A 134,174-nucleotide genomic window follows, 5' to 3' on the forward strand; every position below is an offset into this window, starting at 1 on the left:
GCCAGCCTTTGGACAATCTTCCAGTCCAGCGGCTCATGTGTGCGATTGCCCTGCGCATCCTGAAATACAGGGAAGCATGAGCTTGCAGTTCTCTCCAGGTTTCCGAGTATAAACTATGTCCCTCTGCCCCACCTGGAGCATACGGAGGTGGATGAGGCGGCCCCGGAGCCAATGGTTCTACCTTTAGTTTCACTTTCTCTAAGCTGTCGATGATGTGTTCCATATGTCTTCCGACATTTCCCCCTCGCTAGAATTTCCTTCGGTCTCTGATTTTTGAAAACGTTCCTCCCTAACCTGATTTAGTGCCTCATTTCCCTTTTGGAGCTCCGCACCACACCTTTCCTCATCCCCTATGCAATTTTTCACTAATTTCCACACTGGCAGCACTCCTTTTGGTAAAACCCCCTGCTCCTCGGCAAACCTCAAATCTTTCCCTAATTTCTCCCAACTGGGCATTATAAGATGTCCTGTCACCAGAAACCACGGAGCAACCTGGTCCACTGCTCTTAAAAAGTTCTCTACTGTTTCTTTCTTTAGCCTGATTCCTTTCGCTTTTAACAAATCCTTAAGGGCTTGGCAAACTGTCTGATGTTGAGTTCCCCATTGTGCTTGGTGCGACTTGTCCCAAAACTTGGAACTTTATAGTCTCAATTCGAGAGCTTTTCTCATCCCACTTACCTGGGAACTTACCGGCTAGCCGCCCTGACCGCAATGAGTTCTGAATGAGGAGGAGGGTCCCCAACGGGCCACCACATGTCGCTTCTGTTTCTGACCTGCAGAAAAGAGCGATGACACAGCGTTATTCTCAAAGCAGTTTATTCAGGAACCTTACAGCATGCAAGCAGGAATTTTTCTTTTTCCTTCTTTCCTCCTCAGCCCCTGACCACACTCCCTTATATCCTCCCTCAACTCTGCCTTGTCAGTCCAGTCTGCGTAATCTCAATTCATAAGTCCACGTCACATGGCCTGATCTTGCATCATGGTGTGCCTGCGCAGCTCTCACAATGGACTTGGCTAGTTTTGGGTGTGTGAGGAAGTCAGGTGCTAGTCATGAGACTTAGCTGCAGTCCCGGGCGCCATCTTGGGACTGCTGCCACACCTGCTCCCCACAATGAGGAGTAATTCTCAGTATTAAAATATAAATGTTGTGGGGGCAAGTGTAGTGATGTGCCATTTCCAGCACTCCTGCTCTTCTAGAGGATTAGAATTCAAATCCTAGCAACCTTGTAAGGGAGCTCACAATTGTCTGAAGCCCCAACTCCAGGGTATCTGAGGTTTCTGGCCTCCTAACACTTATATGCATATCCAGTCTATACCCACATTGATACAACAATAAAATAAAAGTGTTATGGAATATTTTAGAGATACATTTTGCGTCCCTGTAATTATTGTCAATAATTAGAGTGATAATTTAGTGACACACAAAACCCCTGTTCTGACACTAATAAAAATGAACTGCATCTGTTGCCTATCTGTGGTATCCCATTTCCCTAGCTGCGCTCCTTTTTTTTTTTCTCACAGGATTGGATACACCTAGCCCTGCATAGAGGTTGCATACCACAGTGGGCAGTTTACCTGGGTACCTCAACACTGTCAGAGGAGAAGAGATAGAGAATGTAGGATGGATTTGTGAGGGGAAGCAAAAGTCTGGATGTAAAATGAATAAATAAATGGGAAAAAGAATGTATTTCAGAAGTTGTGTATGCACACAATAGGATATGTAATTTTATATACATATTTCATATATTGGACATGAATACATACATATCTGTAACAGTAATGATAAAAGGAGGCTATTGAACACAGTAAGTGTGGATTCAACTTGGGGCACAAAAGGGCAGTACAGTAAAATACAGCAAAAATTTAAAGCAAAAGGGTACTTAGCCAGAGATAGCCTACAGAGGAGAAAAATCATGCTTGCAAAAGGCATCGGTTATTTAACAGAAATCTGAGTGTTAGGTATAGGATACCTCCTTCAAACTGTCTTAGGTTTATATTTCTGTAACAAAACACTGTCTGTCATTTGTCAATAGAGAGAAGGCTCAGTGGTTAAGAACACAATCCGATCTTACAAAGGATCTGGGTTCAATTTCCAACACAAAATCACAGCACACAACTACCTGTAACTTTATTAGAAAGGAATTTGCACCCTCACACCAATGCAGATAAAATTAAAGTAAAAAAAAAAGAATTGCATCCTCCATAAACATCTTGCTTTTGCTGTTTAATTTTCTTGCCATTAATGTAATCCATGAACTCACTCTAAACTGAAAGACTGAGGTTGCTAAATGTCCTCAATAATGTCACCTCTGTGTCCTAAGATACGAACACTTAGACAAAAAGATATAGAACCATTATGCTTTAAAAATCCACATATAAAATAATATAAAATAAATGCCAACAGCAATAATGTTATTTCAAGCAAATTTCCTGTATGTATCCTGACTATACTGGAGCTTCCTATGTGGACCAGAATGGTCTCAGACTATTTGGGGAAACAAAGTTGTATGCTAGCATGCATAGATTTTAAAAAACAATCAATTGTTTTGTTTTAATTTAAATTTACAGATGATTGTGAGTCACCATGAAGATTCTGGGAATCAAACCTGGGTCCTCTGAAGGAGCAGTCAGTACTCTTAGTATTGATCCAGCTTTCTAGAGCCCTTGCATTCTTAGAATGGTCCAAGCATTGTCATGTAGCCAAGATTGAATAAAGGAAAACTTGTCTTCACCTATGTACTGGTGTAAGCAACATGACAAGTTACTTGTATACTGAGAATTAAAATAGATGTTGTGGGGCTAGAGTGATGGTGTAGCTGTTAATAGGACTGGTTTCTCTTCCAGAGGAATTGAGTTCGCATCCCAGCACTTTTGTAAGTTAGCTCACAACTGTCTGTGACTCAGTCTCCAGGGAACATGAGGCCTGTGACCTCAAGGAATGCTTATATTCCTATATCCACATCCACACCCACTTATACATAATAATAACAATAATAATATATGATATGAAATATTTAGAGATTCCTTGTAATTGGTGTCAGTAATTAGAGTGATAATTTTGAGGACACATAGAAACACCTCTTCTTGGCAAAATGAAAATGGTTTGCATCTGTTGTCAGCGTGGGATCCCATTCCCCTAACTGTGCTGACTTGTCTGGCCTCAGGGGAAAGAGGATCCACCCTGTTCTGGTGAGACTTGATGTTCCAGGGTGAGGGGATATGCAAGGGATCCCCTGCCTGGTCAGAGGAAAGGGGGAAAGGAGATAGTGGAGGAATTGTGTGATTGGGAAATGGGACCTGGAAGCCATGAGATGGTCATATGGAGTGTTCACTCCAGCCTGATGAGATGGACCAGCGTGAGGTTGTCTATGAGAGCCAGTGCTGAGAGGAGGGTGATAACTGTGAAGAGGAAGGTGTCTGTGTGTCTGTACTGAAAAAGACCAACCAAGGTGAAGTCTGTTCCACAGCTGTGGTTTCATCTCCATGGCTTAAAGAAAACCATCCAAGCAGGTAGAATAGAATGGGCATAGCCAGGAGAGGACTATACTTGAGGACACATTTCTGGGCTAGCTGTAGGGCACTCTCTTCTATCCTTGTTTTAGACTTTCATCTATTGAAAGACAGTTCTTTTACTTATTTATTTTAATTTGGCAAAATGGGTAAGAGCTACACATTCTAATGTAAGACTTTTCTGTTTCATAGGGTGCATGGAGAATGCATGCATAAAACCATGGGATCCCCTTCTCTATCCCTTTCAGTTCTCCTGGCTATATCCCCTGTTTGATGTCTGCAAACTCTTCAGTATCAAGGTCGTCACAAATACAAATCCCTGAGCTCTTTCTAAAGTGATCATGTCACAATCACCTTTATTTTAACCACAGGAAGTTCTTGAGAAAGGCTTACTTAAATGTTTTGACACAAGCATGTATAGTTCAAGTTAGTTTGGGGACACCATGTAGCCAAGCATGTAATCACAATTTTGTTAACCATGTACAATTAATCATCAAGACACCCAGCATCTGAAAAAACAGTTCAACTAAGGACATGAAAATAGGAATTGTCTCACAGGGAAAGTTAAAAAAAATCAAGTCAACAGTAGAATTAAATGTACACGTACTGTGCAAATATTTATTGTATTTTAGAAATGCATTTGAAACTTGAGCATATTAGAAGACAGTGGAATATAATTATACAATAACTTTCATTTTAAAAAGAGGTCAAAGCAAGGAAGATGTGTTTCCACACCCCAAGAAAGAACCCTGTGGCTCTGCCAGGACCTGCTCCTTCATGGGAAGAATTTGCTAGACTACCACACCTGTGCTCCCATGCAGGAACATCTCATTCCTAAAACTGTGAGATGGTTACACTCTGCACAGTCTGAGTAACTTGGCTGCACACATTTTAAAATGCACATGTTTTTAAAGCAATATCTAGAACTGATTCTAGCCTGGAATGAACAAATCAGAACATGAGCCAACAGGAAAAAGATACAATGTGATGAAGAAGGTGATGCCAGTTAGACGTACCTGAACCAGCAGGGTGGGATGAGTTCTGTCTTCTCACCAATTCTCACTCGGTTCTGCTTCACTTCAATCTTGAGTGGCTTCAGGGTTCCTTGTCAGCGGAAGGAATGAACTGGGAACCAAACTTCTATTCCCCACCCACCTGAGCCTTCCTTGCACATGGCAGAAAAAAGATGGGTACTTTCCCCCAAATGTCTAGGGATATGGGGTTTGTGTCATATCCTAGGATAGCCCATTCAATAGTGACTGTGGTCTACACAGTCTCTTTGCTATAGATAAGTCTTCTTTGTAGAAACTTTACAGGGAAACAGACCTGCAAACCCTAACTGCCGGACAGGTCAGCCCCACTGAGAGACAGTTACTAGGTAGTTCAGCTACACCTTCCTGGCTGACCTTTTAAATGAAATTATGATATTTGTGATCATTTTGTAACAAACACTTAAAAAGGAAAGTGATGTGCTCTTACTAATGAATCCACTCGAGCCAGGTCATCTGATGTAGAAAGGCTACACTCCTATGGCCACGAATCTAATCCCTATTTTAGGAACTATGCCTAATCTATGAATTTGAAAGTTGTTGCTTTTGCCTTATATAAACAGATCTTCAGTCAGCATTATAAACTTGAGTGGAAAGCAGATTTGAAATAAAAACACTGTCATTTTTCCCATCCTAACAAATGCTTAGAATGTCACCAAGGATCTGCCTTCCTGATGAAGGGTGGTACTCACATGGGTTCTACCTCAGTCCCTCTGGGAAATCTAGTCTCTTATCCACATACAACACACTGTGTACAGAACTTATCCTTCATTAGAGCTTGTTTCTGCATTCTTCCATTTCAGAAAAGCACTTAAAATAGAGTTCAAAATTAATGCTCAAATTTTCTTTGAATTAGTAACAGTTACAATTGGAAGTTTGAAAACTCTGGTTCTGATGTTCATGTGAAATACACACAGTTTCTCATAAGCAATGAACTGAAATGTATAGATAACCCAAAGCCACTCTATGATACCTTATGAGTTCAAGATCCCAGGCTTTAGTAAGCTTCAGCCAGTGTTCATTTGTCCTTTGAATAGGAGAGCAACTGATGTCTTTGAGTTGATTTTATATCTAGCCACTTTGATGAAGTTGTTTAACAGCAGTAGGATTTTTCCAGTAGAATTTTGTGGATCATTTATGTATAGCATCATAGCATCTGTAAGAAGTGATACCTAGACTACTTCTTCCTTTCCAATTTGTATCCCCTTGATATCTTTTTGTTGTCTTCTTGCTCTAGCTAGAACTGCAAAGAATATATAGAATACAGAGAGAATAGGTACAGCCTCCTTGGGGTAGAGAGTCTCCCTGAACCTGGCATCATGTTTTCGCAATATGCAGTACCCTTGCAAGCACCAGCCATCCTCCTATCTCTCACAGCTAGGTCTGGGATACAGGTGTGAACAGGATGCCAGGTGTGGGACACAGGTGCTAAGACTCCAGTGTTCATCCTCATGAATGCCTTCACTCTGCTGAGCCACCTCACCAGTCTATGGTTTTGTTACTGAATATTGTCATCCGTACAATCACCAGGCCCCTATGATATCCTTACGGCCTCTAACATGGATTAAGTGACTCCCCAGAATATACTGGACTTTGTTTTCTGCTTTTTAAGATCCAAAACTATCTATAGGTTTTTTCACATTCTAGGCATACCTTCAGCGTAATTTCCTACTCAAACTCTTGGTTAGCATTCACTGAAAGTGAATGTTCCTGCCACAGGCACTGTTGTAAAGTGTTGAATATTGCCTTTGCTGGGAACCTAGGACTCAGCTGTCCTTTGATGCTGAACCCACATAGGCTTTCTCTGGATTCCAAAACCAGTTGTCACTCAGTCCATGCACCTGCTTCTTCTCATTTTCCACATGAGTAATGGTCACTGATGCCACCTCAGTGTGCAAGAACATTAATCCCATTCAATCTTCAGCAAGTCCATTCAATTTAATAACTTGATTGCAACAGGGGGAGATAAAATGGGCACTTAGAAAGCAGACAGTTCATTCTCCATGGGATACAATGAAATATCAGCACCAGGTACTCTGGGAAGATTGAGTCTACTTCAATTATCAAGATGGTTTTCAGGGATAGAGGGAATATTGGAACATACCAAAGTCTTGGTTATTTGACTCCTAAAATATCATACAGTTGCTTTGGGTTATCTATATATTTCAGTTTATTGCTTATGAGCAACTGTGTGTATCCCACATGAACATTAGAACCAGAGTTCTCAAACGTTCAATTGTGATTGTTAGTAATTTGAACAAAAATTTTGAGCATAGATTCTGAACTCTAATTCAAATTCTTTTCTGAAATGAAATATAGACACCAGCTCTAATAAAGCACATGTTCTGTACACAGTGTGTTTAATTGTGGATGGGAGATTAGTTTTCCCAGAAGGAATAATACAGAACCCCATGAGTCCCAACCTTCATCATGTAGCCAAATCCTTGGAGAGATTCAAAGCATTTACCAAGCTGAGAAAAGTGACAGTGTTTTTATTTCAATGGTACTTTCCACTCAAGATTTTAGTGCTGGCTGAAGGTCTGTTTATATAAGGTGAAAATAAAAACTTTCAAATTCCTAACATAGACATAGTTCCTAAAATATGGTTGAGATTAGAGGCCATGATTGTGTAGACTTTTGACATCAGAAGTTGACTCTAGTGAAGTATTTTCTCAGAACACATCACTTTCCTCTTGATGACAAATAAAGTCATCACAAATATCTTAATTTAATTATAAAATCATTGAGAAAAGCATAAGTGTACTATTTGTTAACCTTGTCTCAGTGGGGGTTAACACTTAGAAGTAAGCTTTGCAGATGTGTTTCATAGTAATCATCCTAGACAGAAGACTTTCTGCAACAAAGTGGACGTATAGACCTCAGCTGTTTTAAAATTGAGTCTGATATGCTAGGAATCTACCAAAGGCCTGTATCCTTAGACATCTGGAGAAAGGTGTCCATTGTTCTCTACCATGTGCAAGGCTCAGGTGGGTAGGGATCAGAAGGTTGGTTCCCAGCTCATTCTTTCAGCTGACAAGGAGCCCTGCAGCCAGGGAAGCACTGAAGTGAAGATAACTGAGTGACAATTTGTGAGAAGACACAAGTTTTCCAACCCTGCTGGTTCTGGTACGTCTAACTGGCATCACCTTTTACAGTACACTGCATCCTTTTCTTGTTGGCTCATGTTCTGATTTTGGCTCATTCCAGGCTAGAATCAGTTCTAAATATTGCTTTAAAAACATGTGCATTCATCTCCATAATGATACATTATTTTGCTTCCAAATTTCATGAATAGACTATTAATTAAAATAAAAAACATATGTATTGCCAAAAATGTGTACTCTTTATATTTCTTAACCTTTTAGTCACTTGACCTACAGAATAGCCTAACCATAGATAGATAGTCGACATTATTGGGGGTGAGAGATTAATTAAACGCTGATTTTCACTTATTTAATTAAATTGGTTCTTTGACAATTTAAAAAAAAAAAACATGTGCATTGAGAAGGTGTGTGAAGCCAAGTTACCCAGGCTCTGCAGACTATAACCCATCTCACAGTTTTAAGAATGAGAGCTGAGGCTCAATGTTCTCACACTGGAGCACAGGTGTGGTAGTCTAGCAAAATCTCCCCCTGAAGGAACAGGAGCTGGCAGAATCACAGGGTTCTTTCTTGGGGTATGGAAATGTATTTTTCTTCTTTTGACCTCAGTTTTTAAAGCTCAAGTTATTCTATAATTAGAGTCCAGCATATTCCTGATATGCAGGGGATTCTATTGCATTTCTAAAATATAACAAATATTTGTATACTATGCGGTACATTTAATTCTACTATTGACTCTATTTTTTTTTTACTTTCCCAGTGAGATAATTGCTATCTCCATGTTTCTAGTTGCACCATTTGCCCAGGTCCTGGGTGCGTTGATGAGTTACTGTACATAGTTAAACTTGTTCATAGAATGACTAACATATCTGTGTTCAAATTCATATTAACATGCTGTTGAGTGGTGCACACCTGTGTGCCCGGTGAGGCTGTGAGAAAAGGCAGCGCTGCAGTGGGGACATCTCCAAGCTGCTGTTCAGTAGGTTGATAGTGGACCCCTTGCCGAGTCTGTGATGGTCAGGAAAAATGCTGCATTACCTCATCTCTCTCTGTAAGGTCTGGGATTGCCTGGCAGTGAAGCTCAAATGAACAGGAAGATGTGTAACTGAAGTCATGCTGCCTTCTTAGCTGTGACCTCACAGGCAGATCTGCAGCAGCACCCTAGAGCTGTTTCTCAGTTTTTTTCAATTCATTTTGATTGTAATTTACTAATCATTGAGGTAGAGTGAGTTGACTTCTTGCATGGTAATCTTCAGGTAGCTAATTTATTCTCTACTGAGTTCAAGAAATCCATGTAAGACTAGGGATTTGCTTCAGTGCTTGCCTGCCAAGCAGCAGGCCTCTGTTTGATCCACTATTTCATAAGGTGAATGAGATGGTGCACTCTTGTAATCCTAACACATGGAAGGTAAGCACATAACAGGGTTGTGATTGTGCTTGCCTTCATGGTATCAAAAACCAGCTACACAAAATTGGGTCAAAAACTGTAAATGAGTTTTTCAGACCTTCATCTGTTAAAGAGATAATTGTGACAGAATTTGTTTGATAGGACTCAGGGTGTGCCTGTTGCTCTGGGCTTCTCAAGACACCCCAGCATACGCAAGGGAAATATCTACTTCTGAAACATGCTGTATGTACCATGACCTGAAGCTCAAGCAAAAAGCTTCTGGAAGGGAGGAGAGTTCAGGGTTCACTGCTGTTGCTGCTGTGGGCTGTGTTTTTTCTTAAGCGGTGGAGAAACCTGAATAGATAATTTTCAACACATTCACCAAACCTCTGTCCTCATTTGTGAAGGGAAGTGAATGTCAAACTTGGTTTGTCTAGCCCCAGAGATTTAGGACACACAGGAGCTGAGGGGCTCAGTTTGACTGACATTCCTGATCATCCAAGGTCAGAGCACCCATGACATCATGTTACAGGACAATCATCTCAGCACTGGGGAATAAGAATCAAGAGGATTACAGGTTCAAGACAAGTGTAGGTAGCAAATCAAGATCCTATCCAGTCTGGGTCACAGAACAAAACCTTGTATCTGGTAAAAAGATTTCAAGCAGAATAATGGCAACAGCACTTGGCTAGGCATTTCTAATGTTTATAGTTCAAGCTCCAGAATCACATGTGCGTGCGCACACACACAAACACACACACACACACACACACACACACACACACACACACACAAATACACACATCATTCTCCAAGTATGGAGAAACCCAGTTTGGTGTGAATATACAACAAATAAAATAAAAATAAATAAGTAAATAAAATCAGTTCTACAGATTTTATTTAAAAATGTTTGAACAGTAATCAAAAAAAGGCCCTAAGTAAAATTCAACCATTTGATTTTATTTTACTTTGTGTTATTTTATGTAATAGACATTTGATGCTATGTATGTCTGTGCAACACTTGTGTATCTAGTACCCATGGAAGCAAGAATCAAGTATTAGATTCCCCTGGAATAGCAGTTACAGACATTTGTGAGCTGCCATGTATGTACAGGGACTTGAACTAGGGCCCTCTATGAATAACCAAAGCTCTTAACATCTATACCTTCTTTCCAACTCCAACCAATTGATTCCTTATGCCGTTGTAACTTTTTCCATGTTGTTTTTACAGGAATAAGTTAAACTCTAAAGGACTGCATATGTCTATGCAGATAAAGCAAGACCCTTAATTCCTCCTTATGATTAAAATTGAGAGGTAAAATAAAGAATCATTAAAAAATTATAGTGTATTCGGTCAACTCTGCTCTTTTACTTAATCACAAATATGAGAGAACCCAGAGAATGTTTTTCCGGCCAAAGACATAGGCTCCAATTCCTCAATGAAGAGAATCTACTGAGGGGAATACGATTTTTGAAAACAAAGCAGATAAACAAATTGTCATTTGCATTTTAATTTGGCTGTCTTGAATAATCTTGTTCCTGTTTCCATATTGTAATTTACAAAGACCTTCAGAGGGAAGAGCTTTCACTTCAAATCTGAGAAATGACCAGGAGAAGAAAAAGTTTAAGTCAGGCACTGTATATGGTTCCTCAGATATTTATACATCTTATATTAGAGAGTGTAACTATTATCTGTTGTGCAAAAGTAGAATAAATATAAATAACTAAAAATATTTCTTTTTACAAATGATGAAAGCATAAACCACAGGATATGAGAGAGTGTCTTTGAGCTAGTCCAGAACTCTATCCCATGTAATAAATGTCATTTTCCTCCTCAAGGACAGTCCTCTCCAGACCATGACATTTCCAGGTTATACTTGCTTTGCTCATTCCATCTAAGTCATGGAGATAGGAAACCACAGCTGTGGGACAGACTTCACCTTGGTTGGTCTTTTCCAGTATGGACACATGGACACTTTCCTCTTCACAGTTATCACCCTCCTCTTTGCAGTGGCTCTCATAGGCAACATCACACTGGTCCACCTCATCAGCCTGGACCGAATACTCCACACCCCCATGTACTTCCTCCTCAGCCAGCTCTCCATCATTGACATGATGTACATCTCCACCACTGTGCCCAAGATGGCAGCTAACTTCCTGTCAGACACCAAGACCATTTCCTTTCTGGGATGTGCAATCCAAGCCTTTATGTTTCTGACCCTGGGTGGGTCTGAAGCCCTCATGCTGGGTTTCATGTCCTATGACAGATACATAGCCATTTGCCAGCCCTTGCACTACCCTGTGCTCATGAGCAGGAAGATCTGCTGCTCTATTATCACCAGTGCCTGGAGCAGCAGCTCCATCACTGCATTAATACACATACTGTATGTATTTCAACTTCCATTCTGTGGATCTAGGATTGTTAACCACTTTTTCTGTGAGGTTCCATCTCTCCTGCCATTGGTGTGTGAAGACACGTCCCAATATGAGCATGCAGTCCTCCTGAGTGGCCTTGTCATTCTGTTGTTACCCTTCCTGGCCATCCTAGCTTCCTATGCTCGGGTGTTGGTTGTTGTATTCCAGATGGGTTCAGGGAAGGGACAGAGTAGAGCAGTGTCCTCCTGCTCTTCCCACCTGACTGTGGCCAGCCTGTTCTACATCACTACTCTCTCCACCTACACCCAACCACACACTTTGCATTCTCCTGGGAGGGACAAAGTGGTGGCTGTGGTCTACTCAATTGTTACTCCTGTTTTGAACCCATTCATCTATAGCCTGAGGAACAAGGAGGTCATGGGGGTTCTAAAAAGACAAATGGGATGATGGATAGTGACGTGGGATTTTGGGTTGCCCTGTGGACTGATCTAAAGGCTGATCTTGACACTCTCTGGGACAATTTCCGGACTGATACTTTGGTGGAAGGCCATCTCTTTGTCTCACTGACTGAACAAGAGCATGAACCTTTGCACAAACAGTGTCACACTGAGTTGATGGTTTGAATCTGAATGTTGGCTCCTCAGGAGATGGAAGGGCTTTGTCCCTGGACCTGGCATCTCTGCCTTCCTATCAGGATGGGTTGGCTTCCCACAGAGACTTTTTCCCTGATGCCAGACATCATGATTCTCAGCCTGAGGAAGTCAATACAAGTGCCTGGTCTACCCTCACCTCTCTCTGGAATCTCTTTCTGCAGCTCTATATGTATAATTATTTTACATAAATATGACTATTTCATTGTTTTATCTCTGTAGTCAAAACAGTTATTTAATAATATGGGTGTCCTTTTATAATGTGACATATTTTAAGAACAATTCTGAAAGAAATGGGGAGGGAGCCTACTTAATGCTTGCTTTGATGCTTATGTGACTATTACCACCTGAAAAAGATGTCCAGGCTCTTAAAGGGGTAGAGCAAACCCATGGGTAGAGCAACAATAGCAGCCCACCTTATCCCTCTGAGTACCCAAGAACCTAACCACCAGCTAAAGTGTACACATGAAGGGACCCATGGCTCCACTCACATATGTACCACAGGTGTGCATGGTCTGACAGAAAATGAAGAGAGGCCCTTGGTCCTGTGAAGACTCCATACTCTAGTGTAGGGAAATAACAGGGTTGAGGGTGGGTGTGTGGGAGGGTAGCGCCCTCATAGAAGCAGGTAGTTAAGGAATAGTTGGTGGTTTCTGGAGGGGAAGAGAGGAAAGGGGGTAACATTTGAAATTTAAATACATAAAATATCCAATAAAAAGATATGCAAGCTCTTTTAAGCTGTTTAAAACTGTCCTCCTGACTTCCTTTATTAATATGATTCCCAAAATTTCACTAATGACTTTGTAATAAACACTATCAGTGGATCTGTCTGTCAGTATGCACTCTGTGTCTTTCCATGAACACATTTATGTTGGCCTTCCCTGTTTCAATTTATATTGATGACCAATGCTAACTTTTATGATAAGGACAATTAGGGAACAGACCCAGAATGGTTCTGTATTAGAAATCCATAGACAATTTCTGTATTTTGTATATGGCTAATATAAAATAAATTCTGAGAGCAATGTTATTTCAAGAACATTTGTGAATATTTTTTAACATCGAGATTATATTTGTGTGTACACGTGTGTATGTATGTATATATGTATGTATGTATGTATGTATGTATGTATGTATGTATGTATGTGTTCTATGTATTCTTGGCTGTCCTGGAGCTTCCTTTGTGGAACATAATGACCTCAAACTCATTGAACTTCTCTTGCCTCTGCCTCCCAAGTGTTGGGATTAAAGTTTTGTGCCAGAATGTACTGATTTTTAAAGAACAGTCACTAGCTTTTGTTTTCTTGCAATTTGAAGTCATAGATGCTTTTGAGCCAATATGTGGACGCTGAGAATCAAACACAGGTCTTGGGGAGGAGCATTCAGTGCTCTTACCTATTGAGTCAGCTTTCTAGGGCCCCTGCATTCTCAAAATAATCACGTCATTGTCCTGTAATCCAAGAACCAATGAATGAAAACTTCTATGCACCTAAGTACTGGTGCAAGTAACATTAGGAGTAACTCTCAGTATGAAAATATAAATGTTGTGGGGGCAAGAGTGGTGGTGTGCCATTATTAGCACTGCTGCTATTCCAGAGGACTTGAGTTCAACTCCTAACAACCTTGCAAGGTAGCTCACAATTGTCTGAAGCTCCAACTCCAGGGTATCTGAGGTTTCTGTCTTCCTAGAACACTTACATGCATATATCAATGTCTCCCCCACCCTTATACATAAATAAAATAATAATAAATGTTGTGGAATATTTTAGAGAAGCCTTGTTGCTTCTCTGTAATTGGTGTCAATAATTAGAGTGATACATTTAATGACACATAGAAACCCCTGTTCTGGCACTAGTAAACATGAATTGCATCTGTTGCCTATCTGTGGTATCCCATTTCCCTAGCTGGGCTCCCTTTTTTTCCTCACGGGATTGGATACACCTAGCCCTGCATAGAGGTTGCATACCACAGTGGGCAGATAACCTGGGTACCTCAACACTCTCAGAGGACAAGAGGAAGGGAATGTGGGATGGATTTGTAAGGGGAAGCAGAAGTCTGGATGTAAAATGAATAGATAAATGGGAAAATGAATTTATTTCACAAGTTGTGTATGCACACAATAGGGTATGTGATTTTATATACATTTTTCATATACTGGACATGAATACATACACACCTGTAACAATAATGATAAAAGGAGGCTATTGAACACAGTAAGTATGAATGCAGTTTGGGGCAGTAAAGGACAGTACAGTAATATACAGTAAAATTTTAAAGCAAAAGCGAACTTTTCTAGAGATAACCTACAGAGAAGAAAAACCATGCTTACAAAATGCATGGGTTATTTAATAGAAATGTAAGAGTCAGGCATAGGATACCTTCCTCAAACTGTCTTAAGTTTATATATCTGTAACAAAACACTGTGTCTGCCATCTGTCACTCTGGGCCAAAATATGGCCTTACTCCATGAAGTTTTCTCATGTGTTGTCATGGTGATGAAGTCCATCTTGGGGTGTACTTCCTTTATACATCAACAGTATCATCTGATGGCATTGTCCCAAAATCATGGTGATGAACGGAAAGGATTAGTTGCAGATACCTTGCAACAGTGTTTTATCTGCAAGACCTAGAAGGATCTGAGCAGGGTAGGCCTGACTGGCCCAGCCTACCAGGTGGTCAAAGACACATTTCAACTAGATACTTTGAATACAAAGGATCTAGATTTTACTTTTAAAAATAACAAAAGAGGGTAAGATGCTTCAGACCTGCCAGGGGCCTCTATGGCATCTGCCTTCTGACTCAACTCCAAGAGGCATGAATTTCCTGTTTTCTTTTCCTCTATCTTTCAGATGCTTTCCAGAGCCTCAGCCTGCTTTCTCTGGTACATTGACTCTTCACACTCTTTTTTGTTGTTGTTCTTTTTTTTTTTTTTTTGGAGCTGGGGACCGAACCCAGGGCCTTGCGCATCCTAGGCAAGCGCTCTACCACTGAGCTAAATCCCCAACCCCTTCACTCTTTCTTTAAAAGTCCCTTCCCACCACAAAACTACTTGTACTATGCAAATTGACTCTCTCTCTCTCTCTCTCTCTCTCTCTCTCTCTCTCTCTCTCTCTCTCTAAGAACCATCAAAGAATCTACAATAAACTTCTCTCTAAAACTCACAAAAAGGGAAATGGGGAGGAATGCTAGGTTAAATAATTTGTGTTTTGTAACATTCTCTATATTGGTACATTATATAATTAACCTAATTTCTACTTTTGCCACAATTTTCTTTCCTTCAAACCTTTCTCCTGGTGTGGAGATGATTCAGCAATCAAATGTTTATGCTAGCCTGCACACTTTCTAATTAGGTCTGCCTCTTTGAATTCCCATATCCATCACTGTCTTATCTAGTTCTGGCAGAAGTCTTGCTAAATCTGCTACCACCCCTAGTGGCATGTTCCACCAGGGCTCACTGTCTCCACCCTCCCACATGAGAAGTATGATCACCTTTTGTGCCTTCAGCATGGGACCTCTTAGGTTAGATGATCCTAAGTTCCCCTCATCCCCCAGCTTCCATTAGCAATCTCTATCTGTTGACCCCGTATCTCACCCTTGTCTCAGGCTCTCACTTGTCCACACTACCTCCACAGTCCAGGCCACTTATGTCCACTGCAAGGCTCAGTCTTGGGCTAGAAGCTACAACAATATTTCCCCCATCCAAAAAATATCTTCTCTACATTTTTTAAACAGGGGTCAAGAGCTGACTCTTTAATCCATTTTCAGCAACGTCATTGATAATACCTTCTTTTGCACCCTTCCCTCATCCAAGAGGTTTGCTCTTCCACCCCTTGCCATTTTGCTCTGAATGGACTTTGCTTTTCCAGCTCTCAAGTTATCACATAGAAACACCTCTTCTTGAAACTAATGAAAATGATTTGCATCTGTTGTCAGTGTGTGAGATCCCATCCCCCTAACTATGCTGACTTGTCTGGCCTCAGGGGAAAGAGGATCCACCCTGCTCTGGTGAGACTTGATGTTCCATGGAGACAGGATATACAAGGGGTCCCCCACCTGCTCAGATGAAAAGGGAAATGAGATAGTGGAGGAATTGTGTGATTGGGAAATGGAACCTGGAAGCAATCAGATGTTGGTGTGGAATATTCAGTCCAGCCTGATGAGATGGACCAGTGTGAGGTTGCCTATGAGAGTCGCTGCAAAGAGGAAGGCAATGACAGTGAAGAGGAAGGTGTCCATATGTCCATACTGGAAAAGACCAACCAAGGTGAAGTCTGTCCCACAGCTGTAGTTTTGTTCTCAATGGTTTAGAAGGAACCATCAAAGCAGGTACAATCTAGAATGGGCATGGCCAAGTGAGGACTGTCCTTGAGGATATATTTCTGGACTAGCTGTAGGGCACTACCTTCTATCCTTGTTTTAGACTTTGATTTATTGAAAAGCAGTTCTTTTACTTATTTTTACTTATTTTAATTTGGCAAAATGGGTAAGAGCTACACATTTTAATGTAAGACTTTTCTGTTTCATAGGGTGCATGGAGAATGCATGCATAGATCCATGGGATCCCCTTCTCTATCCCTTTCAATTCTCCTACTATTTCCACTGTTTGAAGTCTTGAAGCTCTTCAGGATCAAGGTCTTCATAAATACAAATCCCTGAGCTCTTTCTAAGGCATTCATGTCACAATCACCTTTTTTTAAACCACAGGAAGTTTTTGAGAAAGGCTTACTTAAATGTTTTGACACAAACATGTATACGTCAAGTTAGTTTGGATACATCATGTAGCCAAGCATAAAATCACAATTTTGTTAACCACGTACAGTCAATCATCAAGACACCTAGGATCTGGAAAAATAGTGCAAATAGGGACAAGAAAATAGGAATTATCTCACAGGGAAAGTTAAAAAACACCAAGTCAAACCAATTCTTCAGAGAGTTAGACAGAACAATTTGCAAATACCCAAAATGGCCCCCAGATTCCACTTTGCACCAATCAGAACGTCTAAGACTAAAAACTAAAGGGACAGCACATACTGGTGACAATGTGGAGAAAGAGGAATACTACTTCCCTGCTAGTGGGATTGCAAACTTGTACAACCACTCTTGAAATCAAGCGGCAGTTTATCACAAAATTTGAAATAGTTCTAACTGAAGACTGAGCTATACTTCTCCAGGGCACATACCCAAAAGATGCTCCATCATAACCCAAAGACAAGTGCTCCACTATGTTCATAGCAGCTTTATTCATAATAGACAGAAACTGGAAATAACCCAGATGTCTCTCAATTAATGATTGATTACAGAAAATGTGGTTCATTTGAAATATTATTCAGAAATTAAAAACAAGGACATCACCACAGCTCCCTGCTCCCAAACCCCGTGGGAGAGAGAGTTCACTGCCCAGACAGGTGGGCACTCCTGAGACTGCAGAGTGAGATAGAACACAAATACTGCTCATCCCTGCCCACATCCCTGGCCCAAGAGGAAACTGTATAGGGCCTGTGGGAAAATAGGGGCACTCAAGCCACAGTTCCCTGTAGTCCAGAAACTGCCCAGACATGAAGGGACCCGGTCAACAGCTCCCTGCACCCATATACCATGGGAAGGAGATCTAAACCTTCAGAGGGGCAAAAGTGCCTGGGAAGCCAGAAGAGACTACACCCTGCCCACATTTCTGACTCCAGAGAAAAACGCCTAATGCCATGTGGGACCCCGGTGCACTGGGGCACTGGAAAAAGGTGGGGCAGGTCCTCCTGGTTGATGCCTTCACAGAGAGCTCAAAAGCAGCCCCCCAGGAGCAACTTCAGCCCCGGGACCACAGGTAAGACCAACTTTTCTGCTCCAAGTGACATGCCTGGTGGACTTATGCCCACAGGAACATGTGAAGACAAGTAAACAGGAACAACTACAAGCCTGAAAGGAGAACACTCTGTTCCCATAATTGGCTGAAAGAAAACAGGAAAACAGGTATACAGTACTCCTGACACACAGGCCTAAGAGGGTCTAGCCACTGTCAGAAATAGCAGAGCAAGGTAACACCAGAGACACCCTGATGGCAAGAGGCAAGCACAGGAACCCAAGCTACAGAAACCAAGACAACATGACATCATCAGAACCCAATTCACCCACCGAAGCAAACGCTGAATATCCAAACACATAAGAAGAGCAAGATCTTGACTTTAAATAACATTTGATCATGACAATGGAGAACTTTGAGAAAGACATAAAGAACTCCCTTAGAGAAAAGCAGGAAAACATAAATAAACAAGAAGAAGCCTATAGAGAAGAATCACAAAAATCCCTGAAAGAATTCCAGGAAAACACAATCAAACAGCTGAAGGAATTAAAAATGGAAATAGAAGCAATAAAGAAAGCACAAAGGGAGATAACCCTGGATATAGAAAAGAAAAGAAGAGACAAGGAGCCATAGATACAAGAATAACCAACAGAATACAAGAGATAGAACAGAGAATCTCAGGAGCAGAAATCATCGACACAACTGTCAAAGATAATGTAAAGCAGAAAAAACTACTGGTCCAAAACATACAGGAAATCCAGGACTCAATGAGAAGATCAAACCTAAGGATAACAGGTATAGAAGAGAGTGAAGACTCCCAGCTCAAAGTACCAGTAAATTATCTTCAACAAAATCATAGAAGAAAACTTCCCTAACCTAAAGAAAGAGATGCCCATAAACATACAAGAAGCCTACAGAACTCCAAATAGATTGGACCAGAAAAGAAATTCCTCCCGTCACATAATAGTCAAAACACCAAATGCACAAAATAAAGAAAGAATATTAAAAGCACTAAGGGGAAAAGGTCAAGTAACATATAGAGGCAGACCTATCAGAATCACACCAGACTTCTCACTAGAGACTATGAAGCCAGAATATCCTGGACAGATGTCCTACACACCCTAAGAGAACACAAATGCCAGCCCAGGTTACTGTATCCAGCAAAACTCTCATTTAACATAGATGGAGAAACCAAGATATTCAATGATAAAACCAAATTTACACAATAGCTTTCTAAAAATCCAGCCTTACAAATGATAATAAATGGTAAAGCCCAACATAAGGAGGCAAGCTACACCCTAGAAAAAGCAAGAAACTAATCGTCTTGGCAACAAAACAAAGACAAGAAAGGAACACAAACATAATCTCACATCCAAATACGAATATAACAGGAAGCAACAATCACTATTCCTTAATATCTCTCAACATCAATGGATTAAATTCTCCAATAAAAAGATAGATTAACAAACTGGATACGCAGTGAGGACCCTGCATTCTTCTGCCTACAGGAAACAAACCTCAGAGGCAAAGATAGACGCTACCTCAGAGTGAAAAGCTGGAAAACAACTTTCCAAGCAAATGGTCTAAAGAAGCAAGCTGGAGTAGCCATTCTAATATCGAATAAAATTGATTTTCAACTAAAAGTCATCAAGAAAGATAAGGAAGGACACTACATATTCATCAAAGGAAAAATCCACCAAGATGAACTCTCAATCCTAAATATCTATGCTCCAAATACAAGGGTACCTACATACATAAAAGAAACCTTACTAAAGCTCAAAGCATACATTTCACCTCACACAATAATAGTAGGAGATTTCAACACCCCACTCTCATCAATGGACAGATCATGGAAACAGAAATTAAACAGAGACATAGACTAAGAGAAGTCATGAACCAAATGGCCTTAACAGATATTTATAGAACATTCCATCCTAAAAAGGATATACCTTCTTCTCACCACCTCATGGTACTTTCTCCAAAATTGACCATATAATTGGTCGTAAAACAGGCCTCAACAGATACAGAAATATACAGAAAGATAATCCCATGCGTCCTATCAGACTACCACGGGCTAAAGCTGGTCTTCAATAACAATAAGGAAAGAACACCCATATACATGGAAGTTCAACAATGCTCTACTCAATGATGACCTGGTCAAGGAAGAAATAAGGAAAGAAATTAAAGACTTCTTAGAATTTAATGAAAATGAAGGTACAACATACCCAAACTTATGGGACACAATGAAAGCTGTACTAAGACAAAAACTCATAGCTCTGAGTGCCCGCAGAAAGAAACAGGAGAGAGCATATATGAGCAGCTTGACAGCACACCTAAAAGCTCTAGAACAAAAAGAAGCAAATACACCCAGGAGGAGTAGAAGGCAGGAAATAATCAAACTCAGAGCTGAAATCAACCAAGTACAAACAAAAAGGACAATAAAAAGAGTCAACAGAACCAAAAGAAGGTTCTTTGAGAAAATCAACAGGATAGATAAACCCTTAGCCAGACTAATAAGAGGACAAAGAGCATGTGTCCAAATTAACAAAATCAGAAATGAAAAGGAAGGCATAACTACAGAAACAGAGGAAATTCAAAAAATCATCAGATCCTACTACAAAAGCCTATATTCAACAAAACTTGAAAATCTGCAGGAAATGGACAATTTCATGGACAGATACCAGGTACCAAAGTTAAATCAGGAACAGATAAACAATTTAAACAACCCCATAACTCCTGAAGAAATAGAAGCAACCATTAAAGGTATCCCAAAGAAAAGGAGCCCAGGTCCAGATGGGTTCAGTGCAGAAATCTATCAGACCTTCATAGAAGACCTCATACCAATACTATCCAAACTATTCCACAAAATTGAAATGGATGGAGCATTACTGCATTCCTTCTATGAAGCCACAATTACTCTTATACCTAAACCACACAAAGACCCAACAAAGAAAGAGACCTTCAGACCAATTTCCCTTATGAATATCGATGCAAAAATACTCAATGAAATTCTTGCAAGCCGAATCCAAGAGCACATCAAAACAATCATCCACCATGATCAAGTAGGCTTTATCCCAGGCGTGCAGGGATGGTTTAATATACAGAAAACCATCAACATAATCAACTATATAAACAAACTGAAAGATAAAAACCACATGATCATTTCATTAGATGCTGAGAAAGCATTTGACAAAATTTAACACCCATTCATGATTAAAGTCCTGGAAAGAATAGGAAGGCCCATACCTAAACATAGTAAAAGCCATATACAGCAAACCAGTAGCTAACATTAAACTAAATGGAGAGAAACTTGAAGCAATCCCACTAAAAACAGGAACTAGACAAGGCTGCCCACTCCCTACTTATTCAATATAGTTCTTGATGTTCTAGCCAGAGCAATCAGAAAACAAAAGGAAATGAAAGGGATACAGATTGGAAAAGAAGAAGTCAAAATATCACTATTTGCAGATGATATGATAGTATATTTAAGTGATCCCAAAAGTTCCACCAGAGAACTACTAAACCTGATAATACCTTTAGCAAAGTGGCTGGGTATAAAATTAAATCAAATAAATCAGTTGCCTTCCTCTACCCAAAAGAGAAACAAGCCGAGAAAGAAATTAGGGAAATGACACCCTGCATAATAGTCCCAAATAATATACAATATCTTGGTGTGACTTTAACAAAGCAAGTGAAATATCTGTATGATAAGTACTTCAAGTCTCTGAAGAAAGAAATTGAAGAAGATCTCAGAAGATGGAAAGATCTCCTATGCTCATGGACTGGCAGGATTAATATAGTAAAAATGGCCATTTTACCAAAAGTGATCTACAGATTCAATGCAATCCCCATCAAAATAACAACCCAAATCTTCAGAGAGTTAGATAGAACAATTTGCAAATTCATCTGGAATAACAAAAAAAAAACCCAGGATAGCTAAAACTATCCTCAACAATAAAAGGACTTCTGGGAGAATCACTATCCCTCAAATCAAGCAGTATTACAGAGCAATAATGATAAAAACTGCATGGTATTGGTACAGAGGCACACAGGTAGACCAGTGGAATAGAATTCAAGACCGCCCAGAAAAGAATTCGAGACCCAGAAATGAACCCACACACCTATGGTTACTTGATTTTTGACAACGGAGCTAAAACCAACCAATGGAAAAAAAACAGCGTTTTCAGCAAATGGTGCTGGATCAACTGGAGGTCAGCATGTAGAAGAATGCATATCGATCCATGCTTATCACCCTGTGCAAAGCTTAAGTCCAAGTGGATCAAGGACCTCCACATCAAACCAGATACACTCAAACTAATAGAAGAAAAGTGGGGAAGCATCTTGAACACATGGGCACTGGAGAAAATTTCCTGAACAGAACACCAATGCCTTATGCTCTAAGATCAAGAATTGACAAATGGGATCTCATAAAACTGCAAAGGTTTTGTAAGGCAAAGGACACTATTGTTAGGACAAAACATCAACCATCAGATTGGGGAAAGATCTTTACCAATCCTATAACAGATAGAGGGCTTATATCCAAAATATACAAAGAACTCAAGAAGTTAGACTGCAGGGAAACAAATAACTTTAGGTTAAGTTCAGAGCTAAAAAAAGAATTCACAGCTGAGGAATTCCAAATGGCTGAGAAACACCTAAAGAAATGTTTAACATCTTTAATCGTAAGGGAAATGCAAATCAAAACAACACTGAGATTTCACCTCACACCAGTGAGAATGGCTAAGATCAAAAACTTAGGTGACAGCAAATGCTGGTGAGGATGTGGAGAAAGAGGAACACTCCTCCATTGTTGGTGGGATTGCAGACTGGTACAACCATTCTGAAAATCAGTCTGGAGATTCCTCAGAAAATTGGACATTGAACTACCTGAGGACCCAGCTATACCTCTCTTGGGCATATACCCAAAAGATGCCCCAACATAGAACAAAGACACATGCTCCACTATGTTCATAGCAGCCTTATTTATAATAGCCAGAAGCTGGAAAGAACCCAGATGCTCTCCAACATAGGAATGGATACAGAAAATGTGGTACATCTACACAATGGAATATTACTCAACTATCAAAAACAATGACTTTATGAAATTCATAGGCAAATGAATGGAAATGGAAAATATCATCCTGAGTGAGGTAACCCAAACACAGAAAAACAAACATGGTATGCACTCATTGATAAGTGGCTATTAGCCTAAATGCTTGAATTACCCTAGGTGCACAGAACACATGAAACTCAAGAAGGATGACCAAAATGCGAATGCTTTACTCCTTCTTTAAAAGGGGAACAAGAATACCCTTGGCAGGGAATAGGGAGGCAAATTTAGAACAGAGGCAGAAAGAACACCCATTCAGAGCCTGCCCCACATGTGGCCCATACATATACAGCCACTCAACTCGATAAAATGGATGAAGCAAAGAAGTGAAGGCTGACAGGAACCGGATGTAGATCTCTCCTGAGAGACACACCCAGAATACAACAAATACATAGGCGAATGCCAGCAGCAAACCACTGAACTGAGAACGGGACCCCTGTTGAAGGAATCAGAGAAAGGACTGAAAGCCCCTTGTAGGGGCTCCAGACCCCATATGAACAACAATGCCAAGCAACCAGAGCTTCCAGGGACTAAGCCACTACCCAAAGACTATATGTGGATTGACTCTGGGCTCCAACCTCATAGGTAGCAATGAATAGCCTAGTAAGATCACCAGTGGAAGGGGAAGCCCTTGGTCCTGCCAAGAGTGAACACCTAGTGAATGTGATTGTTGATGGGAGGGTGATAATGGGTGGAGGATGGGGAGGGGAAGCCCATATAGAAGTGGAGGGGGAGGGGTTAGGGGGATGTTGGTCTGGAAACCGGGAAAGGGAATAACAGTTGAAATGTAAATAAGAAATACTCAAGTTAATAAAGATAAAAAAATAAAAAAAACCAAATATAACAAGAAAAAAAGAAAAAATCAAGTCAACAGTAAAATTAAATGTATCATGTACTATGCAAATATTTATTGTATTTTAAAAGTGCATTTGAACCTTGTGAATATTAGAAGATGGTGGAATATAATTAAATAATAACTTTCATTTTAAAAACTGAGGTCAAAACAAGAAAGATGTGTTTCCACATCCCAAGAAAGAACCCTGTGGCTCTGCCAGGACCTGCTCCTTCATGGGAAACATTTGCTAGACTACCACACCTGTGTTCCCATGCAGGAACATTGAACTCCAGCTCTCATCCCTAAAACTGTGAGATGGTTACACTCTGCACAGCCTGGGTAACTTGGCTGCATACATTTTAAAATGCACATGTTTTTAAAGTGATAATCTAGAAATGATTCTAGCCTGGAATGAATCAAAATCAGAACATGAACCAACAGGAAAAGAATGCAGTGTGAGGAAGAAGGTGGTGCCAGTTAGACGTACCTGAACCAGCAGGGTGGGATGACTTGTGTCTTCTCACCAATTCTCCCTCAGTTCTGCTCCACTTAAGTCTACGGTAGTTTCAGGGCTCCTTGGCAGCTGATGGAATGAGCTAGGAACCAAACTTCTGTTTCTCACCAACCTGAGCTTTTCTTGCACATAGCAGAGAACCATAGGCACTTTCCTCCTAATGTCTAGGGACATGGGGTTTGTGTCATATCCTCAGTTAACCCATTCAATAATTACTGTGGTCTATACAGCCCCTTTGTTGTAGATAAATCTCTCTAGAAAGTTTACAGGGAAACACACCTGCAAACCCTAATTGCTTGACAGGTCACCCTGAGAGACATTTATTAGGTAGTTCAGCTATGTCTTCCTTGCTGACCTTTTAAATGAAATTATGATATTTGTGATCATTTTGTAACAACCATATAGAAAAGGAAAGTGATGTGCTCTGAGGAATGAATTCACTGGAGCCAGGGCATCTGATGTAGGAAGCCTACACTCCCATGGCCCCCAATCTCAACTCTATTTTAGGAACTATGTCTACACTATGAATTCGACAGTTGTTGCTTTCACCTTATATAAACAGACCTTCAGTCACCACTACAAACTTGAGTAGAAAGTAGATGTGAAATAAAACGACAGACCTTTTTTCCCATCCTGGCAAATGCTTAGAATGTCTCAATGGTCTGGCTTCCTGATGAAGATTGGGACTCACATGTGTTCTATCTCAGTTCCTCAGGGAAAGCTAGTCTCTCATCCACATTCAACACACTGTGTATAGAACATGTGCTACATTAGAGCTTGTTTCTGCATTCTTCCATTTCAGAAAAGCATTTAAAATAGAGTTCAGAATTCATGCTTCAATTTTGATTGAATTACTAACAGTCACAATTGGACGTTTGAGAACTCTGGTTCTAATGTTCATGTGAGATACACACAGGTGCTCATAAGCAATAAACTGAAATGCACAGATAACCCAAAGCAACTTTATGATATTTTATGAGTTGAATAACCCAGGCGTTGGTAGGTTCCAGCCACCATAGTATTCATTTATACTTTGAATAGGAGAGCAATTCATATTTTTGTGTTTCTTTTATATCCAGCCACTTTGATGAAGTTGTTTAACAGCAGTAGGATTTCTCCAGGAAAATGTTGCGGATCACTCATGTATACCATCATAGCATCTATAAGTAGTGATACCTAGACTACTTCTTCCTTTCCAATTTGTATCCCCTTGATATCTTTTTGTTGTCTTCTTGCTCTAGCTAGTACATCAAGTAATATGTAGAATACAGAGAATAGGTACGTCCTCCTGGGGGTAGAGAGTCTTCCTGAACCTGGATATCATGTTTTCTCAAGTACACAGTACCCTTGCAAGCACCAGTCCTCCTCCTGTCTCTCACAGCTAGGAGCAGGGTAGAGGTACTAGCAGGACACCAGGCTTGGTAAATGCGTGCTAAGACACTGGTGTCTGTCTTCATGATTGCCCTCACTTTGCTTAACCACATCACCAGTCTATAAATTTGTATAAATATTGTCATCTTTAGCATTACCAGGTCCCTCTGAAATCCCTAGGTCCTCCAGCATGGATTAAATGACTCTGCAGAATATACCTGACTTTGTTTTCTTATTCTTATGATAAGATCCAAAACTATCTATAGGTTTTTTTCACATTCTAGACATATCTTCAGCATTGATTTCCTACCCAAATCCTGGTTAGCATTCACTGAAAATGAACATTCCTGTCATAGGCACTGTTGTAAAGTGTTGAATATTGCATTTACTGAGAACCTAGGACAGGTGTCCTATGAGGCTGAACCCACATAGCTTCCTCTGGATTCCAACACCAGTTGTCACTTAGTCCATGCACTGCTTCTTCTCATTTTCCACATGAGGAAGAATTACTGATGTTATCTCAGTGTGCAAGAACATTAATTCCTTTCTATCTTATTGCAAGCCCCTTCAATTAAATAACTTGGTTGTAACAGAGGTAGATGAATGGGCACTTAGAAATAGCCCAATTCATTCTCCATGGGATACAATGAAATATCAGCCCCAGAGACTCCGGGAAGATTGAGTCTACTTCAGTTATCAAGATGGTTTTCAGGGATAGATGGAATATTGGAACATACCAAAGTCTGGGTTATTTGACCCCTTAAATATAATACAATTGCTTTGGGTTATCTATATATTTCAGTTCATTGCTTATGAGCAACTGTCTGTATCTCACATGAACATTAGAACCAGAGTTCTCAAACTTTCAATTGTGACTGTTACTAATCCAAATAAAAGTTTTGAGCATTAATTCTGAACCCTATTTTAAATGTGTTTTTAAAATGGAATGCAAACACCAGCTCTAATGAGTCACATGTTCTGTACACAGTGTGTTTAATTGTGGATGAGAGACTACTTTTCCCAGATGGAATGAGACAGATCCCCCATGAGTCCCAACCTTCATCATGTAGCCAGATCCTTGGAGAGATTCAAAGCATTTACCAAGATGAGAAAAATGACAGTGTTTTTATTTCAATGGTGCTTTCCAAGTTTTCAGGGCCGACTGAAGGTCTGTTTATATAAGGCAAAAACAATGACTTCCAAATTCATAATGTAGACATAGTTCCCAAAATATGGTTGAGTTTAGAGGTTGTGTAGACTTTTGACATCAGAAGAGTTGACTGCAGTGAAGTACTTTCTCAGAGCACATCACTTTCCTTTTCTATGTGTTTGGTGTAAAATGATCACAAATACCATAACTGAATTATAAAATCTTTGAGAAAAGCATAGGTGTACTATTTGATAACCCTGTCTCAGTGGGGGTGAACTGTAAGGAAGTCAGCCTTTGCAGGTCTGTTTCCCTGAAAACATCCTAGAGAGAAGACTTTCTGTAACAAAGAGTCTGTGTAGACCTCAGCTGATTTAAAAATGAGTGTGTTATGCTAGGAATTGACACACAGCCCGTATCCCTAGACATCGAGAAGAAGGTGCCCATTGTTCTCTGCCATGTGTAAGGCTAAGGTGGGTGGGGACCAGAAGGTTGGTTCCCAGTAAATTCCTTCTTTTGACAAGGAGCCCTGCAGCCAGAGAAGCACTGATAGTGAAGTGAAGATAACTGAGTGACAATTGGTGAGAAGACATAACTCGTCCCATGCTGCTGGTTCAGGTACGTCTAACTGGCATCACCTTTTACAGCACACTGTATCCTTTTCATGTTGGCTCATTTTCTGAGTTTGATTCATTCCAGGCTAGAATCAATTCTATATATTGCTGTAAAAACATGTGCATTGAGAATGTGTGTAAGGCCAAGTTACCCAGGCTCTGCAGGCTATAACCATCTCACAGTTTTAAGAATGAGAGCTGAGGCTCTGACACTGGAGCACAGGTGTGGTAGTCTAGCAAATTTTCAGAAATTTTTAGAAATTTTAGCTTCTTCCCCTGAAGGAACAGGAGCTGGCAGAGTCACAGGGTTTTTGTGGTATGGAAATACATCTGTCTTGTTTTGACCTTAGTTTTTTTAAAACTAAAATTATTCTATAATGAGAGTTCATCATAGATATGCAGACGATTCTATTGCGTTTCTTAAAATATAATAAATATTCGTAGAGTATACAGTACATTTAATTCTACTGTTGACTCTCTTTGTTTTAAACTTTCCTAGTGAAAAAGTTACTATTTCTATGTTTCTAGTTGCATCATTTGTACAGGTCCTGGGTGCGTTGATGAACTACTGTACATAGTTAAATTTTTCCATGGCAGAATGACTGACACATCTGTCTTCAAATTCATATTAACATGCAGGTGAGTGGTGCACACCTGTGAGAAAAGGCAGTGCTGTAGTGGAGACATCCCCAAGCTGCTGCTCATTAGGTTGATAGTGGACTCCTTGCTGAGTCTGTAATGGTCAGGAAAAATGCTGCATTACCTCATCTCTCTATATAAGATCTGGGATTGACTAGCAGTGAATAACAAATGGACAGAACTATGTGTGGCTGAATTCATGCTGCTGTCTTAGCAGTGACCTCACAGGCAGTTAGATCTGCAGCAGCACCCTAGATCTGTGGGGCAAGACCCTGCAATGTACTTAGTATGATTATAAATATAGTTAAACACTGTTTCTCAGGTTTTTAATTCCTTTTGATTGTAATTTACTAATCATAGAGATTGAGTGTGCTGACTTGTTACATGGTAATCTTCAGGTAGCTAATTTATTCTCTGCTGAGTTCAAGTAATCCATGTAAAACTAGGAATATATTTCAGGGTTCCCCTGCCCTGCAGAAAGCCTCTGTTTGATCCACTATTTCATAGGGTGAGTGAGAGGGTGCACTATTGTAATCCTAATCACATGGAAGACAGAGGTAGGGCCATAACAGGAATGTAATTGTATGCTTGACTTCATCTTGTCGAAAACCAGGTACACAAAATTGGGTCAAAAGTTGTAAATGAGTTTTTTCAGACCTTCATCTGTTAAAGAGATAATTGTGATAGAATTTGTTAGGTAGGGCTTGGGGTGTGCCTGGTGCTCTGGGCTTCTCAAGGCACCCCAGCATACACAAGGGAAAGATCTACTTCTGAAACATGCTGTATGTACTATGACCTGAAGCTCAAGCAAAAAGCTTCTGGAGGGGAGGAGAGTTCAGGGTTCACTGCTGTTGCTGCTGTGGGCTGTGTTTTTTCTTAAGCGGTGGAGAAACCTGAATAGATAATTTTCACCACATTCACCAAACCTCTGTCCTCATTTGTGAAGGGAAGTGAATGTCAAACTTGGTTTGTCTAGCCCCAGAGATTTAGGACACACAGAAGCTGAGGGGCTCAGTGTGAATGACATTCTTGATCATCCAAGGTCAGAGCACACATGACATCATGTTACAGGACAATCATCTCAGCACTGGGGAATAAGAATCAAGAGGATTACAGGTTCAAGACAAGTGTAGGTAGCAAATCAAGATCCTATCCAGTCTGGGTCACAGAACAAAACCTTGTATCTGGTAAAAAGATTTCAAGCAGAATAATGGCAACAGCACTTGGCTAGCATTTCTAATATTTATAGTTAGAGCTCCAGAAACACACACACACACACACACACACACACACACACACACACACACACACACACGCTGCATTTATGTATCTATATCTATATATCTATATCTATCTATTTATGTATGCATATGTGTATATATATAACATATATAACAGATTCATTTTGTTCTTAGGATCACAGACTCTAACGGAAATGTTGCCAAGTGATTATCAGAAACATGAAACTATCAGTCACCTAGGTATTAAGAGCTAACACAAATAATCCATGTAAATGAATAAAAATGAGTATATGATCATAATAATTTGTCCTTGGTGATTTCATGTGATGATGATCATCTTTGCCTTCCTCTTCCCTTCAACACAAATGAGCAAAGAAATTTGCTGAGTGTTTGAACATTACCTTATCAGGTTTCTCCACCTTTAGGACAAAACACAGTCTGCCTCAGCAGGAGAAGCATACACACACACACACACACACACACACACACACACACACGTACTCACACACGCATGCACGCATGCACATATGCACACATGCACGCACTTGCTTGAACGCTCACACACATTAACACATACACTCACATATTAATCATTTAATTTTTCATTTACTCTAGATTTTTTTCAATTGTACATCATTCCAGGTCAAATGCTAATATATTATGATAACCATGGATGGCAGTATCTTTTCAAATATTTGAAAAAAGCTTCCCATTTTCTTATTGCCAATTTTAAAGCAGGTTTCTGAATGTGTTCATTTATTCATGTAATATACTTTTATAATTTTTCACCTCTGATAACTCTTATCAGATCTTCTTCAACATTCCTTCCCACACACATTGGCCTTCCCACCCAACACAATGTACTTCCTGTTAAAAAGGAAAACCAAAACCAAACAAATGAACAAAGCAAAATCATTGAACAAGCAGAGTCCACCTTGTGTTGCCAAGCTACACCTAAGCAATGGCAGTTGACTTTGCTTTACATGACAGCTTGGTATAACACTAACGGTCTATTTCACATAGTGTGTGTATTTCAAGGTGAAGTTCTATCACAGTCATTCTATTTTTTCTCTTCCATAAAATACTATACTAGAATTTTCTAGGACACCCTCTTGACAGCACTTCTAGCATCCTTTGCCATGACTTTTTTTTCTGAACATTTATGAGTTTATAAGTCAAAGTTTGAAATTTGGAATCTTGAAATTGAGGTCCATTACTAACAGAAATATCTGCTTCCACAGAGTCTGTCTATGTGAGACCCTGGTTGTATAGTCTAGTTAATGTGATTAGTATTAAATAGTTAAAGTCTTCATATTAAAATATAGCCTACATGTAAATTGGTGTGTATCAACAATATGAACTCTTTTAGGTTACTACAAAATGGAAAAAAGTGTGTGATAAAATTCTTCTGCTTTAATAATTCTAACTTACGCCATTGACCTGTTTTATGTTTGTAAGGTCTTTTTCCTCACTTTTCAATTCTCAAAACTGTAAAATACTTTGGTGTCATGGCAATACTTCATTACCTTTGTGTTTCGGGAATGATTACTGCCTGAGGTCAGAGAGTCAAGGTCAAATACATGCCAAGAAATAAAACTATTTTATGCCATTTCACCAGGTATCTAGAAACACTTGTCAAGGCATCAATCCCTTGCCAATATGGATAAGCCTAGCTTGGTGTCAGTACACAACAAAAAATTCACTTCTACAGATTTAATTTAAAAAATTTGAACAGCAATCAAAAACAAAAAAGCACTAAGTAAAATTCAACCATTTGATTTTATTTTACTTTGTGTTATTTTGTGTATATGGAAATTTGGTGGTATATACGTCTGTGCAACACTTGTGTATGTAGTATCCATGGAAACCAGTATTTGACTGGAATAGCAGGTACAGACAGTCATGAGCTGCCGTTTGTGCTAGGACTTAAACCAGGGCCCTCTAAGAATAATCAATGTTCTTAACTCCTAAGACTTCTTTTCAACTCAAACCAATTGATTTCTTACGTCATTGTATCTTTTTCCATGTTAATTTTATAGAATAAGTTAAACTCGTAAGGACTGCAAACATCTATGCAGATACTACTACGATTAAAATCATTAAAAATTATACTGTATTTGATCAACTCTGCTCTACTTACTTGAACATAAATATGAAAGAACCCAGAGTATGTTTTCCCTGCCAAAGACCTAGGCTATAATTTCTCAATGAAGAGAATCTACTGAGAATACAATTTTTGAAAACAAAGCAGATAAACTAATTTGCCACTTACATTTTAATTTTGCTGTCTTGAAAAAATCTTGATTCCATTTCCATGTTTACAAAGACTATGAGAGGGAAGAGCTCGCACTTCAAAACTGAGAAATGACCAAAAGAAAAGAGAACCCCTGGTTTAGTGCACACACTATACATGGTCACATGGAAATGCAAAAGTATTCCATTAGAGTGTGTAACTATTACCTGTTGTGCAAAAGTAGAATAAATATAAATAAATAAAAGGACTTTTTACAAAAGATGAAAGCATAAACCACAGGCTATGAGAGAGTGTCTTAGAGCTAGTCCAGATCTCTATCCCATGTAATAAATGTCATTTTTCTCCTAAAGGACAGTCCTCATCAGATCATGCCATTTCCAGATTATACTTGCTTTGCTCATTCTGTCTAAACCATGGAGACAGGAAACCACAGCTGTGGGACAGACTTTACCTTGGTTGGTCTTTTCCAGTATGGACACATGGACACCTTTCTCTTCATAGTCATTGCCGTCCTCTTTGCAGTGGCTCTCACAGGCAACCTCATGCTGGTCCATCTCATCAGGCTTGACCGAACACTCCACACCCCAATGTACTTCCTTCTCAGCCAGCTCTCCATCATCGACATGATGTACATCTCCACCACGGTGCCCAAGATGGCAGCTAACTTCTTGTCAGACACCAAGACCATTTCCTTTCTGGGATGTGCAATCCAAACCTTTGTGTTTCTGACCCTGGGTGGGTCTGAAGCCCTCCTGCTGGGCTTCATGTCCTATGACAGGTACATAGCCATCTGCCGGCCCTTGCACTACCCTTTACTCATGAGCAGGAAGATCTGCTGCTGCATGGTTGCCAGTGCCTGGAGCAGCAGCGTTATCACTGCATCAAGGCACACAGTGTATGTATTTCAACTTCCGTTCTGTGGATCTAGGATTGTTAACCACTTTTTCTGTGAGGTTCCATCTCTCCTGCCACTGGTGTGTGAAGACACATCCCAATACGAGCATACACTGCTCATTAGTGGCTTTGTTTTTCTGCTGATACCCTTCCTGGCCATCCTAACTTCCTATGCTCGGGTGTTGGTTGTTGTATTCCAAATGGGTTCAGGGAAGGGACAGAGTAAAGCTGTATCTACCTGTTCTTCCCACCTGACCGTAGCCAGCCTGTTCTATGTCACTGGTCTCTGCACCTACACCCAGCCACATTCCTTGCATTCTCCTGGGAGGGACAAATTGGTGGCTGTCGTCTACTCTATCATCACTCCTGTTCTGAACCCATTCATCTACAGTCTGAGGAACAAGGAGGTCATGGGAGCCCTGAGGAGATATTTGGGATGATAGATAGTTATATGTGACTTGGCGTTGCCCTAATCTAAAGGCTGGCTGTGACACTCTCTGGGATGTTTTTGGGACTGGTATTCTGGTGCAAGCTCATCAGCTTGTCTCACTGACTGATCAGGAGCATGAACCTTTGTTCACACAGTGTCACACTGAGTTGATGGATTGAATCTGAATGTTGGCTCCTCAGGAGATGGAAGGGCTTTGTCCCTGGACCTGGCATCTCTGGCTGCTTGTCTGGATGGGTTGGCTTTCACAGAGTCTTCTGCTCTGATGCCAGGAACCATGCTTCTCAGCCTGTGCGAGTCAGTCCAGGTGCCTGGTCTCCAATCTCCTACCTCTTGCTCTGTAACATCTTTCTTCCATTTATGACTACAGCTGTATCTGTGTAGATATTTTACATAAATCTGGACTATTTCATTCGTTTTCCTTTGTAGGCACAACACTAATACAAGAATGTGGGTCTGTTTTTATAATGTGACATATTTCAAGGACAATTTTGAAAGAAATAGGGAGGGAGCCAACTTAATGTTTGCTTTGATGTTTGTGTGACTATTACCACCTGAAAAAGATTTCCAAGCTCTTGAAGGGGTTTGCAGCCCTATAGGAAAAACAGCAGTATCAACCACCCATAACCCTCAGAGCACCCAGGGACCTATCCACCAGCCAATGAGTACACATGGAGGGACCCATGGCTCCACATGCGTATGCAGCACAGGATGGCATCAATAGGAGGCCCTTGGTCTTGTGAAGGTTCAATAAACCAGGGTATGGAAATGCCAGGGCAGTAGGGTTGGATGGATGGGTATGAAGTGAGCAACTTCAAAGAAGTTAGAGGAGGAGGATGATAGAATTAGGGGGATTACAGAGGGAAAACTTGGGAAGAGGATAACATTTGAAATGTAAACACATAAAATATACAATAAAATATCTTCAAGCTCTTCTAAGCTGTTTAAAGTTGCATCACTGAGTCCCTTTATTAATACCATTCCCCCCAAATTTACTAATGACTTTGTAATAAACATCATCAATGGGCCTGCCTGTCTGTATGCACCCTGTCTCCATGAACACCTTCATCTTGATCTTCCCTGTTTATATTTATGTTGATCACCCATGCTAACTTATGATTAGGACATCAGGGAGACAGACCCAGAATGGTTCTGCTTTAGAAATCAATAGAAAATATCTGTATTTTATCCATGGCCAATATACAATATAATCTGAGAACAATAATGTTATTTTAAGAAATTTTCTGAATATCTTTTTATTGAATATTTTTATTTACATTTCAATCACAGCTCACAACTGCCTATGACTTTCCTGGAAAGGAATTTGCACCCTCACATCAATGCAGATAAACTTAAAGTAAAAAAAAATAAATAAGAATTGCAACCTCCACAAATAGCTGGCTTTTGCTAATTTTTTTGCCATAAATGTAATTCATAAACTCACTATAAACTGAGACTGAGTTTGCTAAATATCCTCAATAATGTCACCTCATGTGTCCCATGATAAGAACAGTTAGACAAAATACACAGAATGATTCTACTTTAGAAATCCATAGACAATTTCTGTATTGTGTTCATGATTAATATACAATAAAGGCCAACAGCAATAATGTTACTTCAAGCAAATTTCCTATATATACTATCACAGAGCTTCCTCTGTGGAACAGAATAGCCTCAGACTATTTTGGGGAATAAAGTTGTATGCCAGCACGCACAGATTTTAAAAAAACAATCAATTGTTTTGTTTTAATTTAAATTTACAGATGATTGTGAGCCACCATGAAGATACTGGGAATCAAACCTGGATCCTCTGGAGGAACAATCAGTGCTCTTAGGGTTGATCCAACTTTCTAGGGCCCCTACATTCTTAAAATAGTCCAACCATTGTCATGTAGTCCAAGATCCAATAAAGGAAAACTTGTATTCACCTGTGTACCCCTGTAAATAACATGACAAGTAATTCTCAATTATAATTAAAATGTATACATTGTGGGGCTAGAGTGGTGGTGTAGCAGTTAATAGCTCTTACAGGGGACTTGACTTCAAATTCCAGCACTTTGCTAAGTGAGCTCACAACTGTCTGTGGCTCCAACTCCAGGGTATTTGAGGCCTCTGGCCTCCAGGAGAAGTTATATGCATATATCCACATCTACACACACACTTTAATAATAATAATAATAATAATAATAATAATAATAATAAATGATATGAAATATTTTAGACCAACCAAGGTAAAGTCTGTCTCCATGTCTTAGATGGAACCATCAAAGTAGATACAATGTGGAAAGGGCTTGGTCTGGTGAGGACTGTCCTTGAGATTACATTTCTGGATTAGCTATAGGGCACTCTCTTCTATCCTTGTTTTAGACTTTCATCTATTGAAAAACAGTTCTTTTACTTATTTTTATTTATTTTATTTTGTCAAAATGGGTAAGAGCTGCACATTCTAATGTAAGACTTTTCTGTTTCAGAGGGTGCATGGAAAGTGCATGCATAAAACCATGGGATCCCCTTCTCTATCCGCTGCAGTTTTCCTGGCTATTTCCCCTGTTTGATGTCTACAAGCTCTTCTGGATCAAGGTCTTCATAATACAACTCCCTGAGCTCTTTCTAAGGGATTCATGTCACAATCACCTTATTTTAACCACAGGAAGTTCTTGAGAAAGGCTTATAGAAATGTTTTGACACAAACATGTATAGCTCAAGTTAGTCTTGGAACACCATGTAGCCAAGCATAAAATCCCAATCCTGTAAAGCATGTCCAGTAACTCCTTAAGGCTCCCAGGACCTGGAAAATGGTGCAACTAGGGACATGGAAATAGCAATTTTCTCACAGGGAAGGTTAAAAAATGAAGTCAAGAGTAGAATTAAATTTACCAAGTACTATACAAATATTTATTGTATTTTAGAAATGCAATAGAATCTCATGTATATAAAGAAGGTGGTAAAATATAACTATAAAATAATTTTCATTTTAATAACTGAAGTCAAAACAAGAAAGATGTGTTCCCATACCCCTAGTATGAACCCTGTGACTCTACCAGGTCCTGCTCCTTCAGGGGGAGAATTTGCTAGACTACCACACCTGTGCTCCCATGCAGGAACACTGAGCCCCAGATCTCACCCCTAAAACTGTGAGATGGTTACACTCTGCAGAGCCTGGGTAACTTGGCTACACACACTTTCCACAATGCACATGTTTTAAAAGCAATACTAAGAAATGATTATAGCCTGCTGGAATGAATCAAATCAGAACATCAGCCAACAAGAAAAGGATGCAGTGTGCTGTACAAGGTTATGCCGGTCAGATGCACCTGGACCAGAAGACTGGGATGAGTTCTGTCTTCTCACCAGTTCTCATTCAGTTCTGCCTCACTTCAATACTTCACTGGCTTCAGGGTTCCTTGGCAGCTGAAGGAATGAGCTGGGAACCAACCTTCTAGTCCCCACCCACCTGAGCCTTTCAAATGGCAGAGAATGATGGCCATTTTCCTCCAGATTTCTAGGGATACAGGCTGTGTGTCATATCCTAGGATAACCCTTTCAATTATAACTCAAGTGAGGTCTATACAGCCTCTTTGTTGCAGAAAGTCTTCTCTCGAGGACGTTTGCAGGGAAACAGACCTGCAAAGGCTACTCCCTGACAGTTCACCCCCACCGAGACACGGTTACTACACAGTACACCAATACCTTCTTTGATGGTCTAATAATAAAATTATGATATTTGTATTCATTTTATACCAAACAGACATTGGAAAGAAAAGTGAGGTGTTCTGAGGAAGGAATTCATGATAGCCAAACCTTCTGATGTCAAGTCTACACTCCCTTGGCCTCTAATCTCAACCGAATTTTAGGAACTATGCCTACTCCGTGAACTTGGAAGTTGTTTTTGCCTCATATAAATAGACCTTCATTCAGCACTAAAAACTTGAGTGGAAAGTAGATGTGAAATAAAAACATTGATTTTTTTTCTCATCTTGGTAAATGCTTTGAATCTCTTCAAGGATCTGGCTGCTTGAAGAAGGTTGGGACTCATGGGGCTCTGTTTCAGTCCCTCTGGGAAAACTAGTCTCTCATCCACAATTAAAAACACTGTACAGAACATGTGTTTTATTAGGGCTGGTGTCTGCATTCCATTTCAGAAAAGCATTTAAAATAGAGTTCAGAATTTATGCTCAAAATTTTGTTTGAATTAGTAACAGTCACAATTGGAAGTTTGAAAACTCTGGTTCTAATGTTCATGTGAGATACACACAGTTGCTCATAAGCAATGAACTGAAATGTAGAGATAACCAAAAGGAACTGTATGATATTTTATGAGTTTAATAACTCAGGCTTTTGTATGTTCCAGCCATCACAGTATCTATCCCTAAGACCATCTTGATAACTGAAGTAGACTCAAATTTCCCAGAGTCCCAGGTACACGCGAATGTGCTTATACTTCATTGCATCCCATGGAGAATGAGTTGGGTTGTTTCAAAGTTCCCATTTAATATCTCTCTCTCTCTCTCTCTCTCTCTCTCTCTCTCTCTCTCTCTCTCTCTCTCTCTCTCTCTGCGAAAACCAAGTTACTTAATTGAAGGTAGTTGTTTTAAGACTGAATAGCATGGATGTCCTTGACACTGAGGTTACATCTGTGACCCTTGTTCAGGTGGAAGGATAAGGAAGCAGGGACCGAGGCAGAGTGATGACTGGAGTTGGGATCCAGAGGAAGCCATTGTGGATTCAGCCTGCCTCATAGGCAGCTGGGTCCTATGTTCCTAGCAAATACACATGATTTTAATCTCCTTTCCTTCACTACGACATGTGCTACTAATTAGTTTGGGCTTTTTGTCTCCCCATTCTCTATACAACACTTTACAACAGTGCCCATGTCAGGGATCTTCATTTTTAGTGAATGCTAACCAAGGGTTTGGGTAGGAAATATATCCTAAAGATACACCTAGAATGTGAAATGAGAAACCAATAGATTGTGTTGGATCTTATCTTAAGAAGCAGAAAACAAAGTCAAGTATATTCTGAGGAGTCCCTCAATCCATGTGAGAAGCCCTGGGAATTGTAGAAGGGGCTTGGCAATGCTATAGAAGAAAATACTCAGTGTCAAAATCATGGACTGGTGATGTGGCTCAGGAGAGTGAGGGCAAACATGAGGACCAGCACTGGCATCTCAGTACCCGTGTACCACATCTGATGTCCTGTTCACAAATGTACTCGGTCCTGAGAGACAGGAGGATGACATGTACTTACAAAGTTGCTGTATATCTGAGAAAACATGATCCCCAGGTTTAGAGAAAGTCAATCCTCAAAGGAGGAAGGGAGAGTGATAGAGAAGGAGACATGAGACCCTGTTCTGTCTTTTGTGTGTGTGCGTGTGTGTGTGTGTGTGTGTGTGTGTGTGTGTGGTTTGTGTGCTATGTGTATCTATCTGTGCCTTTGTGTCTGTTCATGGTTCCACATTCATCTTCCCCAACATCTCTACATTCACATGTACAGACACGCACACACACACACACACACACACACACACACACACACACACACACACACGTAAATTGTATTATCCACAAGCAATAACGTATTGTGACAATAAACAACATCCTTACCATAAAATGAGAGAACTTGGAAAAATACTGTTCCCAAAGGAATGATGGACAGCATAATTCACTTGCCTCTTTCTTGAAAATACTCCAATTTTTTTTAAAAATTTCCATCACAATGTATTTGGTGATAACATAAATATATTAAGACAGACCCCAATTAAGAAGCATATGTAATTTCTTCTTTTGATGCTGTAATAAAAATATTCTGACAAAGCAGCGTAAGGGAGTGTTGTTGTAAAAATATAAAAATGAAACGGTATTGTTTGGTCTTTTACCCTGCTAGGTCCTACACCTCAGTGCCCCAGATATCTGCTAGATATCTTGATGGAAACACAGCCTAGCCACACACTTTCTTACACTCAAACTCTCACATAAAAGAACACACAACACAATAATCTTAGATCCAATTGGTAAGATATAATTGCCCACTTAAACATACAAAGCCCAGGACCATCTATCCCTTGCACCTTTTATTTGCCAAGTCTCCAGCTTCTCCTTCTCCCACGACGACTCCTCGCTTCTCCCCTCTTTCCATCTTTTCTTTACTCACTCTCCCAACTTTATGAACTCTTCCATGCTTTAGTTTCTCCTTCTCCTACAACGACTCCTAGCTTCTCCCCTCTCTCCATCTCCTGTCTCCTCTAACTCTTCTCAGTTCCCCATCGTCTCTAAACTGTTCCTTTCCCTCCTATCTTCATTTCTCCTCCCTCACTCTCTCAACTGTTCCATCCTTTCCCCCCCTGCTCAGGTTCTACTGGCTCAACTGTTGCCAACTGTCTTCTCTCAACCTATTCTCTGAATCTAATCCCCCTCTCGCTCCTGACTCCTCCCTCTGCCCAAATCTAGCGCTCTTGCCTTTATTTTACAAATTCAAAGAGAACTCTAAGGCAAACCACAACAAGGGAGGAAGGGTGAATTTTGGCTCACAGCCCCAGAAGGATACAGACCATCAAGGTGGGACAGACATGGCAGCTTAAAGAGAAAGCACAGTCGTATGGGCAGAAGGCCATACTCAGGAAGCAAAGCAGAGAACATGAACTGTGGCCAAGTTACACACCCCAAAACTCATTTATGTAGTAATAATTCTTTCAGGGGTTTTCTACAGCTTTTTGCTCCTAAGTAATTGTTAGTATTTCTATGCTCTGCTCCAGGCAGTTATATATCCCTGTATTTTTTAATAAAAAGCTGCAAGCCTAATCTTGGCTCTGAGGTATTCGAACCTGTCTAGGCTGCTAATACCCAGACAAATGCCCTTTACCTGCATCTGGTTATGCCCTGACCCCCTCTTGTCCATATGTGTTCTCATGGTTGCTCTCTTATCATTACCTCATGGCAAATCCTCTATTTCTCTTCAGTTGGTTTCTCTATGCCTCTTCTGGTCCTTTTATACTCTGCCTCTGTCCTTGGTACCCTGGGATTGGAAGTCCTGCCACATTTTCCTTTGCACGGCTAATTTCCTGATCAGAACTTTATTAACCAATCTTTGATGGTGAAAACAATTTTTACATAAAATAGACCCTGGTCATGGCTAAGCAAGTTATCTTCCGGTCTGCAGCCAGATGTCTGGGCCTATAAATCATCATTGGAATACACATTGCATGAAATCATCCACCAACATGTTTCCAGTGACCCACTTGTTCCAGTTAGGCTCCTCCTTTTGAAGATTCCACAATGTTTTGAAAGGGCACCTCCATCTGGGCACTGGGTACCTAATCATGTGAGACTTTGGGGGAACATTTCTTATTCAAACTTACATATTCCATGCCTGGTTCTCATATGCCATCTATTAATGCAAAGTGTTTTTTGTTCAGCATCAAAATCCCCATAGTCTTTAACAGTCACCAATACTTTGAAAAGCCCAAAGTTGAGACTCTCATGAAATGCAGGCAGTTTCTTTTTTATATGTAATTTATTTTTATTGGATATGTTTCTTTATTTACATTTCAAATGTTATTCCCTTTCCCGGTTTCCAGTCCATAAGACCCCTAACTTTTCTCCTTCCTCCTCCCCCATAAGGGTGTTTGCCTGCATCCACCACTCCCTTATTGCCCCCCTGACAATCCCCTGCACTAGTGGTCCAACCTGGTCAGGACCGAGGACTTCTCACAAATCAATTTCTTAGTTATGGTTTTCTATGAAAAAGAAACAAAACAGGAAAAAGTCAAATTAATATTTCCAATGCATCAAGTATTGCCCTATCACCTCTGTTCTTTATCTTCCTGTCCATACTTGTACTGCAATCCCAGATCTGCCATCCATTCTCTGAGCCACTGCCCTGTCTGCATCTCAGGAGATCTACTGCTACTCAGTACAACAATGTGAAATTCCCACACCACAATCCCCTGTTTATTGTGTACACCAGCAATCCTAGAAGCCATGAGGGATGCCCTGGGCCCTTTGCAATCCAACTTCCAGTTCATAGATCTGCTTACAATTGCAGAGGCCTGCAGACATCAGGGACCACATATCTGGAAGCCTGCTGCTACCTGGGACCACCAGTTTCGCCTGCAGTCACAGAGACCCACTGCCTCCAGGAACTAGCAGCTCTACTTTACAATCACAGAGGTATGCTGTCAACTGGGACTAGCAGGCCTGCCAACACCAGGGACAAATAGAGTTAAAGGCCAATCTAAGAACACTGTAAACAAAAGCCAGGGCAATGTAGCCCAACCATAACCCAGATATCCTACTACAGCAAGCCATGGATGTCCTAACATACATGAAGCACAAGAAAATGAATATAAATCTAATCTTATGAAGATCTTAGTGACCTTTAAAGAGGAAACAAATAAATCCTGTAAAGAAATACAGGAAAATACAACCAAATAAGTAGAGACCCTTAAAGAGAAAATGAAAAATGTAAATAAAATTAGAAAAATATAAGCAAATAGGTGAAGGAAATGACCAAAACTGTTCAAGACTTGAAAACAGAAATAGAAACAATAAAGAAAACAAAAAACTGAGGGAATCGTGAAGATGGAAAGTCTGGGAAAGAGGACAGGAAATACAGTTAAAAGCATCACCAACAGAATACAACAGATGAAATAGGGGGCTGGAGAGATGGCTCAGTGGTTAAGAGCGCTGACTGCTCCTCCAGAGGTCCTGACTTCAAATCCCAGCACACAGATGGCTCACAACCATCTGTAATGGGATCTAATGCCCTCTTCTGGTTTGTCTGAAGACAGCAACAGTGTACTTAAAATAAGTAAGTAAGTAAATACATACATACATACATACATACATACATGTTTAAAAAACCAGATGAAATAAAGAATTTCAGTTGTAAATCAATAAATCTTTCAAAAAATGCCAGATCTAAAATTTTCTAACAGAACATATCCAGGAAATTTGGAACACTATGAAAACTTCAACAAAATTATTGATGAAAATTTCCCTAACAGAAAGAAAGAGATGGGTATTAAACATACAAGAAGGTTACAGATTAACAAATAGATTGGACCACAAAAGAAAATCTTGCTATATAGTAAATGTACAGAACAAAGATGTAAGATGGGAAGATGTCTTGAAGACCCTAGGAGTCCACAGATGTCAGCCCTGACTGCTATATCCAACAACCAAGATATTCCATGACAAAATGAAATCTAAACATTATCTTTCACTAATCGAGCCCTACTGATTACTCCAACACAAGGAGGGTAATTACACCCAAGAGACACGGGTCATGAATAATTTCACACTAGAAAAAACAAAAGAAGAAAATCTCTCTCTCTCTCTCTCTCTCTCTCTCTCTCTCTCTCTCTCTCTCTCTCAAACAAACATACCTATACATAGACTACCTCCAACAACATCAGAATTACATGACCTAAGAATCATTCATTGGTCATTAATATCTCTCAACATCAATGGATTCAATCCCCACCCCACCCCCCAAAAAACCCCACAGGCTAACAGGATGGATGTTTAAACAGGATCTATCATTCTGCTGCATACAAGAAACATACCTCAGCAACAAAGATAAACACTAGCTGAGTCTAAAGATTTGGAAAAAGGATTTCCAGACAAAAAAGGACCCAAGAATCAAGGTGGAGTAGCCATTCATAAAAGAAACATTACTAAAGCTTCAATCACACACAAAACTTTATACATTAATAGTGGGAGACAATAATTCCCCAATATCACCAATGGACAGGTCATTAAAACATACGCTAAACAAATAAATAATGAAACTACATGACATTATGAATCAAGTAGACCTAGTAGATATATACAAAACATTTTACCCAAATACAAAAGAATATAACTTCTTATAAGCATCTCACAGAACCTTCTCCAAAATGAACCATATAATCAATCTCAAAGCAAGCCTCAACAGATAGAAGAAGATACAGACAACTCTTTCCATCTTACCAGATCACCATGAAGTAAAGCTAGACTTCAACAACAACAGAAACAACAGAAAGCCTACAAATTCATAAAAAGTAAAAAAAACCCTCTACTTAGTGACCACTGGGTCAAAAAGAAATTAAAGCCTTTCTAGACTTCAATGAAAATGAAGGAACAACATACCCAAACATATGGAACACAGTGAGAGCAGTGCTAAGAGGAAAGATTATAGCATTAAGAACCTTCCTAAAGAAATTGAATAGATCTCATACTAGCAACTTCACACCACCCCTAAATGCTCTAGAAGAAAATGAAACAAACATATACAAGTGAAGGATATGGCAGAAAATAACAAACTCTGGGCTTAAACCAATCCATCAGCAACAAAGAGAATGATACAAAGAATCAGTGAAAGCAGAGTTGGTTCTCTGAAAAAATCAAGGAGATAGAGAAACCCTTAGTTAAACTAACTAAAAATCAGAGAGATGATATTCAAATTAATATAATTAGAAAGGAAAGGGGGCATAACAACATACACTGAGGAAATACAAGAATCATTACTTCAAAGCTTGTACTCTACAAAGTTAGAAAATCTAAGTGAAATGGATGATATCTGCATAGATTTCACTTGCCAAAGATCAAGATCAGATAAACTATCTAAATATTCCTATAACCCTTAAGGAAATAAAAGCAGTCATTAAAAGTGCCCCAACCAAAAATATACCCAGGCCCAGATGGTTTTAGCATAGAATACTACCAGACTTTCAAAGAAGAGCTAATACCAATACTCCTCAAACTATTTCACAAAACAGAAACAGAAAGAACATTGTCAAACTCATTCTATGAGGCCACAGTCACCTTGATACATAATCCACATAAAGACTCAACCAAGAAAGAGCATTTAAGATAAACTCCTCTTATGAGCGTTGATGGAAAACACTCTTTAAAATACTTGCAAACAAAATCCAAAAACAAATAAAAAGCATCATCCATCATGAGCAAGTAGGCTTCATCCCAAGGATATAGGAGTGGTTTAATATATGAACATCCATCAATATAATCTATCACACAAGCAAACTGAAAGAAAACAACATGACCATCTCATTAGATGCTGAAAAAATTTCTATTAGATGCTAACAAAATTCCTTTTATATTATAAGACTTAGAGAGATTAGGAATTCAAGGCACATAACTAAACATAATAAAGGTAATACGCAACAAGCCAATAGCCAGCATCGAATTGAATGGAGAGAAATTTAAAAGCAATTCCATTAAAATCAGGGAAAAGACATGGCTGTATACTCTCTGAGTATCTATTCAATATATTACGTGCAGTTCTAACTAGAGCAATAACACACCTAAAGGAGATCAAACATATACAAATTTGAAAGAAAGAAAGCAACGTATCACTTTTCATAGGGGATATTATCATATATATATATATATATGTATATATATATATATGTGTGTGTGTGTGTGTGTGTGTGTGTGTGTGTGTGTGTGTGTGTGTGTGTGTATACATGACTCCCAAAATTCTAGCAGAGAACTCCTGCAGCTGATAAACACTTTCAGGAAAGTGGCTGAATATTCCAATCAATAGTCATACAGTTCTTTATGGATGTTGAAAGAGCAATTCTCAACTTTACATGGAAAAAAATCCAGACCCAATAAAGAAAGACAATTTAGGACAAACTCCTCTTATAAGCATTGATGGAAAAATACTCTTTAAAATACTCACAAACTAAATCCAAAACATGCCTGTACAATAAAAGAACATCTGTGGATATTACCATCTCCTATATAACAACATACTACAAAGTAGTAGTAATAAAAACTGTATGATATTGGTATAGAAACAATGGAATCAAATTAAAGATCCAGAAATAAGCCAACACACTTTGGAACAAAAGATCCAAAAACCATACACTGAAAAAAAGAAACCTTCTTCAACAAATGGTGCTGATCTAACTGGAATGCTACACATAGAAGAATGCAAATAGATGCATATTTACCACCCTGCACAAAACTCAAGTTTAAGTTGTTCAAAGGCCTCAACATAAAACCAGATACACTAAATCTAATAGAATAGAAGGAAGGAAATATTCTTGAACTCATTGGTACATGAAAAGTCCTGAACAGAACACCCATAGCTCAGGCACAGAGATCAACAATTAACAAATGGCACCTCATGAAAATGAAAAGTTCTGTAAGACAAAAGGCTTTGTCTTGGGGAGATTTTAACCAACCTTACATCCAACAACCAAAATATTTAAAGAACTCCAGAATTCAGACACCAACAAAGAGAATAACCCAATTAATAATGGGGTACAGAGCTAAACAGAGAACTCTCAACAGAGAAATTTCTAATGGCAAAGACATTTAATGGCTTAGATCAAAATTCAAGTGACAGCACATGCTGGCAAGGATGTGCACTAAGGGGAACATTCCTATATTCCTGTTGGGAGGGAAAACTTGAACAACCACACTGGAAATCAAGCTGTTGCTTTCTCAGAACATTAGGAATAGTTCCACTTCATGACCAAGCTATACAATACAACTGCTGGACATACACCCAAAAGATGCTCTACTCTACCACAAGGACACCTGCTCCATTACATTCATAGCAACTTTATTTGTAATAGCCAGCAACTGGAAACAACCTTGATTTCCCTCAACCAAAGAAAGGATAAGAAAAATGTGGATTAATTTACACAATACTACTCAGACACTAAAAAATAAGGACATCATGAAATTTGCAGGCAAATTGATGGAACTAGAAAATATCCTGAGTGAGGTAACCCAGGCCAGAAAAGACATGTATGTACTAAAGTATAAGTGGATATTAGCTATAAATTACAGGATGCCCCTGCTACCATCCACAAACCCAAAGAAGCTAAATAACAAAGAGGGCCCAAGGGAGGATGCTAGAATCTCACACAGAAGAGTAAATAAAATAATTGTTGGACGTGTGCCTATAGAGTGAACTGTGTGGGAGAGGAGATGAGAACAGGAATGGGGGTGCTCAGGTGTGTGGAGAGAGGGCCAGAAAAGTGAATGAAAATCACAGCCTAGGAGGGGACATCTCTAGGATGTGCCAGAGACCTGGGATAGGGGATGCTCCTGAGAGTTTATGAGGGTGAATCAAGCGGAGACCCCTAGCATTGTTGGATATGGAGCCTGACGTGGCATCCCTGTAGCCAGGCAGGACTCCTATTGGAGAGATGTTCAGAATACATTCATATTCACAAAGTCTTCAATCCAAAATCTGTCCTACCTACAGGAGGGGCAGGTACAAAAATAGAGTATAGACTGAGGAAATGGTCTACATAATTGGTCCAACATGAGACCCGTCCAATGAATAAGATGCTACTAATCATTCTCTGTTATTCTGAAGACAGGAGCTTAGCAAGGTTGTCCTCTGAAAGGCTCCACCAAGCAGCTTACTGAAATAGATGAAGAGTCCCACAATGAAACATTAAATGGAGCTTGGGGATGTCTTGCAAAGGACTGGGAAAAATGGAGGAGCCTGGAGGTCATAAGAACTCCACAATAAGCCCAACAGTATCAACTAACCTGGACATTTGGGGAGTCCCATATCCTGAAGAGTCAACCAAAGAGCATTCATGAACTGGAGCTAGGCTAGCACAGATATGTTGCTTGGTCTTCCTGTTAGTCCCCTAACAAGTAGAGAGGTGGCTGTCCCCATCTCTGTTGCTTTTCTGTGGATACTAGTCCCCTAACTGGGCTGTCTTCTTTGAACTCAGTAGGAGAGGATGTGCCCTTGACTTGTTGTGCCAGGGTAGGTTGTTATACAGAAGGTGCTACCCTTTCTCAGAGGAGAAGGTAAGAGGGACTGTGTGAGGAGGGGAATGAGAAAAGAGGGGCTTTGATTGACATGCAAAATGAATAAAGATTTTTTTAAATCTCCAATACTTCATTGTATATAGTCCTTGTTCTCCGCTTAAAGAGGAATGAAGGCATAGTAAGGAAAGACCACAGCATGATAAAAACCCAGCAGAGAAAACAACAGAACCTACAGTTCCATGTCTGGCATCTAGGACTTGAAACACTCTTAAGTTCCAAAGGCATAGGCAGCCCCACTGCTCCGGCTTGGCTGCCTGTAGCACACATAGACTCTGCCTTGGGCTGCTCCTCACCATGTGCACAGTTTTCCTTGGCAGATGTCCCACAGTCCTGCATCCCCAACATCCTGAGGTCTCCACTGCAATCTAGGCTTCACCTTCACAGCTTCCTGCAGGGACTTGGACCCCACCACACACTGCCTGACCTCAGCTGCTCTCCATGCCCCACCCCCAGTCCTTCATCTTTCAGGCCTTCAAATACAGCTTCAGGTCTATAATTCTGCCACATTGTGCTGCCAGCTGGGCATGGAGCCTGCCCTGCCCTGGCTGTGTCCCACCTGACCACAGCTGTATTAGTTCTCACCCCAGGGAAGCATCTTTCTAGGTCGTTGTTGTCTAAGAGCAAGGACTCAGTTCAGTCTTTCTTCTTTCCTGGGAACTTGTATTCTTCCACTTTGTAGCTTTTGATGGGTAGGTAGGGTTTTGACATCGAGAGACTTTCTCCATTGCCACTGATTCAAGCACCAAGTTTCATGGCACTAACCTCTTCAATAACTACAGCTGCTTCCCCTGTGTACTTTATATAAACTTGAAACTTGCCCTCACATCTATACTCTGCCAAACCAATTTGTCTATTATCCTTACTCTGACACCACTTGAGATCTCAGGACATTGGCATGATGAAGTCAGATTCTTGGCCATTATAGTACATGAATGGCTGGTGTCTCCCTACTTCCCTGGAGAGTTTTTCCTCCTCTGAAATGTCACAAGCTAGGTGTTCATTGCACACATTTCTCACAACATTCTTGTCTCTTAGCTTCCACTAAGTGTTGCACTACATTCTGCTCCAGCACAGTGGGGGTTTTCTATCCTAAATATCTAAATTATTTACTCAAACTGGAAGACACTTCCAGAGTCCCAAGAACTTGGTCAGATTTTTTCCAGCAATGGTTCTACCACTTGGTTCCAATTTCTGTATTAGGTTCTTTTCTTGGTGCTGTGAAAGCACCTTGAGAAAGTTTCACAGGTTTGCAGTCCCAGAAGAATATGGCTGAAAGGATAGTGCACCTTGCAGCAGGCAGGGACTGCGTGGTGGTTTGGACAGGAGGCTGGCTGGTCACATTTCATCTGCTCCCAGTAAGCATACCACAACCTCAGGACCCAGCCTACAGACTTACTTCATGGAGGCTCCATTTCATAAAGGTTCCAAGTCTCCCCAAACCATTGCCACTGGGGACTGAATATTCAAATCAGAATCTGTACGGACAGATCACTCTTGAATCACAGCAATGGGGGACACATTAGGTGAGAGTACTTAGCAACCTTAGACTTTCAATTTAGAGTAAGTTTATGGGTTATGTTAACTACAGGCAAGTGCAGGCCATTCGTGGATGACACAATGCATATTTTTTTTACTTTTATTTTATTGGCATTGGTGTAAGGTTGTCAAATGTCCTACAAACAACATTAGAGCCATTGTGAACTGGAAATTCAACCCAGATCCTTTGGAAGAACAGGAAGTGCTCCTCAACACTGAGCCATCTCTCTAGTGACAGTCATGGTGCTTGGTCCTGGAAATAGAAAAGTGCCTAAGACAGTTTGTGGGAGGCATCCTGTGCCTGACACTTTATTTCTCTTAAATAACTAGTGTCTTTTGGTAGCACCATTTTCATCCTCTGTAGGGTATCTCTGGATAAGTTCCTTTCACTTTAATTTTTTATTGTATTTTTAAGTGGATAGAGTAGTATTATTTTCCTTCTTCTCTTTCTTTCCTCAAACTTCATCCACATTTTCCATTTTCAATCTGCTATCCTCCTTTTATTGATTATTGCTGTATAGACATGTATGTATTAATATTAGTATATGATATATGTATATAACAAATTATATCCACCTATGTATGCATACACAACTTGTAGAGTACATTCATTTTTACCATTTATTGTTAATTTTACATCCTGAATGCTGCCCATTTGTTTTCTGTCCCTCATGCAACTCATTCCCCATAGCCATCCCCTTTCCTTAAGAGTGTGGGTGCACCCTGGATTTCCACACAACCTGGTGTATAAACTCTCTGCTTTTATTGTTCTCAGAATTTACTGTTTATTATCCATGGACAAAATACAGACATTGTCTATGGATTTCTAAATCAGAACCATTCTGGGTCTGTCTCTCTAAATATCCTAAGTTAGCATGAGTGATCAATGTAAATTGAAACACAGGAGATCAAAATAAATATGTTCATGGAAAGACACAGAGTGCATACAGACAGGCAGATCCATTGATGATATTTATTACAAAGTCATTAGTGAATTTGGGGGAACGGTATTAATAAAGAGAGTCAGGAAGACATCATTAAACTGCTTAGAGAGCCTGGAAAACTTATTCACATTATTCACATGGTAATAGTGACATAAGCATCAAAGCAAGAATTAATTTGGCTCCCTTCCTATTTCTTTCAGGATTGTCTTTAAAATATGTAACACACACACACACACACACACACACACACACACACAATTTTATACTAGCTACATTTGCAAAGGAAAACCAATAAAATATTCTAGATTTCTGTGAAATTCATACACAGGTATATCTGTACTCCTAAACTACAGTAAGGACTTCTAGTGCAAGAGAAGTGCAACTGCCCTGAATCCCATAGACTGAGAGCCTGTGTCAGGGCAGAAGGTAAAGTTCTGTGAAAAGCCAACTCAGGATGATGGGCAGTCAGAGACGACAGAGCCAGGGACAAAGCTCTTCTAGGTCCCTCACAGCCAACATTCAGATTCACACCATCAACTGAGTGTGACAATGTATGGGTAAAGTTGCATGCTCTTGTTCAGTCAGTGAGACAGTCAGATGAGCTTCCATCAGAACATCCATCCTGAAATTGTTCCTGAGAGTGTCAAGATCAGCCTTTAGATCAGTCCACAAAGTGACCCAAAGACCCACTTTCAGTGTCTATATGCATCATCCCATATGTCTCCTCAGGGCCCCCATGACCTCCTTGTTCCTCAGGCTGTAGATGAAAGGGTTCAGAACAGGGGTGATGATAGAGTAGACCACAGCCACCACTTTGTCCCTCCCAGGAGAATGCAAGGAGTGCGGCTGGGTGTAGGTGCAAAGAGCAGTGACATAGAACAGGCTGGCCACAGTCAGGTGGGAAGAGCAGGTGGACACTGCTCTACTCTGTCCCTTCCCTGAACCCATCTGGAATACAACAACCAACACCCGAGCATAGGAAGCTAGGATGCCCAGGAAGGGTAATAAGAGAAAGACAAGGCCACTCACGAGGACTGTATGCTCATATTGGGACGTGTCTTCACACACCAATGGCAGGAGAGATGGAACCTCACAGAAAAAGTGGTTAACAATCCTAGATCCACAAAAGGGAAGTTGAAATACATACAGTATGTGCATTAATGTTGTAATAAAGCTACTGCTCCAGGCACTGGCAACCATGGAGTAGCAGATCTTCCTGTTCATGAGCAAAGGGTAGTTCATGGCAAATGGCTATGTACCTGTCATAGGACATGAAACCCAGCAGGAGGGCTTCAGACCCACCCAGAGTCAGAAACACAGAGGCTTGGATGGCACATCCCAGAAAGGAAATGGTCTTGGTGTCTAACAGGAAGTTAGCTGCCATCTTGGGCACAGTGGTAGAGATGTACATCATGTCGATGATGGAGAGCTGGTTGAGGAGGAAGTACATTGGGGTGTGGAGTGTTTGGTCCAGCCTGATGAGGTGGACCAGTGTGATGTTGCCTATGAGAGCCACTGCAAAGAGGAGGGTGATGACTGTGAAGAGGAAAGTGTCCATGTGTCCATACTGGAAAAGACCAACCAAGGTGAAGTCTGTCCCACAGCTGTGGTTTCCTGTCTCCATGCCTTAGACTGAACCATCAAAGCAGATACAATCTGGAAATGGCATGGTCTGGTGAGGACTCTCCTTGAGAAGGAAAATGACATTTATTACATGGGATAGAGTTCTGGACTAGCTCTGGGACACTCTATCATATCCTGTGTCTTATACTTTCATCTTTTGTTAAAAAATAAAGAAAAAATAAAAAGGTCCTTGTAGTTATTTATATGTATTCTACTTTACCACAACAGGTAATAGATATACATTCTAATGTAAGACTTTTAAATTTCAATGTGACCATGTACAGTACATACATTAAACTATTTTTTCTCCTGGTCATTTTCAGGTTTGAAGTTTTCCTCTCAAGGTCTTTGTAAATCACAATATGGAAACAGGAATAAGATTTTTCAAGACAGCAAAATTAAAATGTGAATGACAGTTTGTTCATCTATTTTGTTTTCAAAACTTATATTCCCCTCAGATTCTTTTCACTGGGGATTTGGATCCTACGTCCTTGGCAGGGAAAACATTCTCTGGGCTCTCTCACATTTGTCATTTAGTAAGTAGATCAGAGTTGATCAAATACACTATAATTTTTAATGCTTCTTTAACCTCTCAATTTTAATCATAAAGGGTCTTGTAGTATCTGCATAGATCCTTGGGAGTTTAACGTATTCCTATAAAATTAACATGGAAAAAGGTACATAAGAAATCAATTGGTTGGAGTTGGAAAGATGGTACAGGGGGTTAAGAGCATTGGTTATTCTTAGAGGATCCTGGTTCAGGTCCCACCATATATATGGCAGCTCACAACTGTCTGTAACTGCTATTCCAGGGTAATCTAATACTTGATTATGGCTTCCATGGGTACTAGGTACACAAGTGTTGCACAGACATACATGCCACCAAATGCCAAAATACATAAAATAACATAAAGTTATATAAAAATCAATTGGTTAAATTTGACTTAGTGCTTTTTATTTTTGATTACTGTTCAAAGATTTTTTAGATGAAATCTATACAATTGAATATATTGTTGTGTACTGACACCAAGCCGGGCTTCTCCATATTTGCAGGGGAATGATGCCTTGGCAAAAAATGTTTCTAGATACCTGGTGAAGTAGCATGAAATAGTTTTATTTCTTAGCATGTATTTGACCTTGACTATTTGATCTCAGGCAGTAGTCATTCCTAAGACACAAAGGTATTACCATGAAACTGAAACATTTTACTGTTTTGAGAATTGAAAAGTGAGGAAAGAGAGCTTGCAAACATAAAACAGACCAACTGTATAAGCTAAAATTATTAAAGCAGAAGAGTTTTTTATCACACCTTTTGTTCCATTTTGTAGTAGCTTAAAACAGTTCACATTGTTAACACAAACCAATTTATATGTAGGCTGTATTTTAATATGATTATTGTAAGGACAATTTATGTATCACATTAACTAGACAATACAATCTAGATCTCACATACACAGACTCTGTGGCAGCAGATTGTTCTGTTGTTGTTGTTGATGATGATGATGATGATGATGATGATGATGATGATGATGATGATGATAATAATAATAATAATAATAATAATTTCAAGATTCCAAATCTGAAACTGTGACTTAAGAACTCATAAAAGTTGAGAAAAAAAGTTATGGCAAAGGATGCTAAAAGTATTGTCAAGAAGGCTTCCTAGAAAATTCTAGTATAGTATTTTATGGAAGAGAAAAAAATAGAAAAAAAAGTGAGAGAATTTCACCTTGAAATACACACACTTTGTGAAATAGATTAGTGTTGTGCCAAGCTGTTATGTAAAGCAAAGTCAACAGCCACTGCTTAGGTGTAGCTCGGCAACACAAGGTGGACTCTGCTTTTTCTCTGATTTCTTTTGTTCGTATATTTGGGTTTGGCTTTCTTTTTAACAGAAATTGCATTGTGTTGGGTGGGTAGGTCAATATGAGTGGGAGGGAAGGTTGAAGAAGATCTGACAGGAGTTTGCAGAGGTGAAAAATTATAAGTGTATTACATGAATAAATGAAAGCATACAGAAACTGTTCTAAAGTGGCAACAAGAAAATGGGAAGCATTTTTCAAATATTTGAAATGATAATGCTATCCATGTTTACTGTAATGCATTAGCAATTGTCCTTGAAAGATATGCATACTGAAAAACATCTAGGGTGGATGAAGTAAAAATTAAGAGAAGGTATGTGTATGTGTGTGTGTACATATGCATGAGTGTATTTGTACATGTTTGAGTGTGCGTATGTGCACATAGGTGACAGCATGTGTATTTGAGTATGTCCCTGTATGTGTGTGTACACGTGAGTATATATATATATGTGGGTGAGTGTCTGTGTATCTATCTGTGCCTGACTGTGGGCATGCTCATGTGAGTGTATATGTGTGTTATTGAGGCATACTGTGTTTTGTCTCCAGAGGTGGAGAAACTGGATGAGGTAATGTTCAAACACTCAGCAAATTTCTTTCCTCATTGGTGGTGAAGGGAAGAGGATGGCAAACATGATCATGATCTCATGAAATTAGCAATGACAAATTATGCTGATAATACACTCAGTAGTATACTGGATTTTTTTCATGTACATGGGTTATTTGTCTTAGTTTTAATACCTTGGGGACTGATAGTTTCGTGTTTCTAATAAGCACTTGACAACATTTCCTGGGTCCATGATTCTAAGAACAAAATGAATCTGTTATACATAATATATACATAGATAGATAGATAGATAGATAGATAGATAGATAGATAGATAGATAGATGTAGAGAGAGAGAGTGTGTGTGTATGTGTCTCTCTGTGTGTGTGTGTGTGTGTGTTTGTGTTTTTCTGGGGATCAAACTATGCTTACAATTAGAAATGTCTACATTGGACCTTCTTTAATGATACAAGGTTTTCTTCTCTGTCGCAGACTGAGTAGGATCTTATGTGTACCCTACAGTTGTCTTGAACCTGTAATTCTACTGCCTCTTCTTCCTGAGTGCTGGTATGATTGTCCTGCAACATGATGTCATGTGTGCTCTGACCTTGGATGATCAGGAATGTCAGTCACACTGAGCCCCTAAGCTCCTGTGTCTTCTAAATCTCTGGAGCTAGACAAGCCACCTTTGCCATTCTCGTCCCTTCACAAATGAGGACAGAGGTTTGATGAATATGTTGAAAATTATGTAGTCAGGTTTCTCCACCTCTTAGGAAAAAACACAGCCCACATTAGAAGCAGCAGCAGCAGCAGCAGCAGCAGCAGCAGCAGCAGCAGCAGCAGCAGCAGCAGCAGCAGCAGCAAATCCTGAAATCTCTTCCCCTCCAGAAGCCGTTTGCTTGAGTTTCAGGTCATTTTATATAGAGCATGTTTCAGAAGTAGATCTTTCCCTTGTGTCAGGTAGGGTGTCTCGAGAAGCCCAAAGCAACAGGAACACCTTGAGCCCTACATAATAAATTCATGTCACAAACACCTTTTAACAGATGAATGTCTGAAAAAAAGACTCATTTAAATTTTTGACCCAATTTTCTCTGGCTGATATTCGACACCATGAAGCCAAGCACAAAATCACAATCCTGTTATCATCCTGCCTCCGTCTCCCATGAGTTAGGTTTTACAAGATTGTACCATCGCACTCACATTATGAAATATTGGATCAAACAGAGGCTTGATGCAGGGCCGGCAAACCCTGAAATAAATACTTGAACTCAACAGAGAATAAATTAGCTACCTGAATATTACCAGGTAACAAGTCAACACACCCTACCTCAATGATAATAAATTACAATCAAAATGAATTTTAAAAAACACTGAGAAACAGTGACTAACATTACATTTATAATCATACTAAGTACATTGCAGCGTCCTGCCCCCCAGTTACAGAACTATCTGCCTGTGAGGTCACAGCTAAGACAGCAGCATGAGTTCACACACACACATAGTCCTGTCCATGTGATTCACCACTAGTCAATCCCAGACCTTACAGAGCAAGTGAGGTAATTCAGCATTTTTCCTGATCATCACGACTCAGCAAGGGGTCCACTATCAACCTAATAAACAGCAGCTTGGAGATGTCTCCACTACAGCACTGCCTTTTCTCACAGCCTCACTGGGCACACAGGTCTTCACCACTCACCTCCATATTTAGTATGAATTTAAACATGAATGTGTCAGTCGTTCTACCATGCAAAGGTTTAACCATGTACAGTAACTCACCAGTGCACCCAGGTCCTAAACAAATGGTGCAACTAGAAACATGCAAATAGCAATTTTCTCATAGGGAAACATAAAAGAATTCGAGTGAACAGTAGAATTAAATGTACCATGTAAGAGACAAATAGTTATTGTATTTTACAAATGCAATAGAATCTCATGCATATCAGGAATTTGGTGAAATATAATTACAGGAGAACTTTAGTTTTAAAAACTGAAATCAAACCAAAAAGAAGTGTATGCATACCCCAAGAAGGAACCCTGTGACTCTGCCAGGTCCTGCTCCTTCAGAGGGAGGATTTCCTTGACTACCATACCTGTGCTCCCATGCAGGAACATTGAACCCCAGCTCTCCTTCCTAAAACTGTGAGACGGTTACAGTCTGTGGAGTCTGAGTGACTTGGCTGCTCACACTTTCACAATGCACATGTTTTCAAAGCAATATCTAGAACTGATTCTAGCCTGGAATGAATCAAAATCAGAACAGGAGCCAAAAAGAAAAGGATGCAGTGTGCTGTAAATGGTGATGCCAGTTAGATCTACCTGAGCCAGCAGGGTGTGATGAGTTGTGTCTTCTCACCCATTCTCACTCAGTTCTCTTCACTTCAGCACTTCACTGACTTCAGAGCTCATTGGCAGCTGAAGGAATGAGCTGGGAACCAACCTTCTTGTCCCCACACACCTGAGCCTTGCTCATGGCAGAGAACAATGGGCACTTTCCTCCAGATGTCTAAGGATATGGGTTTTGTGTCATATCCTAGGAAAACCCATTCAGTAATGACTGTGATCTATACAGTCTCTTTGTTGCAGAAAGTCTTCTATCTAGAAAGTTTACAGGGAAACAGACCTGCAAATGCTGACTGCCTGACAGTTCACTCCCACTGCCAGACAGTTACAAAATATTACACCTATGCCTTCCTCGATGACCTTTTAAATGAAATTGTAATATTTGTGATCATTTTATACCAAACACATAGAAAAGAAAGGTGATGTGCTCTGAGAAAGGAATTCACCAGAGGAAATCTTCTAATGTCAAAAGTCTATACTCTCATGGCCTCTAATCTCAACCATAGTTTAGGATCTATGCCTATTATGTGAATTTGGAAGTTGTTGCTTTTGCCTTACATAAACAGACCTTCAGTCAGCACTAAAAATTTGAGTGGAAAGTAGGTGTGAAGTAAAAACACTGACATTTTTCTCATCTTGGTAAATGCTTTGCATCTCTCCGAGGACCTGGCTACTTGATGAAGTTTGGAACTCATGGGAGTTCTGTCTCATCCCTTCTGGGAAAACTAGTCTCTCATCCACAATTAAATACACTGTTCAGAACATGTGCCTCATTAGAGCTGGTGTCTGGATTCCATTTTAGAAAAGAATTTAAAATAGTATTCAAAATTATTGCTCAAATTTTTTAAGAAAATATTTATTTATGTATGTACTTTTTTACATGAGGTTTTTGTCTGAATATGTACACAGCAGTAAAGGGCATCAGCCCCCAGTTACAAATTTTGTGGGCCCTCATGTGAATGATGAGAATTGAACTCAGGATCTCTGAAAGGGCCATCTCTCCAGCCTTATCATCAAGGTTTCAAACAGTAGGTTTAGAGTTTCTTTTTTTCCTCCATCTTTATTAAATTGGGTATTTCTTATATACATTTCAATTGTTATTACCTTTCCCAGTTTCCAGGCTAACATCTCCCTAACCTCTCCCCCTCCCCTTCTATATGGCTGTTCCCCTCCCCATCCCCCCCATTACCGCCCTCCCCCGCAATAATCCCATTCACTGGGGGTTCAGTCTTGGCAGAACCAAGGGCTTCCCCTTCCACTGGTGCCTATACTAGGCTATTCATTGCTACCTATGCAGTTGGAGCCCAGGGTCAGTCCATGTATAGTCTTTGGGTAGTGGTTTAGTCCCTGGAAGCTCTAGATGGTTGGCATTGTTGTTCATATGGGGTCTCAAGCCCCTTCAAGCTCTTTCAGTCCTTTCTCTGATTCCTTCAATGGGGGTCCCATTCTCAGTTCAGTGGTTTGCTGCTGGCAGTCACCTATGTATTTGCCATAGTCTGGCTGTGTCTCTCAGGAGAGATCTACATCCAGTTCCTGTCAGCCTGCACTTCTTTGCTTCATCCATCTTATCTAGTTTGGTGGCTGTATATGTATGAACCACATGTGGGGCAGGCTCTGAATGGGTGTTCCTTCTGCCTCTGTTCTAAACTTTGCCTCCTTATTCCCTGCCAAGGGTATTCTTGTTCCCCTTTTAAAGAAGGAGTGAAGCATTCACATTTTGGTCATCCTTCTTGAGTTTCATGTGTTCTGTGCACCTAGGGTAATTCAAGCATTTGGGCTAATAGCCACCCATCAATGAGTGCATACCATGTGTGCTTTTCTGTGATTGGGTTACCTCATTCAGGATTTTATTTTCCTGTTCCATCCATTTGCCTATGAATTTCATGAAGTCATTGTTTTTGATAGCTGAGTAATATTCCATTGTGTAGATGTATCACATTTTCTGTATCCATTCCTCTGTTGAAGAGCATCTGGGTTCTTTCCAGCTTCTGGCTATTATAAATAAGGCTGCTATGAACATAGTGGAGCATGTGTCTTTGTTCTATGTTGGGGCATCTTTTGGGTATATTCCCAAGAGAGGGATAGCTGGGTCCTCAGGTAGTTCAATGTCCAATTTTCTGAGGAACCTCCAGACTGATTTCCAGAATGGTTGTACCAGTCTGCAATCCCACCAGCAATGGAGGAGTGTTCATCAAATTTTTGTTCAAATTAGTAACAGTCACAATTGGAAGTTTGAAAATGAGATACACACAGTTGCTCATAAGCAATGAACTGAAATATATAGATAACCCAAAGCAACTGTATGATATTTTAGGAGTCAAATAACCAAGGCTTTGGTATATTCCAGTATTCCATCTATCCCTGAAAACCATCTTGATAACTGAAGTAGACTCAAACTTCCCAGATTCCCTGGTGCTGATACTTCATTGTATCCCATGGAGAATGAGTTGGGCTATTTCTAAGTGCCCATTTAATCTCTCCCTGGTAAAACCAAGTTTTTTTAATCAAAGGGAGTTGCAGTAAGATTGAATGGGATTAATGTTCTTGCACACTGAGGTGGCATCAGTGACCCTTCCTCATGTGGAAAATGAAAAGAAGCAGGGGCATGGACTGAGTGACAACTGGAGTTGGGATCCAGAGGAAGCCTATGTGGGTTCAACCTCTGAGGACAGCTGAGTCCTAGGTTTCCAGTAAATGTAATATTCAACACTTTACAACAGTGCCCGTGGCAGGAATCTTCATTTTCAGTGAATGCAAACCAAGGGTTTGGGTAGGAAATCTATGGTGAAGATACATCTAGATTGTAATAAATAAATAAATAAATAAATAAATAAATAAATAAATAAATAAATAAATAAATAAAACCAATACACAGTTTTGGATATTAAGAAGCAGAAAACAAAATCAGGTACATTCTGAAGATTTCCTCAATCCATGTGAGAAGCCCTAGGGATTGCAGAAGGGGCCTGGCAGTGCTATAGTAGATAATATTCAGTAATAAAACCATGGACCGCTGAGGTGGCTCAGCAGAGTGAGGGCAATCACAATATCCACAATGGTGTCTCAGCACCCATGTACCAAGCCTAGTGTCTTGTTAATACCTGTACCCCGGCTCCTAGCTGTGAGAGACAGGAGGATGACTGGTGCTCACAATATTCAAAATAAATAAAGAACTCAAGAAGTTAGTCTCAAAAAACCAAATAATGAAATATGAAAATGGGGTGCAGGGCTAAACAGGTAATTCTCAACAGAATGGTGAATGGCAAAGAAGCACTTAAAGAAATGTTCAAAGACCTTAGTCATCAGGGAAATGCAAATGAAAATGGACCTCAGATTCCACCTTGCACCAATCAGAACGTCTAAGATTAAAACCTCAAAGGACAGCACATACTGGTGAGGATGTGGAGAAAGATGAATACTACTCCCCTGCTAGTGGGATTGCAAACTTGTTCAACCACTCTTGAAATAAAGTGGCAGTTTCTCAGAAAATTGGAAATAGTTCTATCTGAAGACTGAGCTATACTTCTCCAGGGCATATACCCAAAAGATGCTCTATCATAACCCTGGGACAAGTGCTCTACTATGTTCATAGCAGTTTTATTCATAATAGCCAGAAACTGGAAATAATCCAGATGTCTCTCTGTTGTGGTTTGCCTTGGAGTTCTCTCTGAATTTGTAAAATAAAGGCAAGAGCGCTAGATTTGGGCAGAGGGAGGAGTCAGGAGTGAGAGGGGGATTAGATTCAGAGAATAGGGTTAGAGAAGACAGTTGGTGACAGTTGAGCCAGTAGAACCTGAGCAGGGGGGGGGGGAAAGATTGGACAGTTGATATAGTTGATTGAGGGAGAAATGAAGATAGTTGAAAAGGGGGACTGGTTAAGCACATGATGGGGAACTGAGAAAAGTTAGAGGAGACAGGAGACGGAGAGAGGGGAGAAGCTAGGAGTCGTTGTGGGAGAAGGAGAAACTAAAGCATGGAAGAGTTGATATAGTTGGGAAAGTGAGTAATGAAAAAAGTGGGAAAGGGACTGTTTAGACACACGATGGGGAACTGAGAAGAGTTAGAGGAGACAGGAGATGGAGAGAGAGGGGAGAAGCGAGGAGTCGTCGTGGGAGAAGGAGAAGCTGGAGACCTGGCAAATAAAAGGTGCAAGGGATAGATGGTACTGGGCTTTGTATGTTTAAGTGGGCAATTATATCTTACCAATTGGATCTAAGATTACTGTGTTGTGTGTTCTTTTATGTCAGGGTTTGAATGTAGGAAAGTGTGGGGCTGGGCTGTGTTTCCGCCAAGATATCTAGCAGATATCTGGGGCACTGAGGTGTAGGACCAAGCAGGGTAAAAGACCAAACTTTACCGTTTTACTTTTATATAAGTACAACAACATCTCTCAACTAATGAATGATTACAGAAAATGTGGTTCATTTGAAATATTATTCAGATATTAAAAACAAGGACATCATGAAGTAAATGGATGGAACTAGAAAATATCAACCTAAGTGAGGTAACCCAGACTCCAAAAGGACATGCATGGTACATTCTCACTGATAAGCAGATATAAATCACAAAGTACAGACTATCCATGATACACCCCAGACACAAACAAGTTAGACAAGAAGCAAAGCACAAGCAAGCATGCTTGAATCACACTTAGAAGGGGAAACAAAATAGTCATGGGAGGTAGAGGGAGAGAGGGAAATGTGTGGAAGAGGTGGGGGAAGAGGACCTGGAAGGTTGGATAAGGTACAGGGAGAGACTGGAGATAGGCTCCGAGGGCCAGGAGAATGAATGGAAATCTGCAGTTATGGTGTGTGCATGGGAATCCCTAGGAAGTAGTCCCAGAGACCTGGGATAGAGGAGGCTTCCAGAAGCCAGTACAAGTGAACCTGGCCTAACGGTGGGGACATAGAATCTGAAGAAGCTACTTGCTGTAGCCAGGAATGACCCCCAGTGGAAGGATAGGGACAGCAACTCACCTAAAATACTCTCAACCTGAAATTTATCATGTCTAAAAGAAATGCTGGGTTGAAGCAGAGACTGAAGGAATGATCAACCAATAACTGGACCAACTAGAAACCCACCCCATGTGTAAGCAGCAATCCCTGACACTATTCATGATACTCTGTTCTACCTGCAGCCTGGAGCCTAGTAAATCTGTTCTCTGAGAGGCTCTACCAGTAGCAGACTGAAACAGATTCAGATACCCACAGCCAAACTTTAGATGGAGGTTGGGGACACTTCTGAAAGAGTGGGCAAAAGGACTGAAGGCACTGAAGTAGATGGGAGCCCCATAGGACAACCAACATAGTCAACAAACCTGGTCCACTGGAAGCTCTCAGACTCTAAACTGTCAACCAAAGAACATACTTGTGATGTATGGAGCCTCCAGCACATATGTAGCAGACATGCTACTTGGTCTTCATGGCTGCCTTGTCTGCTGACCTCAGTGGGAGAGAATGTGCCGAAACTGGCAAAGACTTGGTGTGCCAGAGTTGGGGGGTTGTCCAGGGGCATTCTGTGAGGGAAGGACCAGGAGAGGGACCAGTGTGTTGGATGTTAATTTATTAATTAATTAAAAGATCTATTGATTATTTACTAACATGATGAACAATCTCTGAGCTAGATTTGAGACTGCTCTGAGAAATGAGGTGAGGGAAGGATGTTTAAAGGGGAAAGCACGAGATCTTCACTATCTGTGCAAGCAAGCAAAACTGCCAAGTGAAGTGACCACCAAACAATCTTTGGGCATCTTAATAAGAAAGTTACAGAAGCCACAAAAAGCAATTAGTCAAATCATAACAAGTTAAGTAGTCACAGCTATCCATTATTGGGTGGGGGGTCTCTGAGTCAGGGTGAGTGATATCTTATCTCCCAGGGACTCAGGTCAGAAAGACATAGCTAGCAGTTACAAGGTGGACGCCTGGCATGAGGTGAAGCATGTTTGGCTATCACAATAGCAATAACGTGTTCCAACGAGTTAAAAGTATACTGATTTCCTCAAATTGGGAAATGTATTTTCATATCCAAAAGATACGGAAGGAGTAGATTGTTTTCCATAAATTTGAAGCCAACCTTGAATAATAGTATATTCCTAAACACCCAGAGACTTTATCCAAACACACACACGCAGAGCCCTTGCTTCAGAAGACAGCCCGAGCATATTGTTTGCAAGCTTAGTCTGCTCTTTTTATCCACAAAGTGCTTTTGTGTTTAATTTTGGCCAATATTTTTATTCATTGAAAACTTATTTTCAGGTTTTGTGTTGTTTTGACAGGATTCCCGATCATCTAGTGAGAAGTGTTGTATGTACTTCTATAAGTAACCTGTAAACTATGCACGAATGGGTCATTTTTTCCAGAAATTTAAGTATCATTAGTAATGTTGAATTAATTTATTTGTCTCTTTGTTTTTTCCTCTTCCCCATGTGCAATAGAGATGGGCGCAGTGAACGACAGCACCTTCAGCCATTTCATCTTTATAGGCTTCACTGACTGGCCCCAGCTGGAGAGGGTCCACTTCACCATCATTCTGTCTGCCTACCTTTTGATCCTGCTAGGCAACAGCACCATCATCCTGGTGTCCAGTCTGGACCCACACCTGCACACCCCCATGTACTTCTTCCTCAGTTCTTTCTGGACCCCACCTTCACCAGTAGCTCCATACCACAGCTGCTCTATAACCTCAGCGGGCCGGACAAGACCATCAGCTACATGGGTTGTGCTCTGCACCTGGTCCTGTTCCTAGGCCTGGGGTGTGTGGAGCGCCTGCTGCTGGCTGTCATGGCCTATGACCACTTTGTGGCAGTCTGCAAGCTCCCACACTACATCATCTTCATAAGTCCAAGGCTCTGTAGAATTTTAGTGTCTCTTGCTTGAGGTATGGTGTGGTCAACTTTTTGATTATGTCCCCAAGGACCTTGTGGTTGCCTCATTATGGGTATTTCAGAGTAGACCACTTTTTCTGTGAAATGCCAGCCCTCATCAAGATGGCCTGTACCAGCACAACCGTTGGTGAAGGCTTTACTTTCCTCCTGGAAATAGGCATTGTGCTGTCCCATCTGGGGTTCATCTTGTTTTCTTATTTCTAAATCATGAGGGCTGTGTCTTGTATGCAGTTGTCCCCAGGAAGGCACAAAATCTTCTACACCTGTGGCTTGCATAGTCTTGCCCTTCTACGGAAATATCATCTGGATGTTCATGTGGCCAGGGAACAGCTCCTCCCAGGACCAAGGCAAATTCCTCACCCTCTTCTAAAACATTGTGACCTCTTCCTCAACCATCTGATCTACACACTCAGGAACAAGGAAGTGAAGGGATGCTTAGGAGGCTGATTTGAGGAAATGTAAGTTTAACAAAGAAATTATAATTAAGGGCAAAGCTAAGACCGCTCAAAGGGTAAAACCTTACAAAATATGTTCAATATCACTAACACCTCTCTGAAGCAGAATTTGTTACCAACTTCTGGTCCACTTTGTTTTCTTATGTGAGAATTGTGAAGGATTGTGTGAGTTCCAGGACACTAAAGCCATGTGTACTGATGTCAGATCTGCTGACCATTCCTAATGCTCAAATGCCTACACATACTGATGAGGAAGGCTAGAAATGAGGACTGTACTGTGTTCTTAAGTCAGTCTGGGAATGACATTTAGTAATAGGCTGAGAGGAATGGGATTTCCTTGACACAGACTCTCTGAGCATTTAGCCTTCATCGGCAGCATGGCATGAAGACCTGGGATGTATACTCCAGGCAAGAGGCTGCCAACATGAACAAGAGCTTTCTTTCACTCAGCCTTCACTATAGTCTACCACAAGATCTTTCCTTAGCACAATGGGACTACTGTTCCACTTCTTCATACAACAGCATTATGGATAAAACTTTCTTTATAATCACAGTTGTTTATTGGGGTGCACATGCCTTGGCTCATGTGTGGAGGTCAGAAGACAACTTGAGTGGGAGTTTGCTACTGTGCATGCTGGTGACTATGAATATCAAGGATAAAGGTGCCACTCAACAATACACGACATAAAGAGACATTAAGGGGGTAACCATGGCATAGGGAAGGCCTGACAGGGATATCCAGGGGACAGATTTGAGGTGGCTTTTTATTTGTGTGATAAAACAAAAAAACCACAGACACCTCTCTTGTAGCAGGGAAGTTGATGTTTCTTCATTCCAGAGTGATCTTGGACACTTTAGAAGACAGAGAAAATAGGAATACTCTGAGAGAGTTGCAACTACCAGAGAGGAGGGTCTTGTGTGCAAGGCTGGAGAGTAGGATCTCTGAGTACAAATGCAGGACAATAAAGAGATAAATAAGTTCCATAATGCAAGTCACGATTCCCAGATCTCTCCCTGCTTCTTGTGAGGGATGCAGTGAATGCTACAGGTCAAAGGTCCAAACACAGAGGTTACTCAGGAAGGGGAGAGAAAAGGGAGAACGGGGGCCTATGAGGGGAATGTGCTCAACATCCGGTATTTACAAGTGCAGACCCTTAAGACATAAAGAAAAGGATGTAAGAGATGTGAGAGGGTATTTGCATTCGTGGAGATTGTGCCTTGCTCTCTTGACTGCTTCTGTTTCCTCTCTACATTGTAGGAAGTGGTTACTAGCTGAAGTGTGGGAGAAGCTGAGCCATGACATGGGGTAGATTGGGGGTGTGAAGAATGGAAGGAAAGCCCAACATATTCTTCACTGACAACAAAACCTTTTCTTTCATATCTTGTTTCATTTTGGTTGTTTCTTTTTTGCCACTTTTCTCTGTTCTTTCAGTCTTTGGGGAAATGGACTCAAAGGAAACCTTTCCATGTGCTTTGCCAGTTTCTCTTTGGAGGTATGAACAATGAAATCTGTGGGGACCTGAGATTTACAAATTCATATGGCAGAACTCTATTTATGTCATGGACAAAGGAGATTGTGTTGGTGTGGTTTGCAAATGACATGGTCTTATCAGGGGCCACAAGCATCTTAGTGAGTCAGCTGTTTGTGACGAAGGCCCATGCAGAGGCCAGATATGTAGCTCAGTTAGCATGTGCAGATCTAATTTGGTAATAAATGCCTGTCTTCCTATCACTGGAGAGGTGGAGGCAGGGGGTCAACCAGTTCCATAATGAGTTCAAAACCAACCCAGCACACACGAGACCCTCCCTCAAAAAAAAGAGGGAGGGAGAATAAAGAGATAGCTCAACAGTTGACAGCACTTAATACCCTTGCAGAAGACTTGGATTCAGTTCGCACCACCCATATACTTATCACCAATGGCATATAGCTCCAGTCGCAAGGGATTTGATTCCCTCTTCAGGCCTCTGCAGGTATAAAACACAAAAGTGATACACAGTCACAAATAAAGCAAAACAGCCATACAAATACATTTTTAAAAATGCATATAACGGTACACATGTGTGTAGCTTCTGATACCATAATGGAGAAATGGAGCACGCATGCACCAACTGATACCAATCTCTGCTGAAAGACGGCAAGTTAGAGTTATGTTCACCTTTCAAAATCAAACTCATAAATATGCTACTTTCCTTTGGCATTTGTTTACCCATAAGTTCATTTATTCTGAGGCAAGGTCTCATGTAGCCCAAGATGGGCTCAACCCCACTGTGTAGTGGAGAATGGCACTGAGCTTCTGACCTTTCCACTTTTGCCTCCCAAGTCCTGAGATTACAGTGTATGTCATCATGCCTCTCTAAAAATACAGACTCTCAGTATTGCAAATAACATTTTTCAACTTTTAAAGAAAAGAGATCCTTCTCGTTTCTACCTGTGCCCTGAGCTGACCTTGTGCCACAGCTCTCTGTACTCAGATCCTCTGGGGAGAAAACTGGATTCTCAGACATGTGAACGATCTGTGGAGCACGAGTAAGACCACCACTTCTGCTCAAATGGGCCCACCTGGAGAACTCAGGACACAGGAACCAACAAGCACAGGATACGTCCAGTTTCTGCCTACACTCTGAGCTGACCCTGTGCCACAGCTCTCTATACCCAGGTCCTGCTGGGATACCCAGGAGTGCTGACACACAGGCTTACAGTAGAGTCAAGACACTGTCAGAGACAGCAAGACCAGATAATATGAAAGATAATTAGATGGTGAGAGACAAGGGCAAGAAACTAAGTAACAGAAACCAAGGCCACTTGGCATCATCAGAATACAGTGGCCTTATGACAGCATGCCCTGGATACCCCCAACACACAAGAAAAGCAAGATTTTTATTTAAAACCACAACTCATGATGATGTTAGACTTTAAGAAGGACATAAATAACTCTCTTAAAGACATACAGGGCAACACAGGTAAACAAGTAGAAGCCCTTAAAGAGGAAACACAATAATTCCTTAAAGAATTACAAGAAAAAAACACCAAACCAGGGGAAGGAATTGAACAAAACAATCCAGGATCTAAAAATGGAAATAGAAAACATAAAAAATAACACAAAGGTAGACAACACTGGTCATGGAAAACCTAGGAAGGAGATCAGGAGTCATAGACACAAACATTACCAACAGAATACAAGAGATAGAAGAGAGACTGACAAACACAGAGGAGAATACTAGCAGCCAACCAGAACTGAGAACAAGATCCCCATTGGAGGAGTTAGAGAAATAATTCAAGGAGCTGAAGAGGCTTGCAACCCCGTAAGAACAACAAAACCAACCAAGCAGAGCTCCCAGGAACTAAACCACTAACCAAAGAGTACACATGGACAAACCCATGGCTTCAGCTGTATATGTAGCAGAGGATGGCCTTGTTGGGCACCAATGGGAGGAGAAGCCCTTAGTCCTACCAATGCTGGACCCCAGAATGTAAGTGAATGTCAGTGTGGGGAGGCAGTAAGAGGTGGGTGTTTGGGGAGGGGAGACACCCTCATAGATGAAGGGGGAGGAGGATGGAATAGGGGGTTTATGAACAGGAAACCAAGAAAGGGGATAACATTTTGAAATGCAAATTAAAAATACGATGGAAAAAAAAGAAAATGCAAAATGCAAATTGCTCCTAACCCAAAACATCCAGGAAATCCAAGACAATAAGAAGATCAAACCTCAGGATAATAGGTATAGAAGAGAGTGAAGATTCCCAACTTAAAGGGCCAGTAAATAGCTTCAACAAAATCATAGAAGAAAACTTCCCTAACCTAAAGAAAGAGATGCCCATAAATATACAAGAAGCCTACAGAACTCACTCCAAATACATTGGACAAGAAAAGAAAGCCCTCCCATTGCATAATAGTCAAAACACCAAATGCACAAAACAAAGAAAGAATATTAAAAGCAGTAAGGGGAAAGGTCAAGTAACATATAAAGGCAGACCTATCAAAATTACACCAGACTTCTCACCAGAGACTATGAAAGTCAGAAGATCCTGGACAGATGCCATACATACACTAAGAGAACACAAATGCCAGCCCAGGCTACTAAATCCAGCAAAACCTCAATTAACACAGATGAAGAAACCAAGATATTCCATGACAAAACCAAATTTACACAATATCTTTCCACAAATACAGCCCTACAAAGGATAATAGATGGAAAACTCCAACACAGGAGAGAAACTACATCCTAGAAAGAGCAAGAAAGTAATGTAATGTCAACTAACTCAAAAGAAGATAGCCAAACAAACATAATTCCATCTCTAACAAAAAAACAGGAAACAAAAAATCCCTGGCCCCTAATATCTCTCAACATCAATGGGCTCAATTCCCCAATAAAAAGACAGAGAATAACAGAGTGTATATGTAAAGAGGACCCAGCCTTTTGCCGCATGCAGGAAATACACCTCAGTGACAAAAAAGGCACTATATCAGAGTAAAACGCTAGAAAACAATTTTACAAGCAAGTGTTCCCAAGAAACAAGCTGGAGTAGCCAATCTAATATTGAATAAAAACAACTTTCCACTAAAGTTATCAAAAAGGATAAGGAAGGACACTATATTCATCAAAGGAAAAATCCACCAAAATGAACTCTTAATCCTGAATATATATGCTCTTAATGCAAGGGTACTTTCATTCATAAAAAAAAAACATACTAAAGCTCAAAGCACACATTGCACTTCACACAATGATAGTGGGAGTCTTCAGCACCACACTCAGCAATGGACAGGTCATGGAAACAGAAACTAAACAGAGACACTGTGAAACTAACAGAAGTTATGAACCAAATGGATTTAACAGATATCGATAAAACATTTCATCCTAAAACAGAATATACCTTCTCAGAACTTCATAGCATCTTCTCAAAAATTGACCATAAAATAGGTTAAAGGAAAGAAAGAAAGAAAGAAAGAAAGAAAGAAAGAAAGAAAGAGAGAGAGAGAGAGAAAGAAAGAAAACAGGCCTCAAAAGATACAAGAATGAAATAATCCCATGCAGCCTATCAGATCACCATGAACTATGGCTGGTTTTCAATAACAACAAATACAACAGAAAGCCCACATATACATGAAAGTTGAACAATGCTCTACTCAATGATAACTTTGTCAAGGAAGAAAGAAAAGAAATTAAAGATGTTTTAGAATTTAATGAAAATTAAAGCACAACATATACAAACTTATGGGACACAACGAAACCAGTGCTAAGAGGAAAACATATAGCTCTGAGTGCCTCCAAAAAGAAACTGGAGAGAGCATACATTAGCAGCTTGACAACACACCTAAAAGCTCTAGAACAAAAAGAAGCAAATACACTCAAGAAAGTAGATGTCAGGAAATAATCTAAATCAGGGCTGAAATCAACCAAGTAGAAACAAAAAGAACTATACAAAAAGTCAACAAAACCAGGAGATGGCTCTTTGAGAAAATCAACAAGATAGATAAACCCTTAGCCATACTAAGCATAGGGCACAAAGAGTGTATCAAAACCCAATGACAATACTATCCAAACTATTTCACAAAATAGAAACAGGAGGAAAACTACCCAATTTATTCTGTGAAGCCACAATTATGCTTATACCTAAACCACACAAAGACCCAACAAACAAGAGAACTTCAGACCAATTTCCATTATGAATATTGGTGGAAAAATACACAATAAAATTCTCACAAACTGAATTCAAGAACACATCAAAACGACCATTCATCATGATCAAGTAGGCTTCATTCCAGGGATGTACGGATGGTTCAATACATGGAAATTCATCAACATAATCCACTATATAAACAAATTCAAAGAAAAAAACCCACATGATCATCTCATTAGATGCTGAGAAAGCATTTGACAAAATTCAATACCCCTTCATGGTAAAAAGTCTTGGAAAGATCAGGAATTCAAGGCCCTTACCTAAATATAGTAAAAAACAATATACAGCAAATCAGTATCCAACATCAAACTAAGTGGAAACCCAAAGCAATCCCACTTAAATCAGGGACCAGACAAACCTGCCCACTCTCTCCCGATCTATCCAATAAAGTAAACGAAGTCCTAGCCAGTGCAATCAGACAAGAAAAAGAAGTCAAAGGGATACAAATTGGAAAGGAAGAAGTCAAAATATCACTGTTTGCAGATGATGTGATAGTATACATAAATGACCCCAAAAGTTCCACCAGAGAACTACTTAACCTGATAAACACCTGCAGCAAAGTGGCTGGATATAAAATCGATGCAAACAAATCAGTAGCCTTCCTCTACTCCAAGGATAAACAGGCCAAGAAAGAAGTAGATGAATGACAACCTTTAAAACAGTCACAAATAAAAGACCTTGATGTGACTCTAACCAAGCAAGTAAAAGATCTGCATGATAAGAACTTCAAGTCTCTAGAGAAAGAAATTGAAGATCTCAGATGATGGAACGATCTTTTATGCTCATGAATTGGCAGGATTAATACAGTAAAAATGGCCATTTTGCCAAGAGCAATCTACAGATTCAATACAATCCCCATCAAAATTCTAACTCACTTCTTCATAAAGTCAAAAAAGAGCAATTTGCAAATTCATTTGAAATAACTAAAAATCCAGGATAACAAAAACTATTCTCAACAATAAAACACTTCTAGGGGAATCACCATCCCTGGCCTCAAGCTGTATTACAGAGCAATCATGATTTTAAAAAAAACTGTATGGTATTTGTACAGAGACAAGCAGGCAGATCAATGGAATAGAATTGAAGACCCAGAAATGAACCCACACACCTATGGTCACTTAATCTTTGACCAAGGAGCTAAAACCATTAATTAGGAAAAAAAAGGTAGCATTTTTTCAACAAATGGTGCTGGTTGAACTTGTGGTCAGCATGTAGAAGAATGCAAATAAATCACTTATTGCCCTGTACAAAGCTCAAGTCCAAGTGGATGAAGGACCTCCACCTAAAACCAGATACACTCAAACTAATAGAAGAAAAAGTGGGGAAGACCCTTGAATACATGGGCACTGGGGAAATTTTCCTGAAGAGAACACCAATGACTTATGCTCCAAGATCAAGAATCAACAAATGGGACTTGGTAAAACTGTAAAGCTTCTGTAAGGCAAAGGATACTGTCATTACAACAAAATGGCAACCAACAGATTGGGCAAAGATCTTTACCAATGCTACATCTGATAGAGGGCTAATATCCAATATATATATATATATATATATATATATATATATATATATATATATATATATATATATATATATATATCAAGAAGTTAGACATTAGAGAGTCAAATAACCCTATTAAAAATGGGGTAGAGAGCTCTACAAAGGATTGAGGAATACTGAATTGCTGAGAAGTGCCTAAAGAAATATTCAACTTCCTTACCATCAGGGAAATGCAAATCAAAACAACCCTGCAGTTCCACCTCACAACAGTCAGAATGGCTAAGAAGAACATCTCATGTGACAACAGATGCTGGTGAGGATGTGGAGAAAGAGGAATACTCCTCCTTTGTTGGTGAGATTGAAAACTGGTACAACCACTCAGGAAATCAATCTGGAGGTTCCTCAGAAAATTGAACATTGTACAACCTGAGGACCCAGCTATACTGTTCCTGGGCATATACCCCCAAAATGCTCCAACATATAACAAGGACACACACTGCACTATATTCATAGCAGCCTTATTTATAATAGCCAAAAGCTGGAAAGAACGCAGAAGTCCTTCAACAGAGGAATGGATACAGAAAATGTGATACATTTACAAAATGGAGTACCAATCAGCTATGAAAATAAATTTTCATGTATTACTTAGGCAAATAGATGGAACTGGAAAATAGCATCCTAAATGAGGTAAAAACAAAATAAAACAAAAAACCCACCCACACCATATGCACTCACTGATAATTGGATAAGTGTATATTAGCCCAAAAACTTGAATTACCCAAGATACAATCCACAGACCACATGAAGCTCAAGAAGGATGAGCAAAGTGTGGATGCTTCACTCCTTCTTAAAAAGGAGAACAAAAATATTATAAGAGGAAATACAGAGACAAAGTTTGGAGCAGAGGCTGAAGGAAAGGTCATCCAGAGACTGCCCCACCTGGGAATCCTGTCCATATACATACAGCCACCAAAACCAGACATATTGCTGATGCCAAGAAGTGCATGCTGACAGTAGCCTGATATACCTGTCTCCTGAGAGGCTCTGGCAGAGCATGTCAAATACAGAGGTGGACGGTTGCAGCCAACCATTGAACTGAGAACAGGATTCCCATTGGAGGAGTTAGAAAAATGATTGAAGGATCTGAAGGGGTTTGCAACCCCCATAAGAACAATAATACCTACCAACCAGGGATACCAGGGATTAAACCATCATCCAAAGAGTACATATGGATAGACTCATGACTCCAGCTGCATATACAGCAGAGGACGGCCTTGTTGGACACCAGTGGAAGGAGAAGCCCTTGGTCCTGCCAAAGCTTGAACCCCCAGTGTAGCAGAATTCCATGGCATGGAGGAGGGTAGGAGTGGGTAGATGAGTGGGGAACACCGTCATAGAAGAAGTGGGTGAGGGGATGGCATAGCAGGTTTATGGTTGAGTAACCAGAAAAGGGGATAACATTTAAAATGTAAATCTAAAATATCCAATAAAAAAGAATAAAAGATGAGCCTCAGCTCTTAAGGAAGCTATTATATTTCAAAAAGTGGTTCTATGCTATGTCTCTCCTCCTCAGAAAAATTTTATTCCTGTAAAAAACATTTATTTTCCAAATAAGATTATCATGAAATTATAAAGCTATCAAGAGTATTTAAAGAATAAATAGAGAGGTTCAGCAGTTAAGGGCACTGATCACTCTTACAGAGGACCCAGGTTCAATTCCAAGCATCCACAGGACAGCTCACAACCTTCTGCTGAATCCAGGGAGTCTGTCACCCTCTTCTGGCTTCTTTAGGCACCAAGCATGTACACCATATATGGAAACATATGGTAACAAAACACCCATACATGTAAATAAAAGAATAAATAAACAAAACATCATCAGGAAAGTGATACAATCTATTAGAATATATCATACCTCTACAAAAATGAATGGAGATGGCATTCGTGACAATCTGGGTGTTGCAATTATTTTTACTGCCTTGTAAGCCAAGGAAACTTCATGTATAACTAACAGTTTTCTTGGATAAGACTTTTTTGACTTGCACAGAAATGATGTCGCAGAGGACTTCTATACACATATATATTACATTTTAGTTATTGACTGAACTTGTAATTTTAATTTAAACACAGAAGGAAAAGAACTAGTAGTAAAATTAGAAAAATATAAAATAAGAAAAGAGGAGTGAAAGATTTTCTAAGGCTATGTTTACAGAGTGAAATTTGTAGAAGTCCAAACATCACATGAGTGGTGGTAGTAGCAGCTTGCTCATAGGTAGGAATAGATTAATGGGTCATTAGTTAATAAGGTTAAAAGCCCACTGAATGTGGAACAAATCATAAAATCCAGGACTGATGGGAAGAAACATTAATAAGAAAAAAAGAAAAAATCATTTGAACACTGCAATGAAGAAGTGGTCAATACTAGAAAAAAAATGTGTAAGTAACAGAAAGATACAAGAATTTGCTTTTTTGTTAAATTGTAGAAAACATTCATTTCAAGGTTGATCTAGCCCACTTTTCACCTATTACTCTACAGGTAAATAACAATAAGGAATCTACAAGTAGAATAAAATATAATAACCATTTTCCCTGAATCTGCTATGTTATCAAGAAAAAATGTCTCATAGAAAATGGAATCAGTACTAAAAAAAATGGCTCGATGTAACATATAAAGACTTACCTAGAAGTCTTAGGTAAAATTGGGTCAAATTTTTACAATTAACACAGTAACTGTAAAAGGATAAATTTGTATTGAACCATCTTTTTAGAAACATAACATTGACTCTAGGTAAAAGGGCAAAATAAGAAACAGCCATTTGTATTAATAGATAAAAAAATTAAACAAATGTGTTACACAGCAATCTAGGAATAGGCTTGAGCTAATTCAAAGATCCAGTTTCTACAATGTTGATAGGATGTTGCTACCTGTTGAGAAACACTACAGACTCAAGTATACAGTCAGTATTAATTGCATTCCTTCATTTTTCTCTTCTAATTAAAAACTATAGCCTCTTTAGATTGACAGAAACATTTCTGTAGCAGGTAAAGATTGTACTTTACCATTGATCCAACTTCTTGTCCAAGCTGGGACACAGTGAACTATTTTTTTTTATTCTGACATCAAAAGGAGCCATGGCAAAAAAAAAAAAAAAAAAAAAAGGAGCCATGGCTTTCATAAACATGACTCTCTTATGTCAGCGGTCCTGCTGTCTTCAGGAATATGTGACACAAGCCAAAACCTAGATTATATAATTCTTTGAAATATCATATTATGTTGTTCCTAGTATCTACATTTTGCAGGTTATTCCTATGCTTCTGTGTGTTTAATGAAATGAGTTTTTAAAAAAGTGATCGAATTCAGTTATGATGAAAATATGTTTTGAACATTCATTCTCTCCTCTTTTAACTTCTACTGTGCAGTGAAAACCTGAGTTCTAATAAAATGGTATCTCTTGTATGTCATGCGTTTATTTAATTGTGGACAAGAGACCAGGTTTTCCCAGAAGGATTCTGAAAGAATGCCTATGAGGTCCAATCTTGCACAGGCAGCCAGAGCATTTAAGACCTTAAAGGTCTTCCATAGATGCCAAAATGATATTTCTTTTCTACCTAAGTGTTCAACGTTAAGTGAGAATTATTTTTAAAACAAAAAACCAACTACCCTACAAATTCACAGTGGGGAAAAAAGGTTCCAAAATGTATTGAGTATCAGAGGTTTTAGAAGCCAGGATTTCCTTTTGGATATACAGATTAAATAGCTTGATTCACTGGAAATTGACACTATATTTAAAAGTTATTCATAGGTGTGACTTTCAACCTCCTATCTCTAAGTGTCTCATCTTTCTTATATTTTTGGGCAGGTTCATTTTCTGTTCTTATTTAATATTCCATTGTTGAGGAGAAACCCTAGGAAAGTGAGATGTGTATCTCTAATATACAGTCGCTTATGATGTAGTCAAATTTTGTTAGAGTTAAATTTATAAGAACCCAGGCAGTCCACACATTGAGTCACCTGGAGGAAAAGCTCGCCATGGTCCTCTTATTAAAGAGCTCAGGTAGATGGAGGATGGAATTCTGGCTTGGTCACTGCACAGCCCCTTAGCTGACAAAGGAGCGTGGCGGTCAAGAAGTTACTAAAGTGAAGCTGGATTCTCTGATGAGTTTGCTATAGCAGTGGTGCTCTTGCTGGTGAGTTATACATTGGGATTACTGGGTAAAGTGCATTGTTCTACCTGTAACCCATACTCTTGAATTGAATCAACTCCTGGAGAGATGCACACTCCAGCTACCGCTTTAAAAAATACCTGAAAGATCAACATGTGTGAATGCTGTCCATTACTATTCTTCATAGAACCCTTCTTACAAGGAGAAAGGGACTGGGGCTCTTCCAGTTCCAGGGACAAGATTGCCATCAAACATGCCATTTCTCAACATATTTAGAATATTTTCTGATTTGAAAATTAATTGTGATTTAATTTATTAATCACAGAGGTGTGATATAATTTGACACACATGTACAGTGCATAGTGTGCATGGAAAACATCAGGCTATTGGACATCTTTAACATTGATTCCAAGTGACCCTTATACTGACTCTCATTGGGTGATAGATGTGATTGTGACAGGGATTCACAGGAGTAAGGAGTTCAAGTGTGTCCACTGCTCTGGGCTGCCACAGCACACTCTGTCCTCCAAAGGGAAGCATCCACATCTAAAACACATTGTGTTTCTGATGGCCTGGGAGGTTTTTGGAACCAGGGTTGCTACTGCTGCTGCTGCTGCCATAGACTAAGTTTTGTCTTTAGAGAATGAGAAATCAGACTAGGTGATTTCCAACATATTGAACAAAAGCAAAAATTCTTCTCATATTGTAATGAAGAGGAAGGAAAATTTACCTTTTCTGATTTCAGAGCATTTAAAACTGACTTTAACACCAGGAAGGATTAGCAGACACTGACCAATCCTTCTAATGATGAGAAGCAAGGACAGGACTGGTCTCAGTGGCCCAGTCTCTATTCCAGCTTTCAGGAAGTTCAGGACAAGATTAGAGTTGATAACATCTGAGCTACTGAGCAAGATGAGTGAGATTAAGCCTCATAAGTCAATTACTAAGGCTGTAAATCAGGACACAGTGCATGCCAAGGTCAGGCATTTGATCCCAGTAACACAGGCACAGGCACAGGCACACACAAATGCACATGCACATGCACCATTTAAATCAGCAGACAATGCCACACTTTCAGCAGTGACATATATAACTACTATACATATATAACTACTAACGGGATCCTGATAACATCTGACACTGGGGGTAATTAAGGAACAAACAAAAAACTGGACTTAAGGAATAGTGGGGAGGTATGGATTAACTGAAGTCTTTATATGAAAGATAGTAATCATTTCCTGCCTTGCACTATTAATTTCTGCTTAATTCTCCATCTTAAGAAATATTTTGAGAGTTTGAAAATTGTTGCCTACTCCTCTGTTCATTTAAAGTAGTGTACTTGCTTTAGGCAACAGGTGAGTGATATGTGTATAATGTAATAAAATCCCTAGTATGAGTTCACATGATGGTCTCTTGCATTACATAATCCTTTCAGGGCATATAGTATCTTCTCAATTTTTACATTACACAATGATCTCAGTATTTTGTTCATTTCCTGGACTCATTCTGTGCTTTGGTTCCCTAAGACTCCCCTGTCCATATTATGTTTACATGGATAACAAAACTGAGTGAGTGAACACTGTCAAGAAAGAGACCCAATTCCAGACTTTCACCAGTAAGGATCTGCAGCACATATAGAAAATTTGATGAGAATTATATAACAGTTTATTTTAAGATTATTGGAATTTCATTTTGTGATCTCAAAAATGTTTATTCTTATTTCCTCAGTTATAACTTATAAACATCATTGAATCAAAAGAGATGGACGACTCCATCAATGTACAAATGGTAAGGACAGAGAACCCAAGTCGTGTTTCAAAGTTTAGTGAATGGAAATAGAAAGTCTTGCACTGAAGCATATATCACAAGCAAAACTAAGAGTGTTAATATACAGGGTAGAAGAGAGAGTGCTCTAATCAGGAAACTATCCAATGAATAGTTGTCATTTCCCCCTCAAGGACATTTGTCACCAGGCCATGCCATTTCCAGATTTTATCTGCTTTGATGGTTCCATCTAAGTCATGGGGACAGGAAACCACAGCTGTGGGACAGACTTCACCTTGGTTGGTCTTTTCAAGTATGGACACCTGGACACCATCCTCTTTACAGTCATTGCCCTCCTCTTTGCAGTGGCTCTCATAGGCAACATCACACTGGTCCATCTAATCAGGCTGGACCGAACACTCCACACCCCCATGTACTTCCTCCTCAGCCAGCTCTCCATCATTGACATGATGTACATCTCTACCACTGTGCCCAAGATGGCAGCTAACTTCCTGTCAGACACCAAGACCATTTCCTTTCTGGGATGTGCCATCCAAACCTTTGTGTTTCTGACCCTGGGTGGGTCTGAAGCCCTCCTTCTGGGCTTCATGTCCTATGACAGGTATATAGCCATCTGCCAGCCCTTGCACTACCCTTTGCTCATGAGCAGAAATATCTGCTGCTCCATGGTCGCCGGTGCCTGGAGCAGCAGCTCCATTAATGCTTTTGTGCATACAGTGTATGTATTTCAACTTCCGTTCTGTGGATCTAGGATTGTTAATCACTTTTTCTGTGAGGTTCCATCTCTCCTGCCACTGGTGTGTGAAGACACGTCCCAATATGAGCATACAGTCCTCCTGAGTGGCCTTGTCATTCTGTTGTTACCCTTCCTGGCCATCCTAGTTTCCTATGCTCGGGTGTTGGTTGTTGTATTCCAGATGGGTTCAGGGAAGGGACAGAGTAGAGCTGTGTCCACCTGCTCTTCACACCTGACTGTGGCCAGCCTGTTCTATGTCACTGGTCTCTGCACCTACACCCAGCCACACTCCTTGCATTCTCCTGGGAGGGACAAAGTGGTGGCTGTGCTCTACTCAATCGTTACCCCTGTTCTGAACCCATTCATCTACAGCCTGAGGAACAAGGAGGTGATGGGGGCCCTGAGGAGACAAGTGGGATGATGTATACTGACACAGGACTTCAGGTTGCCCTGTGGGCTGATGTAAAGTCTGGTCTTTATCCTCTCTGGGATGATTTCAGGATTGACATTCTGATGGAAGCTCACTATCTTGTGTCACTAACTGAACAAGAGCATAAACCTTTGCCCACACAGCTTCACAGAGTGGATGGTTTGAATCTGATTGTTGGCTCTGAGAGAGATGGAAGGGCTTTGTCTCTTAACCTGGCATTTCTGGCTGCCTGTCATGTTGTGTTGACTTCCACAGAACTTTCTTACCTTCTGCTCTGATGCAAGGCACCATGGTTTCTCAGATTGTGGGAGTCAGTACAGGTGCTTGCTATCTTTCTTGGGATACTTTCTGAAGTTTATGAGGACAGCTGTACATTTTGCAGACATTTTACATAAATCTGGACTATTTCCTTGATTTTCCTTTGCAGGTACAGTTATTATAGAAGAGTGTGTGTTTTTATACAATAACATGTTTTAAGGACAATTCTGAAAAAAATGTGTAAGAAGGTACGTTAATGTTTGCTGTGATGACCTGAATAAGATTTCTAAGCTCTCCTAAGCTGTTTAATGATGTCTTGCTGGCTCTCTTCATCAATACTGTTCCCCAAAATGCACTAATGACTTAGTAATAAACATTATCAATGGATGTGTCTGCCAGTATGCACTCTGTCTTTTTCCATGAACACCATTATATTGATCTCTCAGCAACCATACTAGCTTATGTTAAGGACATTTAGACAAACAGAACTAGAATGCTTCTGCTTTGAAATCTATAGGCAATTTCTGTATTTTGTCTATAGCTAATATACAATAAATGCCAACAGCAATAATGTTGTATCAAGAAAACTTCCGGGCTGGAGAGATGGCTCAGTCGTTAAAGGCTAGGCTCACAACCAAAAATATAAGAAAACTTCCTGAAGAAAAAAAATATATATATATATGTATATATATATATATATATATATATATATATATATATATATATATATCAATCCTGAAGCTCTATATGTGGACCAGACACTAGTTTTTGGAAAAAAAAAGTTGTTGCCAGTTAGAAAAACCATCACTGGCTTTCATTTTTCTTTTAAATTGAAGTTACAGATGCTTGTGAGCCATCATGTGAATGCTGGGAATCAAACCTGGGTTCTATGGAAGAGCAGTCAGTGCTCTTAACTGTTGAGTCATCTTTTGAGTCCCTCTGGTTTCTTAAAACAGTCAAGTCATTGTCATGTAGTCCAAGAACCAATAAATGAGAATTTCTATGCACCTAATACTGATGTAGGTAACATGATGAGTAATTCTCAATGTTAAAATATATATGTTGTGAGGTTAGAACAGTGGCATAGCCATTAGTAGCACTGGCTGCTTTTCCAATGTACTAAAGTTCAAATCCCAGCACCCTGGTAAGGTCTATAGCTACAACTCCAGGATGTCTGAAGCCTGTGGCCTCCAGGAGCACTCATGTGCATATATCTACATCCACACTCACAGTTATAAATAATAATAACAATAATAATAATATATGTTGTGAAAAATTTAGGGATTCTTTGTTGTTTCTGTGTAATTGGTGCCATAATTAAAGCGATAATTTTAATGACACCTTTTCTTGGTGCTAATAAAAATGAATTGTATCTGTTGTCAGTGTGTAGATTCCATTCCCCTAACTGGGCTGCCTTGTCTAGACTCAGTGGGAAGATGATGCACCCTGCTCTGCTGAGACTTGATTTGCCAGTGGGTCCTCCACCAGCTTAGAGGAGAAGGGTAAGAGGGATAGTGGATGGATTGTGTGAGGGGAAGAAAGGAAGTGACAGCAATCAGATGTAAATTGAATAAATAAGTTAATTAATGGAAATAAATAGTGCACTCTAAAAGTTGTATGGGAATTCATGTGTATACATAAAATATTATAGATAGATAGATAGATAGATAGATAGATAGATAGATAATACATAGATACATACATATATGTGACAATAACTATCAATAAAAGGAGACTATCAAATTGAAACTGGTAGATAGAGTTTGAGGGGAAAAGAGAAGAGAAAACATAATGTTACTGTATTTCACTTAAAATATTTTGAAGTTTTTAATTGAAAGAGAATTATTCAGAGATACCATACAGAGGAAAAAATAATGCTCTCAGGGTTATTTAATAGAAATCTAAATGTCAGGATACTTCACTCAACTGTCTTAGTTTTCTATTTCTGTGACAAAGACCTCATGACCATCACTGGACAGATGGCTCAGTGGATAAGAGCACTATCTGTTCTTCCACAGGCTCTGGGTTCAATTTCCAGAATGAAATCATTGCTCACAATTGCCTGAAATTTTATTTCTAGGGTAAATGACACCCTCACACAAACACAGATAAAATAAAAGTAAAAAAAAGAAGAATAATTGCATTCTCCAAGTAACCTATGAGGGCAGACATATCAGAATTACACCAGAATTCTCACCAGAGACTATAAAAGCCAGAAGATCCTGAGCATATGTCATATAGGCCCTAAGAGAACACAAATGGCAGCCCAGGCCACTCTACTCATAAAAACACTCAATTATAACAGATGGAGAAACCAAGATATTCTGTGACAAAACCAAATTTGCACAATATCTCCATAAATCCAGTCTTAGAAAGGATAATAGATGAAAAACGCCAACACAAGGAGGGAAACTACACCATAAGAAAAGCAAAAAAGTAATCATCTTGCAACAAACTCAAAAGAAGGTAGCCACACAAACATAAATCCACTTCTAAGAAAAAATGACAGGAAGCAGCAACCACTTTAACTTACTATTTCTTAAAATCAATGAACTCAATTTCCCAATAAAAAGACATAGATAACAGACTGGATAAGTAAACAGGACCCAGGATTTTGCAGCATACTGGAAACACAACTTAGTGACAAAGACAAACACTAGCTCAAAGTATAAAGTTGGAAAAAATTTCTAAGCAAATGGTCACAGAAAACAAGCAGGAGTAGTCATTACAATATCGAATAAAATCAACTTTCAACCAAAAGTTATCCCAAAAGATAAGGAAGAACACTTCATATGTCTCAAAGGAAAACTCTACCAAGATGAACTCTATTCTGAACATCTATGCTCCAATTTCAAGGACCCCCACATTCATAAAAGAAACTTTACTAAAGCTCAAAGCATATATTATACAACACACAATATTATTCAACACTCCACTCTCGTCAAAGGACAGATCATGGAAACAGATACTAAACAGAGACAAAGTGAAACTAAGAGAAGTTATGAACCAAATGGATTTAACAGATATCTATAGACCATTTCATCTGAAAACAAAAGAACATACTGTCCTCTCAGCACCTCATGGTACCTTCCTCAAAACTGACCATATAATTGGTCACAAAACAGGCCTCAACAGAGGCAAGGGATTGAAATAATCCCACGCATCCTATCAGATCACCACGGACTAAGACTGGTCTTCAATTAAAAAAAAAAACAGAAAGCCCACATATACATGGAAGCTGAACAATGCTCTACTCAGTGACAACTTGGTCAAGGATGATAAAAATAAAGAAATTTAAAACTTTTTAGAATTTAGTGAAAATGAAGGCACAACATAACCAAAATTATGGGACATGATGAAAGCAGTGCTAAGAGGAAAACACAGCTCTGAGTGCTTCCAAAAAGAAACTATAAAGAGCATACACTAGCAGCTTGATACCACACCTGAATCTTCTAGAAAAAATAATTAAATATACCCAAGAAAAGTACACTGCAAGAAATGATCAAACTAAAGGCTGACATCAACCAAATAGAAACAAAAAGAACTATACAAATGATCAACAAAACCAGGAACTAGTTCTTTGAGAAAATCAACAAGATAAATAAACCCTTAGTCAGGCTAACCAGAGGGCACAGAAACAGTATCAAAATTAGGAAAATAAGAAAGGAAAAGGAAGCATAACAACGGATACTGAAGAAATACATACAAAATAATTACCAGATACTACTACAAAAGCCTACATGCACAATCTGGATTAAATGAACAATTTTTTAGACAGATACCAGGCACCAAAGATAAACCAGGATCAGATAAATGATTTAAACAATTCCATAATCCCTAAAGAAATAAAATCAGTCATTAAAAGTCTCCTAACCAAAAAAAGGGGGGGGGGGGGTTCAGGACCAGATGGGTTTAATGCAGAATTCTATCAGACCTTCAAAGAAGACCTAATACCAATACTCTTCAAACTATTCCACAAAATAAAATCCAAGAACACATCAAAATGGTCAACTATCATGATCCAGTAGACTTCATCTCAGGGATACACCGATGGTTCAATATATGGAAATGTATTAACATAATCCACTATATAAACAAACTCAAAGGAAAAAAACACATGATCATCTCATTAGATGCTGAGAAAGCATTTGACAAAACTCAACACCCCTTCATGGTAAAAGTCCTGGAAAGATCAGGAATTCAAGGCCCATACCTAAACATAGCAAAAATAATATACAGCAAACCAGTTGCCAACATCAAACTAAACGGAGAGAAACTTGAAGCAATCCAACTAAAATCAGGGACTAGACAAGGCTGCCCACTCTCTCCACATCAACTGAATACAGTACTTGAAGCCCTAGCTGGAGCAATTAGACAAGAAAAGGAAGTCAAAGGAATACAATTTGAAAAGGAAGAAGTCAAAATATCACTATTTGCAGATGATATGATAGTATATTTAAATGATCATAAAAATTCCAAGAAAGAACTTCTAAAGCTGGTTAAAAAAATTTTAGCAAAGTGGCTAGATATAAAATTAACTAAAATAAATCAGTAGCCTTCCCCTACTCAAATGATAAACAGGCTGAGAAAGAAATTAGTGAAATGACACCATTAACAATAGTCACAAATCAGCAAATGCAGGCAAGGATGTGGAGAAAGAGGAACACTCCCCCATTGTTGGTGGGATTGCAGACTGGTACAACCATTCTGGAAATCAGTCTGGAGGTTCCTCAGAAAATTGGACATTGAACTACCTGAGGACCCAGCTATACCTCTCTTGGGCATATACCCAAAAGATGCCCCAACATAGAACAAAGACACATGCTCCACTATGTGCATAGCAGCCTTATTTATAATAGCCAGAAGCTGGAAAGAACCCAGATGCCCTTCAACAGAGGAATGGATACAGAAATGTGGTACATCTACACAATGGAATATTACTCAACTATCAAAAACAATGACTTTATGAAATTCATAGGCAAATGGAGGGAACTGCAAAATATTATCCTGAGTGAGGTAAGCCAATCACGAAAAAGCCATTGATAAGTGGCTATTAGCCCAAATGCTTGAATTATCCTAGATGCACAGAACACATGAAACTCAAGACGGATGATCAAAATGTGAATGCTTCACTCCTTCTTTAAAAGGGGAACAAGAATACCCTGGCAGGGAATAGGGAGGCAAAGATTAAAACAGGGGCAGAAGGAAAACCCATTCAGAGCCTGCCCTACATGTGGCCCATACATATACAGCCACCAAATTAGATAAGATGGATGAAGCAAAGAAGTGCAGGCCGACAGGAACCAGATGTAGATCTCTCCTGAGAGACACAGCCAGAATACAGCAAATACATAAGCGAATGCCAGCAGCAATTCGCCTGAACTGAGAACTGGGACCCCCGTTGAAGGAATCAGAGAAAGGACTAGAAGAGCTTGAAGGGGCTCCAGACCCCATATGAACAACAATGCCAAGCAACCAGAGCTTCCAGGGACTAAGCCACTACCCAAAGACTATACATGGACTTACCCTGGGCTCCAACCTCATAGGTAGCAATGAATACCCTCGTAAGAGCACCAGTGGAAGGGGAAGCCCTTGGTCCTGCTAAGACTGAACGCCCAGTGAACGTGATTGTTGGGGGGAGGGAGGTAATGGAGGGAGGATGGGGAGGGGAACATCCATATAGAAGGGAAGGGGGTTAGGGGGATGTTGGCCCAGAAACTGGAAAAGGGAATAACATTCGAAATGTAAATAAGAAATACTCAAGTTAATAAAGAAAAAATGGAAAAAATAGTCACAAATAACATAAAATACTCTAACCAAGCAAGTGAAAGTTTTTTTTCTTTACTTTTTTTCGGAGCTGGGGACTGAACCCAGGGCTTTGTGCTTGCTACACAAGCGCTCTACCACTGAACTAAATCCCCAACCCCAAGTGAAAGATTTGTATGACAAGAACTTCAAGTCTCTGAAGAAAGAAATCGAAGAAGATCTCAGAAGATGGAAAGATCTCTTATGCTCATGCATTGGCAATATTAATATTGAAAATTTGCCATCTTGTCAAAAACAAACTACAGATTCAATGCAATCCCCTATTAAAATTCCAATTCAATTCTTCATAGAGTTAGAAAGAGCAATTCTCAAATTCATTTGGAATAACAAAAAACACAGGATAGTGAAAATTATTCTCAACAATAAAAGGACTTTTGGGTCAATCACCATCCCTAACCTCAAACTATATTACATAGCAATAGTGATAAAAAAAAAAACTATATGGTATTGATCAGAGACAGGCAGGTAGATCTATAGAACAGAATGGAAGACCCAGAAATGAACCCACAATACTTATTGTCACTTGATCTTTGACAAAGGAGCTAAAACCATCCGCTGGAAAAAGAGACAACCTTTTCAACAAATAGTGCTGGTTCAACTGGCAGTCAACATGTAGAAGAACACAAATCGATCCAATCTTATCTCCTTATACAATCCTCAAGTCCAAGTGGATGAAGGACCTCCGAATAGAACCAGATACACTGAAACTAACAGAAGAAAAAGTGGAGAAGAGCCTTGAACACATGGGCACTGGGGAAATTTTTCTGAACAGAACACCAGTGGCTTATTCTCTAAGATCAAGAGTCAACAAATGGGACCTCATAAAATTGCAATGTCTCTGTAAGGCAAAAGACACTGTCAATGGGACAAAACAACAACCAACAGATTGGGAAAAGATCTTTACCAATCAATCCTACATCCAATAAAGGACTCATAGCTAATATATACAAAGAACTCAAGAGGTTAGACTCCAGAGAGCCAAATAACCCTATTAAAAATGGGGTACAGAGCTAAAGAAAGAATTCTCAACTGAGAAATGCTGAATGGATGAGAAGCCCCTAACAAAATGTTCAACATCCTTAGTCATCAGGGAAATGCAAATCAAAACCACCCTGAGATTCTACCCTACACCAGTCAGAATGTTTAAGATCAAATACTTAGGTGAGAGCAGATGCTGGGGAGGATGTGGAGAAAGAGGAACAATCCTCTATTACTGGTGGGATTGCAAACTGGCATAACCACTGTGGAAATCAGTCTGGTGGTTCCTCAGAAAATTTGACATAGTACTACCTGAGGACCCAGCTCTATTGCTCCTGGACATACAATGAAAGATGCTCCAACATATAACAAGGACACATACTTCACTATGTTCAAAGCAGCCTTATTTGTAATAGGCAGAAGCTAGAAGCTAGAAAGAAACAAGATGTCCTTCAACAAAGGAATAGAAACAGAAAATGTGGTACATTTGTACAATGGAGTACTACTCAGCTATTAAAAACAATGACTTCATGAAATTCTTAGGCAAATGGGTGGAACTAAAAAAAAAAATTTCATCCTGAGTGAGGTAGCCCAGTCACCAAAGAAAACACATGATATTCACTCACTGATAAATGGATAATAGCCCAAAAGCTCAGAATACTCTAGATATAATTTACAGACCATATGAAGCTCAAGAATAAGGAAGACCAAAGTGTAGATGTTTCAGTCCTTAGAAGGGGTAACAAAATACTCACAGGAGAAAATACAGAGACAAAGCACAGTGCAGATACTGAAGGAAGGCCATCCAGAGACTGTGCTACATGGGGATCTGTCCCATATACAGTCTCCAAACCCAGACATTATTGTGGATGCCAAGAAGTGCATTCTGACAGATATATGACATAGCTGTCTCTTGAGAGGCTCTGCCAGAGCCTGACAAATACAGAGGATGATGCTGGCGGGCAATTGATGAACTGAAAACTGAGTTCCCAATGGAGGAGTTAAAGAAAGAACTGAAGTAGCTGAAAGGGTTTGCAATTCCATTAGAAGAACAACAGGCAGACACGGCTGGGAAGCCAGAAGAGACTACACTCTGCCCACATTTCTGACTCCAGAGGAAAACACCTAACGCCATCTGGGACCCTGGTGCACAGGGCCCCCGGGAAAAGACACTGCAGGCCCTCCGGGTGGCTGCCCTCATGGAGAGCTCAAAAGCAGCCCCCCCCCCAGGAGCCACTTCAGCTGCAGGACCACAGGTAAGACCAACTTTTCTGCTCCAGGCGACCTGCCTGGTGGACTCAGGGCACACAGAGGAAAAATTCCTCTGGGACTGGACACTTCTGGTTTTTAGCTGGAGCCTGAACCTTGATGATCCCGGCCCACAGTTCCCTGCTCCCAAACCCCATGGGAGAGAGAGCTCACCGCCCAGACAGGTGGGCACTCCTCAGATTGCACAGTGGGAGAGACCACCAATACTGCCCACCCCTGCCCACATCCCTGGCCCAAGAGGAAACTGTATAGGGCCTCTGAGAATCGGAAGATAGGGGCACCCAAGTGGCAGGTGCCCTGTGGTCTAGACACCACCCAGATCTGAAGGGACCCGATCAAAAGTTCCCAGCACCCAAATCCCTTGGGAGAGAAAGCTAAACCTTCACAGGGGCAGACACGCCTGGGAAGTCAGAAGAGACAATATTCTGTTCACATTTCTGACTCCAGAGGAAAACACCTAATGCCATCTGGGACCCCGGTGCATGGGGGCCCAGGGAAAAGGTAGCCCAGGTCCTCCTGGTTGCCGCCCTCACGGAGAGCTCAAAAGCAACCACCCAGGAGCCACTTCAGCCTCAGGACCACAGGTAAGACCAACTTTTCTGCTCCAGGTGACCTGCCTGGTGCACTCAAGACACAGGCCTACAGGAACAGCTGAAGACCAGTAGACAGGAAAGACTACATGCCCGAAAGCAGAACACTCTCTTCCCATAACTGGCTGGAAAAAAAAGGAAAACATGTATACAGCATTCCTGACACACAGGCCTAAGGGATGGTCTAGCCACTGTCAGAAATACCAGAACAAGGTAACACCACAGACAACCTGATGGCGAGAGGCAAGCACAGGAACCCAAGCAACAGAAGCCAAGACTACATAGCATCATCAGAGCCCAATTCACCCACAAAAGCAAACACTGAATATCCAAACACACCAGAAAAGCAAGATCTAGATTTAAAATCACATTTGATCATGATGATGGAGGACTTCAAGAAAGACATAAAGAACTCCCTTAGAGAAATGCAGGAAAACACAAATAAACAAGGAGAAGTCTATAGAAAGGAAACACAAAAATCCCTGAAAGAATTACAGGAAAACACAATCAAACAGGTAAAGGAATTAAAAATGGAAATAGAAGCAATAAAGAAAGCACAAAGGGAGACAACCCTGGATATAGAAAACCAAAGGAAGAGACAAGAAGCCATAGATACAAGCATCACCAACAGAATATAAGAGATAGAAGAGAGAATCTCAGGAGCAGAAGATTCCATAGAAATCATCAACACAACTGTCAAAGATAATGTAAAACGGAAAAAGCTACTGGTCCAAAACATACAGGAAATCCAGGACTCGATGAGAAGATCAAACCTAAGGATAACAGGTATAGAAGAGAGTGAAGACTACCAGCTCAAAGGACCAGTAAATATCTTCAACAAAATCATAGAAGAAAACTTCCCTGACCTAAAGAAAGAGATGCCCATAAACATACAAGAAACCTACAGAACTGCAAATGGATTGGACCAGAAAAGAAACTCCTCCAGTCACATAATAGTCAAAACACAAAATGCACAAAACAAAGAAAGAATATTAAAAGCAGTAAGGGAAAAAGGCCAAGTAACATATAAAGGCAGACCTATCAGAATCACAGCAGACTTCTCGCCAGAGACTATGAAAGCCAGAAGATCCTGGACAGATGTCATACAAACCTTAAGAGAACACAAATGCCAGCCCAGGTTACTGTACCCTGCAAAACTCTCAATTAACATAGATGGAGAAACCAAGGTATTCCATGACAAAACCAAATTTACACAATATCTTTCTACAAATCCAGCCCTACAAGGATTAGAAATGTCAAAGCCCAACATAAGGAGGCAAGCTACACCCTAGAAAAAGCAAGAAACTAATCGTCTTGGCAAGAAAACAAAGAGAAGAAAAGCACACAAACGTAATCTCACATCCAAATACGAATATAACAGGAAGCAACAATCACTATTCCTTAATATCTCTGAACATCAATGGATTCAACTCCCCAATAAAAAGACATAGATTAACAAACTGTATACATTATGAGGACCCTGCATTCTGCTGCCTACAAGAAACACACCTCAGAGACAAAGACAGACACTACCTCAGAATGAAAGGCTGAAAAACAACTTTGCAAGCAAATGGTCTGAAGAAGCAAGCTGGAGTAGCCATTCTAATATCGAATAAAATCAATTTTCAACAAAAAGTCATCAAAAAAGATAAGGAAGGACACTTTATATTCATCAAAGGAAAAATCCACCAAGATGAACTCTCAATCCTAAATATCTATGCTCCAAATACAAGGGCACCTACATACATAAAAGAAGCTTTACTAAAGCTCAACGCACACATTGCACTTCACACAATAATAGTAGGAGCTGTCAACACCCTACTCTCATCAATGGACAGATCATGGAAACAGAAATTAAACAGAAACATAGACAGACTAAGAGAAGTCATGAACCAACTGGACTTAACAGATATTTATAGAACATTCTATCCTAAAACAAAAGGATATATCTTCTTCTCACCACCTTATGGTACTTTCTCCAAAATTGACCATATTAATTGACGCATAAAACAGGCATCAATAGATACAGAAAGATAGAAATAATCCCATGCATCCTATCAGACCACCATGAGCTAAAGCTGGTCTTCAACAACAATAAGGGAAGAACGCCCACATATACATGGAAGTTGAATAATGCTCTACTCAATGATAACCTGATCAAGGAAGAAATAAAGAAAGAAATTAAAGACTTCTTAGAATTTAATGAAAATGAAGGTACAATATACCCAAACTTATGGACACAATGAAAGCTGTGCTAAGAGGAAAACTCATAGCTCTGAGTACCTGCAGAAAGAAACAGGAGATAGCATATGTTGGCACCTTGACAGCACACCTAAAAGCTCTAGAACAAAAAGAAGCAAGTACACCCAGGAGGAGTAGAAGGCAGGAAATAATCAAACTCAGAGCTGAAATCAACCAAGTAGAAACAAAAAGGATCATAGAAAGAATCAACAGAACCAAAAGTTGGTTCTTTGAGAAAATCAACAAGAAAAATAAACCCTTAGCCAGACTAATGAGAGGACACAGAGAGTGTGTACAAATTAACAAAATCAGAAATGAAAAGGGAGACATAACTACAGAATCAGAGGAAATTCAAAAAATCATCAGATCCTACTATAAAAGCCTATATTCAACAAAACTTGAAAATCTGCAGGAAATGGACAATTTCCTAGACAGACACTAGGTACCGAAGTTAAATCAGGAACAGATAAACAATTTAAACAACCCCAAAACTCCTAAAGAAATAGAAGCATTAAAGGTCTCCCAACCAAAAAGAGCCCAGGTCCAGATGGGTTCAATGCAGAATTCTATCAGACCTTCATAGAAGACCTCATACCAATACTATCCAAACTATTCCACACACTTGAAACAGGCCTGCTGCTTTTGAGCTCTCAGTGAGGGTGGCCTTGTTTTCTGCTTCTTAACATAGGACCCAAAACTATCTATTAGTTTTTTCACATTCTAGACAAATGTTCAGCATAGGTTTCCTATCCGAACTGTTGGTTAGCATTTACTGAAAATGAAAACTCCTGCCATGCAAAATGTTGTGAAGTCTGTAGTGCATTTTCTGGGAACCTAGGACTTAGCTGCCCATGAGGCAGGTTGAACCCACATAGGCTTCCTCTGGATCCCAACTCATGTCATTACTCAGTCCAAGCCCCTGCTTCTTTTTCATTTTCCACATGAGCAAGGGTCACTGACATCACCTCAGTGTGCAAGAACATTCATTCCATTCAATCTTACTACAACTCCCTTCAATTAAATAATTTGGTTGTAGCAGGGAAAGATTGAATGGACACTTAGAAACAGCCCAACTCAATCTCCATGGGATACATTAAAGTATCAGCACCAGGGACTCTGGGAAGTTTGAGTCTACCTCAGTTATCAAGATGGTTTTCAGGGATAGATTCTGTGATATCTGGAACATACCAAGGCCTAGGATATTCAGCTCCTAAAATATCATACAGTTGCTTTGGGTTATGTATACATTTCAGTTCATTGCTTATGAGCAACTGTATGTAACTCACATGAACATTAGAACCAGAGTTTTCAATCTTCCACTTGTGACTTACTAATTCAAACAAAATTTTGAGCATTAATTCTGAACACTATTTTGAATGGTTTTCTGAAATGGAATGCAGAAACCAGATCTAATGAAACACATGTTCTGTACACAGTGTGTTTAATTGTGGATGAGAGACTAGTTTTCCCAGAAGGACTGAGACAGAACCCATGTGAGTCCCAACATTCATCAGGTAGACAGATCCTTGGAGACATTCTAAGCATTTGCCAGGATGGGAAAAATAGCAACATTTTTATTTCAATTCTACTTTCCCCTCGAGCTTTTAGGGTTAACTGAATGTCTGTTTATATTAAGCAAAAGAAACAACTTCCAAATTCATAGAGTAGGCATAGTTCCTAAAATATGGTTGATATTGGGGGCCATGGAAGTGTAGAAGTTTATTTCAGATGACTTGGCTCAGGTGGACTTATTCTTCAGAGCACATTCCTTTCCTTTCCTATGTCTGTTTGGTACAAAAAAAGATAACATATCATAATTTAATTTAAAAGTACATTGAGAAAGGCATTGGTGTACTATTTAATAACTGTCTCTCGGTGGGAGTGAACTGTCAAGAAGTCAGCCTTTGCAGGTCTGTTTCCCTGTAAACTTTCTGGAGAGAAGACTTCTGAAACAAAGAGGCTGTATAGACTTCACTTGAGTTATAATTGAATGGGTTATCCTAGGATATAACACAAAACCAATATCCCTAGACAACTAGAGGAAAGTACCCATCATTCTCTGTCATGTTCAAGGCTCAGATGGACTAGGACCAAAAGGTTGGTTCCCAACTCATTCCTTCAGCTGCCAAGCAGCCCTGAAGCCAGTGAAGTACTGAAGTGAAGAGAACCTAGTGGTAATTGGTGAGAAGACACAACTCATCCCACCCTGCTGGTTCAGGTATGTCTGACTGGAATCACCTTTTTCATCACACTGCATCTTTTTCTTGTTGGTTAATGTTCTGACTTTGATTCACTCCAGGCTACAGCATTTCTAGTATTGCTTTAAAAACATGTGCATTGTGAAAGTGTGTGCAGCCAAGTTACCCAGGCTCTGTGTAACCATCTCACAGATTTAGGGATGAGAGCTGGGGTTCAGTGTTCTGACATGGGAGCACAGGTATGGTAGTCTAGCAAATTCTCCCCCTGAAGGAGCAGGACATGGCAGAGTCACAGAGTTCTTTCTTGGGGTGTAGAAATACATGTCTTTCTTGTTTAGACCTCAGTTTTTAAAACTAGACTTATCCTATAATATATTCCACCATATTCCTAAAATTCAGGAGAGACTATTACATTTCTAAAATACAATAAAATTTGTGTAATACATGGTACATTTAATTCTACTGTTGACTCTATTTTTTTCAACTTTCCCTGTGAGAGAATTGCTATTTCCGTGTCCCTAGCTGCACCATTTGTTCAGTTCCTGGGCACACTGATGAGTTACTGTACAGGGTTAAACCTTTCCATGGTAGAATGACTGACACATCTGTGTTCAAATTCATATTAACATGCTTTTGAGTGGTGCACACCTGTGTGCCCAGTGAGTCTATGAGAAAAGGCAGTGCTGCAGTGGGGACATCTCCAAGCTGCTGTTCAGTAGATTGATAGTGGACTCCTTGCTGAGTCTGTGATGGTCAGGAAAAATGCTGCATTACCTCATCTCTCTCTGTAAGGTCTGGGATTGACTAGCAGTGAAGATCAAATGGACAGGAAGATGTGTGACTGAAGTCATGCTGCTGTCTTAGCTGTGAACTCACAGGCAGTTAGATCTGCAGCAGCACCCTAGAGCTGTGGGGCATGACCCTGCAATGTGCTAAGCATGATTGTAAATGTAATGTTAGACGCTGTTTCTCAGTGTTTTTTAAAATTCATTTTTATTGTAATTTATTATTCATTGAGGTAGAGTATGTTGATTTGTTACATAGATAACAAATTTGTGATTTTTATGCCTGGCTATATGGTATCCAAAACAAGCATGAGCCACACAAAATTGGGTCAAAAGATTATAAATGAGTCTTATTTTCATACCTTCATCTGATAAAAGAGGTTATTGTGACATGGATTTGTTAGATGGGGCTCAGGGTGTTCCTGCTGCTCTGGACCTCTCAAGACTCCCCACCCTACACAAGGGAAAGATCTACTTCTGGAGGGGAGGAAATGTCAGGGTTTGCTGCTGCTGCTGCTTCTGCTGCTGCTGCTGCTGCTGCTTCTGCTGCTGCTGCTGCTGCTGCTGCTGCTGATGATGATGATGATGATGATGATGATGATGATGATGATGATGATGGCTGTTTTTAATTTAAGAGGTGGAGAAACTTGACTAGGTAATTTTCAATACATTCACCCAACCTCTGATCTCATTTGTGAAGGGAAGAGAATTGCAAACATGGCTTGTCTAGCTCCAGAGATTTAGAACACACAACAGCTGATGGGCTCAATGTGACTAACATTTCTGATCATCCAAGGTCAGAGCACACATGACATTGTGTTACAGGACAATCATCCCAGCACTCCAGAATAAGAGTCAAGAGGATTACAGGTTCAAGACAAGTGTAAGTTACAAATCAAGATCCTATCCAGTCTGGGTCACAGAACAAAACCTATTATCTGAAAAAGGTCCCATAAGAAAAGTGGTACAGAACTTGGCTAGCATTTCTTTTCTTATTGGATTTTTTATTTACATGTCAAATGTTATCCCTTTTCCTGGTTTCCTGTCCAGAAACCCCCTATCCCATCCACCTCCCCCTTCATCTATAAGGGTTTTCCTCCACCCACCCTCCCACCCCTTCCTGCCTCCCCACCCTGACATTCCCCTCCATTGGGGAGTCCAGCCTTGACCGGACCAAGGGTTTCTCCTCACATTGGTGCCCACCAAGTTGGCTAGCATTTCTAGTGTTCATAATTAGAGCCTCAGAAATGCACACGTGCAGGCATACACACACACACACACACACACACACACACACACACACACACACAAAATAGATAGATAGATAGATAGATAGATAGATAGATAGATAGATAGATAGATAGATAGATAGATGATAGATAGATAGACAGACAGACAGACAGTTATAGATGGATGTATATATAAAACGTTCAATTTGTTCTTAGAATCATGGACCCCAAAAATATTGCCAAGTGCTTATTAGAAACTGTCAGTCCCCAAGGCTTAAAAGCTAAGACAAATAATCCATGTCCATGAAGAAAAAAATTCCAGTATACAAATGAGCGTATGATAGCATAATTTGTCCTTACTAATTTCATGAGATGATGATGATGTTTTCCATCCTCTTCCCTTCACCACCAATGAGGAAAGACATTTGCTGAGTGTTTTGAACATTACCTCATCAGGTTTCTCCACCTCTTGAGATAAAACACAGTCTGCCTCAGCAGAAGCGGCACACATGAGCACTTACGTGAGCATGCACATGCACAGGCAAACACAGATACACATACACTCACCTACATATATACACATACTACTACATGTGTATCCACACACATACAGGGACATACTTAAACACACATATTGTCACACATGTGCACATATACACACATACATATATGCTCACACACATACACATATGCTCACACATGTGCATGCACACATATACTCATACATGAAACTTCTCTTAAATTTTACTTCATTCACACTAGATGTTTTTCAGTATGTATATTAAGACTTTCCAAGGAAAAGTCTAATATATTACAGTAGCCATAAATGGCATGACCATTTCAGATATTTGAAAAATAGCTCACATTTTCTTGTTACCAGTTCAAGAGCAGTATTCTATATGTTTTCATTCATTGTTTGGAATTTCACGTAATATACTTTTATAATTTTTCACCTCTACCAACTCCTATCAGATCTTCTTCAACCTCCCTACCCACTCACATTGACGGACCCACCCAATACAATGTACTTTCTATTAAAAAGGAAGACCAAAACCAACCAAACAAATGAACAAAAAATATCATAGAAAAAGCAGAGTCCACCTTGTGTTGCCTAGCTACACCTAAGCAGTGGCAGTTGACTTTGCTTTTTATAGCAGCTTGGTACAACACTAATGACCTCATAATTCATGTTGTCTATTACAGATATTGTGTGTATTTCAAGGTGAAATTCTCTCACAGTTGATTCTATTTTTCCTCTTCTATAAAATACTATATTAGAATTTTCTAGGACACTGTCTTGACAACTCTATTAACATCTTTGCTATAGCTTTTTTTCTGAACTTTTATGAGTTTATAAGTCACAGATCGAAATTTGGAATCTAGAGATGGAGGTCCATTACTAACAGAACCATATGCTGCCACAGAGTCTGTCTATGTGAGATCTGGGCTGTATTGTCTACTTAATGTGATACATGAATTATTCTTACAATAATCATATTAAAATATAGCCTACATATAAATTGGTGTATATTAACTGTGAATTCTTTTAGGTTACTATAAAATGGAACAAAATGTATGATAAAATTCTTCTGCTTTAATAATTCTAACTCACACAGTTGGCCTGTTTTATGTTTGCAAGGTCATTTTTCTCACTTTTCAATTCTCAAAACAGTAAAAAATGTTTTGGTCTCATGGCAATACTCCCATTACCTTTGTGTCTCAGGAACACTATATTCAGGTCTATAAATTTCATTTAAAAATCTTTGAACAGTAATCAAAAATAAAAAGCACTAAATAAAATTGAACAATTGATTTTATATAATTTTATGTTATGTTATGTATATCAACATTTGGTTGTATGTATGTCTGTGCAACACTGTGTATCTAGTACCCATGGAAATCAGAATCAAGTATTAGATTCCCCTGGAATAGCAGTTACAAACAGTTGTGAGCTGCCATTTATGTGCTGGGACTTGAAACAGGGCCCTCTAAGAATAACCAATGCTCTTAACCCCTAAACCTTCTTTCCAACTCCAACCAATTGATTTCTTATGTCATTGTACCTTTTTCCATGTTAATTTTACAGGAATAAGTTAAGCTCATAAGGAATGCAAACTTCTATGCAGATAGTTCAAACCCCTTAACTCACCTTTATGATTAAAATTGAGATATAAAATAATCATTAAAAATTTTACTCTTTTTGATCAACTCTGCTCTACATATTAAATCACAAATGTGAGAGAACCCAGAGAATGTTTTCACTGCCAAAGACCAAGGCTCCAATTCCCCAGTGAAAAGAATCTGAGGGGAATACAATTTTTGAAAACAAAGCAGATGAACAAATTAATTTGTCATTTGCATTTTAATGTTGCTGTCCTGAAGAATTTTGTTTCCATTTCTATGTTGTAATTTACAAAAACCTTGAGAAGGAAGAGCTTGCAGATTTCAAATGTAAGAAATGACCAGGAGAAGGGAAGGGGATCCCCTGGTTAAATGGATGTGCTCTACCTGGTCTGACTGAAATTTAAGAGTCTTACATTAAAATGTGTAACTATTACCTGTTGTGCAGAAATAGAAAAAATATAAATAACTAAAAGGACTGTTTTAAAATAGATGAAATCATAAAACACAGGATATGAGACAGTGTCCTAGAGCTAGTCCCGAAATCTATTCCTTATAATAAATGACATTTTCTCCTCAAGGACAGTCCATGCCCTTTCCAGTTGTATCTGCTTTGATGATTCAGTCTAAGTCATGGAGACAGGAAACCACAGCTGTAAGACAGACTTCACCTTGGTTGGTCTTTTCCAGTGTGGACACACAGACACCTTCCTCTTCACAGTCATTACCCTCCTATTTGCAGTGGCTCTCATAGGCAACATCACACTGGTCCATCTCATCAGGCTGGACCGAACACTCCACACCCCCATGTACTTCCTCCTCAGCCAGCTCTCCATCATCGACATGATGTACATCTCCACCACGGTGCCCAAGATGGCAGCTAACTTCCTGTCAAACACTAAGACCATTTCCTTTCTGGGATGCGCAATCCAAACCTTTGTGTTTCTGACCCTGGGTGGGTCTGAAGCCCTCCTGCTGGGTTTCATGTCCTATGACAGGTACATAGCCATCTGCTGGCCCTTGCACTACCCTTTGCTCATGAGCAGAAAGATCTGCTGCTCCATGGTCGCCAGTGCCTGGAGCAGTAGCTCCATCACTGCGTTAATGCACATAATCTATATATTTCAACTTCCATTCTGTGGATCTAAGATTGTTAACCACTTTTTCTGTGAGGTTCCATCTCTCCTGCCACTGGTGTGTGAAGACACGTCCCAATATGAGCATTTGATTGTCATGAGTGTCCTTATTCTTGTACTGATACCTTTCCTGGCCATCCTAGCTTCCTATGCTCAGGTATTGGTTGTTGTATTCCGGATGGGTTCAGGGAAGGGACAGAGTAAAGCTGTGTCCACCTGCTCTTCCCACCTGACTGTGGCCAGCCTGTTCTATGTCACTGGTCTTTGCACCTACACCCAGCCACATTCTTTGCATTCTCCTGGGAGGGACAAAGTGGTAGCTGTGGTCTACTCTATCATCACCCCTGTTCTGAACCCGTTCATCTACAGCCTGAGGAACAAGGAGGTCATGGGGGCCCTGAGGAGACAAATGGGATGATGGATATGAACACGGGACTTTGGGTCGCCTTATAAACTAATGCAAAGCCTGGTCTTGACACTCTCTGCGATGATTTCAGGATTGATATTCTGGTGGACGCTCATCAGCTCTTCTCACTAACAAGGCAAGAACGTGAACCTTCTCCCACACAGTGTTGCCCTGAGTTCATGGTTTGATCTGAATGTTATCTCCAGGAGAGATGGAAGGGCTTTGACTCTGGCCCTGGCATCTCTGGCTGCCTGTCAGCCTGGGTTGGCTTTCCATGGACTTTTCTCACTTTCTTCCCTGATACAGGCTGTCAGACTGTGGGATTCAGGAGTTGCCTGATATGCACTTGTCTTGCTCTGGAAGTTCTTTCTGCAGTTTAAGAGTACAATTGTAGCTATGCATGAATTTTGCAGAAATCTAGAATATTTTATCAGTTTTCCTTTGCAGATACAGATATTATATAATAATGTGTATGTTATATTATGACATATTTTAAGGACAATCCTGAAATAGGTAGGGAGCCAAGTTAATTCTTGCTTTGATTCTTATGTGACTATTACCACATAAATAAGTTTTTCAGGCACCCTAAGCTGTTTAAGATGTCTTGCTGACTCACTTTATTAGTATCATTCCCCAAAACTCACTAATGACTTTATAATAAACATCATCAGTGGATCTGTCTATCAGTATGCACCCTGTCTCTTTCCATCAACACCTTTATGTTGTTCTCTCATGTTAAAATTTATGTGGATCACCCATGCTAACTTAGGATAAGGACACTTAGAGAAACGGACCCAGAATGGTTCTGCTTTAGAAATCCATAGACAATGTCTGTATTTTGTCCATGGATAATATACAGTAAAAGCTGAGAACAATAAAAGCAGAGAGTTTGTACCCTAGGGTCTCTGATATCAAGTGTGCCCCCACACTAAGAGAAAAAGGGGATGGCTATGGGGGATGAATTGTGTGAGGGAGAACAAAGGGGCAGCATTCAGGATGTAAACTTAAGTTAAAAATGGTAAAAAATGAATGTACTCCACAAGTTGTGTATGCATACATGTGTGGATATAATTTATTATATACATATATCATATGCTACATATGAATACATACATGTCTATACAGCAATAATCAATAAAAGGAGGTTATCAGATTGAAAATGGAAAATGTGGATGAGATTTGAAGAAATAAAGAGAAGGAAAATAATACTACTCTATTGCACTTAAAAATTCAGTAAAAATTTAAAGTGAAAGAGACTTAGCCAGACATACCCTACAGAGGATTATAATGGTGCACCGAAAAGACATGGATTATTTAAGAGAAATTTATGTGTCAAGCACAGGATGCCTCTCTCAAACTGTCTTAGCCACTTTTCTATTTCTGGGACAAAGCACCATGGCTGTCACTGGAGAGATGACTCAATGTTGAGGAGCACTTCCTGTTCTTCCAAAGGATCTGGGTTGAATTTCTAGCTCACAATGGCCTGTAATGTTTATAGGTATTTGATACCCTCACACCAATGCAGATAAAGAAAAATTTAAAAAAAATGAAATGCATCATCCATGAATGGCTCACTTTGTCTGTTTGATTTCCTGTAATTAATATAATCTATAAACTCACTCTAAATTGAAAGTCTGAGGTTTCTAAGTTCTCTCTCCTCGTGTGTCCCCCATTGCTGTGATTCAAGAGTGATCTGTCCCTACAGATCCTGATTTGAATCCTCAGTTCACAGTGGCAACAGTGTTTGGGGAGACTTGGAACCCTTATAATGTGGAGCCTGAGAGAAGTGGGTCTCTAGGGTCAGCCTTCTGGTTGTGTACCTTACCCCTACTTTCTCTGTCCTGTGGTCTGCTTCCTGAATGCAGCTGCAATGTGACAAGCCAACCTCCTGTCCTAACCACCATGTAGTCTCTGCCTGCTATTATGTTCCCCATCGTTTTGGCCATATTCCTCTGGGACTGCAAACCTATGAAACTTTCTCAAGGTGCTTTCTTTGAGGTAGTTTATGACAGCTTTGTCCAGGGAAAAGAAACTAATACAAAAATTGGTACCAAGTGGCAGAACGAGTGTTAGCATCTAATGGCTTTTTCAGCATCTAATGAGATTGTCATGTGGTTTTCTTTCTTTCAGTTTAATTATGTGCTGGATTATGTGGAGAGATTTTCACATATTGAACCACTCCTGTGTCCCTGGAATAAAGCCCACTTGATCATGATGGATGATGGTTTTGATTTGGTTTTGGATTTGCTTTAGGAGTATTTTAAAGAGTGTTTTTCCACCAATGCTCATAAGACAAGTTCATCTTAAATGCTCTTTCTTGGATGAGTCTTTGTGTGGATTATGTATCAAGGTGACTGTGGCCTCGTAAAATGAGTTTGGCAAAGTTCTTTCTGTTTCTGTTTTGTGAGATAGTTTGAGGAGTATTGGTATTAGCTCTTTTTTGAAAGTCTGGTAGTATTCTATGCTAAAACCATCTGACCCTGGTCTTATTTTTGGTTGGGGCACTTTTAATGACTGCTTCTATTTCCTTAGTTGTTATAGGAATATTCAGATAGTTTACCTGATCTTGATTTAACTTTGGTAAATGTAATCTATGCAGAATATCATCCATTACACTTATATTTCCTAACTTTGTATAGTACAAGCTTTGAAGTAATAACTCTTGTATTTCCTCAGTGTCTGTTGTTATGGCCCCATTTTCCTTTCTGATTATATTAATTTGAATATAGTCTCTCTGCTTTTTAGTTACCTTGGCTAAGGGATTCTCTATCTCCTTGACTTTCTCAGAGAACCAACATTGGTTTCATTGATTCTTGCTATCATTCTCTTTTTTGCTAATGGATTTGTTTAAGCCCAGAGTTGGTTATTTCCTGCCACATACTTCTCTTGTGTGTGTTTGCTTCTTTTTCTTCTAGAGCTTTTAGGGTTGGTGTTAAGTTGCTAGTATGAGATCTATCCAATTTCTTTATGAAGGCCTTTAATGCTATAAAATTTCCTCTTAGCACTGCTTTCACTGCATCCCATATGTTTGGATATGTTGTTCCTTCATTTTCATTGAATTCTAGAAAGGCTTTAATTACTTACTTTATTTCTCTTTGACCCAGTGGTCACTGAGTAGAGAGTTTTTCACTTTCTATGAATTTGTAGACTTTCTGTTGTTTTTGTTGTTTTACTCCACGGTGATTTGGTAAGATGGAAGGAGTTGTCTATGTCTTCTTCTATCTCTTGAGGCTTGCTTTGTGACTGAATATGTGGCCCATTTTGGAGAAGGTTCTGTGAGATGCTGATAAGAATGTATATTCTTTTGCGTTTGGGTGAAATGTTCTGTAGTATCTATAAGGTCCATTTGATTCATAATGTCAAGTAGTTTCATTATTTATCTGTTTAGCATATGTTTCAATGACCTGTTCATTGGTGATATTGGGGCATTTTTGTCCCCCACTATTAATGTATGAGGTTTTGTGGATGATTGAAGCTTTAGTAATGTTTCTTTTATGAATGTGTATGATAGATTCATTTGAGGCATAGATGTTCACAATTGAGAAGTCATCTTGGTGGATTATTCCTTGACAAATATGAAGTGTCCTTCCTCCTCTCTGCTTAGTTTTGGTTGAAAGTCTATTTGATTCGATATTAGAATAGCTACCCCAGCTTGTTTCTTGGGTCATTTTGCTTGGAAATCCTTTTTCCAAACCTTTAGTCTGAACTAGTGTTCATCTTTGTTGCTGAGGTATGTTTCTTGTATGCCACAGATTGATAGATCCAGTTTAAATACCCATCCTGTTAGCCTGTCAGGTTTTTTTGGGGGGGGGGCGATTGAGTCCATTGATGTTGAGAGATATTAATGACCAATGATTCATAGGTCATGTAATTCTGATGTTGTTGGATGTAGTGCAGTGTGTATGTTTGTGTGTTTATGTGTGTGAGTGTGTTTATGTGTGTGAGGAACAGAGAGAGAGAAAGAGGAAGAGAGAGAGAGAGAGAGAGAGAGAGAGAGAGAGAGAGAGAGAGAGATTTTCTTCTTTTGCTTTTGTCTGCTGTGAAATTATTCATGACATGTGTCTCTTGGGTTTAGTTACCCTCCTTGTGTTGGGGTATTTTTTTTGTCTAGTATCCTCTGTAAGGCTGGATTAGTAGAAAGATCATGTTTAAATTTGGTTTTGTCGTGGGATATATTGGTTGTTAGGTATAGTAGTCAGGGCTGACATCTGTGGTCTCTTAGGGTCTGCAAGACATCTTTCCAGGACCCTCAGGCCTTTACTGTCTCTGATGAGAATTCAGGTGTAATTCCGATAAGTCAGGCTTTATATTTTACTTGGCCTTTTTCCCTGTTGTTTTTAATATGCTTTCCTCTGTTCCGTACATTTAGTGTTTTGATTACTATATAGCAAGATTTTCTTTTGTGGCCTATTCTATTTGTTGATCTGTAACCTTCTTGTATGTTTAATACCCATCACTTTCTTTCTGTTAGGGAAATTTTCATCAATGATTTTGTTGAAGTTTTCATAGTATCCCAAAGTTCCTGGATATGTTGTTAGAAAGTTTTAGATCTGGCATTTTCTTTGAGAGATTTATTGATTTGCAACTGAAATTCTTTCTTTCATCTGTTGTATTCTGTTGGTGATGCTTTTAACTATATCTCCTGTCCTCTTTCCCAGGCTTTCCATCTCCAGGATTCCCTCAGTTTTTTGTTTTCTTTATTGTTTCTATTTCTATTTTCAAGTCTTGAACAGTTTTTGTCATTTCCTTCACCAATTTGCTTATTTTTTTCTAATTTTATTTGTATTTATTCATTTTCTCTTTAAGGGCCTCTATCTATTTGATAGTATTTGCCTATGTTTCTTTATAGGCTTTCTTTGTTTCCTCTTTAAAGGCCACTATGATCTTCATAAGATTAGATTTAAAGTCATTATTTATGCTTCGTGTGTGTTAGGACATCCATGGCTAGCTGTACTAGGGTATCTGTGTTATGGTTGGGCTACATTGCCCTGGCTTTTGTTGACTATGTTCTTAGATTGGCCTTTAGCCATATGATTCCCCCTCATCTGGTGTTGGCAGGCCTGTTAGACCCTGTTGGCAGCAGGCCTCTGGGACTGCAGATGGAGCTAGTGCAGCTGCTGCAGAGGTAGCAGCAGGCTTCCAGATATGTAGGCAGGGCTGGTGGTCCCTGATGGCTGCAGGCCTCTGCAATTGCAGGCAGAGGTGTGAAACAGAAGTTGGATTGTAGAGAGCCCAGGGAAGTCCACAAGACTTCTAGGATTGCTGGGTACACAATAAACAAGGTATTGTGGTGTGGGGATCTCACATTGTTGTACTGAATAGCAGTAGATCTCCTGCAATGCAGACAGGGCTGTGGCTAGGGGAACAGAGGGCAGATCTGGGATTACAGGTATGGGCAGGAAAATAAAGAAGAGAGGGATAGGGCAATCCTTGATGGATTGGAGATATTAATTTGACGTTTTCCTGTTTTTTTTTTATAGGGAACCATGACTAAGAAATTGCCTTGCATTTAATGAGAGTCTTGACTTTAGGCTTTTCAAAGGATTGGTGACTTTTAAAGACTATGGGGATTTTGATGAGATGGCCTATGAGAATCAGGCATGGAATATAGAAGTTTGAATGAGAAATGTTCCCCCAAAGGCTCACATGATTAAGCACCTAGTCCCCAGATGAAAGTGCTCTTTCAAAAGATTGTGGAATCTTCATGAGGAAGAATCTTCTTGGAACAAATGGGTCACTGGGGATAGTTTCCTTGGAACAAATGGGTTGGGGGATAGTTTCATGCAGTGTGTATTCAGATGCTGATTTATAGACCCAGACATCTGACTGCAGAACAGGAAATAGCTTGCTTAGCCATGACCAGGGTCTATTTTATATAAAATTTGTTTTGACCATCAAAGATCGGTTAATAAAGTTCTGACCAGCAAATTAGCTATGCAAAAGAGAATATGGCAGGACTTCCAAACTCAGGTTGGGTGGTATCAGGGACAGAGGCAGACTAGAAAAGGATCAGGAGGAGAAGAGGTGTGGAGAGAACAAGAGGATTTGCCATGAGGTAATGATGAGAGAGCAACCATAAGGACACACGTGGACCAGAGGGAGTCAGGGCACAACCAAATGCAGGTAAATGACCCTTGTCTGGGTATTAGCAGCCTAGTCAGGTTAAAATAGCTAAGGCTTGCAGCTCTTTATTAAAAATATAAGGATCTATAACTGGCTGGAACAGAACATAGAAATACAAATGATACTTGGAAGCAAAGATAGTGTAGAAAGCCCCAAAGAATTATTACCACAGAAATGAGCTTTGGCGTTGTACAACTTGGCCAGTATTCTTCAGTAGATTTTTGCTGATCACTCATGTATACCATCATAGCATCTATAAGTAGTGATACCTAGACTACTTCTTCCTTTCCAATTTGTATCCCCTTGATATCTTTTTGTGGTCTTCTTGCTCTAGCTAGAACTTCAAGGAATATCTAGAATACAGAGAGAATAGGTATGTCCTCCTTTGGGTAGAGAGTCTCCCTGAACCTGGGCATCATGTTTTCTCAAGTACACAGTACCCTTGCAAGCATGAGTCATCCTCCTGTCTCTCAAAGGTAGGAGACAGGGTAGAAGTACGATCAGGACACCAGACTTGGTACATGGGTGCTAAGACACCAGTGTTGGTCCTCATGATTGCCCTCACTCTGCTGAGCTACTTCACCAGTCCATGGTTTTGTTACTGAATATTGTTCTCTGTAGCATTACCAGCCCCTTTTGCCATCCCTAGGGCTTCTCACATGGTGGCTTGAGGGACTCTTCAGACTGTTCTTGATTGTGCTTTTGGCTTTTTGTTGGGGGGGGGGTGTTCTATGGCTTTTATTTTTGCATGTAAACTACTGGGGGAGTCTTGATGGTGGGCAAACTAGAGATTACATTGGAGTTCTGAGTACTCCAGACACTAGCTGGGGAGTCAGTTGACAGAAACAATGATTCAGGCTAATCACATGATTGAAAGCTGGGGTCTCCAGTAGGACTCCAGGTGGTCAGTGGTAGGCATTTAAGGAAGCAGCAACATGGGAGGGGCAAACACTGGGCCAGCCTTAAGCCACCTGGATGACATCAGGGACAAAGGATCTGGTAGCTCCAGGGATCTCCAGTCCATGCCTTACTTGGTCAGCGGGCTCCTGAAGGACCTGCTAGCAAACCTGGCTTTGCTGCCCAGCTCTTCCTTGACTCTAAGGATCTGATTGTACTTGTCCAGGCATTCAGATGTGCAGGGGGCACCAGTCTTGATCTGCCCGGTGCAGAGCCCCACCACCAGGTTGGCAATGAAAGTATCCTCAGTCTCCCCAGATCGATGGGACACCATGACACCCCAGCCATTAGACTGGGCCAGCTTACACACCTGCAGAGACTGGGTCACAGAACCAATCTGCTTCACTTTGAGCAGGAGGAATTTGTAGGATTTCTCACTTGCAGCCTTCGCAATCCACTTAGGTTTGGTCACTGTGAGGTCATCTACCACCTGGATACCTGTACTAGCTATGAACTTCTGCCAATATTCCCAGTTGTCCTGGTCAAAGGGGTCTTCAATGGACACCACTGGGTAGTCCTTGATGAAGGATTTGTACAGGTCAGGTGTGATGTACTGGCTGGAGTCATATGGGGACTTGTAGTCAAGGTCATACTTACAAGCCCTATAGAATTCAGAGGCAACTACATCCATGCCCATGACAACCTGGTCAGTGTAGCCGGCCTTTGCAATTGCAGTTCTGAGCAGCCCCAGTGCTTCTTTGTTCTCCAGGATGTTAGATGTGAATCTACCCTCATCACCCACATTGGTGGCATCTTTTCTATACTTCTCCTTGATGACGTTCTGCATGTTGTAAACCTCTGCTCCAATGTGCATGGCTTCCCTGAAACAGGATGTTCCCACAGGCAAGATCATAAACTCTTGCATGGCCAGCTTGTTGACATCATGAGAACCGCCATTGATCACACTGAAACCTGGGAACAGCAGGATGACTTCAGAGTTGCCAGCCAAGTCAGCAGTGTGACGGTAAAGGGGCACCCCCTTTTCCATGGCACTGGTTTTGCAGACAGCTAGGGACACTCCCAGGAAGGCATTTGCACCAAATTTAGATTTATTCTCAGTGCCATCCATCTTGATCATCAGCTGGTCAACCTTCTCTTGCTCCACATCATTCAGTTTCTTGCTAACTAGAGCAGGTGTGATAGTGTTATTGATGAGCCAAGTAGCCTTTGAGACCCCTTCCCCATATAGAGCAGGTGTGATAGTGTTATTGATGAGCCTACTAGCCTTTGAGACCCCTTCCTCATGAAGTGGGTCTTATCACCGTCTCAGAGTTATAGGGCCTCATAGATGCCAGTAGATGCACAGCTAGGCACCCCAGTTCAGAAGAGACCTTTTGCAGTGCTGAGATCCACTTCAACAGTGGGATTCCCATGGGAGCCAAAGATCTGGCATAGATCCTGAGAATAGACGTGGTGAACTTCTGACAGTCAGATCACTGCAAAGGAAAGAAAGATGGTTCTGTAGACACTGAAGAAAGCATTAAGGACAGGCATGAGTGTAACTCTGTACCTGAGCAGCACTAGTGCTTTCTTCTTTTTAAGATAAGATCCAAAACTATCTATTTGCCTTTTTACAACCTAAATGTATCTTCAGGATAGATTTCCTACCCAAACCCTTGGTTAGCAGTCACTAAAAATGAATTCCTGCCATGAGCTCTGTTGTAAAGTACTGTGTAAAGTACAGCAAATGTAAAGCATTTGCTGGGAACCTAGGAGTCAGCTTCCTGTGAGGCAGGCTGAACCCACATAGGCTTCCTCTGGATCCCAGCTCCAGTTGTCACTCAGCCCAGGCCCTGCTTCTTTCTCATTTTCTGCCTGAACAAGAGTCGTTAATGTCACCTCAGTTCAAGGATATTCATTCCATCCCATCTTACACAACGCCCTTCAATCCCTCAAATCCCTTCAATTAGATAACTTTGTTGCAGTGGGGAGAGATTAAGTGAACATTTAAAGACAATCTAATTCACTCTTCACAGGAAAGAATAAAAAGTTACCACATTAGAGAGTACCTGAGACTTTGGGAAGTTTGAGTTTACTTCAGTTATCAAGATGGTTTTCAATCTGCACCCCAGAACTGACCCTATGCCACAGCTCTCAGTATGCAAATCCTGAAAGAAAAGAGCTGTTCTCCCAGGAGTGCTGACACACCTGAGAGCACAGGTAAGCCCACCACTTCTGCTCCAAGGGACCCACCTGGAGCCCTCAGGACACAGGAACCAAGAAGCAGCCTGGAATAGAACCCTTCCAGTTTCCATCTGTGCCTGGAACTGATCTTGTGCCACAGATCTCTGCACTAATCCCACAGGAGAAAGCTGTGATCCCAGGAGTGCAGACACACCTGAGAGCACAGGAAGACCACAGCTTCTCCTCAAATACATGGCCCAAGATGGAGACACCAGGAGCCCTCAGGACAAAGACACCAAGGACAGCCTGGGACAGGATGCTTCCAGCTTCCCTCTGCAACCTGGAGCAGACACTGTACCACAGAAATTCTGCCTTGAGAGAGCTGGATTCATAGGAGTGCTGGCACACAGATGTACAAAAGAGACAAGCCATAGTCAGAGACAGCAAGACCAGCTAGCTCCAGAGATAACCAAACGGCTAGAGGTAAATGCCAGAACCCACACAACAGAAACAAAAGTCACTTGGCATCATGAGAACCAAGTTCTCCCACCAGAGCAAGCCCTGGATACCCAAACAAAATTCAAAACAAGATTCTGATTTATAATCACATCTCATGATGGTGATAGAGGACTTTAAGAGGGACATAAATAACTCCCTTAAAGAAAGACAGGACAACACAGGTAACCAAGTAGAAACCCTTAAAGAGGAAACAAAAAATCCCTTAAAAAGGAAACAAACAAAAAAAACTTAAATAATTACAGGAAAACACAACCAAACAGGTGAAGGAATTGAACAAAACCATCTAGGATCTAAAAATGGAAATAGGAACAATAAAGAAATCACAAAGAGAGACAACCCTGGAGATATAAACTCTAGGAAAGAGATCAGAAGTCATAGAGACAAGCATCACAAACAGAACGAAGGAATGAATAGAGAATCTCAGGTGCAAAAAATACCATAGACAACATTGAAACAACAGTCAAAGAAAATGCAAATTACAAAAAGCTCCTAACCCAAAAGACCCAGGAAATCCAGGACACAATGAGAAGAATGAGAAGATAAAAACCTAAGGAAAATGGATATGGAAAACAGCAAAGATTCCCAACTTAAAAGACCAGTAAATATCTTCAACAAAATAATAGAAGAAAACTTCCCTAACCTAAAGAAACAGATACCCATAAACATAAAAGAAGCCTACTGAACTCCAAATATACTGGGCCAGAAAGGAAATTCCTCCTGTCACATAATAATCAAAACACCAAATGCACAAAACAAAGGACAAATATTAAAAGCCGTAAGGGCAGTATAAATTTAACTCAAATAAATCAGTAGCCTTCCTCTACAAAAAAGAGAAACAAGCTGAGAAAAAAAATTAGGGAAACGACACCCTTCATAATAATCCCAAATAATATAAAATATCTTGGTGTGACTTTAACCAAGCAAGTAAAAGATCTGTACAATAAGAACTTCAAGACTCTGAAGAAAGAAATTGAAGAAGACCTCAGAAGATGGAAAGATCTCCCATGCTCATGGATTGGCAGGATTAATATAGTAAAAATGGCCATTTTACCAAAAGCAATCTACAGATTCAATGCAACCCCCATCAAAATACCAATCCAATTCTTCAAAGAGTTAGACAGAACAATTTGCAAATTCATCTGGAATAACAAAAAAACCAGGAAAGCTAAAACTATCCTCAACAATAAAGGGACTTCCAGGGGAATCACTATCCCTGAACTCAAGCAGTATTACAGAGCAATAGTGATAAAAAACTGCACGGTATTGGTACAGAGACAGACAGATAGACCAGTGGAATAGAATTCAAGACCCAGAAATGAACCCACACACCTATGGTCACTTGATTTTTGACAAAGGAGCCAAAACCATCCAATGGATAAAAGATAGCATTTTCAGCAAATGGTGCTGGTTCAACTGGAGGTCAACATGTAGAAGAATGCAGATTGATCCATTCTTATCACCCTGTACAAAGCTTAAGTCCAAGTGGATCAAGGACCTCCACATTAAATGGAAGAAAAAGTGCGGAAGAATCTTGAACACGTGGGCACTGGAGGAAATTTCCTGAACAAAACACCAATGGCTTATGCTTTAAGATCAAGAATGGACAAATGGGATCTCATAAAACTACAAAGCTTCTGTAAGGCAAAGGACACTGTGGTTAGGACAAAATGGCAACCAACAGATTGGGAAAAGATCTTTACCAATCCTACAACAGATAGAGGCCTTATATCCAAAATATACAAAGAACTCAAGAAGTTAGACCGCAGGGAGACAAATAACCCTATTAAAAATGGGGTTCAGAGCTAAACAAAGAATTCACAGCTGAGGAATGCCGAATGGCTGAGAAACACCTAAAGAAATGTTCAACATCTTTAGTCATAAGGGAAATGCAAATCAAAACAACCCTGAGATTTCACCTCACACCAGTGAGAATGGCTAAGATCAAAAACTCAGGTGACAGCACATGCTGACGAAGATTCGGAGAAAGAGGAACACTCCTCCATTGTTGGTAGGATTGCAGACTGGTACAACCATTCTGGAAATCAGTCTGGAGGTTCCTCAGAAAATTGGACATCGAACTACCTGAGGACCCAGCTATACCTCTCTTGGGCATATACCCAAAAGATGCCCCAACATAGAACAAAGACACATGCTCCACTATGTACATAGCAGCCTTATTTATAAAGCCAGAAGCTGGAAAGAACCCAGATGCCCTTCAACAGAGGAATGGATACAGAAAATGTGGTACATCTACACAATGGAATATTACTCAACTATCAAAAACAATGACTTTATGAAATTCATAGGCAAATGGTTGGAACTGGAAAATATCATCCTGAAGGAGGTAACCCAATCACAGAAAAACACACATGGTATGCACTCATTGATAAGTAGGTATTAGACCAAATGCTTGAATTACCCTAGATGCACAGAACACATGAAACTCAAGACGGATGATCAAAATGTGAATGCTTCACTCCTTCTTTAAAAGAGGAACAAGAATACCCTTGGCAGGGAATAGAGAGGCAAAATTTAAAACAGAGGCAGAAGGAACACCCATTCAGAGCCTGCCCCACATGTGGCCCATACATATACAGTCACCCAATTAGACAAGATGGACGAAGCAAGGAAGTGCAGACCGACAGGAGCCGGATGTAGATCTCTCCTGAGAGACACAGCCAGAATACAGCAAATACATAGGCGAAGGCCAGCAGCAAACCACTGAACTGAAAACGGACCCCCATTGAAGGATTCAGAGAAAGGACTGGAAAAGCTTGAAGGGGCTCGAGACCCCATATGAACAACAATGCCAAGCAACCAGAGCTTCCAGGGACTAAACCACTACCCAAAGATTATACATGGACTGACCCTGGACTCCAACCTCATAGGTAGCAATGAATATCCTAGTAAGAGCACCAGTGGAAGGGGAAGCCCTTGGTCCTGCTAAGACTGAACCCCCAGTGAATGTGATTGTTGGGGGGAGGGTGATAATGGGGGGAGGATGGGGAGGGAACACCCATATAGAAGGGGAGGGGCAGGGGTTAGGGGGATGTTGGCCAGGAAACCGGGAAAGGGAATAACAATCAAAATGTAAATATGAAATACTCAAGTTAAAAAAGAAAAAAAAGAAACTTTACTGAAAGAAAACATCATAGAGCCAACACCAAAAAAAAAAAAAAAAGAAAGAAAGGAAAGAAAGAAAGGAAGGAAGGAAGGAAGGAAGAAAGAAAGCAGAAGCAGAAAAGCAGAAGCAGGAGAGCAGAAGCAGAACAACAGAAGCAGACAAGCAGAAGCAGAAAAGAAGAAGCAAAAAAGCAGAAGCAGAAAAGCAGAAGCAGGAGAGAAGAAGCAGAACAACAGAAGCAGAAAAGCAGAAGCAAAAAGAAGAAGCAGAAAAGAAGAAGTAGAACAGCAGAAGCAGAAAAGGAGAAGCAGGAAAGAAGAAGCAGAAAATCAGAAGCAGAAAAGCAGAAGCAGAAAAACAGAAGCAGAAAAGCAGAAGCAGATAAACAGAAGCAGAAAAGCAGAAGCAGATAAGCAGAAGCAGAAAAGCAGAAGCAGGAAAACAGAAGCAGGAAAGCAGGAGCTGAGGCAGAAGAAGAAGCACAAGAAGCAGAAGCAGAAGCAGAAAAGGAGAAGCAGAAAAGCAGAAGCAGGAGCAGAAGCCGAAAAGCAGAAGAAAAGCAGAAGCAAGAGCAGAAGCAGAAGCAGAGGCAGAAAAGTAGAAGCCGAAAAGCAGAAGCAGGAAAGAAGAAGCAGAAAAGCAGAAACAGAAAAGCAGAAGCAGAAAAGAAGAAGCAAAAAAAAACAGAAACAGAAAAGCAGAAGCAGAAAAGCAGAAGCAGAAGAGCAGAAGCAGAAAAGAAGAAGCAGAAAAGCAGAAACAGAGGCAAAAGAAGAAGCACAAGAAGAAGCACAAGAAGCAGAAGCAGAAAAGCAGAAGAAAAGGAGAAGAAAAGCAGAAGCAGAAGCAGAAAAGCAGAAGCCCAAAAGCAGAAGCAGAAAATAAGCAGAACAGCAGAAGCAGAAAAGGTGAAGCAGAAAATAAGCAGAACAGCAGAAGCAGAAAAGGTGAAGCAAGAAAACAGAAGCAGAAAAGCAGAAGGAGAAAAGCAGAAGAAGAAGCAGAAGGGCAGAATCAGAAAAGGAGAAGCAGAAAAGCAGAAACAGAAGCAGAAAAGAAGCAGAGGCAGAAAAGCAGAAACAGAACAGAAGCGGAAGAGGAAGAGGAAGAGGAAGCAGAAGCAGAAGAAGCAGAAGCAGAAGAAGCAGAAGCAGAAGCAGAAGAAGAGGAAGAGGAAAAAGAAGGGAGGAGGAGGAGAAGAAGGAGGAGGAGAAGGGAGGAGGAGAAGAAGGAGGAGGGAGAGGTGGAAGAAGAGGAGGAGGAAAAGGAGGAGAAGGAGAGGAGGAGGAGGAAGAGGAGGAAAGAAGAAGCAGAAAAACAGAAGCAGAAATGCAGAAGCAGAAAAACAGAATCAGAAGCAGATGCAGAAGCAGAAGCAGAAAAGCAGAAGCTGAAAAGCAGTAGCAGAAAAGCAGAAGCAAAAAGGCAGAAACAAAAAAAAGAAACAGAAAAGCAGAAGTAGAAGTAGAAGTAGAAGCAGAAGCAGAGGCAGAAGTAGAAGCCAAAGCCGAAGCTGAAGCAGAAGCAGAAGCAGAAGCAGAAGCAGAAACAGAAACAGAAACAGAAGCAGAGGCAGAGGCAGAAGCAGAAGCAGAAGCAGAAGCAGAAGCAGAAGCCGAAAAGCAGAAGCAGAAAAGCAGAAGAAGAAAAGCAGAAACAGAAAAGCAGAAGCAGAAAAGAAGAAGCAGAAAAGCAGAAGCAGAAAAACAGAAGCAGAAAAGCAGAAACAGAGAAGCAGGAGCAGAAAAGCAGTAACAGAAGAAGAAGCAGTAGCAGAAGAAGCAGAAGAAGAAGAAGTAGAAGCAGAAGCAGGAGCAGGAGCAGAAGCAGAAGCAGAAGCAGAAAAGAAGAAGTAGAAAAACAGAAGCAAAAAAGGAGAAGCAGAAAAGCAGAAGAAAAGCAGAAGCAGAAGCAGGGGCAGGGGCAGAAAAGGAGAGGCAGAAAAGCAGAAGAAAAGCAGAAGCAGAAGCAAGGGCAGAGGCAGAAGCAGAAGCAGGAGCAGGGAAGCAGGAGCAGAAAACAGAAACAGAATAGCAGAAGCAGAAAAGCAGAAGAAGAAAAGCAGAAGAAGAAAAGCAGAAGAAGAAAAGCAGAAGAAGAAAAGCAGAAGCACAAGCACAAGCAGGGGCAAGGGCAGGGGCAGGGGCAGAGGCAGAAGCAGAAGCAGAAAGGAGAAGAAAATAAGAAGGAGGAGGAGGAGAAGAAGGAAAGAAAGAAGGAGGAGGAAGGAAGAGGAGGAAAGAGGAGAGGGAGGAAGGAGGCGGAGGAGAAAGAGGAGGAGAAGGAAGAGGAGGAGGAAGAGGAGGAGGAAGTGGTGGAAGAAGATGAAGAAGAAGAGAGAGAAGGAGGAGGAGAAGGAAGAGGAGGAAGAGGAGGAGGAGGAGGAAGAAGAAGAAAAAGAATGAAATAATACCATGCATTGTATTAGATCACCAGGCTGGTCCCCAATAACAGTAAAAACAACAGAAAGCCAACATACACATGGAAGCTGGACAACTCACTACTCAAAGATAATTTTGTCAGGAAAGAAATAAGGAAAGATATTAAAGACTTTTTAGAATTAAATGAAAATGAATGCACAATATAACAAAACTTACAGGACAAAATGTAAGGATTGTTATGAGGAAAACTCATAGCTCTGAGTGCCTCCAAAAAGAAACTGGAGACAGCATACAGTAGCATCCTGACACCACTGAAATCTCTAGAACAAAAAGGAACAAATACACCCAAGAGTAGTAGACTGCAGGAAATAATCAAACTCAGCGCTGAAATCAACCAAGTAGAAACAAAAAGAACTGTACAAAGAATCAACAAAACCAGGAGCTGGTTCTTTGAGAAAACCAACAAAATAGATAAAATCTTAGCAAGACTGACCAGAGGGCACAGAGACAGTATCCAAATTAACAAAGTCAGAAATGAAAAAGGAGAAATAACAACAAAAACTGAGGAAATTCAAAATATCATCTGATCCTACTACAAAAGCCTATACTCAACGAAACTGGAAAGTGTGGATGAAATGGACAGTTTTCTAGACAGATACCAGGTACCAATGTTAAATCAGGATCTAATAAACCATCTAAACAGTCCCATAACCCCTAAAGAAATAGAAGCAGACATTAAAAGTCTCCCCATTAAAAAAAGCACCGGAGCAGATGGGTTTAGTGCAGAATTCTATCAGACCTTCAAAGAAGGCCTTATACCAATACTCTTCAAAGTATTCCCCAACGTAGAAACAGAGGGAACACAACCCAATTAGTACTATGAAGCCACAATTACACTCACACCTAAACCACACAAAGACCCAACAAAGAAAGAGAATTTCAGACCAATTCCCCTTATGAATATTGAAGTACTCAATAAAATTCTCACAAACTGAATCCAAGAGCACATCAAAACAATCATCCATTATGATCAAGTAGGCTTCATCCCAGGGATGCAGGGATGATTCAATATATGGAAATCCATCAATGTAATCCACTATATAAACAAACTCAAAGAAAAAACTACATGATAATTTCATTAGATGCTAAGAAAGCATTTCACAAAATTCAATACCCCTTCATGGTAAAAATCTTGCAAAAATCAGGAATTCGAGGCCCATATCTAAACATAGTAAAAGCAATATGCAGGATGGAGAGAAACTTGAAGCAATCCCACTAAAATCAGGGACTAGACAAGACTGCCCACTCTCTCCCCTTCTATTCAATAGAGTACTTGAATTCCTAGCCAGAGCAATCAGGAAACAAAAGGAGGCCAAAAGGAATAGGAATTGGAAAGGAAGAAGTCAAAATATCACTATTTGCATATGATATGATAGTATATTTAAGTGACCCCAAAAATTCCACCAGAGAACTCCTACAGCTGATAAACAACTCTAGCAAAGTGGCTGGATATAAAATTAACTCAAACAAATTAGTAACATTCCTCTACTCAAGGGATAAATGGCCTGAGAAAGAAATTAGGGAAGTGACACCCTTCACAATAGTCACAAATAATATAAAATACCTTGGGGTGACTCTAACCAAACAAGTGAGAGATATGTATGATAAGAAGTTCAAGTCTCCGAAGAAAGAAATTGAAGAAGATCTCAGAACATAGAAAGACCTCCCATGTTAATGGATTGGCAGGATTAATGTAGTAAAAATGTCCATCATGCCAAATGCACTCTACAGATTCAATGCAGTCCTCATCAAAATTTCAGTTTAATTCTTCATAGAGATAGAAAGAATAATTCTCATATTCATTTGGAATAACAAAAGGCACAGAATAGTGAAAAATATTCTCAATAATAAAAGAACTTCTGGGGGAATCACCATCCCTGACCTCAAGCTGTATTACAGAGCAGTAGTGGAAAAAACTACATGGTATTATTACAGAAGTAGAATAGTAGATCAATGGAATAAAATTGAAGACCCAGAAATGAACCCACACACCTATGGTCACTAGATCTTTGACAAAGAGCCTAAAACCATCCTGTGGAAAAAAGACAACATTTTTAACAAATGGTGCTGGTTCAACTGGCAGTCTGCATGTAGAAAACTGCAAATTGTTCTTTTCTTATCTCCCTGTACAAAGCTCAAGGCTATGTGGATCAAGGACCTCTACATAAAACCAGATACACTGAAATTAATAGAAGACAAGGTGGGTAAAAGCCTTCAACACATAAGCACAGGGGTAAATTTCCTGAACAGAATACCAATGGCTTATGCTCTAAGATCAAGAATCAACAAATGATTCTCAGCTCCTCATGGTACTTTCTCCAAAATTGACCATATAATTGGTCAAAAAACGGGCCTCAACAGGGACAGAAAGATAGAAATAATCCCATGCGTGCTATCAGACCACCACGGCCTAAAACTGGTCTTCAATAATAATAAGGGAAGAATGCCCACATATACGTGGAAATTGAACAATGCTCTACTCAATGATAACCTGGTCAAGGAAGAAATAAAGAAAGAAATTAGAGACTTTTTAGAATTTAATGAAAATGAAGGTACAACATACCCAAACTTATGGGACACAATGAAAGCTGTGCTAAGAGGAAAACTCATAGCACTGAGTGCCTGCAGAAAGAAACAGGAAAGAGCATATGTCAGCAGCTTGACAGCCCACCTAAAAGCTCTAGAACAAAAAGAAGCAAATACACCCAGGAGGAGTAGAAGGCAGGAAATAATCAAACTCAGAGCTGAAATCAACCAAGTAGAAACAAAAAGGACCATAGAAAGAACCAACAGAAGCAAAAGTTGGTTCTTTGAGAAAATCAACAAGATAGATAAACCCTTAGCCAGACTAACGAGAGGACACAGAGAGTGTGTCCAAATTAACAAAATCAGAAATGAAAAGGGAGACATAACTAGAGATTCAGAGGAAATTCAAAAAATCATCATATCTTACTATAAAAGCCTATATCCAACAAAACTTGAAAATCTGCAGGAAATGGACAATATCCTAGACAGATACCCGGTACCGAAGTTAAATCAGGAACAGATAAACCAGTTAAACAACCCCATAACTCCTAAGGAAATAAAAGCAGTCATTAAAGGTCTCCCAACCAAAAAGAGCCCAGGTCCAGATGGATTTAGTGCAGAATTCTATCAGACCTTCATAGAAGACCTCATACCAATATTATCCAAACTATTCCACAAAATTGAAACAGATGGAGCACTACCGAATTCCTTCTACGAAGCCACAATTACTCTTATACCTAAACCACACAAAGACCCAACAAAGAAAGAGAACTTCAGACAAATTTCCCTTATGAATATCGACGCAAAAATACTCAATAAAATTCTAGCAAACCGAATCCAAGAGCACATCAAAACAATCATCCACCATGGTCAAGTAAGCTTCATCCCAGGTATGCAGGGATGGTTTAATATGCGGAAAACCATCAACGTGGTCCATTATATAAACAAACTGAAAGAACAAAACCACATGGTCATTTCATTAGATGCTGAGAAAGCATTTGACAAAATTCAATACCCCTTCATGATAAAAGTCCTGGAAAGAATAGGAATTCAAGGCCCATACCTAAACATAGTAAAAGCCATATACAGCAAACCAGTTGCTAACATTAAACTAAATGGAGAGAAACTTGAAGCAATCCCACTAAAATCAGGGACTAGACAAGGCTGCCCACTCTCTCCCTACTTATTCAATATCGTTCTTGAAGTTCTAGCCAGAGCAATCAGACAACAAAAGGAGGTCAAGGGGATACAGATTGGAAAAGAAGAGGTCAAAATATCACTATTTGCAGATGATATGATAGTATATTTAAGTGATCCCAAAAGTTCCACCAGAGAACTACTAAAGCTGATAAACAACTTCAGCAAAGTGGCTGGGTATAAAATTAACTCAAATAAATCAGTAGCCTTCCTCTACACAAAATTAGGGAATCGACACCCTTCATAATACACCCAAATAATATAAAGTACCTCGGTGTGACTTTAACCAAGCAAGTAAAAGATTTGTACAATAAGAACTTCAAGACTCTGAAGAAAGAAATTGAAGAAGACCTCAGAAGATGGAAAGATCTCCCATGCTCATGGATTGGCAGGATTAATATAGTAAAAATGGCCATTTTACCAAAAGCGATCTACAGATTCAATGCAATCCCCATCAAAATACCAATCCAATTCTTCAAAGAGTTAGAGAGAACAATTTGCAAATTCATCTGGAATAACAAAAAACCCAGGAAAGCTAAAACTATCCTCAACAATAAAGGGACTTCCAGGGGAATCACTATCCCTGAACTCAAGCAGTATTACAGAGCAATAGTGATAAAAACTGCATGGTATTGGTACAGAGACAGACAGATAGACCAATGGAACAGAATTGAAGACCCAGAAATGAACCCACACACCTATGGGCACTTAATTTTTGACAAAGGAGCCAAAACCATCAAATGGAAAAAAGACAGCATTTTCAGCAAATGGTGCTGGTTCAACTGGAGGTCAACATGTAGAAGAATGCAGATCGATCCATGCTTATCACCCTGTACAAAGCTTAAGTCCAAATGGATCAAGGACCTCCACATCAAACCTGACACACTCAAACTAATAGAAGAAAAACTAGGGAAGCATCTGGAACACATGGGCACTGGAAAAAATTTCCTGAACAAAACACCAATGGCTTATGCTCTAAGATCAAGAATCGACAAATGGGATCTCATAAAACTGCAAAGCTTCTGTAAGGCAAAGGAAACTGTGGTTAGGACAAATCGGCAACCAACAGATTGGGAAAAGATCTTTACCAATCCTACAACAGATAGAGGCCTTATATCCAAAATATACAAAGAACTCAAGAAGTTAGACCGCAGGGAGACAAATAACCCTATTAAAAATGGGGTTCAGAGCTAAACAAAGAATTCACAGCTGAGGAATGCCGAATGGCTGAGAAACACCTAAAGAAATGTTCAACATCTTTAGTCATAAGGGAAATGCAAATCAAAACAACCCTGAGATTTCACCTCACACCAGTGAGAATGGCTAAGATCAAGAACTCAGATGACAGCAGATGCTGGCGAGGATGCAGAGAAAAAGGAACACTCCTCCATTGCTGGTGGGATTGCAGACTGGTACAATCATTCTGGAAATCAGTCTGGAGGTTCCTCAGAAAATTGGACATTGAACTGCCTGAGGATCCAGCTATACCTCTCTTGGTCATATACCCAAAAGATGCCCCAACATATAAAAAAGACACGTGCTCCACTATGTTCATCGCAGCCTTATTTATAATAGCCAGAAGCTGGAAAGAACCCAGATGCCCTTCAACAGAGGAATGGATACAGAAAATGTGGTACATCTACACAATGAAATATTACTCAGCTATCAAAACCAATGACTTTATGAAATTCGTAGGCAAATGGATGGAACTGGAAAATATCATCCTGAGTGAGGTAACCCAATCACAGAAAAACACACATGGTATGCACTCATTGATAAGTGGCTATTAGCCCAAATGCTTGAATTACCCTAGATGCCTAGAACAAATGAAACTCAAGACATATGATCAAAATGTGAATGCTTCACTCCTTCTTTAAAAGGGGAATAAGAATACCCTTGGCAGGGAATAGAGAGGCAAAGATTAAAACAGACACAGAAGGAACACCCATTCAGAGCCTGCCCCACATGTGGCCCATACATATACAGCCACCCAATTAGACAAGATGGATGAAGCAAAGAAGTGCAGGCCAACAGGAGCCGGATGTAGATCGCTCCTGAGAGACACAGCCAGAATACAGCAAACACAGAGGCGAATGCCAGCAGCAAACCACTGAACTGAGAATAGGACCCCCGTTGAAGGAATCAGAGAAAGAACTGGAAGAGCTTGAAGGGGCTTGAGACTCCATATGTACAACAATGCCAAGCAACCAGAGCTTCCAGGGACTAAGCCACTACCTAAAGACTATACATGGACTGACCCTGGACTCTGACCTCATAGGTAGCAGTGCATATCCTAGTAAGAGCACCAGTGGAAGGGGAAGCCCTGGGTCCTGCTAAGACTGAACCCCCAGTGAACTAGATTGTTGGGGGGAGGGCGGCAATGGGGGGAGGATGGGGAGGGGAACATCCATAAAGAAGGGGAGGGGGAGGGATTAGGGGGATGTTTGCCCGGAAATCGGGAAAGGGAATAACACTCGAAATGTATATAAGAAATACTCAAGTTAATTTAAAAAAATCAACAAATGGGACTTCATAAAAATTGTAAAGCTTCTGTAAGGCAAAGGATACTGTCATTAGGACAAAATGGCAACCAACTGATAGGGAAAAATTTTTTACCAATCCTATGTCCAATAGAGGGCTAATATTCAATACATACAAAGAACTCAAGAAGTTAGACTCCAGAAAACCAAATAACACTATAAAAAAATGAGGAACAGAGCTAAAGAGAAGATTCTCAACTGAGGAATCTTGAGTGGCCAAGAAGAACCTAAAGAAATGTTCAACATCTTTAGTCATCAAGAAAATGCAAATCAAAATGACCCTGAGATTCTACCTCACACCAGTCAGAATGGCTACAATCAAAAACTCATGTGACAGTAGATGATGGTGAGGATATGGGAAAACAGGAACACTCCTTCATTGTTGGTGGGATTGCAAGCTGCTACAACCACTCTGGAAATCAGTGTGGTGGTTGCTCAGAAAATTGGACATAGTACTACCTGAGGACTCAGCTATACCACTCCTAGGTATATGCCCAAAATATACTCCAACATATAAAAAGACACATGCTACACTATGTTCATAGCAGCCACATTTATAATAGCCAGAATCTGGAAACAACCCAAATGTCCCTCAGCAGAGGATGGATACAGAAAATGTGGTACATTTTCACAATGGAGTACTACTCAGATATTAAAAACAATGACTTAATGAAATTCGCAGGAAAATGGTTAGATGTATAAAATATCATCCTGAGTGAGGTAACCCAGTCACAAAAAAAGACACATGATCTGCACTCACTGATAAGTGGATGTTAGTCAAAGAGCTTGGAATAGCCAAGGTACCACTCACAGAGCACATGAAGCTCAAGGGGAAGGAAGGCCAAAGACTGGATGCTTAGTCCTACTTAAAAGGGGAACAAAATAATCAAGGGAAGTAGAGGGTGGAAGGGACTTTGGAGGAAGAGAGAAGGGGGAGGGGACTAAGAGGAAAAGAATCAGGTATGGCAGAGATGGGGATGGAGAGGTGTGCAGCAATGAAGGATGGGGAACTGGTGGCAACCAGAAAGTCCCAGATGCCAGGAAAGCAAGAGCCTCCCAGGACCCTATAGGGATGACATTAGCTGAAATACCCCAAAAGGGGGAGAGAGAATCTTTCGAGACAATATCCAGAGGTTAGGCATGGACGCCCAGTTGAGGGATGGGGCCATCCACCCATATCCAAAATTTTAACCCAGAATTGCTCCTGTCTAAAGGAAACGCAGGGACAAAGTGTGGTGCAGAGACTTAAGGAAAGGCCACCCAGATACTGCCCCACCTGGGGATCCATCCCACATGCAGAGACCAAACCCAGACACTATTGCTGATGCCAAGAAGAGCATGCTGACAGGAGCCTGATACAGCAGTCAGAAGTGGATGCTTGGTGCCAACCATGGGATTGATCACAGGGACCCCAATGGAGGAGTTGGGGGAAGGACTAAAGGAGCTGAAGGGGCCTTTTCTAGCATCAGTGGGAGTGGAGGCCTTGGGTCCTGTGAAGGCTTGATGTCCCAGTGTAGAAAAGAATGCTAGGGTGGTGAGGTAGGAGTCGGTGGCAGGGAGCACCCTCATAGGAGTAGGTAAGGGGGGATGGAATAGGGAGTTTGGAGAGGGGAATCCTCGAAAGGGGATAAATTTTGAAATGTAAATAAATAAAATATCCAATGTTTCAAGAAAAGATGATTTTCAGGGATAGATGCTGTAATGCTGGAACATACCAAAGCCTAGATTATTCAATTCCTAAAATATCATACAGTTGCTTTGGGTTATCTATACATTTCAGTACATTACTGAATAGCTGTGTGTAACTCACATGAACATTAGAACCAGAGTTTTCAAAATTCCAGTTGTGGCCATTACTAATTCGAACACAAATTTTGAGCATTGATTCTGAACTCTGTTTTAAATGATTTTCTGAAATAGAATGCAGACACCAGCTCTAATGAAACACATGTTCGGTACAGTGTATTTAATTGTGGATGAGAGACTAGTTTTCCCAGAAGGACTGAGACAAAACCCATGTGAGTCCCAACCTTCATCAGGTAGCCAGATCCTTGGAGACATTCTAAGCATTTGCCAGGATGGGAAAACTAACAGCGTTTTTTATTTCAATTCTACTTTTCACTAAAGTGTTTAGTGCTGACTAAAGGACTATTTATATAAGGTGAAAATAACAACTTCCAAATTCATAGAGTAGACATAGCTCCTAAAATACAGTTGAGATTGGAGGCCATGGGTGTGTAGACTTTCTACATCGGAAGAGTTGACTCTGGTGAATTCTTTTCTCAGAGCACATCACTTTCCTTTTCTATGTCTGGTTAAAAAAAGATCACAAATATTACAATTTCATTTAAAATGTCATTGAGGAAGGCATAGGTGCACTACCTAGTGACCGTGTCTCGGTGGGGGTGAACTGCCAGGAAGTAGCCTTTGCAGGTCTGTTTCCCTGCAAACGTCCTCGAGAGAAGACTTTCTGCAACAAAGAGACCGTATAGACTTCACTTGAGTTATAACTGAATGGGTTATCCTAGGAATCGACACACAGCCTGTATCCCTAGAAATCTGGAGGAAAGTGCCCATCATTCTCTGCCATTTGAAAGGCTCAGGTGGGTGGGGACCAAAAGGTTGGTTCCCAGCTCATTCCTTCAGCTGTCAAGGCATCCTGCAGCCAATGATGTACTGGAGTGAAGAGAACAGAGTGAGAATCGGTGAGAAGACACAAGTTGTCCCACTCTGCTGGATCAGGTACGTCTAACTGGCATTACCTTGTACAGCACACTGCATCCTTTTCTTGTTCATTAATGTTCTGATTTAGATTCGTTCCAGGCTACAAGCATTTCTAGTATTGCTTTAAAGACATGTGCATTGTGAAAGTGTGGGCAGCCAAGTTACCCAGGCTCTGCAGATCAAATGGACAGCACTATGTGTGGCTGAATTCGTGCTGCTGGCCTTTGCTGTGACCTCACAGGCGGATAGTTCTGGGTAACCATCTCACAGTGGTTTTAGGGACAAGAGCTGGGGCTCAGTGTTCTGACATGGGAGCACAGGTGTGGTAGTCTAGCAAATTCTCCCCCTGAAGTAGCAAGACCTGGCAGAGTCACAGGGGTCTTTCTTTGGGTATGGAAACACATGTTTCTTGTTTTGACCAGTTTTCAATTTTAATAGTACAGCTGTCATATAATTATATTCCACAATATTCCTGATGTGTGGGAGGCTCTATTACATTTCTAAACTTTTTTAGAATAGAGAGATTTTAATTCACTGCATATAATAAATATTTGTATTGTACATGGTACATTTAATTCTACTGTTAACTCTAGTTTTTTTTTTAACTTCCCTCTGAGATAATTGCTATCTCCATGTCCCTAATTGCACCTTTTGTTCAGGTCCTGGGTGAGTCGATGAGTTACTGTATATGGTTAAAACTTTCTATGGTAGAATGACTGACACATCTGTGTTCAAATTCATACTAAACATGTGGTGAGTGGTGTAGACCTGTGTGCCCAGTGAGGCTGTGAGAAAAGTCAGGCTCTGGTGGAGACGTCTCCAAACTCATTTGATGCTCATTTTGTTGACAGTGGACTCCTTGCTGAGTCGTGATGGTCAGGAAAAATGTCGATTTACCTCATCTCTCTCTGTAAGGTCTGGGGTTGACTAGCAGTGAAGATCAAATGGACAGCACTATGTGTGGCTGAATTCGTGCTGCTGGCCTTTGCCGTGACCTCACAGGCAGATAGTTCTGCAGCTGGGGGGCGGGACGCTGCAATGTGCTTACCACAATTTTAAATGTGGTGTTAGACACTGTTTTCCATGTTTCTTTTAATTCATCTTGATTGCAATTTACTAATCATTGAGTTAGATTATGTCAACTTGTTACATGCTAAAATTCAAATTGTTAATTCATTCTATGTTGAGTTAAAGTAATCAATGCAGGACTATGATTTTAGTTCAGTGTTCACCTGCCCTGCCCCAAGCCTCTATTTGATCCAGTATTTCATAGTGTGGGTGTGACAGTGCACACTCATAATCCTAACGCATGGGAAGCAGAGGCAAGAGGATAGCATGATTGTGATTTTATGCTTGGCTACATGAGATCCAAAACCAACACAAGCTACATAAAATTGGGTCTAAAAATTTGTAAATGGGTCTTTTTTTTCCAGACCATCATCTGGTAAAATAGGTGATTGTGACATGAAGCCCTTAGATTGGGCTCGGGGAGTCCCTGCTGCTCTGGGCTTCTCAGGACACTCCACCCTACACAAGGGAAAGATCCCCTTGTGGAACATGTTGTATGTGAGGTGACCTGGAGCTCAAGCTATCAGCACCTGGAGGGGAGATTTCAGGATTCACTGCTGCTGCTGCTGATGATGATGGTGATGATGACGATGATGGTGATGATGATGGTGGTGGTGATGGTGGTGATGGTGGTGATGGTGGTAATGATGATGATGATGTGGGTTGTGTTTTTTCTTAAGAGGTGGAGAAACCTGACTAGGTAATTTTCAACGCAATCAACAAACCTCTGCCCTCATTTGTTGAAGGGAAGAAAATGACAAACGTGGCTTATCTAGCTTGAGAGATTTAAAACATACGAAAGCTGATGGGCTCAATGTGACTAACATTTCTGATCATCCAAGGTCAAAGCACACATGACATTGTGTTACAAGACAATCATCCAAGCACTTAGAAAGCAGAGGCAAGAGGATTGCAGATTCAAGACATGTGTAGGTTATGCATCAAGATCCTATCCAGTTGGGTTCACAGAACAAAGCCTTGCATCAGAAAAGAGTTCCTATGCAGAAAAACGATACAACACTTGGCTAACATGTCCAATGTCAGTAGTTAGAGGCCCAGAATTAACTCTCTCTCTCTCTCTCTCTCTCTCTCTCTCTCTCTCTCTCTCTCTCTCTCTCTCTCTCTCTCTCTGTGTGTGTGTTCATTTATTTATTTATTTCCCCCCAACAGATTCATTTTGTTCACAGACTCAAGAAATGTTGCCAAATGCTTACAATGTGAAACTGTCAGTCCCATGGTATTAAATGATAAAAGCTAAGACAAATAATCCATGTTCTTGAAGAAACAAAATTCAGTATACAAATGAGTATATTATCAGCATAATTTGTCCTTGCTAAGTTCATGAGATAATGATAATGTTTGCCATCCTCTTTTCTTCACCACCAATAAGGAAAGAAATTTGCTGAGTGTTTGAACATTACCTCATCAGGTTTCTCCAACTCTGAAGACAACACAGTCTGCCTCAGCAGAAGCAGAACACATATGAACTCACATGAGCATGCACATACACAGATACACGCAGATACACATACACTCACCCACATACATACACATACACAAGTGCACACACACACACAGAGACATGCTTAAACACACATACTGTGACACATGTGCACATACACACATATACATATGCTCACACACATATACACACACACATAACTTTCCTTAATTTTTGCTTCATCCACCATAGATGTTTTCACTATGTAAATCTCTCAAGGACAAATCTAATACATTACAGTAGCTATGGATGGCAGGATCATTTCAAATATTTGAAAAATGCTTCCCATTTTCTTGTTGCCACTTTAAGAGCAGTTTTCTGTATGTTTTCATTTATTCATGTAATATACTTTTATAATTTTTCAATTCTGCCAATTCCTGTCAGATCTTCAACCTGCCTACCCACTCACATTGACATACCCACCCAACACAATGTACTTCCTGTTAAAAAGGAAGACCAAAATCAAACAAATGAACAAAAAAATCATTGAACAAGCAGAGTCCACCGTGTGTTGCCGAGCTACACCTAAGCAGTGGCAGTTGACTTTGCTTTACATGACAGCTTGGTACAACACTAATGGTCTATTTCACATGGTGTGTGTATTTCAAGGTGAAGTTCTATCACAGCTGTTCTATTTTTTCTCTTCCATGAAATACTATTCATGAATTTTCTAGGACACACTCTTGAAAACACTTTTAGCATCCTTTGCCATGACTTTTTTTTCTGAACTTTTATGAGTTTATAAGTCACAGTTTGAATTTTGGAATCTTGAAATTGAGGTCCATTACTAACAGAACCATCTGCTGCCACAGAGTCTTTCTATGTGAGATCCAGACTGTATTGTCTAGTCAATGTGATACATAAGTTGGTCTTACAATAATCATATTAAAATATAGCCTACATATAAATTGGTGTGGATTGAAAATATGAACTGTTTTAGGCTACTACAAAATGGGGGGAAAGGTGTGATAAAATTCTTCTGCTTTAATAAAAGATTTAGTCTCCAGTTCCTAAATGAAGAGAATCCACTGAGGGAAATACAATTTTTCAAAACAAAGCAGAAAAACAAAATTGCCATTTGCATTTTAATTTTGCTGTCCTGAAAAATCTTGTTTCTATTTCCATATTGTAATTTATAAAGACCTTGAGAGGGAAGGGTTTGCACTTCAAACCTGAGAAATGACCAGGAGAAGGAAAGGGGATTGAAATTGACCATTGAAACTTAAAAGTATTTCATTAGAGTGTGTAACTATTATCTGTTGTGCAAAAATAGAATAAACATAAATAACTAAAAAGACTATATGAAAATAGATGAAAGCTAGTCCAGAGCTCTATTCCATGTAATAAATGTCATTTTCTCCTCAAGGACAGTCCTCATCAGGCCATGCCCTTTCGAGTTGTATCTGCTTTGATTGTTCTGTCTAAGTCATGGAGACAGGAAACCACAGCTGTGGGACAGACTTCACCTTGGTTGGTCTTTTCCAGTATGGACACATGGACACCTTCCTCTTCACAGTCATCACCCTCCTCTTTGCAGTGGCTCTCATAGGCAACATCACACTGGTCCAGCTCATCAGGCTGGACCGAACACTCCACACCCCCATGTACTTCCTCCTCAGCCAGCTCTCCATCATCGACATGATGTACATCTCCACCACGGTGCCCAAGATGGCAGTGAACTTCCTGTCAGACACCAAGACCATTTCCTTTCTGGGATGTGTGATCCAAGCCTTTGTGTTTCTGACTCTGGGTGCTTCTGAGGCCCTCTTGCTGGGTTTCATGTCCTATGACAGGTACATAGCCATCTGCCGGCCCTTGCACTACCCTGTGCTCATGAGGAGAAAGATCTGCTGCTCTATTGTCACCAGTGCCTGGAGCAGTAGCTCCATCACTGCATTAATGCACATAATCTATATATTTCAACTTCCATTCTGTGGATCTAAGATTGTTAACCACTTTTTCTGTGAGGTTCCATCTCTCCTGCCATTGGTGTGTGAAGACACGTCCCAATATGAGCATACAGTCCTCGTGAGTGGCCTTGTCTTTCTCTTATTACCCTTCCTGGCCATCCTAGCTTCCTATGCTCGGGTGTTGGTTGTTGTATTCCGGATGGGTTCAGGGAAGGGACAGAGTAGAGCTGTGTCCACCTGCTCCTCACACCTGACTGTGGCCAGCCTGTTCTATGTCACTGCTCTCTGCACCTACACACAGCCACACTCCTTGCATTCTCCTGGAAGGGACAAAGTGGTGGCTGTGCTCTACTCAATCATTACCCCTGTTCTGAACCCGTTCATCTACAGCCTGAGGAACAAGGAGGTCATGGGGGCCCTGAGGAGACACTTGTGATAATGGATGGTGACATGGGATTTTGGGTTGCCCTGTGGACTGATGCAAAGGCCCGTCTTGACGCTATCTGGGATGATTTCAGGATTGATAATCTGGTGAAAGTTCATGGGCTTGTCTCACTGACTGAAAAACAGCATGAACCTTTGCCCATACAGTGTCACACTGAGTTGATGCTTTGAATCTATGAATGTTGGCTCTGAGGGAGGTGGAAGTTCTTTGTCCCTGGCCCTAGCATCTCTGGCTGCCTTTCAGCCTAGGTTGGCTTTAAATGGACTTTTCTCACTTTCTGCACTGATGCAGGCTTTTAGGACAGTTGCTTGTAATGCACTCCTCTTGCTCTGGAAGTTCGGTTTAGGAGTACAATTGTAGCTGTGCATGAATTTTACAGAAAACTGGAGTATCTTAGTTTTCCTTTGCAGATCCCACTATTACATAATTGTGTGTGTGTGTGTGTGTGTGTGTGTGTGTGTGTGTGTGTGTTATAATTTGACATATTTTAAGGACAATCCTGAAAGAAATAGGGAGGGAGCCAAGTTAATTCTTGCTTTGATGCTTGTGTGACTATTACCACATGAATAAGATTTCCAAGCTCTCCTGAACTGTTTAATGGTGTCTTGCTGACTCACTTTATTAATTCTTTTCCCTGAAATTCACTAATGACTTTGCAATAAACATTATCAATGGATCTGTCTGTTGGTATGCTCTGTCTCTTTCCATGAACACCTTTATGCTGATCTCCTGTATTTAAATTTATGTTGATTACCCATGCTAACTTATGATAAGGACATTTAGAGAAACAGACCCAGAATGGTTCTGCTTTAGAAATCCATAGACAATGCCTGTGTTTTGTTCGTGGCTAATATACAATAAATCCTGAGAGCAATAATATTATTTCAAGAAACTTTCTGAGTATCTTTTTTAAGAACAAGATTATATGAGTGTGTGCGTGCGTGTGTGTGTATTGTAGGATGTCTTACAGGTGAGAACTGGTACAGGATAGAACAAGGCCTGTCATTGGACGAGAAGGAAGGATGGATGGGAGAAAAGTTTGAGGGAAGGGGAGGAGACTGGAATGGAAAGGAGGAAGAGACAGGAGGAGACTGGGAGAGTAACCGCGGAGAGAACATGGAAACTAATGTTAAGACTCCATGCTGTACCTTTATAGGTTGTTATGAGTGTTCTTAAGGGATGGATGTGTACAGGGATTTGTATGTTTAGGTGGGCAATTAAATCTTATCAGTTGGATCAATTGGATCAGAGGTTATTGTGTTGTGTGTTCTTCCTTGTAGCAATTTAAGTGTAAGAGAGTGTGTGGCGGCAGAGACACTGGGCCACCACGGAATTGGGATGTGTGCTTCTAGCAAGATATCCACCAGATATCTTGGGACACTGCAGTGCCAGATCTAGAGGAGTTAAAAGACAGCCCCTTCTTATAATTTTACCACAACATGTATGTATGCATGTATGTATGTATGTATGTATGTATGTATGTATGTATGCATGCATGTATGTAGTGCTTCTAGGTAGTCCCAGCTATCCTGAAGCTCCCTATGGGCACCAGAATGGCCTCAAACTCACTGAGGCTCTCTTGGCTCTGCCTCCCCAATGTTGGGATTAAACTTATGTGCCAGCATGCACAGTTTTTAAAAACAATCACCGGCTTTTGTTTTTGTTGTAATTTGAAGTCACGGGTGCTTCTGAGCCACAATGTGGATGCTGGGAATCAAACACAGGTCCTGTGTAGGAGCAGTCAATGCTCTTAACTATTGAGTCAGCTTTCTAGAGCCCCTGAATTCTTAAAATAATTAAGTCATTATCATGTAGTCCGAAACCAATTAATGAAAACTTCTATGCACCTAATACTGGTGTAGGTAACATGAGAAGCAATCCGCAGCATTAAAATATAAATGTTGTGAGGCTAGAGAGGTGGCATAGCTGTTAACAGCGCTCACTGCCTGGTCTTCTGGAGGACTTGGATTCAATTGCCTGCACCCATGTGAGGCAGTGCACAACTGTCTGTAGCTCCAACTCTAGGATGTCTGGGACCTCTGGGCTCCAGGAGAACTAGCACTGATGTGCATATATCCACATCCACACCTACTCTTTTAAAGAATAATAATAATAATTGATGAAAACAGTAATAATAATGATGATGAAATAGTAATAATAATAAATGTTGTGGAATATTCTAGAGATTCATCGTTGCTTTTTTGTAATTGGTGCCAATAATTAGAGTGATAAATTTAATGACACATAGGAACCCTGTTATCACATTAATAAAATTAATTACATATAATGCCTGTCTGTGGGGTCCCATTCTCCTTACTAAGGTGCTTTTTCTGGCCTCAGTTGGGAAGGATATGCCTAGCCCTACAGAAAGTTGATACACCATGGTAGGCAGATAGTCAGGGTTCTCCAACCCTGTCAGAAGAGAAGAGGAAAGGGATATGGGAGAGGAAACAGGACGGGGAGCAAAATGGATACAAAATGAATGAATAAATGAAAAATGGGAATGTGTTTCACATGTGTGTGCATCCATGTGTGTACATAATTTATGATATAAATATTTTATATATTATATATGGATACATGCATGTGTATGGCAATAATAATCAATAAAGGAGAGTATAAAGTTCAAAATAAAGGATGTGGATGGGATTTGAGGGAGAAAAGAGAAGAGGGAAAGTAATATTCCTCTATTTTACTTAAAAATATAGTTAGATTTTAGAGTGAAAGGGAACTTAGCCAGAGATACCCTGCAGAGGAGAAAAATCATGCTTGAAAAAGTCAAGGGTTATTTAATATAAATATAAGTGTCAAGCACAGGATGCCTCCCACAAACTCTCTTAGGTAGGTTTCTATTTCTGTGACAAAACACTGTGACTGTCCCTGGAGAGAAGACTCAGTGGTTAAGATCATTTGCTGTCCTTCCAAAGGATCTGGGTTCAATGTCCAGCACCAGGTCACAGCTCACAACTGGCCGTAACTTTATTTTGAGGCTATCTGACAATCTCCCATCAATGCAAATAAAATAAAAGTTATAAATTAAGAATTGGTTCCTCAGGTTTCTAGCAGGAACCCAAACCTCACTGATCCCGGCCCAAAGCTCCCTGCTCCCAAATCCCATGGGAGAAAGAGCTCATCACCCAGACAGGTGGGCACTCCTGAGACTGCAGGGCAGGAGATACAGCCAGTATTGCAGACCTTTGCCCACATTCCTGGCCCAAGAGGAAACTGTATAGGGCCTCTGGGAAAAGGAAGATAGGGGCACTCAAGCTGCAGAAACCCTGCAGACAAGATTGTGCCTGGATCTGAAGGGACCTAGTCAAAGAGCTGCCTGCACCCAAATCCCGTGGGAAGAAGAGCTAGACCTTCAGAGAGGCAGACATGCCTGGGAAACCAGAGGAGACTACTCTCTGCCCACATTTCTGACTCTAGAGGAAAACGCCTAGCATCATCTGGGAACCCTGTGCACAGGGACATGAGAGAAGGCGGGGCAGGCCCTTCTGGTTGCTGCCCTCAGGGAAAGCTGGGACCCAGCACCGAGGAGCCACTTCTAGCCTAAGACCAGAGGTAAGACCAACTTTACTGCTCCAAGTGACGTGCCTGGTGGACTCAGGACACACGCCCAGAGGAACAGCTAAAGACCAGGAGGCAGGAACGACTACATGCCTGAAAACAGAACACTCTGTTCCCATAACTGGCAGAAAGAAAACTGGAAAACAGGTCCACAGCACTCCTGACACACAGGCCTATGTCTAGTCACTGTCAGAAGTAGCAGAACAAGGTAACACCAGAGAAAACATGACAGCGAGAGGCAAGCACAGGAACCCAAGTAACAGAAACAAATACTACATTGCATCATCAGAGCCCAATTCTCCCATGAAAGCAAGCACTGAATATCCAAATACACCAGAAAAGCAAGATCTAGATGTAAAATCACATTTGATCATGATGATGGAGGACTTCAAGAAAGACATAAAGAACTCCCTTAGAGAAATGGAGGAAAATACAAATGAACAAGTAGAAGCCTATAGAGAGGAAACGCAAAAATCCCTGAAAGAATTCCAGGAAAACACAATCAATCAGGTGAAGGAACTAAAAATGGAAATAGAAGCAATAAAGAAAGTACAAAGGGAGACAACCCTGGATATAGAAAACCAAAGGAAGAGACAAGGAGCCGTAGATACAAGCATCACCAACAGAAAACAAGAGATAGAAGAGAAAATCTCAGAAAAATCATCGACACAACTGTCAAAGAAGAGAAAATCTCAGAAAATCATCGACACAACTGTCAAAGATAATGTAAAACAGAAAAAGCTACTGGTCCAAAACATACAGGAAATTCAGGACACAATCAGAAGATCAAACCTAAGGATAATAGGTAAAGAAGAGAGTGAAGACTCCCAACTCAAAGAACCAGTAAATATCTTCAACAAAATCATTGAACAAAGCTTCCCCAACCTAAAGAAAGAAATACCCATAAATATACAGGAAGCCTACAGAATTCCAAATAGATTGGACCAGAAAAGAAACTCATCCCATCACATAATAGTCAAAACACCGAATGCACAAAACAAAGAAAGAATATTAAAAGCATTAAGGGAAAAATGTCAAGTAACATATAAAGGCAGACCTATCAGAATCACACCAGACTTCTCACCAGAGACTATGAAAGACAAAAGATCCTGGAAAGATTTTATAAAGACCCTAAGAGAACACAAATGCCAGCCCAGGTTGCTATAACCAGCAAAACTCTCAATATACATAGATGGAGAAAACAAGATATTCCATGACAAAACCAAATTTACACAATATCTTTCTACAAATCCAGCCCTACAAAGGATGATAAATGGTAAAGCCCAATACAAGGAGGCAAGCTACACCCTAGAAAAAGCAAGAAACTAATCATTTTGATACAAAACAAAGAGAAGACAAGCACACAAACATAATCTGACCTCTAAATACTAAGGTAACAGGAAGCAGCAATCACTACGCCTTAATATCTCTCAACATCAGTGGACTCAATTCCCCAATAAAAAGACACAGATTAACAAACTGGATACGCAATGAGGACTCAGCATTTTGCTGCGTACAGGAAACACACCTCAGAGACAAAGACAGACATTGCCACAGAGTAAAAGGCTGGAAAACAACTTTCCAAGCAAATGGTCCCAAGACACAATGTGAAGTAGCCATACTAATATCAAATAAAATTGACTTTCAACCAAAAGTTATCAAAAAAGATAAGGAAGAACACTTCATATTCATCAAAGGAAAAATTGACCAAGAAGGACTCTCAATCCTAAATAAATATGCTCCAAATACAAGGGCACCTACATACATAAAAGAAACCTTACTAAAGCTCAAAGCACACATTGCACCTCAAACAAAAATAGTAGGAGATATCAACACCCCACTCTCATCAATGGACAGATCATGGAAACAGAAATTAAACAGAGACATAGACAGACTAAGAGAGGTCATGAACCAAGTGGACTTAACAGATATTTATAGAACATTCTATCCTAAAACAAAAGGATGTACCTTCTTCTCACCACCTCATGGTACTGTCTCCAAAATTGACCATATAATGGGTCATAAAAAAGGCCTCAATAGATACAGAAGGATAGAAATAATCCCATGCATCCTATCAGACCACCACGGATTAATGCTGGTCTTCAATAACAATAAAAAAAGAACACCCACATATACATGGAAGTTGAACAGTCCCCTCTCAATGATAACGTGGTCAAGGTAGAAATAAAGAAAGAAATTTAAGACTTCTTAGAATTTAATGAAAGCGAAGGTACAACATACCCAAACTTATGGGACATAATGAAAACTGTGCTAAGAGGAAAACCCATAGCTCTGAGTGCCTGCAGAAAGAAACAGGAGATAGCATATGTTGGCACCTTGACAGCACACCTAAAATCTCTAGAACAAAAAGAAGCAAATACACCCAGGAGGAGTAGAAGGCAGGAAATAATCAAACTCAGAGCTGAAATCAACCAAGTAGAAACATAAAGGACTATGCAAGGAATCAACAGAATCAAAAGCTGGTTCTTTGACAAAATCAACAAGATAGATAAACCCTTAGCCAGACTAGCCAAAGTACACAGAGAGTGTGTCCAAATTAACAAAAAAAAAATCAGAAATGAAAAGGGAGACATAACTACAGAATCAGAAAAAATTCAAAAAATCATCAGATCCTAATACAAAAGCCTATATTCAACAAAACTTGAAAATCTGCAGGAATTGTACAATTTCCTAGGCAGACACCAGGTACTGAAGTTAAATCAGGAACAGATAAACCATGTAAACAACCCCATAACTCCTAAGGAAATAGAAGCAGTCATTAAAAGTCTCCCAACCAAAAACAGCTCAGGTCCAGATGGGTTCAGTGCGGAATTCTATCAGAACTTCATACCAATACTATCCAAAGTATTCCACAAAATTGAAACTGATGGAGCACTACCAAATTCCTTCTATGAAACCACAATTACTCTTATACCTAAACCATACAAAGACCCAACAAAGAAAGAGAACTTCAGACCAATTTCCCTTATGAATATCAATGCAAAAATACTCAATAAAAGTCTTGCAAACCGAATCCAAGACCACATCAAAACAATCATCCATTATGATCAAGTAGGCATCATCCCAGGTATGCAGGGATGGTTTAATATATGGAAAACCATCAACATAATCCACTATATAAACAAACTGAAACAATAAAACCACATGATCATTTCATTAGACGTTGAGAAAGCATGTGAAAAAATTCAACACCCCTTCATAATAAAAGTCCTAGAAAGGACAGGAATTCAAGGCCCATACCTAAACATAGTAAAAGACATATACATCAAACCAGTAGCTAACATTAAACTAAATGGAGAGAAACTTGAAGCAATCCCACTAAAATCAGGGACTAGACAAGGTTGCCCACTATCTCCCTTCTTATTCAATATACTTCTCGAAGCTCTAGCCAGAGCAGTCAGACAACAAAAGGAGATCTAAGGGATACAGATTGGAAAGGAAGAAGTCAAAATAACACTATTTGCAGATGATATGATAGTATATTTAAGTCATCCCAAAAGTTCCACCAGAAAACTACTAAACCTGATAAACACCTTCAGTAAAGTGGCTGGGTATAAAATTAACTGAAATAAATCAGGAGCCTTCCTCTACACAAAAGAGTAACAAGCCGAGAAAGAAATTAGGGAAACAACACCCTTCATAATAGTCCCAAATAATATAAAATACCTCGGTGTAACTTTAACCAAGGAAGTGAAAGATCTGTATGATAAGGACTTCAAGCCACTGAAGAAAGAAATTGAAGAAGATCTCAGAAGATGGAAAGATCTCCCATGCTCATGGATTGGCAGGATTAATATAGTAAAAATGGCCATTTTACCAAAAGCGATCTACAGATTCAATGCAATCCCCATCAAAATACCAATCCAATTCTTCAGAGAGTAAGACAAAACAGATTGCAAACTCATCTGGAATAACAAAAAACCCAGGATAGCTAAAACTATCCTCAACAATAAAAGGACTTCTGGGGGAATCACTATCCCTGAACTCAAGCAGTATTACAGAACAATAGTGATAAAAAAAACTGTATGGTATTCATACAGGGACAGGCAGATAGACCAGTGGAATAGAATTGAAGACCCAGAAATGAACCCACACACCTATGGTCACTTGATTTTTGACAAAGGACCAAAACCATCCAATGGAAAAAAGATAGCATTTTCAGCAAATGGTGCTGGTTCAACTGGAGGTCAGCATGTAGAAGAATGCAGATCGATCCATGCTTATCACCCTGTACAAAGCTTAAGTCCAAGTGGATCAAGGACCTCCACATCAAACCAGATACACTCAAACTAATAGAAGAAAAAGTGGGGAAGCATCTAGAACACATGGGCACTGGAGAAAATTTCCTGAACAAAAAAACCAATGGCTTATGCTCTAAGATCAAGAATCGACAAATGGGATCTCATAAATCTACAAAGTTTCTGTAAGGCAAAGGACACTATTGTTATGACAAAATGGCAACCAACAGATTGAAAAAAGATCTTTACCAATCCTACAACTGATAGAGGGCTCATATCCAAAAAAAAAAAAAAAAAAAAGAACTCATGAAGTTAGACCGCAGGGAGACAAATAACCCTATTAAAAAATGGGGTTCAGAACAAAACAAAGAATTTACAGCTGAGGAATGACGAATGGCTGAGAAACACCTAAAGAAATGTTCAACATCTTTAGTCATAAGGAAAATGAGAATCAAAACAACCCTGAGATTCCACCTCACACCAGTAAGAATGGCTAAAATAAAAACTCTGGCAACAGCAGATGCTGGAGAGGAGGTGGAGAAAGAGGAACACTCCTCCATTGTTGGTGGGATTGCATAATGGTACAACCATTCTGGAAATCGGCCTTGAGGTTCCTCAGAAAATTGGACATTGACCTACCTGAGGACCAAGCTATACCTCTCTTGGGCATATACCCAAAAGGTGCCCCAACATATAAAGGGTGCTCCACTATGTTCATAGCAGCCTTATTTATAATAGCCAGAAGCTGGAAAGAACCCAGATGCCCTTCAACAGAGGAATGGATACAGAAAATGTGGTACATCTACACAATGGAATACTACTCAGCTATCAAAAACAATGACTTCATGAAATTTATAGGCAAATGGATGGAACTGGAAAATAAAAT

The 134,174-nt window shown here is 40.1% G+C and overlaps 6 protein-coding genes and 3 pseudogenes across 6 annotated transcripts; 6 read left to right on the forward strand and 3 right to left on the reverse strand.

The window, feature by feature from the left end:
• The first annotated feature begins 10,949 nt into the window (after positions 1-10,949).
• On the forward strand, positions 10,950-11,870 carry Or2ak4e (olfactory receptor family 2 subfamily AK member 4E). The gene has a single exon (NM_001000018.1). It carries the CDS (start codon positions 10,950-10,952, stop codon positions 11,868-11,870), a length of 921 nt encoding a protein of 306 aa, NP_001000018.1.
• On the reverse strand, positions 16,172-16,369 carry Olr1444-ps (olfactory receptor pseudogene 1444; annotated as a pseudogene).
• Positions 32,006-32,926, forward strand: Or2ak5b (olfactory receptor family 2 subfamily AK member 5B). The gene has a single exon (NM_001000958.1). It carries the CDS (start codon positions 32,006-32,008, stop codon positions 32,924-32,926), a length of 921 nt encoding a protein of 306 aa, NP_001000958.1.
• On the reverse strand, positions 49,931-50,846 carry Or2ak4b-ps1 (olfactory receptor family 2 subfamily AK member 4B, pseudogene 1; annotated as a pseudogene).
• Or2w26-ps1 (olfactory receptor family 2 subfamily W member 26, pseudogene 1) lies at positions 62,026-62,920 on the forward strand (annotated as a pseudogene).
• On the forward strand, positions 76,294-77,214 carry Or2ak5 (olfactory receptor family 2 subfamily AK member 5). The gene has a single exon (NM_001000019.1). The coding sequence runs from the start codon at positions 76,294-76,296 to the stop codon at positions 77,212-77,214; it is 921 nt and encodes a 306-aa protein (NP_001000019.1).
• Positions 77,215-95,351: 18,137 nt separating this feature from the next.
• On the forward strand, positions 95,352-96,272 carry Or2ak6b (olfactory receptor family 2 subfamily AK member 6B). The gene has a single exon (NM_001000775.1). The coding sequence runs from the start codon at positions 95,352-95,354 to the stop codon at positions 96,270-96,272; it is 921 nt and encodes a 306-aa protein (NP_001000775.1).
• Positions 96,273-103,410: 7,138 nt separating this feature from the next.
• Eno1l3 (enolase 1 like 3) lies at positions 103,411-104,720 on the reverse strand. Its single transcript, XM_039087831.2, has 2 exons — positions 104,562-104,720; positions 103,411-104,505 (listed from the first exon to the last, which is right to left on the reverse strand). The coding sequence occupies exons 1-2, from the start codon at positions 104,583-104,585 to the stop codon at positions 103,411-103,413; spliced, it is 1,119 nt and encodes a 372-aa protein (XP_038943759.1). The 5' UTR covers positions 104,586-104,720.
• A 19,812-nt stretch (positions 104,721-124,532) lies between these two features.
• On the forward strand, positions 124,533-125,450 carry Or2ak4c (olfactory receptor family 2 subfamily AK member 4C). Its single transcript, NM_001000774.1, has one exon. It carries the CDS (start codon positions 124,533-124,535, stop codon positions 125,448-125,450), a length of 918 nt encoding a protein of 305 aa, NP_001000774.1.
• The last annotated feature ends 8,724 nt before the right edge of the window (positions 125,451-134,174 follow it).

The sequence above is a fragment of the Rattus norvegicus genome, chromosome 10 (assembly GCF_036323735.1).
Source record: "Rattus norvegicus strain BN/NHsdMcwi chromosome 10, GRCr8, whole genome shotgun sequence".
NCBI lineage: Eukaryota > Metazoa > Chordata > Mammalia > Rodentia > Muridae > Rattus > Rattus norvegicus.

Excerpts from the sequence above, each read along its gene's own strand:
- Or2ak4e (NM_001000018.1), top strand. The coding sequence starts at position 10,950 with ATGGAGATAGGAAACCACAGCTGTGGGACAGACTTCACCTTGGTTGGT.
- Or2ak5b (NM_001000958.1), top strand. The coding sequence starts at position 32,006 with ATGGAGACAGGAAACCACAGCTGTGGGACAGACTTTACCTTGGTTGGT.
- Or2ak5 (NM_001000019.1), top strand. The coding sequence starts at position 76,294 with ATGGGGACAGGAAACCACAGCTGTGGGACAGACTTCACCTTGGTTGGT.
- Or2ak6b (NM_001000775.1), top strand. The coding sequence starts at position 95,352 with ATGGAGACAGGAAACCACAGCTGTAAGACAGACTTCACCTTGGTTGGT.
- Eno1l3 (XM_039087831.2), bottom strand. The coding sequence starts at position 104,585 with ATGAGGAAGGGGTCTCAAAGGCTA. Across the intron at positions 104,506-104,561 it reads GGAAGGGGTCTCAAAGGCTA|GCTACTTGGCTCATCAATAA; the intron begins GTAGGCTCATCA and ends GGGGTCTCAAAG.
- Or2ak4c (NM_001000774.1), top strand. The coding sequence starts at position 124,533 with ATGGAGACAGGAAACCACAGCTGTGGGACAGACTTCACCTTGGTTGGT.